This window comes from Lepidochelys olivacea (assembly GCF_965140295.1).
Source record: "Lepidochelys olivacea isolate rLepOli2 genome assembly, chromosome: 2".
Taxonomy (NCBI): domain Eukaryota; kingdom Metazoa; phylum Chordata; order Testudines; family Cheloniidae; genus Lepidochelys; species Lepidochelys olivacea.
Window position 1 is genome coordinate 209,287,272 of NC_140412.1, and position 134,822 is coordinate 209,422,093.

The 134,822-nt window shown below is 43.6% G+C and overlaps 3 protein-coding genes across 3 annotated transcripts; all 3 read left to right on the forward strand.

Moving 5' to 3' along the window:
* Positions 1–29,728: 29,728 nt before the first annotated feature.
* NPVF (neuropeptide VF precursor) lies at positions 29,729–33,267 on the forward strand (the record flags this gene model as incomplete). Its single annotated transcript, XM_084621163.1, has 3 exons — positions 29,729–29,866; positions 31,886–32,265; positions 33,149–33,267. The coding sequence occupies 3 exons, from the start codon at positions 29,729–29,731 to the stop codon at positions 33,243–33,245; spliced, it is 615 nt and encodes a 204-aa protein (XP_084477289.1). The 3' UTR covers positions 33,246–33,267.
* Positions 33,268–50,076: 16,809 nt separating this feature from the next.
* Positions 50,077–90,575, forward strand: SPMIP4 (sperm microtubule inner protein 4; the record flags this gene model as incomplete). Its single annotated transcript, XM_084618070.1, has 9 exons — positions 50,077–50,210; positions 57,785–57,961; positions 62,335–62,406; positions 70,538–70,567; positions 76,389–76,573; positions 79,612–79,700; positions 81,450–81,624; positions 81,887–81,978; positions 89,742–90,575. The coding sequence occupies 9 exons, from the start codon at positions 50,077–50,079 to the stop codon at positions 90,573–90,575; spliced, it is 1,788 nt and encodes a 595-aa protein (XP_084474196.1).
* Positions 90,576–104,674: 14,099 nt separating this feature from the next.
* On the forward strand, positions 104,675–106,444 carry CYCS (cytochrome c, somatic). The gene is made up of 3 exons (XM_084621270.1): positions 104,675–104,823; positions 105,535–105,711; positions 106,011–106,444. Exons 2-3 carry the CDS (start codon positions 105,543–105,545, stop codon positions 106,157–106,159), a joined length of 318 nt encoding a protein of 105 aa, XP_084477396.1. The 5' UTR covers positions 104,675–104,823; positions 105,535–105,542; the 3' UTR covers positions 106,160–106,444.
* Positions 106,445–134,822: the final 28,378 nt, after the last annotated feature.

A 134,822-nucleotide genomic window follows, 5' to 3' on the forward strand; every position in this document is an offset into this window, starting at 1 on the left:
TTGCTGCAGTATATTACAAAGGTTACAGTGGTTATCCACCAAATTGGTTTAATAGTGTTGCATAAAAAGTTATGAGAGTCCTAAATTCTAATACATTTGATTCATTAATGGATCAGAAAAGCTTACAGGCAAACAGTATCCAACATTGTATTCATTGCACCATCAGTTTCACAGACAATGTAAATGGGATAATAGCTTTTTTAATTAGTACCTACAAATGTTTCATTGCCAACAAGGGATAGACATGTTCGAGAATATGAAAGAGATGTGGCCAGATTTATCCACAATCAATTACCTGGACCCAGATCTTGAAATCCTGTTGTCGGTGGGAATTTTGCCTGAGCAAGACTGCAGGATTGGGCCATTCCTTTTTTTAAGAGTCATTTCATTTCAATTTTCAAACTGAGTGCAGAGGGGAATTGGTTTGTGTTTCTTTGTTTTGCAGGTTGATCATCAACCTCCAAGCATTTATGCATTTATTGCACAGGATTTTTTGTTTTTGAAAGATTATTCCTTCATTCAAACTTTCAGTAGAACACTGTTTAAAGCAGTGATATTCAGACTGAGGCTCCTGAGCTGCAAGTGGCTCTTTAATGTGTCTCCTGCGGCTCTTTGCAGCACATGATATTAAAACACTGTGTGCTTTTATTATTAACCAGTCTACGTTATTAACCAATCGGGATGCTTTCACTATATTATTAACCAATTATGGTTGATAAAATAATAATATTTGGTCAGTTATTTTGCTATGACAAGAATATATATTATTCAGTATATATATAATAAACAGTAGTAGGGTTCATATATATAGTAAATGAAACAATGAATTTATACTACAGTGGCTCTTTTGCGTAAAGTTGATCACTAATTTGGCTCCTGATCCACTGAGGTCTGAGTGGTCACTGGTTTAAAGCACAGTATGTCTAGAGCTAACTGAGTTCATTGTTTGAGCAATTTGAAGGATTTCTAATACTGGGCATTGAAATAAGAGGGTTTCAAAGCATAGAAAAAATATGTGACAGCTGCAGTTTACTAGCCCAGTCATGCTTCTGTTGTACTGTATTGACTGTGTCATGTTCAAAAACGATTTTGTGCAAGTGGCTGTCTCTTTCTGCTATCGCTTTTGCTACCATGTTGATTTCCTGCAGGAATAGATTTTCATCAGGGATGAGCCTGGAACCAAACAATTCTGGATTTTGGTGAAGTTTGGATTGAAATTCAGACTTGAACGCAGTTGGCCCTTCTCACTCAGAAACATAGGAATTGCCATAGTGGATCACACCTATAGTTCATGTAGTGCAGTCACCTGACTCTGATAGAATCATAGAATATCAGGGTTGGAAGGGACCTCAGGAAGTCATCTAGTCCAAGCCCTGCTCAAAGCAGGACCGATCCCCAACTAAATCATCCAGCCAGGGCTTTGTCAAGCCAGACCTTAAAAACCTCTAAGGATGGAGATTCCACCACCTCTCTAGGTAACGCATTCCAGTGCTTCACCACCCTCCTAGTGAAATAGTGTTTCCTAAAATCCAACCTAGACCTCCCCCACTGCAACTTGAGACCATTGCTACTTGTTCTGTCATCTGCTACCACCGAGAACGGCCGAGCTCCATCCACTTTGGAACCCCCCTTCAGGTAGTTGAAGGCTGCTATCAAATCTCCCCTCACTCTTCTCTTCTGCAGACTAAACAATCCCAGTTCCCTCAGCCTTTCCTCGTAAGTCATGTGCCCCAGCCCCCTAATCATTTTTGTTGCCCTCCGCTGGACTCTCTCCAATTTGTCCACATCCTTTCTGTAGTGGGGGGCCCATATACTGTAGTGGGGGACCCATATACTGGACATATGGTTCAAAGCAGGGTGCAAGAAACTCCATAATGGACCATTAATAAAGGTTTAAACCACAGTCCTGGATTCAAACTCTTCTGAACTTTATGGGTGTTAAGCTCTGGATCAGAATTTTGAAGTACAGACACAGCCTGTGATTTAAAAATTACACAAACTTCCACTTTTTGTTAAGATACTTTGGTGTTGTTTAAGCATTTGGTTTTATTTCAAATTGAATGAACCAGAAGTAAAAATATTTCATCTTTACTAACAACAAAATTTACTGATTTGTCTTCTAAGTAAAAAAGTGCATAGACAATAAACGGACTTTGACATATTGGTACAAATATCCTGCTTCAAACAAATCAGTTAAGTTAATAAATGAAATTCACAAATTTAGGAGAGAAAAACAACAGCAACCAATCAGCCCCACTTCCACCCCCTTTGGAAACCAAAGTAGATAAATAGATTTAGTCCCCTCTGTGTCAAGAGAGACTTGTCCACATGCACTTTTTTCAATGCAAAGAATTGCACTTCATGTTAAGAGCTTCATCCTGCCACCTTCCTCATGTTGAGAGGTACCAATCCATTTAAGCACATACTTAATTTTAAGCACATGCTTAAGTGATGACAACGAAATTGCTCAAATATTTAACATCATTAAGCATGTGTGTACATGCTTTGCAGGACTGGGGTCTAAATGAATCCAGTATTCTACTGTGAGTAAAGGAGACAGAATTAGTTCCTAAGCAACTAGTGAAAGAAAAACTCTCCTTTAAAAAACCCTTCCATGGCAATGAAAACAATAGATAATAACAAATAGAATACATATCATGTGAGGGCAGAATTGGCTGTTACACCACAGTAAATCCAGATTAACTAATAAATACAGAAGAACTCAATGGACTTACTCAGATTTAGACTGGTGTATCAAAAAAAAAAAAAAAAAGAATTTGTACCATTGAATGCAAATATATGAAAATGTACAGGTTATCTAAAAGTCAGATGTACTGGGTTATATATAGGTTTCAGAGTAGCAGCCATGTTAGTCTGTATCCACAAAAAGAAAAGGAGTACTTGTGGCATCTTAGAGACTAACAAATTTATTTGGGCGTAAGTTTTCATGAACTACAGCTCACTTCATCGGATGCATGCAGTGGAAAATACAGTGGGGAGATTTATATACACAGAGAACATGAAACAATGGGTGTTACCATACACACAGTAAAGAGAGTGATCAGGTAAGGTGAGCTATTACCAGCAGGAGAGCGGGAGGGGGGTAAGGGGGGAGAAACCTTTTGTAGTGATAATCAAGGTGGGCCATTTCCAGCAGTTGACAAGAACATCTGAGGAACGGTTGGGGCTGGGGGGGGAGAATAAACATGGGGAAATAGTTTTACTTTGTGTAATGACCCATCCACTCCCAGTCTTTATTTAAGCCTAAGTTAATTGTATCCAGTTTGCAAATTAATTCCAATTCAGCAGTGTCTCGTTGGAGTCTGTTTTTGAAGTTTTTTTGTTGAAGAATTGTCACTTTTAGGTCTGTAATCAAGTGACCAAAGAGATTGAAGTGTTCTCTGACTGGTTTTTGACTATTATAATTCTTGACGTCTGATTTGTGTCCATTTATTCTTTTACGTAGAGACTGTCCAGTTTGGCCAATGTACATGGCAGAGGGGCATTGCTGGCACATGATGGCATATATCACATTGGTAGATGTGCAGGTGAACCTTGATTATCACTACAAAATGCCCCCCCCCTCCCCCCCACTTTCCTGCTGGTAATAGCTCACCTTACCTGATCACTCTCATTACAGTGTGCATGGTAACACCCATGGTTTCATGTTCTCTGTGTATATAAATCTCCCCACTGTATTTTCCACTGAATGCATCTGACGAAGTGAGCTGTAGGTCATGAAAGCTTATGCTCAAATAAATTTGTTAGTCTCTAAGGTGCCACAAGTACTCCTTTTCTTTTTTGGGGTTATATATAGGATTTAAGATTTTATTTACAGAACCACTGTATTTCAAAATAGTGTCAGAAAAATATAGACCTGGGATTTAGGTTAACTAATCAACATTTTAAAAAACTGTTTTGATATTCTTCCCAGTCCAACTGTATTAGCACCACAGTGTTTTGAATTTTAGAATTATTTCAGACAAGTCTCATTTTTAAATATTTTTTAGCCACATATTCTTGTTTGACAGCAAGGGGCTAAAGAACAGGTGGCTATTCAGATCCCTGTTTTGCAATAAGGCTTACTACCCTTGTATAATTTCCAGTCAAAATTTCTCTTAAATAAATATCTCATGCCCCCCTGTGGTTAAATTGAGAGGCTGCTGAGCAAGTCCATAAGAGATGTTTTTTCCTTTTCTTTCTATTTGCACACAGAATGTTTGCAGTATCTCTCACACACAAATGAAGCATTCTGACTGACTTAAATAGATAGTTTTAGATATTTTACTTATAAAACATGTGTATAAAATTACTACTTAAAGCAAAGCATAGGAAAGTGCTTGATTGATAAGCATGCCCAGCATCTCTATAGCCCCCAGTACTTTACTTTGACATTTCATTTTTAAAGATGCTTGATAAAAATATCACATTATGACATTGTTACCCATCAGTGACCTGATTTGATGGATTCACACTCCCCGAAGCCGTTTGAGCACTTGTCCCAGACACAGCTGCCAAGTTTTGTGTAGTTCCATGTTCTCCCCCACCACCTCATAGGCAAGGAGTGTTGGTCATAAGCTGAAGTTTGTGATTCCCTCCCTCCCCCCCACTCACGAATAATTTAACTCAATTGCACCAGCCACAGACATGGCTTCCAAACACTAAGCAGCAGCATGAGATCAGCGAAGGATAGTTATCAGTCAGTTCCTGTATAACTAGGGCAAGGAGGAGAGAACACTGTACTGTTAAATTAACATTTTATGAGGTCCTCCTTGTATTCTTCTTCATTGTCCCCATCCTTCTACATCACCTCCCCAGATGTCGAACTGTCTCGTGTGCTGCTGTCAAATCTGAGCAGGGCCTTTCCCAGCCTGCGTGCACTGTTATTATCTACATGCAGAGCACCTAATGCAAGTTTTTTAGTTCTTGTTTTGTAAAAATTAAGTGGACAAGGAGAAAAGGCCTGTCAGTAGTGTTCACTGGCAGTCACTGTGGTATATTTCAAAACTATGTTGAAATTGTAGGTTGTCACTTTAAATTGTTTGTGGTTTCCTGGTCCAGATTGCAGGCTCAGGGGCTCTGTAACAAAGCATATGATCAGAGTCAGTCTGGAAAGACCCAGACAAGAGCTAAGTTGGGAGAGTTGTGCTTCTCCACCTTAGGGAGCAGCCTGCTTTTTCTCTCTCTGGTTTTGGTTATTGTGTGTTAAAATTCTGGATTTTAAGAAGTAAAGTAGTGTTGCATTACAGCCTTCCTAAAGGAGTATTTTATGTCTTTATCTAACTTCTCTGTTTGTATGTTGTGAATATGATCATCATGACTCTGTGATGATTTGTGAATATCATCCACACAACAGAAGTACAGGAAGTATCCATAACTTCTTAAGGACTCATCATCTCCCTGATAATCACAATCCGGTCAGATAACTTTGTATCACTTTGTAGTTTTGGTATAAGTAACACCTAACGTTACTAAAACTGAAGGAACTTAGAGATTACTATTTTTCTCTACATTTTTCTTTGTTTATTGTGTGCATTTCACAGCACTTTATGTATAGTCAGTGTCACTGGGTTGCGGATGATCAGTTGCACGTCCTGTGTCGTGCACTAGTATGATCACATCACTCTCATGCATTCCTCTAAGGGGAATTATATGCACGCTTTCCTTAAGACTTTCTAAAAATGTGTTTACTGATGACAACAGCAGAGCTGCTGCTGTGCCTGAGTTTGGGGTTGGAGAGGTGTAGTTTCTTCCCTGGTCCTCAGCATAGGACTGAGAAGCAACAGGAGCTTCAGGGGTATCCAAGGAAATCCCCAGACACAGGACCAGCAGGATTCTGGTGGAAGGGACAAGGAAGATCCCTATTGGGGCAAGGAAAACCAAGAGTTTGGTGATGGGTGTTACCTGGGGTTTCTCAGAACCCAAAGAAGTGGTAACTTAGCTGTGTCTCTCCTCAAAAAGAAAAGGAGTACTTGTGGCACCTTAGAGACTAACAAATTTATTTGAGCATAAGCTTTCGTGAGCTACAGCTCGCTTCATCAGATGCATTCAGTGGAAAATACAGTGAGGAGATTTATATACACACAGAACATGAAACAATGGGTGTTACCATACACACTGTAATGAGAGTGATCAGGTAAGGTGAGCTATTACCAACAGGAGAGTGGGGTGTGTGTGGGGGGAAACCCCTTTTGTAGTGATAATCAAGGTGGGCCATTTCCAGCAGTTGACAAGAACATCTGAGGAACAGGTTGGGGAGGGGAATAAACATGGGGAAATAGCTTTACGTTGTGTAATGACCCATCCACTCCCAGTCTTTATTCAAGCCTAAGTTAATTGTATCCAGTTTGCAAATTAATTCCAATTCAGCAGAGTCTGTTTTTGAAGCTTTTTGTTGAAGAATTGTCACTTTTAGGTCTGTAATCGAGTGACGAAAGGGATTGAAAAGTTCTCCGACTGGTTTTTGACTGTTATAATTCTTGACGTCTGATTTGTGTCCATTTATTCTTTTACGTAGAGACTGTCCAGTTTGGCTAATGTACATGGCAGAGGGGCATTGCTGGCACATGATGGCATATATCACATTGGTAGATGTGCAGGTGAACGAGCCTCTGATAGTGTGGCTGATGTGATTAGGCCCTGTGATGGTGTCCCCTGAATAGATATGTGGACACAGTTGGCAACGGGCTTTGTTGCAAGGATAGGTTCCTGGGTTAGTGGTTCTGTTGTGTGGTGTGTGGTTGCTGGTGAGTATTTGCTTCAGGTTGGGGGTCTGTCTGTAAACAAGGACTGGCCTGTCTCCCAAGATCTGTGAGAGTGATGGGTCGTCCTTCAGGATAGGTTGTAGATCCTTGATGATGCGTTGGAGAGGTTTTAGTTGGGGGCTGAAGGTGATGGCTAGTGGTATTCTGTTATTTTCTTTGTTGGGCCTGTCCTGTAGTAGGTAACTTCTGGGTAATCTTCTGGCTCTGGCTCTCGTGACAGTGTCAGGAATAAGTCAATGGGAACACAGCAGTTCTGGCTGAAAAATGTTGATGCAAGCAGGTGTGATCTGATATCAAACTACTATTTATTAGACATTAAGCACACACACACATACACAATAGGTTTAGGACATCCCATATATTTTTATCCACAGTCTGAGATGGTTTTGAGTGATCACCAGCTGGACATTCAGAGGCTGTCTTTCCAGCCAGCTGATGGGGAGTTTAGATGTCAGCTCCTTGCCCGAAGAAAATCTCCCTCAGACTGCTCTGAGGTATTTACTTTTACTTAATCTTTTATAGTTAACTCTAACAGAGCACATGACCTATGATGACTCCTAGTGGGCCAGCAAAATAACCTCTACTGGGTCACCAATTCTCCTATTTTCAACTACTCATTATCTCAAACATTTCTAGTATTTCTAGCCCTATCAACAATATGTCAGTGGCACCTAAAACCAAGGGTGCTATTCACTCACCCTCTTCCATAACTTTCTGTTCTATCGTCCCATTGTAATTAACAAACTGCAAGTATGCAGCTATCTGACATTGTCTCACAAAGGCCTAAGATTATTCCTAGCCATGGGATGTTTGGTTTTCAGCCAGCAGTGGCTGAACATACAAAATGGCTGATTGCAGTATGGTCAAGTTCTGGGGTACAGGCAGGCATGTCAAATTCTGGGATAACACTCCCCTCGTTGCAGATCACACACACACACAACAAATTCAGTGGGTTACTAGTGAGGCCCAGCATAGGCCTCAAGGCTCTTGAGTGAGACTGAGCAATAATCTTCTCACTGGCATACTCAGTTTTCACCCCTGATTCTGCCACATTTCGACCAGACCTAATGTAGATTCCTTGGGGAAGTACCCATGGTTTTCAAAGTGCAGGCTTTGAAACCAATTGATATTTCTTCAAATCCAGCATGTCAGCACCAGAAACAAAACAACCACCATTATCTGAAACACTGCACAACCCTGCATGAGCCAAGGAGCACCCGGCAGCAGTGGGGGCAAGCATCTACCTCCAGGTACCTCTGTGGGCCCATCAGTGAATTCAAGACAAAAGACCCTCTATTAGACACAGGTGAAAATTTTTAATGGTGAGAGTAATTAACGATTGAGACAATTTACCAAAGTTTGCAGTGGAATCTCCATCACTGAATTTTTCAGTAAAGATTGGATGTTTTTCTAAAAGATGTGCTCTAGGAATTATTTTGGAGAAGTTTTATGGCCTGTGTTACACAGATGGTCAGACTAGACAATCACAATGGTTCCTTCTGGCCTTGGAATCAATGAATGGTTGGAAGAAAAGATCTGAACCAGAAGACAGCGGTGGTTGGAGGAATATCCCATCTCACAACAGAAAGAGCTAGAATGAGAGAGGTTAGCAGGAGATGGAGGAACCCCTCCCTCTTACAGGAGTTGGGACAGGAGTGGAAGCCAGACCCAAGAAGCCATGCTTCTTCAGATGAGACAGTTTCAAAAATTTCAAGCTGACAGTATCCCTTTCAAGCACTGTTTGATGATCTGAAACTTCCAGGATATGAATGAAAGTTGAGTGGATTCTGCACAATAACTAATTGGAACCAGAATGCAGTTTCACTTTGCTGATATACATGACCCATTCTGTTTGCTTTCTCTAAATGCTTGTGTGAGCAAATATTTGTTTGCAAGAATGTTTGCAGAAAGAAAGCATTGTGTGAATACATATTCACACAAGTTTTGGCACGAGAAGTGTTTGTGTGACTTTGTTTTTAAGGTATTTTCTATGTCGCACATCATTGTAATGTCTGAACACCTCATACACACTAATGGATTTACCTTCACAGCACCTCTGTGCAGTAGGAAAATGTTGCTTTACAACAGGGAATTGAGGCACAGAAAGAGAGATTAAATAACTTGACCAAGACCCCACTAGAAGTCTCTGGCATAAGTAGGAAGTAAACCCAATGCAACTGCGACCCAATCAATAGAGTCCTGCAAATCCACAGATATCCCCTTTATATCCGCAGATATCCATGGACCATTTTTGCGGCTCATGGATCAGATGCAGATGATGGCTCTAAAAATCAAGTGCTTTAACCACATGACCTTAGTTTAGAAGCTTCTTGTGTTTCAGAGACATTCAGTCCAAGAGCAGAAACAGTATCACGTAACTTCATTTACTAATCACATGGCGCAACTAGCAAATTACAGATAATGAATACTCAAAGCATTGATCAAGGTGGATAGTTCACAAACCATCCATCGGCTCAGTTATGTTCTCATAACCCAATTGCTCAATCTTTTCAAATAAATAAATTTGTAAAAAACAAAATCTTTCTGAAAATAATTTGAGAATATTAAAAAGGGACTAAATGTGCTGAATGAGGTGTTCGCTGCTAACAGTTTGCATAGCTCTTCATATGCTAGTGACTGTGTCCATGAATGTATCGGTTTTTGTTTCACTTTTGCTTTAGGAGACTAGGCTTTGTATTAGGTTGATAGATTGTATCAGGGAGCTGGTGGGATAAGACTAGAGAAATTAGGATACTGCAGGGGGTAAAAAAAGAGAAAAGGAAATGTGAAAATTTGGAACTAGAAGGTTGCTTGTCACGTAATGATGTGAAATCAACGTGCTTTTCTTTGTCCGGGCAGATCACTGCTAAATTAAAGAAGCACCCTTAATGGGACAAAGAGATGCAGGCAGAACGCATACCTGCTCTGTGGTGGCCAAGTCTCAAAGTATAACTTTGATTTTCCAGAGCCAAATACATGGGGAACATGGTGCTGTACAATAGGTGACTGTTATCAATATCTCTTGTGATGTACTCTACTTAAGTATAAAAAAACACAACCTACTTTTCAGTGCCAGGGCTATAAATCCACCAGGGGGTTGTGGTGATACCATAAACTATAAAAACAAAGCTCAAGTGGCCTTATGTAGTTACTACAAGACTGAGATGGAATTATAGCCCCATAATTCAAAATTAACTTATTTCTTACATTTTACAATGCATGGATCTGAACTTTGGATCGAAGCCCTGTGCAGGCTCCTCACTCCTGCTATTGCTGCCTCTCCGGCTGCTTCCACTTCTGCCTCTTTTTCCCTCTTTCGTCCTAGTTATCACACAACGCTCCTGCTGCTTCCCTTACTGTGCATGGCTTTAAGCATGTGAGTAATCTCACTGATATCAATGCCTAGCTGGAAATGCTCAATTATTTCCTGTATAAATGTAACGTGAGGGTTTCTTTTTCAGCATTTTTGCATGTTTCGTTTGATACTTTCCCTGTGAAAGGATTCGGCTACCCTGGTATAACACAGAGCAGCCTCAGAAAATCATTCAAGTGTTCCTTTATTCACTTGCATTCATAAGACTCTGAGGGTCACATTTTCCATTAGGAGCGTACTGGTGCCATGGTCTTATCTCACTAATATTTCATATATTCACAAAGAACAGTACTGCAGACTACAGAGGGACACACAGACAACAAGGAAACCACAAAGAAATATATAGGAACGAAAAGAAATTGATTCATTTTGATAGGAACATAGGAATTGCCAGATTGGATCAGTCCCACTCTCCAGTTATGGGTCTCTTCCACCTTTCTTTTAGGTTGTCTGTGTCATGGCTATCTGCAGGTCTTAGTTTCTTTCCCAAGTGAGATGACTACAGAGAGAATCTATTTCATCCTGTTTTTGGAGTTACTGTGTTGTTGACAACCAGGCTAATATCATATCTCAGAAAGCATATTTGGACCTTTTTGTTGGCCTGTTTCGTTGTTGCTTATCAAGAGTAAAAAGGCAGTTAGAAGCAGAGCAAAGATAGAAATGAGCAAAGAGTAAAAATTGTCCCAGCTAGCCCAAATCAGAATTTGAACACATGAGCTTTTATGTTTTATAGTGAGTGAGAATCCTATTTTTAACTTCATTAAAAGAGCAGGTGTTTGGGGGGGTATCTCTATGAGATCCCAGTAGCTCAGAAATTTTAGTCACTTTTTCCATTCAGTTCATCCAAGCCTTTTCTCCAATTGACATGATTTGACTGCAGGAAAACATGGCTGCTTATAAAAACCTGCATATATAGTCCTCTGTCATATACCACATTCAACATTTGTACCTCACACCTAGAGCACATGGGATTGACCTATTGATATGTTGGGGCTCTTCGAACACATTGCAAACTAGGGAAATAGTCTATTTTCCTAAAATGCTAGCCTTTAATTTGTAGGCTTAAAAAACACTATGTAACAGGTGACTGGCCCAATTGACCCATGACAGACTACTTTAAGGAGAATGAGCCCATCTCAGCCTACCTGCAAGTAATGGACTACTTAGGTGACTGGGTTGCAGTTAATTGGCTAATGAGCACCTGGACCTGATAAGAGGCTCCCACACCGAGCTGAAGTTGGGTGGTTCTACAGAGAGGAGGCTCATAGTGGGAGGGAGTGCCCAGGGAATAGAGCAGATCTCCCAGGGAAAGGAACTCTGGGAGGGATCACCCAGATTAACTGCAGGATACTCAGCCTGTAAGGAGCTGTGTGACACCAGGTAGAAGAGCTACAGTTGGCAGGAAGGGCCTGACTCCAGAGAAGAAATCAAGGTCAGGAGTGCCTAGTGGGCCTGCAAGTGAGACTGACAAACTCAGATGGAATCTGTCTCTTTGTTTAGAAGCCTGGGTGAAGGTATTTCTTGTGTTTCAGAGTAGCAGCCGTGTTAGTCTGTATTCACAAAAAGAAAAGGAGTACTTGTGGCACCTTAGAGACTAACCAATTTATTTGAGCATGCATCCGACGAAGTGAGCTGTAGCTCACGAAAGCTTATGCTCAAATAAATTGGTTAGTCTCTAAGGTGCCACTAGTACTCCTTTTCTTTTCTTGTGTTTGTACTTCCTGCTGATAAATATAGCCTCTCAAAAGTGGGGAGGGTGGTGTTTGATACCTAAAAGCCACAGTGGACTTATTGATCACCTAACTGGGAAAATTAAGGCAGGTTGCAGCTGCAAGGGGGTGCACTGGGATATGTGCCTTTTTGTAAGTGACCAGACCAGCTGCTGGCCTGCTCCCTAGCAGTGATGCTAGGCAACTTCTGAGCCCATCTGCACTGCTTTAGAATGCAGTGTGGCCACAGCTCCTGATGGACTCCTGATTTAGTAGTCCTGCTTATGAGCCTGGCCCCCACAGCAGCTGCTCCAGCCCTTGTTCCTGTTCCAAGTCTCTTCTCCTGTTCTGCTCCAGCCCCTACTGGCTTCAACCCCCAGCCCTGACACTGGCTTATGACTCTGGTTGATGGTCTGGTTCTGGCATTTGGCTTGTCTCGCCGGTACAAATTCCTGGCTCTGCCTTTGGCTTATGATTCTTCTGTCTCTCTCTCCCCTGTGTGCCATGCCCTGCCCCCCTCTGGTATTTGGCTTCTGCCACTTGGGTACCGACCCTAGGCTCATTTCCTGGGCTCCGCCTGCCCTCAGTCTGGGTCTAACCAGTAGACTGCACTCTTCCCTTCACCACTAGGTTTGACCACCAATGGCCCAAGTGGGAACACTTTTACACGCCTAACTTTGTGCAAACTCCAATAGTGGTTTTTATTGTGGCTGGATTTCTTCACCTGTCATGCAGGTTGGTTTTTCTAAGGAGTAAGTCTCAGATGTTCACCTTTTATACAGTTAACAGGATCAGCCTTAACATGCTTTTTTAAAAGATGTTTTAAAAACCTGTATCCTTCCGTTCTTTCCCCCAGAAAGAAAGTGATGCCTTAACTTCTCCCACTGGTGCAGCTATTTCAGCTCGATAATTTCTTCTAAACAGTGACTCAACCCCGTTAGAGGTCAAAAAGTGAAGTGGTTGGCCCACAGTGGCAGAGCTGGAATCAGAAGTTCCTGCCTCCCAACCAAGGATTATTTCCATAACAAGTGCCTAGATTTTAAGAAGAAATCAATGTGATTTATGATCATCTACTCGAACCTCCTGTGTACCACAGACTAAAGAACCTCACCCTGCAAATTTATAACAACATATAAATGCAATCAAGTCACATTAAGCTCAGGAAGGCTTTCTTGGAGGAAAATAACTTTTTAAAAATGTTTTGAATATGTTTGGGGGGATTCATTTCTAGTCCACAGTCTTAATGCACTTTTTTTTTTTTTTTGATTTCTGAATTTTCTTCCCCCCAAACACACAGTTTCTTGTGAATTGTGAGGTGAGATCTACTTTTCAATCAATAAGAAAAACCTTTTTAATATCAAGTTTAGTTTTTTTATACAGTTTTAAGATTTTTCTAATGAAAAACACATGTAGAAAGTGGGTACACTACAGTTGTAGAACACAAATGCGTAGCACTGCTGGGACAATTGTTTGTCAATCAACATGATGTGTATTTATAGAGAGAAAGCACTAAGTGAATAAAAACCCAACCAATTTCAGAAGAGTGAGAAGAGACTTACTAGGGAGTGATAGGTTTGGCACTTTAAATCCATGTAAAAAGTATAAAAATAGATTATCTGTGACATAGAGGACATATCTGTGCTATTTTTTAAATTCTGATAAAACATTGATGAGGGATGTATTGCATACATAAATATATACCTACTTCTGTACATATATGAATACATGCATACCTTCCTCCTTTCCAAGCTGGCGGCCGTCACACTTTCACAGTATACTGATCTTGTGAGCCCAAAAACAAAGGATGTAGTTTGAATCTCAAATTCTGATTTCCTGTATGGTAAAGTTAGATCATTGTCCTGATCCCAGAGATATATATTTATAACCCTACTGAGAAACATTAACAATAATAGACTAATTAACTAACCACTCTGAATTGTAGACCCTTGAATTCTAGCAGATTGAAATACTGTTATATAATGTTACAAGTTAAACAACTTTGTGTAAACTTTTAATATGTTTAACACAAAAACCAGCTTTAGTTTCTCAAGCAGTAGAATAACATGTCCCTTATGCTCACGTGACCAGACCCACTGAGGTAACATAAGTAGAAAATGGTTGCAGGATTAGGACATACTGTAACATTAGAGCATCGTTGTGGCACAATATTTTTAATAGCTTACCTAAGTGTGTTGATAGCTTACTTCTAGGATGTATTTGCTTTGCTGAGGTTGGGTATATTTGTCAATACATCTGAATACCAGTCTGTAAGGAAATAAATTTAGTAAGTCTAGATAAATTATTTTATCCAAATCGTCTGAGGAAATCTAGCCTAAGAAATACTCGCTGTTTAGAAACACTTTTTTTTTCAAATGTAAAGCATCCTCAAACTTTTTCAAAGAAAATATTTAGATCATTTTTCTATGTAAACTGGAGATTAACTGCTTTTAGTCCATTCTCAGGGCACTGCCAAAATGTTGTTCAAACAGGCATGCAGACCTCATCCAGAGACCCTTCTGGCTATCGTACAGCCTGTAGGGACAGAGTCCATCAGCCAATGAAATGTCACTGAGATTCCATGAAGACCAAAAGGCATGGCTTTGAGTCAAAACAAGTCTTGTGATGTCTAGCTGTTGTTTTCTTTTTGAATACCAAATCTGATGAGATTTGCCAGTATCCTTTTATAAGGTCTAGAGAAGAGAGATTTACTTTTTCTCAGTTAATAAAGGAATTATCTGAGGCATAGGGCATATATCAAATGTGGATACAGTAGAATCTCAAAGATATGAACACCAGAGTTACGGACTGACCGGTCGACTGGACACCCTGGGGAACTGGAAACCAATCAGGCAGTAGTAGAGACCAAAAAAAAAAAAAAAAAAAAGCGAATACTGTAGTGAGCCTGTATTGCATCTTAAAGATAGGCACATCTGGGCTTCCTGTCCCCACCCTCTCCCCCTACTTGCCATGTCCTGAGGCAGCCACTTATAGGTAGGAGGGTGGTGAAAGCTGTTTTTCCTCTCTCCCACTCCCCTCGCTGGGAGGGGGACAAGCTTGCAAGAAACTTCCCAAGGTGCTACTGAAACTTGGCCTAGAAATGCAAGCTGCTGGAGCCAGAGCCCAAGCTCCTGAACGTACACTGCACTCTGGAGGAGCAGCTCAGTTTTAAAGGACCACAGCCTGCACTGCGCACACGGACACTGCAGCGCCCCAGGGTGCCTCACTCCTCACCCTTGAAGCCAGGGGGATAGAACCAGCTGCCTGTCTCCACCCTCACTCACTGGGCAGCCACTGCAAAGCTGTGAGCCCGTGCTCCGAGCAGTCTGCTCAAGGACCATCCACAGGTGCTGACTCCATAGGAGCACCCATGGGAGAAAATGGTGGGTGCTCAGCAGTCCCCTCCTCTTTCCCACCCCCAGTGCCTGCTGGCAGCCCCACCAATCAGTGCCTCCCACTCCCTCCCCATGCCTCCCATGATCAGCCGTTTCGTAGCATGCAAGAGGCTCTGGGGGGAGGAGCAAGGGGCATGGTGCGCTTGGGGGAGGGGGCAGAATGGGGGGGAAGAGGTGGGGTGGGGGCGGGGCCTGGAGCAGAGCCAGGGGTCGAGCACCACCAGGCAATTTGAAAAGTCAGCACCTGTGGGAGCATCCCATAATGACTTGTTCAGAGATACAAACGACCTCCATTCCTGAGATGTCCGTAACTCTGAGGTTCTACTGTACTTCATTATGTATAGCAGCCATCCCCATTGTGTTGGGAAAATAACAGATAGCAACATGCCCTCTAATGAAAATCTAGTTGAAAGTTTTCAGACAAAAAAATTTCCCATCAGAAAATGTGGTATTGTCAAAATCAGTATTTTCTATGGGAACATGTAAGGTCTGGCAACATTTTTAAAATTCAGAATTTCAAATCATCATTCTAAATCAAAGTCACTTTACTGTTTTGGTTTCCATTTTCAGTTTTTGGATTTGGGAGGATTTTTTCCCACTTCCCCTCCCTTTTTTTCTTTTTTTTACAGTTTATTTTCAAATGAAATTCCTGCAGAAAACCTGAGATTTTCTGTTTGGAAAGTTTTCAAAAGTATTTTGCATGCAAAACCTTCCGTAAGTAAAACCTGGGTTTTCTGACCATCTACTGATAGAGGATTCAGTGGCTCCCAAAACTAGCATTGTCTGAAGCTCCTCTGACAGCACATGTGATAAATGAAAGGGGGTCGCTCTCTTTTATGGACAGCCAGCCAGCCAGTTAGCTATAACATTCCTCTTAGTAGTTCTCTACTTCCTTTACCTGTAAAGGGTTAAAAAGTCTCCCTGCATAGGTAAAAGGAAGGGAGTGGGCACCTGACCAAAAGAGCCAATGGGAAGGCTAAAACTTTTTAAAATTGGGTGAAAAAACTTCTCCTTTGTCTGTTCTGTTGTTGTTCTCAGGGAGAAGCACAGAAAGGGCTGCAGCTGTGCTGTAAGAGCGTGGGCCAGGTATGGAAAATCATACCTAGAAACTACTCATTTGAAACCCCAGATATGTAAGGAAATGTCTAGGAAGACGCGATTAGGTTTATTTTTGTTTATTTCTTTATAGCTTGTGGAGTCCTCTGTGCTAACCCCAAATGGCAGCATCTAACCATCCAAGGTCAGAGAAAAGCTGTAACCTTGGGAGTTTAATACAAGCCTGTAGTGGCCAGTATTAATTTTTAAAATCCTTGCAGGCCCCCACCTTCTGCACTCGAAGTGCCAGAGTGGGGAATCAGCCTTGACAGCACAGTTTTAAACTTCTCTAGTACACTATAAGCCCTTCTTCTCTAGCACATGCTCCATTAAGTTGGGCCAGGGTCTAGGCCCCCGCACTTCTCCACACAAACAAACACTGTGCATGACAATTCATGAAGAACTGCTCTAATTCATTTTGTTACCTTCCTCGCGAGCAGGAGTTTGGTCATAGCAACTACCATGGCTGCTTTTGCTTCTTGTTCATTTCTCTTCAACAGGAAACTTAAGGGAATTGCTTTCACTGTTTTAGTCCCTCCACTCTGTTTAGCTAAGCCGCTGCCTTCTCCTTTCTCTCTTTAATTACACTTAGATGCTATGGAGATGGGAAATATGGAAAGAATATGGAGAGATTTTTATCTCTGCTCAAGTTTTCCCTTCCCTCTCCTTTTAAAAGTTGGAACAAAATGAAAAACCAAATGGAGGATTATAACTGCCACACATCGAGGTTAAAGTGGTGTGATCTAGTGGTCGGAGCAGGCCTAGTGGTTGGAGCAGAATCAGTGACCAGAACTGGATGCATGGTCAGGAGGCAAACCAATGGTTGGAATCGGGAGTTCAGAAGCTGGCAGGGACTTGGGCTGGTGTGGAGCAGGCAAGGGCTGGACACAGGTATGGCACAGCTGCAGGTGTGAAACACATTGAGCAACCACTGTGCTGCTGCTGCTATAGACTTCAACGGTGATTTGTTGGCTTTATTGACCAATCAGGGAGCATACCACTTAGTGAGGGTTTATTGGGCCCAGATGAGCTCCTTGGGTAGCTAGGCAACCAAGCCCTGAGGCAGCTGTGTTCCTGATAGTACCCCTTTTCGGAGGGCTCCTTCTAGGAGCCCTCAGCCCTAGCCTGCCAAGATACCTTTGGTGAAATTGCCACAGGAGATTGGGTATGTGAACATTTTCTTCTGGTTCCCAGGACTTCTCTTCTGGCCCATACCCATTCTAGTCTGTCAGATACTGGAGTTTTCCTCTGACACGTCAAGAGTCGAGGACCTGCAGGGCTTCATATTCCTCCTGTCCATAGACGATTACCAGGGGTGGAGGTGGGTCTACAAGTCAGGTAAAGGCTTGTTGCTGAACAGTTTGAGGAGAAAAACATGAAAAACGTGAATCTTGAAGGATTCTTGGAGTTGAAGCTTAAAGGCCACAGGGTTCATTTGTTCCATGATCCAAAAAGAACCAAGGTATTAGTGGTCAAGCTTAGCTGAAGCATGGTCTGTTCCCAGGCTTTGAGTCGAGAGCCAAACTTTATCCCATACTGCAAGGTTGGGACAGCTTGTCACTTTTGATCCGCATAACGCTTATACGTTTCTTTAGAGGCAAGTAAGTGTTCTTTGACCTACTGGTATCTTCTGGAAATGGCGGGCCAGGTCCATGGCTGCTGGGATGGGATCCAGAGTGAAAACCCATTTGGAAAAATGGAATGTATTGAATTGAAGCATGGATAGAGGAGTTGTATGCAAACTCAGCTAAACACAGAAGTGGAAGTCAATCATCCTGACGGAAATTCAGGAAACTGGGAGGTACCGCTCCGGGGTCTGATTGACACTTTCAGTATGGCCATCTGCCTGTGGATGGTAAGCTGTTGAGGTAAAGGGCTTGGTGCCACAAAGGTGGAGAAATTTCTGCCAGAACCAAGAAACAAATTCAGGGCCTCAATCCAAAATGATGCATTTTGGCATTCTATGGTACTTAAAGATGTGCTGCAGGAAGGCTTGCACAGTTTCATGGACAGACAGAACAGTGCAGCAGGGAATAGAATAGGCCAACTTGGTCAGGAGGTCCACTATGGTCAGGATAAATGAGTGACCTTGGGGGTGTGGTAATTCAACAATAATATCCATTGAAAGGGTGGACCAAGGATGCAGAGATGTGGGGACGGACTGAAGGAAGCCCACAGGCTTGACTTGCAGTTTCTTCATATGGGCACAGAGGTCACATGACCTAACAGTTTTTAACATCAGTTCATAGGGTTGGCCACCAGAAGTACCTAGTAACCAGGGTCCAGGTTTTAAATTGGCCACAACCTCTTGCCATGGGCAAGTCATGGCACAGCGTTAGCACATAAAGCTGGGAGCTGCCCTCAGAAATGTAGAGATGATCCCTGTGATAAAGGAGGTCTTGTTGTAAATGAAACTTTGAAACTGGGGAATAGATAGTGGTCATCAGGTGACTAGTTATAGTCCCACAGACAAAGTAAGAGGGTTTAAGGACAGTGGTGAGAGCTTCCTGCTCCACTGATGGCCAGGAATTCTTTGTCCCACATGTCATAATTTCTCTCAGTGGCAGTCAGTTTCCAAGAGAAAAAGGTGCAGAGATGAAGCAACTGGTGAGGGCAGGTAAAATGCAAGAGGACTGTGCCTGTTACAAAGTCTGAGCCATTGGTCTCAACTATGAAGGCCTTTGTGGAGTCTGGATAGGTCAAACTGAGGGCAAAAATAAATGCCTGTTTCAAGTGGTTGAAAGCTGCCTGCATGTTGGTGTACCAGATGAACTTCACCCCCTTCCTGGAGAGGGATGTTAAAGGAGCTACCAGGTTAGACAATTCTTGGGTGAATCACTGGTAAAAATTAATGAAGCCAAGGAACCACTGCCTCCTGAATATATTTGAAGTTGCCTTCCACTTGGTGATGGCTGTAACCTTGCTGGGGTCTATGGCAAGTCCTGCAGGAGGATGACATAGCCCAGAAACTCCACAGTATCCTTGTCAAATTCAAATTTCTCAGGTTTTGCTTAAAACTCATTTTGGTGAAGCTGATCAAGAACAGTGTGCATGTGGAATTCTTGACTCTCTGAAAAATGAGAATATCATCTAAGTAAGTGATTTTGAATTGGTCAAGGATGTCTCTGAAGACTTCATTCATTAAATGATGGAAAACCGCAGGAGTTTTACATAGACCAAATGGCATGACCAAATATTCAAAATAATTGTATCTGTTTCGAAATGTCCTCTTCCATTCATCCCCCTTCCAGATTCGGAACAGGTTGTATGCTCCATGCAGGTCTAGCTTTGTAAAAACCTGAGCTGAATGGAGTCTTTCCAGGAATTCATTTATGAGGGGAAGGTGGATAGAGATCTTATTAAGGGCTTGATAATCAACATGAAGTCAGAGAAGCCATCATTCTTGGCCATGAAGAAGGCAAGTGCTCTTGCTGGGGAAGCTGAGGGATGGATGAACCCATTCTGGAGATTTTCTTCAAGGTACTCCTAAAGGGCCTGCAGGTAGGGTTTGGATAGGGTGTAAATGCATCCAAAAGGAACCTCTGTTCCCACTTAAAGGTCAATTGGGCAATCATAACTGCAGAGAGGCGGTAGCCTGTTCACCTTCTGTTTATCTAATACCGTGGGATATCCTAGGTACTTAGCAGGTTCCAGGCACTGCTGAACAAATTGGTTTGTGACTTTTAATCCTTCAGGGGCTAGATCATGCCACAGAATGTAGCCAGCTGTTGCCTAGAGTTGGGAAGGCATGTTTGGCAGCACTGCAGGGAACAGAAGAATGTAGATCACAAGTACCAGCTAATTCAGGGGTTGAGTGATGAGCCAGGGGACACAAGGATGACTGGTGAATGGAAAGCGCAGATGACCCTGAACTGCAAGATCTTTCAATGACTGCCAATGGTAATGACCACTATGGGGGCTGTATGATGCATGAGGGGGCTTGAAGAGAGGAGGCACCCGTCAATAGCCTTGAAAAACTCAGGGAAGTCCTTGCGGAGAATGAGAATTCAATACCCATTAACAAAGTTCTGGTCAATAAAATTCCTGAAGGCACCTGAGTCGATCAATGTTTCTAAGTGGACATCTGGCATAGCAGAATGTTGGAGCTGAAAAGGGATATGCAGTGGGAGAATGTAATGGGTGGACCCCCCCCTTCTGGGATGCCACCTGATGTACAGGGATTTCATTCAGCCTCCCCTGCTCAATCAGCGTGGGTTCCCTCTCCCTGCTTTGCTGGCCTCTTGCAGCACACACACACACAGGTAGAACCACACCCCGCTGCGGAGACAGGCTGAAATCAGCTCTGTGTGAGAGGACTCCCGCAGCACTCACGTGCACACCTTTTTGGGAGATAAACCCAAAATAATACTGTCTTGCGCTGTATAGAAGAATCTGCACAGTGCAAGCTCATAAAAATTTACCCTCTTCCTCAATGTAAAGAGAGATATACACACTTCTTCCCCCCCCCCCCGCAGTTAGAAATTGCATAAAGTGGGTTTTATTATAAACAATAAATAAGTTTAATAACTACCAAAGGTGAATTTTAAGTGAATATAAGAGATAATGGACAGAACAAAGCAGATTACTAAGAAAATGAAACTAAACATGCAAACTAAGCTACTTTCAATAAAGAAATTGGTTACAAATATAATACTCACCCTAGATATTGTTGCAGGCAGATTACAGAAAGTCTTGAAAGGCAGCTGCACTGTCTCCCTCTTGAGACTCAGGTATTACTCACGAGCTAGATGCCTTTCCAGCTTGGGTTCAATTCTTCTCCCCTCAGTCCAGGTTTTTGCTGCCAGGTGTTTTTTCAGCGTCTCTTTGGGTGGGGAAGCAGAGAAGAACCACAATGATATCACTCCCCTGCCTTATATAGCTCTTGTGTAAGGTGGGAATCCTTTGTCGTCTAGTGGAAAACCATTGGCATTCCAGTACCAGGTGACTCAGACCCATGTCTCTGCATGGCAGTGGCAGCCATTGCTTGTAAACTGTCTCCAAAGTCCACAGGAAGACTAAGTTCTTTCACAGTCCAGTGTCTCTGCTAATGGCCCATTAGCCCTGTCTGACTTTTCCATTGTTGTACCTTAAGAGCTGGTTGGGGGTGACACCCAAAGTAACACATTTGAAATACAGACACATAGTTAATATTCCTAACTTAGATACAGAAATTATATAGGCATACAAATTGGATAATCACATTCAGTAAATCATAACCTTTCTAATGATCTCACATAAGCCATTGTGCATAAAGTACATATCAGTTATGTCATGTTCATATCATAAGTATATTTTCATAAAGAATATGGAGTGAAATGTCACAGAGTGTGCTGCTTAAGGGTGCCAAGTTCCGGTGGATATGCAGCAGCACAATTCATTTCAGGAAAGAGTGGAGCACTGACCCAACCCTAGCTCCCCTACTGTAGCTGGGAACTGCTATTTCCCAAACTCTGGGTGGACCGGACCTTGGCTGGGCAACCTGCTGCCATGTGCCAAGGCCTCCCACACTACAAGCACAACTTCAATACCCAACGACAGGTCTTTTAATCAGAGGAGCGGTGGGGCCAGACTCTGTCAACTTGCATCAGTTTGGGGTCTGGTAGGACAACTGAGAGCATGGGAGACGAGAGTGTTCTGGTTAGTAGGGATCTGGTAGCACACTGCTTTTCTTGAGCTTGCTCCATTAGTCAATCATCAGTCCAGATGAGAAGATCAATTAAAGATCCCAAGCTAGGCGGCGGTTCCAAGTTTGCTAGTTCATCTTTAATAGTCATTGAGTGCCTCCCTAAAGTGGTGTCATTCTGTGGTCTCATTCCAGTGAGTTTCTGTGGCCAGATATATGAATTCCACTGCATATTTGGCGACGGCCCTGGCACCCTGCCAGAGTGCGTGGAGAGCAGCTTCTGCAGTATGTTTTTGATTAGGTTCTTCAAATATGCCCGCCATTGCCTGTACAAAGCAGGCTAGGTACTAATCCTACTCAGGACTGATCCATAGTATGACTGTGGCCACAGCATGAACTGGAGATGACACTGGTTAACAAACCCATGAAACTTGGCTAAATCCTCAATGAATTTATCGGGTGGGCGCAGCTTGGGCTCAGCAACAGTGGATGTTGTGAGTCTTGGGGGCACAGAAGACACTACCTGGGCTTATTTTGTAATAAGAGGCCTGGACTTGACATGATTCACAGCCATTTTGTGTATGGACTTAGCATAACACTCAGCCATTTTGTATGTTCAGCCACTATAAATTGGAAACACAATTATAGAGTCAGGAGAATTCAGCCTTGATGTAGGCACACATATAGAAAAACATCGGCTGCAGCCCTACTAACAGGAGACCGATGGATATTCACAAAGTCATGAGAATGGACAAGCTAACCTTGAGTTTCTGCAGCTTCTTTCTGATAATAAAAAGTATGAGTTTTGCTATTGCAAGTGTATCCCACTAACGAAGCATAAAGATAAGCACACCTTAAGATGTTTTTACTCATTTTGAAACATAGAAAAGCTAATGAGTAGGCAGTCTTAGGCATGTGAACTCCTGTATAGTGAAAATGATTGGTTAGTGTTTTTACATAGCTTCTTTGTAAGTAAAATAATTGGTTACGGCATAGATAAGAGAAATCCTCATTTTAACTATATAATAAGGGTCAGAAAACAAGTTCCTTGGAACTTAACTCCAGAATACAGCTCAAGACCAGAGCTGCTAGAACTTTTTAATCCTTGCACGACCTGACTGTGTAGAAGCTGGAGCCCCAGACGACATGACCCTGACTGGGCATCGGGAGACATCTGTCTGTTTTATTGGGAGAGGCGAGCATAAGATGCTTGATGTGTGTATTCTGTTGATTTGTTGTTAATTGTTAATAACCACTTGTACATGTTTAAGGATATTCACTGTGTGAGGGCTCTTTCACTGGGATAAGGCCTAGCAGACCCGTAGAGTCCACGAGGAATGGGTGTTTGCCCTGAGCCCACAGAGGGATAAAGTTGGGTCCCTTACACCCTGAGTACCCACAAGGATCTGTAGGGGGTGGGAGCCCTACACCCTGAGTACTCATGAGGGAGGGTAGGGGTGGAGCTGTAAATTGTGCAGGTAACAGTACCTGAGCCTGGAGGGCTGCAATCCGGTCGACATAGCATAGCTACCTGAGCCTTTCAGGACCCCATCAACATCTGAAAAGGGAGGGGGGCTCCTGATGGGGCCATTCTGGAGGTTAGCTCCATGCTGTGAAGTGAAGCCCCTGCTATCTTCTAGTGGCTGCTCAAACTGTCATGCACTGAGGTGTAGGCAGTGCAACCTAGTGGTTGGAGCATAATCAGAGAGCAGAAGCAGAGGTGTGGTCAGGAGGCAAGCCAGTGCTCAGAACAAGGAGTTAAGAATCAGGAGTTTAGAGGCTGGCAGGGAGTAGGGCTGGAGCGCAGCAGGCAAGGGGTGGAGCAAGGGCTGGACAGGAAGCAAGTCTGGAGCAGCTGTACGCAAGTAACACATTGAGCGGTCACTGTGCTACAGGGCTTAAATGGTGATCTGTTGGTTCTTCTGGCCAATCAGGGAGCATAGTCACAAAGTGAGCACGTTGGGTTGCTAGGCAACTCAGCCCGCAGGCAGCCAAGTTCCTGAGGGTATCCGTTTCAATGTCTTTTTATTATTTGTTGTTGTTATGTATTTTATTGCTGTAGTGGATAGGACATGGATCAGGACCGTAGTGTAATATCTTTGCTTCTTCATCCTCCTTGTAATTTTCCCATTGTGCTGCTGAATATGCACATAACATTCAGATCAAGGCTATGTGATAAAGCAAGATGGATTGCCAGTGTGACAATCGGCTCCTTCACCTATGACACCCCAATTTCCATACTGTTCAGTAAAATGCCATTTTCTGTTCCAACCTTTTCCCCATATGTCACAAAACAGCACAGGGCAAAAAGAGGATTTCTCTCCCCATTCATTCCAAACCTACATTAAAAGCAGTCTGAATGAACTTCATCACATGAAAACTTGACATGTTTTGTTCAGCTCTGGTGGTAAGATGAATGCAGCTTCTTTCTCACTCCAGGAAATATAACTGTTTTGCCTAAATACTCTTTCATATTTGCCCAGTGTGTAAATAATTCAGTCTTCATTCAGTTCCACATACTTCCCTCCACTGGACATATGTGGACAAAATATTAACTAAACCAGAACAATATTTCAAGTGCAAAATCATGCTTAAAAGGGATAAGATGGGTCCAGTAATGTCCATTTCTATAAGGATTACACAGTAAAATGGAAAAAAAATGAAGGTGGAAGTATCTAAATAAAAAATATACTAATAATAATGCCAGTTTTGGAGTGTAGAATTACATTCTAATAAATTGTGGAATAATGCTTATATTGAAAGGCCTTTGCCTAGCAGTTCATTTGAATAAAAGCTGCTAATGGTTTTTTTAAAGTCCAGAAAGAGTTTTAAAATGTAATATATTTTTCCTCAGACACTTTTAATCATTGCCTGCCCATCCAGATTTAATCAGTTTCCTCTCTCTCTCTCTCTCTCTCTCTTTCTCTCTCTCTCTCTCTGGTAAGACTTTATGAAGCTTTTTGTTGATTTGCAGCCAGTGAAGGTACTTTTAATAATTTATGGTAAAAGGGTTTAATTTTTAATAGACAAGAATGGTTTAGAGATACCAATATACTGCTGTGTGTAGTAAGTACAGTACTACACTCTGCAGAGTAGTTAGTAAAAAAGAGGAATCCAGACCAAATGTTATTGGAAACATATTTATTTTATTACTACAATGAATGTATAATTGAAGAATCTGTCCAACCTGAAATTATTGTTCACAACTTATTTACCAAGAGGATAAAGTTCTTTTCAGCTTACTACTATAATAACTCAAACCCAACCCCACCCCCATTATTTTCTGTCTCCTGTGCTGTTCGGTTGCTCCAGCAGCCAGGAGAAAGCATATTAAAATGTGACGTTATGCATTCATTTGCTGGATTTGGCTATTCAAGAAAAAAGCCTCTTGAACTGAAGGCTGATTCATAAGGTGCAGTGTTTAAAATAATGTTATTTGTATCAATTCTTCACCTAAGACTACCTGAATAATGGAAATTCTCAGCTATGTAAGGCTGGGGGTTATTTTAAAATGGAGGCCCTGGTTCAGCACAACAGGAAGTGTCTGCTTTCCCCACTGTGCTGTGATCAAAATGCAGGTAGCCACCATGGCTGAATAAGCTCCTTTCTTCTCCTGCACAAGGAGGTAGAACAGGATAATGTTGCACTTAATAAAGATGGAAATGATCATCAGAGCCAAACTAACGCTTCCAATTCTGATCTCACTTACACAGGTTTTTATACCAAAGTACCTTCAGTGGAGTCATTCTTGATTTATATTGGTGTAAGAGGAAAATCATGCCCATTGTATCAAACAGTACCAAAATTCTGATTTTATTGAAGATACCTGGGTGCCTCCTGTACTAAACTGCTGTACACCATAGCATAAATAGAACACAGTGTAACTAGAACAGTGTATTGCATATCATGCAGAATGACTGAAAAATGACCAGACTGTTGTTTCAATGGAAAAAAAATATATTTTTAAATCTTGCTATTTCAAAATGAGCCATAAAATAGGTCATATAACACACAATGGCAAAATGAATGTGCTATGAATGATTTTATCATTATGGAAATGCTTGGATGCTTATTGGTGACATGAGTCCTGTAACACATAATTTTCGCACAATAGGTTGTTAATAATGGATAAGGGTTTTCATTATATTATATGAAATGGAATGAACAATATTGAAGTTTGTTCTTTCACTGGAATCCTGTAACTCATTGTGGACTGAGTTGCTTATAGTGTGGGATGCTCTACGCCATTACTACTAATCACATTTTAATGTCAAATATTATCAAAGTAGATGTTCTCTAGACCAATGTAGATGATTATCATGGAGTAGATCCTACTCCTTGTTGCACAGGTATGTGAGAATTCTTTCCCATGCCCACTCCCACTGCACAAGCAGCAAGGAAGGATCACTTCTAGCATTCAGGAAAGCACTCGGAACTAGCCCAGCATATGGGCCCACACATGACTGTTAACATTTTCAAAAGCCTGTCCTGGCTCAAGTGCCTGATGGGCACTGAGATGGGGAGCTTAATGCATGTTTGGGTACTTCAAGTATTTTCAGAACAGGAGTTTAGTCCTAGCCAAGTCCCCTGAACACTCTGGGTGCTGAATGCTCTCAGAGTATGTCTTCACTGCACAGTTAACCCAAGTGGTTGGCCACTGGGTCTGAGCCACCCAGAATAGCCTAGCCCAGGTGTGAGCATCCCCCCTGCAAAGTCCTACCCACATTCCTATGTCCTGCACTCACCTGTGTGTGTCTGGGAGCATAATCCATTGTACTCTGTCCTGAGACACTCTAGGACTCTTTCCCAAGCAATTGTCTGTCCCATGGGGGAAACCATGGGGAGGGCATTGAAGGACTGTTGGTACTGAAATTATTTTTGCCTCATTACAAAGTGGGTGGGTTCCAGCTCAAGTCAAAGTGGAGCCTGAGTTCTAACTCACTGCCACACCTGAGATGCTGAAGAATGGCCACTGGCCTCCCTCCCACCAACATGGGTCCTAAATGCCAACTATAGCTAATTATTAGTAAAATGTTTTGGAGAACCATTCTTAACATACACACACACACAGGGATACACACATGCACACACACACAAAACAAAACCCCCACTATGTGTGTTTTTGTTATTTTATCGTTTTTCTTACTTTATTGAAACATCTGGGGATGTGAAATTGTAGAGTACTTTAAGGTGTCCCAAATGAAAAACCTCTGACTCATTGAATCTTTTAACCAGAAAGGTAGTACAAAAACCAACCAAGCTAGTTAAAAAACAGCCAGATGGCAACCCTTAAACTTATCCCCCATGCTTAAAGCACCTTCAAACCTGGGTCAGAAGTTTTTCTGCATGGATGGTGGGAAGGTTCGCCTAAAACTTGGGACTGAGCCTGAGTTAATTGGGAAGTTAAGAGGTTGGGTACTCAATCAACATTTTCAAAAGTGCTCAGTGGCCCCCATGTGCTCAGGAATTGGTTGTGTCAAAGGAAAAACTAAATTGTGGTGTACTGAAAACTGTTAAAATTGTAAGCGGTCACTTTAAATTTTAGAGGGTTTTCCAGCTCCTCCTTGCCGGATGTGGGGGTGTGGGTGTCCTCTCTAGGGAAGTGTGTGATCTGGGCCTAGTAGCTGTCAGTCTGCAGAAAGTCAACCTATAGCAAGGCAGGATGAGGTGTGGCTCTGTTTTAGGGAGCAGCCTGCTTGTGTTTACTTGTGTGTGATCATTCTGAATTCTAAGAAATAAAATAGTGTTATATTCCAATCTTCCAGCACAAGTGTTCTGTTTTGCATCTAACTTCTCTGTGTGTATGCCATGAACATAACATAAACCAGAAGGGGAAAGTTAAGCCCTCAGAAGTCAACTACTCCTTGATTGCCCTGCACATAATATACCTAAGAACTCCCCTCTAAATTGATTTAAGAAACAAACTCAAACATGAGAGAGAGAGAGAGTGAAACTGAGAGATTCACAGACACTTGTTGCAGAATGGACAATAGCTGCCCAACTGTCCCTATCCTGACTAGAGAAAATGGGACCTGACTCTCACTCAAAGTATTTCAGAAGAGGTTGGTTCTTGCCAAGTCTGTTTAATTAAGAGGCAGACTATCTCTCAGCACTTAAGTGAAAGACCATTTGAGAAAGAAATGTTCAAAATCCAATGGCCAAATAAAAGGAAAATTTGATGGCACACTCACTAAATGTTAGATATTACTACATGAAGTGCATTCGTTATTCCCTGTCATTAATTCATAAATGCCAAGGCTAGAAGGGACAATTGTGACCATCTGTCTTGCAGATGCAAATCCTGTGGACTGAAGCCTTAGAAAGGTCATAATCCAAAGCTCCCACAAAAACTAAAATCAGAGAAGACTCTGTATTTGTCACACACAGAGCTTTGCACCCATGAAAACAAGTAGTTTAGTCTAATCAGAGTGATTTTACTCGCAAACTCAAAAATACTTCCCAGTGAAGAATACACAAGTATAGTGGATATAAATTAGCCAGGTTATTCATAACATAAAACAACTTCTCTTCTTAGAATTTTGCAGATACTATGGTACAACTGAAGAAACTTTTCATCTTCACAACCACAGCATAGAATTCCAAAAATTATTCCTGTAGAGTCCAATTTTCCAATGTGAGTTTCTAATTTGTGCCCTCAGATTGGTGCTTATAGTACTTATGCACTAGAATGTTCAGTTAATGAGTCTATTTGTCAATTTAAACCCCAAAAATATAGGATTTGTACAATCTATATAAAAGCTCATATTCGAGAATTGGGCACATATCATGCATGTGCCTCTAGCTCTTGAAATATTTGCAGCCTTTATGGTGCATGCTTGTTTGTCAAAATGTCCATTAGAAGATTCCATACATGTCTTAAGGATACAGGCCGCATTTTAATCAGCCTCAAGGCTAGTGCAGGCACAGTCATGTCTGTGCACAAATTGGATAGTAGGCTGTCTCCTCAATGAGTGTATACAAACAGGTGTGTGCCATAAACCTGTGGATGCAGTTTTAAATGTAGGCTTTGAATAATTTGGCCCTAAAACATCATTACACCATACCCAACCAGCATGTCCTCCTGAAACTTTTTAAAAACACAACAGATAGGCCTGGTAATTAATGGCATGCTCCTTGTTTAGCTCTAATATGGATGAATATGTTTAATACATGGGCCAGATCCTGAAAGAAACACCCATGGATTTCAGTGGGACTTGCGGGTTCTAAGTGTCTCTCAGGGTCCCTCCAATGTCCACTGAAGTTAATAGAAAGACAAACCATTAATTTCAATGGGTCCTATGTTTGCAATTTTGCTCATCTCAAAACAGGCATTATAACCATCCTCCAAGTATAATGTAATCAGAAGAATGCAAAGTCTTGTATCTACATCCTTAACAGATGGTTGATATGAGAAACAGGAACAAGATGCTTTTGTTAAAATGTAGCAATGAAACATGGTTATTATGAGTGCTGGTTGGTGAGGTGTTCAAAGTTAGCTAATTAAAATCTCTTTCATAGCTAGAAAAATATTTGTAAAGGTAATGTGTTTGCAGCAGGAAACAGTGTTTATTAAATATGTTCACAAAACAAATTCCCAACATTCTTCAAATATATATTTAAAACTGCATCCCTAATTAATATTAAGAAATAAAGCATTTGGAGTTGATGTCACAGTTTAAGGAATCTCTTTGTTTTCTAATCATATAAAAAGATGATCATTTCCTTTGCTGTACAGATTCTGAGCTCTCTATATAAACTTAATTTAAGAGAAAATGAAAATCATCTCAATCAAAAGGTTTATTTTATTTACTTTAGCCAAATTTATCTTTTTAACATCAAATACTTCGTGCCTAGATGAATCAGCAATGTCCAGTCTGCAGAGCAGAGATTATGGTGATAGATATTCTGAGGTAAGGTTTGCCTTGGTATGAGATTATTTTGAGAACTGCAGGTCTGATCCTGTGTCCATTGAAGTTAGTGGCAAAGTTCCCATTGACTTCAGTGGCACAGGATCAGGTCCTATAACATCACTAGCATAAACAAGGCTTGTTGAGACAACTTTCATGAAATCTATCCGCTGGCTTATATGTAGTGTGTAAAGCAATTCATGATTTGATTTTCATGCAGTAAAACCTTGGGATTCAGGGTGATGTTTATTTTGAATGGATTTTTGCTTATGCAGTAAGAAACTGTCATGCTTTTTATTCTTATAAAAGATGCATTACTGATCCAAAATTAATAAAGAAATGTTTGAGATGTTCAAATAATAATGATAAATGGAAAATACTATAAATCTGATGTGGTAAATGGACTTAAAGTTCTACCCTGAAAAATGACTATAAAATATCATCATGGGGTCCATATTTATTGTGTCTCAATAGCTGCCAAATCAAATTTACCCAGTTTATATTTATACAGTTTATATATAAAGTGATTTTTTCCTAACTTTCTGCCCTAGAAGCAGTCCCTGGGACCTCAGAGTCTACATTATTTTTGCCTTCTGCACCATCGCCAGTTATAAAAATTCTTCAAGCAAAAATTTTACCTTAATTATACCTGTGCACAGGGGTCCTAGAACTAGGGGTGCTGAAGGTGCGGCAGCACCCCCTGGCTTGAAGTAGAAACAACAACCAAATATATGGCTTCCTCTTTCAGCACCCATGTTATACAAATTATTCCAGCACCCCAGCCTGTACAGCCCCTTAGTCTTCAGGTTTGCCCCTTGTTTACACATTTCAGTGGGGTTGCTCAGGTGTAACAGGAGATAGAATTTGGTCCCACAGTTAGAAGTGAACAATTCCGTTAATGATGTCTGAATTAGAATAGACTCCAGCTCCCTCTCCCAATAGCTGTGCTTGCTTCTGCAGTGCTGAGAGAAGTAAACATTCATAAAAACATATGGGCTGGAATGGACAATGTTAATGTTTGGTTTTTAATTTAAATCTAATACCTTATTTGCACTGATCTGCTTTTAAGATCGAGAAACTTAACAACACAACTTCACAAAAATAAGATATGACTTTAACTGTGCGCAGAGAACACTTTTGCATAAGAAAATAATTTTTATATAGCCACTTTTCAGAGAACAACGGCACTAATTATTTCATAAAACAATTAATATCCTGGGCTCAATGCTCCACTGTGTCCAAGCACAGGGATTGGGTGCAACAGAAGTGGTTCTGTACCGGTCAGCTCAAGCATGAGATAAAGCAGTGTAGGAGCTCAAGGTCCTTAATGCCCCTATGCCAGTAGAGGATCAGTGTAGCAGAATAGAGTGTGATCCTGGCACACCACATATGCCAGAAATGGAGGAGTAGTTCTGTTAGCTTTACACTAATTTGAAGTTCTCTTAGGCCAGGGGAATTCTCCAATGGCTGGGCAGCATGAATGGGAAGCTGTGGAGATGGGAACCAAGGGAAAAGGAATCATGTGAAGGGAAAGGGAGACCAATAAGAAGGGAAACAACTGTACAGGAAGAGGTAGAGAAGAGGACAAGACAGCAGAAAAGCATGTGCAAGGAGCAGGGAGAACGGGAAAGGAACAGAACAGATGGAAGGGGAAGATAAAATGAGCAAAAGGAGACTGTGATTGACATTTAGGGCAAAAATGGGTATCACTAAAGCAGATAAAGATACAGAAATGCATTCCTAATTTTCTATGTAAACAACTGCTGAAGTTGCCACTGGAATGTTCTCTGGTAGCCAATGGGAGGAAATAGTCTACAAGACAATCAGTCTACAAGGAAGAGTCCACACTCTGAAAAATGTTTGGGGAATTCGCATTCTAAAAGCATTAGGAAAGTATATTCTTCTCCCCCCCTGTCTGTGCCTACAGAAACCTTAAAATTAACAACCTACTGTATGTGATTTGTATGTAGACAGGTTATCATCCATGTAAAAAGATGATTGTATCATTATTTCTATCTTTAGTCCAGTGAAGACTTCTTAGAAGAAAAGCAGAGAAGTCTCAATTTTGAAGAACTGAAAGACTGGGGATCAAAAAACATCATTAAAATGAGCACTCCCACAGTCAACAAGATGCCTAATTCACTTGCCAATTTACCACTGAGGTTTGGAAGAAATGTTCAAGAAAAAAGAAGCATGAAGCCAGTGGCTAATTTGCCTCTGAGATTTGGGAGAGCTTTTGAAGGCAGTAATAGATGTGCTCCTAACTTATTACACAGGTTCAGGAGATTTCCATTTGTTAAAAGTTCCATCCAATCACTTGCCACCTTGCCACAAAGATTTGGGAAATCACTACCTGCCCACCTATCAGAAGACATTCAAGAAGCTGAGCAAGGCAATAACAGGTAAGTGTTTAAAAGCATGCGAATGCCCTCCAAATGATAAATTAGCCAGGATTCAATCCTGCCAGCCTTACTCAAGCAATCTCAACTGGGTGTTTGAGTGAGTTTGATTTGCCTAAGTAAGGACATCAGAATGATGCCCAAAGTTCATCAGATTAAAAAGCATTACTATTACTGTCAGGAATTTTTCAACACATTGGTTTTTTTGGTTGGAAAATGCCAATTCATCGAAACTGAAAGGAAAGTGTCAGGTTTGATGAATTTCTCATTTTAAAATGTTTTGAAATTGTTGAAGCTTTCCATGGCAATATCTTCAAAATGAAAAATTCCATTGTTTTCCATTTGAAACAATGTTTTGTTGTGATATTTAAGCTAATTATCATAAACATTGTTTTTAAAGGTCAAAACCAAAATTTTTTGAAAGGTCAAAATTAAACATTTCAATTGACCTGAACCCCAAAATAAAAAGATTGGTTTGGTGACTTGTGAAAATTTTTGAGATTTCAACTTTTCATCCTGATTTAAGACAGGAAATATATTATTTTCAAAATTTCAATTTTTTCCAGGAAAGCCATTTCCTACCCAACTCTTATTATTATTTGGACCAACTATTTTCTACTGTGAATTTTATTTTTATACACAATAATAATTCCTTTAAAATACCAGTAATCCAAACATTTCGTTAATCTGGGGGGCCTGATTCTGCTTCACTTGTCTTGCTCTGAAACCACATGTTTTGCCTGCATGAAGCAGAAGAGAAGTCCAGTTCAGAAGCATTCACTGCAGAATCAGACAGCCAGTATTATCTGCATCTGCCGTTTTTCATTCTTCTGTGATTGTCTCACCCGATTATAGCACTTTTTGTTTTGTATTTCTGACCTTTTAGGAATCTGTATTCAAACAACTATATTGAAAAGGAATCAAATGATGAAGACTCAAACCAGAAAAGCTGGGATCTATATTTAAATCAAAAGATGATGTAAGGGAAACAGAGGTGCAAACTGAAATCTAGACTTACCTTCATAATAATATTAATACTATTGTACGTGGCTGGTGCTGTGCAAACCATTGCAGTATATTGCAATGATTACGGTAGTTATTTGTTGTACTAGTTCATTTCAGTGGCAGGATATCATAAATTTTAATGACTGCTGCCTGACTGATGTCCTGTCTGTTGTAAATTTTTGAAGAATAGTTGTATTGTATAACTGGAAGCATTTTAAGCAAATAAAAAGACGCATACTACAACTAGTAGGAGCCTACTGTGTGAATAGCAAACAGAAACAATTCTGGAAGGAAAAAAGCCCACTGCCATCTTAGTGTCTTATGTAGCCAAAGACATGAATGAAAAAAACATATACATGGAACCATTGTTGTTGTTTGAGACATATTTGGATAGAAGTTTTGTTTAGGTGACCACTGACATTTTTGCTACAAATTAAATGCTAGCTTCTTAGATCATCACAGAGGAATGGCATCTATTGTTGTCTCTTCATAATGCAATTACTATTTTGAAATAATACCCTCCCAAATATCCTGAGGAATCTGAACTGTAAACATTCTGTTTCCTCTGCCAGACTGAATGACATTAGAACTACCAGACGCACAGTTGGACAGAGCTTTTACATTCTAAACCCCACCTTTTCACACTGTAATTTTCGCAAAAACATTCTTTGGGATAAAAATGTTCTTGCTTAGACTTTGATCGGACATTTCAGTTCGAGCCACATTTGAACAATATCAGTTGAAACATTCTAGTTATATGAACGGGAAAAAGAATGGATCCCTTTTATTTGTGCTCTGATAATTTCACAGTTAGGGACAGATTCTGACTTGCAATCAGCCCCTTTGCACCACTCTAAATTCATTGGGGCTACTTGCAGAGTATGGTTCTACTCACCTTAAGGGTGGCAGGATCTGATCCTAAATAAACAGAGCCCCTGCAAAGTGGGGAATATTTAGGTATTACATAGAAATTCATCCATATTCAATAAACACTGTGAAAGTCAAAGTGTGTGTGGGTATTTTTGTCAGCAGCAAAACATTGTAGACTGAGATTTTCAAAAGTAGGAGCCTAAAGTCAGGCTTCTGTGTTCAATCTGAACACCTCTCACCCCACATTCCCGCTGAAGTCAATGGGGAACTTCCCTTGGCATTGTGTAGAACTCCTTGTAGGATCAAAGGAAATAAATGTTCTGATCTTTGTAATGTTTTTTAAAAAAATGAAATATGTCTACTAGCTACTGCTAGACCCAAAACTTGGTCATGACATACAGCACGGAAATGTATCAGATTTAAGAGCAGTCATAGAAACTTATTCTGCCATGTTCATACTTAAGGACATTGGTCAACGAAGCATACACATAAGGAGAAATCCTGGCCCCATTGAAGTCCAAGAAAGTTTTGCCATTCCCTTCAGTAGGGCCAGAATTTCACCCTTTCTGAAGTCAGTAAAACCATGGAATGTGTTACTGATTTATAAGTGAATGAGCATTGGAACTGAAATTCCCAAAATGGTGAGTTGTGTACTGATCCTTGAACACTTCTAGCATGTCAAGTGAACAAAAAGCAAACAACATTTGCAAGAATCCCTAAGCAGCAATAGCAACTGTCCGCTTAAGGGACATACCACCTAGCAACAAGGTCAGATTGGCATTAATTGTGACTGCAATGGGAGAAAAGCAGTAGCCTGAAAGCAATCCCTGCTACAAGTATAAATAGGATGCATTCTAACTACAGGCTCTGCAGCACAGATCTAAGAGAGGAGAGATGTTGATTTATTTCCTCCCAGCAGATAAAAAGCTAGGAGCAAAGTACATAAAGGAGAAATTATGTGATGCTAAGCAAAATTTTGCTTTGGTCTGAGAGTGTGTGAGCCAGGAAAACAATCACTGACTAGTGTAAAGGGATGAGAAGGAGCTACATACATAGCTACAGCTATTACTCACCAGATTATTTATTATCCACATATTGATATTATTCATGAATTGGGAAAAAGCAAGAAAGATTAAAGTAAATCAAGTAGCAGACCATCCAAACTCACAGGGATTAATTCTAGGAGGGTTCAGGAGTTCCTCTCCTTTCCTGCTACACAAACAATATTTATGCTTATCATTAAACTCACCAGGCAAAACCAACATGTTCGCTTGAAATTCCTACCTGAGCTTATAAAGTGGACAGGTGACAATTTACTGCCAAATGTAAAGGTCTGAGGCCTCAGCATGCGGTTGAGTTCCATGTATTGTTTGGAGAGATTTAGTAGAGTGTAAAAAGACAACAGTTTTACCCAGAAGAAGCCATAGACTCTCAAGCATCTTTCATCAGGGAAGGAAACCAGTTTCTCACATTTCCCAAAATGCAGAGGGCCAGTCACTCTCATCTTGTCTGTGAAGCCCCAATGACTTACACCATACAAGGCATACAACAACCTCGATTTTTTTAAAGGGTGGCACAGCTTAACATTTAGGTTTCACAAAAATAAGCTTCCACAAAATGTGAAATCAACAGGAATTTTAAAATTCCAGCCAAAACCATTTAATTAAATAAATAATCATTCCACTACACTACTGTCATTGCAACCCAGATATCATCACATTGTGCTACTGCGTAAAACCTTAACATGAAATTGACTAGAAAATGTCAAAAAACAAAAATGAAATTGCCTAGTCTATTCTCTTTGTCCAGCAAGAGAAAAATGCAAAAAAAAAAAAAAAGTACACAAATAGCATAAACCAGTGAAAAAAAAGTAGGATTTTAAAACTGGTTTCAGTTTTACTAATTGGAGCGGTTACTACACTAACACATGGTTCTTTTACGGTATGTTATTTTTAACCTAGCATAGTCCTTTTAACAAGTGATGTAGTGCTAAATTTTATAATGCAGAAACCCTGCAAAAGTGATCTGAAGTTGGTAATTCTGTCACACAGGCTTCCACAATCTATCTTATGAGTGATGTCATAAGATAAAGTACACATATTAAAAACTTAACTTACACTTTACCAGTAAATGTTATCTCATCAACAATCTGTGAAACTGCAAATATGAGATTTCACACATTAATAATAAATGCACATATCATAGCAAGGTAAAATACTTGTAACTCAATTCTTATGTGTCAAACTTTAAACTAAGTAGCAAGTCACATCCAAAGCGGACATGTAATTAGTCAAAAAGCCCATTGGCGGTGCATGTAAAATACTGTTTTCACAATATTAATATTCTCTGCAAATTTAAAATAAGAGCAAGATTCACTTGTATGCTCCAGCTACTTTTGGGGCACTCCATAACCCCAATTTAATTGGCTGATCAGACCAGCCCCCGCCCCACTTATCCTGATGGCCCCCCACAACATCCCAAAAGATCTGAAATATATCCCACTCACCACAGCCCCCAACACCTCAGCCCCACCAGCCACAGCTCCCCTCCCCTCACCCTCCAATACTCCCCACTCACCTGTAGCCCACCAACAGCTTGTCCCCAGCGCCGCGCTCATTACCCCCACAACCTTCCTGGACTCTCACCGACTCCTCCCCCACAGCTCAGCACCCTGGTCCTGTCCTGGGCTAGAGCTGCACCTTCTGATTACGGCCACCCAGTGGTTCCACTTGTTCCCACCACCTGCCCCACACTCAAACAATGTGGACCAAATTTGAGTGATGAGTGGCATTGCAACCTGGCACACAGGGTTGCAGCACTGCTCAGATTTGATCCAGGCAGCAGTCCCTCTCTTATGATGGGTGGGTGGCTAGGCCAGCCCTGAGCAGCAGTGCAACCCAATGCACCAGGCCATTACTCAAGTAGCTGGGCCAAACCTGATTGGCATTGCAACCCCGTGTGTCAGGTTGCAACACCACTCACTCAAATTTGGCCTGGCAGCCTCTCCATCAGGTATCATGCTGGGGGCAGGAAGCCAGACCAAATTTGAATGGCATTGTAACCCCATGTGCCAGGTGAAGTGCTGGAGTGTTGCTCCATCCTGAATATCAGGTGCCAGAGTTACACCCCAGACCATTCTGGCAGCTTTAAATTACACCCCTGCTTTAAATCACATTTTGGGAAACATATGGGAGTGCATAAAATGTCAGAAGGCATTTCTCCTCAAGAAACTATCTGTGGGGGGATCTATCAGGGCTTCTCTGCCCCCTGCTAGAAATTACCCTCCGCCTAAGGCAAATCCACTCAGGCCAGGTTACCAATGGGATTGAGTCTCCCAGGGGAGTGGAAGGGCTAAGAAGAGACACTGACCAATAAGGTGCCAACAGGTCAGTTAAGAAAGTTCACTTGCTTCTTCTGAAGGTCAGTGCTGAGTGGAATTGTGGCAGAAAAGGAGCACAGCAGAGCAGTATTAGCCCAAAACACCAAGGCCAGGTCAGGCTCTTTGCTTAAGCACTGCAGCTAACTAGTTACCTTGTGTGTTTGTTAGTTTAGAAGGGCAGACAGACAAATCTTGAGTTTGTTTTAACTGTTTAAGACTCAGGCCAAGCTCACAGCACAGGCATTTCTGCTCCGGCACAGCTGCCACACCATCCCTTCTTTTGAACCTTTGACCCACAGGTTGTCTGATTTATCTTTATATAGCTATAGATAGATATGGGTTAAGTTGGTCCTGTTCTCTGCCAAGCCCAAAAGGCACCAGAATGATTAGTACAGATATAGGTCAAGAGAAACATAAAGAGGAAGAATCATTTTACTCATTTTCTTATGCTTAGAAAATGTGGCATTAAAGCAAGAATGTTACATTATCTCTGTGTCATGACACAGTTTTATGGGCCTTAAACTCCCCCCCCCACAACCCCCCGCCCTTGCCAATCTGGTCTCTACAGCAGAAGACTGAGTAATAGAATGAACAGAAGAGTTCTAATGTAGGAAGGTAAAGTAATCTAATTACTCTCTACTTCAGGAATTCACTGACTGTTATCAACGGGTTCATCCACTTTTTGTGACACTTAGAACAGTGTGTACTCAACCTATCTTTGAAGCTTCTGTGCTCAGAGTATTTATCCCGGCTTTGAAGCTTCCGTGGTAAGGATAATAAAAGGTAATGTGCTCAGTCAGTGAGCCAGCCAGTGTACTACTTAGCAAGTGCCGTTCACATCTTCTCCACAACGGCATCCATCCACACTCCTGTCTGCAACAGACTGAAAAGGAGCAGTGTAATTCAGTAGGGTGAAAGCCAGTTTCTGAACCACCTAACAGAAGGGCTGAAAACACAATGACAAGGGAAAACCTCCTCCTTGAGCTTCATCTCAGTGCTACCAAGTTTCAGCCAAAACTGGAAGATGATCTCAGATCCCTATAGTGCGGGGGAGAGACAATGGAGAGTCCTACGGAAATCTAGCTTATTTATAATCCTCTCCACCACAATCTTCACATTCTGTCTATTTAAAAATTCCTCCTCTTCTGCCCTCCACAGACCCATTCCTCCCAATTAATTATTAAAAGGCTCAATACTAGAGACAGAAGCAAAATCTTGCACTTTGTATATTGCATGCTCATGTTACATCCAAGTGTGCAGTCGATGAAAGATCATGTTTAACCCACATGGATTCATACTGCAACTTTTTATTCTTTTCTAAATTCACAGAAAGGGAGCACAACAGTGCAGTAGAGGAAGAGGTTTGCTGGAATCACCTGTTTCTGGAGAGGTGCCCAGAGCAGGGCCACAGCGACCCAGATTTAAAAAATGCAGAAGAGAAAACCACTAATAGGAACAGGAAAAATCATTTACAACGCAATAGTGATTAATTTAATCACAGAAGGGGTGACATCAGTGGTCTCTCACTAGCATAGAACTGAAGTAACACAGTTCTGGATCAAGCCCACAGCATTCTGCAGCAGAAACAGGGGAATCCCTAGAAACCCTGTTCCAGGATTGACATTCAGCTACAGAAGTTCCTCCATAATCATCCTGATCTCATCTTACAGAGGACCACATTACAGATGTATGCGCATCACCTTTATCCCTGACGTAGAATAGCTGATTTTGGTTTTAAAATAAGAAATACTTCGGTAGTAGACCAATGTATTAGCAATTCAGGGAGGCAATGATTTAGAGACATGGGACCAAATGTATCCCTAGAATGGCACTCACTCACAGTCGGGCTGAATTGGGCCAGTGATGAGATTTATTCGCAGGAGTTCATGAGCAAGTGTGGAGAGAATTGTTTTTAAAACATCTGATATAACAAATACCTCTTCTTTGGTTGCTAAAAATAAATGTGTCACCTTCATCTGATGGTTAAAAAGGTTCCTAAAATTGCATAGCTTAAGCTACACTGTATTACTGACATGTAGATATTGATTTGAAAGGGGAAGTGGGACTGGTTTCCCCTGGGTGTAGAAAAAATAGGCTCAGGGAATGAAAAATAAGATAAAAGTATATGATTGGTATTGACTTACACATTGGATGTAGCTGTGTTCTGAAGTGTATGCATCTGAAGTGTATGCATAGTCGCTATTAGGGATTTTAATCAAATTCTGAGTGCTGGAATTTTGCTAGGAAATAAGAGGCCACCAGAAGTGCAAGAAGGAACCCTGATATTTCTCCTGTTGGGCATTTCAACTGAAACTTGGCACTGATTTCCAGCGTCAATAGTGTTACAAGAGAAAGTGGTTTGATTTAGATGCATGTGAAGAAATTAGTTAAACCAAAATAAAGATACACGAAGGGTAAATTTTACTTCAGTGTGGTGAAACCAGGCTTTGATTTGGCCTGTTTGGGTCTTGAAATAGAGACGTGTGAATGCAGATGATGCTGAACATCTGCGACTTGGCTGGAAGTTTGTGCTGTGTTCAAGAAGAGCTGCTTCATGGAAACAAAGGGTGGAAAAAACAGCAACAGTTGTCAGCATGTATTTCCTGGTGTCTCTCAGTTGACCACTGCCATCCACTTCCGTAATATTTTGCTTTTGCCCACTTTCCCATGAATATATTCAATGGGCCTGATCTGCTGAGGTGATGAGCAGCTGCAGCCCCTATTGATGTTAGTTGAGGTTTCAGGTGCTCTGAACCTCTGAAAGTCAAGCCATGTGCAAGTCTTATTTGAAAGGCTGATTCACCTTATGCATAAATCCGTACATTTAAAACTGCCTATCGGGCTACAGCTAATGATTTTTTTAATGTAACTAGACGGCATGGGACTGACTCTTCATGTACACATGGGTAGAGTTAAAGTAACTCCACTGGAATCAATGACATGGCCTTGGTGTAAAAACAAGATAGGAATCAGACCCTGGTATTCCAAACATTAATACCGGACATCTTTTCTAAAGAAAAAGGGGTTTACATTAAATAAACTATAGAATGATTAAACAGGATAGCATAGAAGCTTCTCCTATCTTTTGTGCAAATTATCCAATATGTGGGCATAGACATTCAAGCTAAAATTATGTTAATGACCACAAAAATTTATCCCAAACCATTTATTCTTATATAATCTTCACACTTTCAGACTCTGTGTTCTTATAGTAAGGTTAAAAAAATGGTACTGAATTATTTAATTAATTTCCCTTTTTCGTAACAAAATACCAGAAGCTTGTACTAAAATCAAATAATTATAAAGCAGTGCAGGTTGTGAACACAGTTCTTTATATCTCTTCCACAAAGAAAAATAAAGGAATCTGTGATTATAAAATCTAATACAGACGTTTGCAGTCATGATCCCAGGCCATCTGCAAAACTAGTCTACTGCCACAGGAGGGCAGAAGTCGCACTATTTTTAAACATGAGAAATGCTTTTGAAGCATCCAGTTACTATTTCAGACAGAATGAAGTATTGTTTTAAAACATTTTCACCTCATACTGTAGATTGGGATAGAAGACTTCTGATGGAGGCCCTAGACTTAAGAAAATGCAAACACATATAAAGTTATTTTCACACTGGCTATCTTAAGACTTTGCCATAAATGAAGTCTAGTTATATTATTGTTTACATTCTTACACTTTGAAACCATTTCCCAAAACCTGGAACAGAACAAATATAGGCTGCAAAACCACTGAGTCAGTGCTGTCTATCTTCTATCTTTTGCCATTGGCATAAGTATAATAATGTATATCACCTTGGGTAATAATACCACTTTTCTCTATAAAAAAATTCTGTGGCAGATTCCTTTTGAACACTGAAGTGTGTATGATTCTCTCCACATAAAGAAAGCAAAAAATCAGCACCAGGGCAGGATAATGGCACTTGAATAGTTTCCCATCTAAATCCTGACATCCACCTGTTTCTTTTATCACACGTGGAGATAAATTTGAGTTTGCAAAATACGTTTTCTCTTGATTTAATTTAACAAACTTTTTTCTCCCATTAGGTCATTTCCCTGTAAGTAACAGAAACATTCTTTTGTTTGATAAGAAATTATCATGCTTCTTTCTCTTCCCATTTATTAAAATACATTATGCCACATTAAACTCGTTCAGTTTTAGTGGGGGTGGGTGACAATTTAATGTCTGCCACCTCACCTTCTTTGGCAATCTTTGATCTTTTCTGCATTAGAAACTGGTGAGTTTGAACCCGGAGATGGATGACTATTCAACTTGCCATTCAGATCTGCTAAGGCTCTTTATTTTTTCCTGATTGCTTCACTTCAGCACTACATGCTAGATGATGCTAATAGCCCAGAGCCCATAGGAAGGGGTGATGTGGAGCTACAGTAACCTGGAGAAGTCGCTAGGAGGCATTACGGCACAGAGAGGTAGACTGCCTCCTTGTGCTGTGGGCAGAACAATCTGCAACACCTCCTTATGGTGCTCCTCTTTCCCCTGCCCAAAGCAGTCAGTCAGCTCTGCTGACTGGCACGCTGGAGTTTTGGAGCCATGGTTCTGCCTTTTCTTTGCCCTATTTTTTTCCCCTTTCCACTGACTTGCGCCCGGCATAGGGAACAATTGGGCAGTAGTTTTTGGGGTGTGGGAAGACAAAAGTTGCAAAGCCCTGAGAAGAAGGATGTAAACATCCCCTTAAGTAATCTACAAGAATGGAGCATCCCCAAATGAGCAAGCCCCTGAAAAGAGCCAGAGTGAGCCTAAGTGGAAATAAGAGCTAGAAAAATTGCTGTGGAATCCCACTATGACCATTAAGTGCTGTAGCCTGCAGTACAGCTGTCAGTTTGTTCACTGCTTTTTCAAAATCATGTGGAAGGCACGATTTCTCGAGACTTTCGAATAGCCTGGAAGAAATCCTCAAATTTTCATATTCTTTGAAAATGCTGCCTCATCACCACTTCTGTCTCTAACTTTCCTGTGGTTTAAAAACTTGAATCATTTGCTTGTAAGTTCACTTTCTGTTTTCTTAGGGCATGTCTACACTGCATTGTAAACTCAAACTTGTGGACTTGGTGTTTCCAAACCTGTGCAGGCATGGGTGGCATGTGAACTGCTGGCTTGGGGTGGCTAGCCCCCAGCCCCACCCCTTCCGCCCAAAGCCCTGCCCCTTCCGGGACCCCCACCAGAGCCCAGAGCCCCTCCTCCATGGCCGCCAACCCCGACCTAGCGCCCCCAATGCAGGAGCGCCCCCAACCCCACCAACCCTGGAGCGCCAGGAGGATGGGGAGCGTGGCCCCAGCCTCCCCCGCCCCAGCCCCGGAACACCAGGAGGGTGGGCAATGCAGCCCCAGCTCCGAGTGCCGGGAGGGCAGGCGGTGTGGCCCCAGTCTGCACCAGGTCTGCCCACTTGATGCTCCCAATTTGTTCAAATAAAATGACCTTTACTGTCTCAGGAGAAGTGGGGCAGGTCATGAGCTACCCCTTCCTTTAAATCCTTCTCTCCAGATCTTGAGGATACCAGTAACCACCTACAGAAAGACTGCTGCAACACATGCCTCTTCAAACAGCAGGGGCTGATACTGTGATGCTGCCTACATCACAAGCTATACTATATAGTATATACCCCAAAGCTGCAACCATCTGTCATTGTGATGTCAGAGCCTACCCTGAATGCAGGCCAAAATATACTCACAGGATACTGCACTGAGCCAGAAGGTAGGCTTGAGTTTATGGTTTTGCCCCATTCCATTGCCCACTAGCCGTTCATTCTGCAGACTGCCAGACACTGAGTTGGGGAGAAGGGGGACGGATCACTGCAAACTGGCCCCTTGGACTGAGAGCTCCCTAGAGAATGGGTTATCACAATGTTTGCAACATCTACTATATTTTAAATTCATACAGATCTTTGTATTTATTCAAAGGAAACAATGGGTTTAGCATTCGTCAGAATGTTCACTAGAATTTCTATCCCTCTGTGCTGTTTGTAACAACCCTTTAGAAGGAAGCCTGAAACCAATTGTATTTTTTTTTAAATCCATTATTTTGCTATTCCATCAGGGGACGATACTGGTTAATTATAGTAGGGTTGATAAATAAATGCCAAGTTGTTGATGTTGGGCTACTTTCTTTTTTATACAGACTGGTGTCTATTTGGTGGGCAGGGTAGAGGGTAATACTGTAAGTTATGCAGGTCCTGACTCTCTTCTCTCACGCTGGTGTAAATCAGGAGTAATACCAGTGACGTCAGTGAGGTTAGGAAGACTAAGATTGTGTGTGTGATCAGAATTGGGTCCATTATATTTGTGAAAAACAAAAAAGGCACGGGAGGTCAAAAGTTAAGCCAAACCATCTTTTACCCCCAGCAAATCAATTTCCTTAAACAACTTATTCCCACATAATAACTTACTCCCACATACAATTTTTCTTGGGGGAGAATCTTATCTAAGGGGCCCCCTCCTACCCTGTGTTTGTCTTGTCTATTTAGAATGAAAATTCTTTGAGACAAGGACTGTCTCTTACTGTGTGTTTGTGCAGTCCATCATTAGTGGAGCTTCTCAGTGCTACTGACATATAAATAATAATTATAATAAGGAGGTCCAAGATGCAGCAGCTAAATCTCCCAGACCAGGTAGCCCAATCCCACCCTAGGAAAGGAAATACTAGCCTTGAATGTAGGGGAGGGGACAGCGTGTGAATGCATGAAAGAAAGAAGCTACTATCCTCCTCTCTAAAGTCATTAGAAACTCCTGGGAGCTGGGGAAAAAGCTAGTCTCATCCCCACTAAGTAGACTGGGTGTTATACACTACAAGATTTCCCCAGGATTTCAGTGATTGGGGGAGAGCAAGAAACAGGTGTCCAGTGACTCCGAATGGGGGGACAAGGTGGGAGTTATTATTAGGCAAAGGAGTTGGTTTGGGGTATTATTTTACACTGAGCTAATACAGTTGTTGTTAACTTGGTATTTGATCGTGAGTCTCACAATGTTAGGTGATTTTGTAAAGACCCAGCTTCTGGAGGAAGGTTGTTAGGTGGGAATCTCAGCCTTCATTTTAACAAAAAAAGTAACCTTTTAGCCCACCTGGTTGCAGAGAAGAGCTCATGTGCAAAGCCAGAAGGTAAATATAAAGCACCCAACGTTCTTTTTTGAAAGATCTCGTTAAATTTTAGGCCAAATTAAAGGCCAATCTCATGATTTGCAGAGCCTGACATGATTTTTGTATCCTTGGGGTGGCAATATTGTAAATGGGGGAGGTCTTCAGCAACAGGAATGAGAATCTGGGGGGAGGGAATGGGGGAGCAGAGGAGAAAAGGGAATGTAAAAGGTCCTTGGGCCCCACTGTAGGGGGTAGAGACTGTGCTGTCCCCTACTGGGGCTTCTACATAGACTCTGGGATTGAGGCCCAATTCCTCTGCTGAGAATTCTCCATGGACTAGAGAGGCTTGGGAGTGGGGGCTGTTGCCCCCAGCTGGGGATTTCCTCCTGGATAATGGGAATTTGGAGGGGACCCTGCTGCTCCTGTTGAACAATAGGGCCTTGGTGGGACCCAGTGTATATGTGTGGTGGAGAGGGATTTCCCCATGGACAACAGGGCCTTGGGACCCTGTGTGTGAGGGGGCACCAGAGACCAGTGGTTTTCAACCTTTTTTCATTTGCAGACCCCTAAAAAATTTGAAATTGTGCAGACCCCTTTGGAAATCTTAGACAGTCTACAGACCCCTAGGGGTCCGCAGGCTACAGGTTGAAAACCACTGCCATGGACAACAGGATCTTGGGGAAACCCTTTGAGTATTGGGGGGGGGGTCCCCATAGAGAATAGAACCTTGGGGGGAACCTGTGAGTGTCAGAGGACTCTCTATAGACAATAGGTCCTGGGGGTCCCTGTGAGTGTTGGGGGGTTCCCCAGGAACAATAGGGCCTTGGGCAAATCCTGTGAGTGTTGGGGGGTTCCCCATAGAGAACAGAACCTTGGGGGAAACCTGTGAGTGTTAAAGGATTCCTTATAGACAATAGGACCTGGGGGGGGTCCCTGTGACTGTTGGGGGGTTCCCCAGGAACAATAGGGCCTTGGGAAATCCTGTGAGTGTTGGGTGGTTCCCTAAGGTGACCACCTTTCCAAAAGGCAAAAGCAGGATACATGCAGCAGCCCCTCTGTGTCCCCATCCCCTGTCCCTCCTCTTCCCCCAAAGTCCTGTCCCGAGGCCAGGCTGAAAGATGGAGCCAGACTACGCTAAGAGCTGCTCAGGGAACCAAGGCTGCTGTGTGGAGTCCCAGACCCTCCACCTGTCCTGGGTGGGAGGCTGGGGTGCCCAAGAACAGCCCCCAGCCTGTGTCCCCAGCCCCCAGGGCACACCACCCAGGGCAGATGGAGAATATGGGAATTGGCACAGTTGCCCTGGCTCCCTGGTCGGCTCTCACTACTGCCCAGCTCCAGTTTCTGGCTGGGTTAGGGTTGGGGTCTTGGAGGGAAGAGAAGGAGCATGGGTGGGGCCTCACAGCAAGGGGGGGCTAAGGCCCACCTCATTTCCCACCCCCACCAGGAAGAGGCTGGCACCACCCCTGAGCCTCAAGCACATGTGGAGTGGCGCTGCAGGGAACCCGGGACAAATGCTGTCCCGGAGAGTCATTCAGCCCAGAACCAGGACTTGAAATGTACCTTTCGGGTCTGTCCCGCCTAATTAGGGATGGGTGGTCATCCCAGGGTTCCCCGGGACAACAGGACCTTGGGGGGATCCTGTGAGTGTTGGGGGTTCCCCAGGGACAATAGGGCCTTGGGGGGACACTGAGTGTTTGGGGGGTTCCCCAGGGACAATAGGGGCTTGGACGGACACTGTGAGTGCTGTTGGCTTCCCTGGGGACAATAAGGCCTTCGGGGGTGCCGGCTGCCCTGCGGGGTTGAATTTCCCATGGACAATGGGAGCTGGAGGGGTCAGACTGGGGATTCCCCTGTGTGGGCATGAGCGGGATGCTAATTCCATTGTGCCCTATTATTGAGGCCTCCCCAGAGTACTGGCCCCGCCCCCAGATGGGGCGGTGTGAACAAGTGACATGTGGACTGAGTACCAGCTTCGCCCCCTGCCTCCGCGTTCCTTGCCTGCCCGTCAATAACAAATCTTCGATTCTGATTGGCCGTGGTGGCTCACGGAGCTGAAATCCGATTGGATTCTTCCACTAGGGAAGGCGGATCCAGTCTCCCAGGAAACGAGAGCTGCGTGGGTGGGGCGGCTGGGCAGGCCACGACGCGCGTGAGCCGAAGGGGCTCCAGGATGATGCGCCACAGGGGGCGCCGCCGAGGTTTTTAGCCCACCACGTGGAGGGGCGGGTGCTGTCTGTGCAGTGCAGGGGGCAGGTCCCCAGCGGGCTGGGTGCTATGAGCTGTTGCTGTGGGACTGGCTGTATGTCGTGGAGCCCAGGCTGAGTGCAGTGTGGGGTGGGGCATGGAAGCACGAGCCTGGGTATAGTGAGCTTGTGACCAGTCTTCACAATGGGGAGAAGTGAGCAAGTGGTAGCTTCCTGCATGGCACAGAAGTACCCTTCACACAGTTCCCCAGAAAGGACATGAGGGTTGGACACATTGGGTGGTTCAGCTAGGGTCCATTTCTGGTAAGTGGGGACTGGATTTTTCCCCCAGTGGGAATCCAGACTCATGAACTTTTATATGATCATTACAGACTTGTTGCACCAGTATCACTAGGAGGAGAATCAGGCCTCTATTTCTTATCTCTTTGCAAATTTCAAACCCACAAGTTGTTGGCAACAGCTATGATCATTGGTTCCTTTGCAAGGTGGTAGTGACTGAATCTCACGCTTCAGTATGGGGTCACAGTAGTGGTCAAGTAGGTCCTCATGCATGAATACCGGACAAGTACACACACCAAATCAGTATGCACACCAAGCATTCCCCATGTGTATTACAGGAGAGTTTTTTGCTTTTCTTTGAAGATTACCATATCCACTACCATCTGAGGAAAGATATCAAACTATGAATCTGATCTGGCAGTTCCTACACTATGTTCCTAGTCCATAAGGCAGACAAAAATAATATATTGTAAAAGTTGTATAGATACAAGAGAAGCACTAATGTTTTTCACAAAGAAGAGTGAAATATTTGGTTCTCATTAACTTGCAGTAATGCTGAAATGAGAGAGGGCAGTTCAATAAAAATAAACCACACAATAACCCTGGTTAAATTGAAGTTAAGGTTGTAGGCATATGTCTGTGGTGTGAATGCATATTGCTTTTCAAGAACATTCGTGTTAAAACCCCTCAAAGAGTAGAAATCAGAATGCAGTTAAAATTGTACCTCTCAAAACAGGCATCCTAACTGCCCCTTAACAATGCCACTTTACCATATTCCCTGCGTTACATATAGAGTATCAAACATGGGGGCCATAGAACACAGGCTTAGTAATTCATGTCACACACACGTCTCAGTAAGCATGATGATTTGAGCACTAACTGTTACTCTTTCCTGTATGTTCTCTGATAGTATTGTTTGGGCAGAGACAGCTAGCTCTGTGTCTAGTGACACTTGGGTAATTGGTTACCATATGGAGTCAGAACCTAATCCTGTCAGATACTCAGTGCCTTCAGCAGCTCAGAAGAATTGGCCCTTAATGAAGGATGATGGATGGTTGCCTTCAGTACCCTGTTTGCCTAATTTGTGAAAATCTTGTATGTGTACTGTGTAGTCATAACATCAGAGCAGGGAGCAAAGGTTAGGGGATCTCTTCCCCTCGCACTTCTTTGTGAATTCCTGATATCTGAGTTGGGGAGCCCTACTAATGTACGCTTCCTTAGGAGAGCAGCCCATCTCCTGTGGAGCTTAGGAGGTGCGCAAGAATCTGGCTTTGCCTGGATAAGTGCCTCTGTTGAGCCTTCTAACATTTCCAGGAACCCCACAAAGTCTCCTTGGGGTCTTATGCTTGTCCCGTGAGCCTGAGGGAGAACATTGATGGGGTAGAAAGAGCAGAGTTGACAAGCTGAGGAGCAGCATAGTGCTGCTGGAGAAGGTGGGGAAGCAGCACATAGTTGGCTTATGTAACATGCAAAGCTCCTGCTGTATTCAGCAGCAGAAGTTCCCTCTGACAAACAATGGGAGATTTGTTGGGTGGAGAAGGTGAAGAAACTCTAATGCTTTCCAACCCCCATGTCCTCTCCACCCCTGCCTGAGCTGCTCCTTTCCAGCCTGGATCCCTTTGCTCCCCAGAGTTCCCCCATTCCTCATAGCAAGAAACACCCACTTCCCCTCATGTCTCCCACAGCCCCAACTCCTCTGATCCCTACCTACGGACATGGTCTCCTTCAAGTTCTCACATGCTGCATATCTCCTCTCTCTTCCCCATGTCCCGTTTCAGATGCCTTCTTCCCTTGTGAACTGTACACCCAGTGGTTGGGGGGTTTCCAAGAGCATAGGGTGCAGATGGAGAAAGGGTGTGCAGAAGGTGGAAGAGGGGAAACACTAGTGTCTTCCAGCCTTCTGCACCCAATGAATCTTCTGTTGTTAGTTGGAGAGAGTCCTGCTAATGTAAACCAGAGGAGGGCTCATCAGGTGTAGAAGGGAGGGAATGCTAGAGCTAACCCCATCTTGTCCTTTTGAACTTCTGCTGAGTGCCTCCACCCTGGCATTGGACTTGGAGTAAAGGGCATGGGAACATCAGGGGAGTGGGGATCTTTTGAGAGGCATGAGGGTTCTGCCAGGAGCAGTAGAGTTCAGGTAGGGAGAGGGCACTCATGTAGTTTATGATGCAGAAGGAGGGGGGGAAGGACTTGTGGCTTTTCAGAGGGGATTCCTGTGCTGTGAGCCAGAGGAGCTTCATTGGGTGGAGAAGGGAAGCAGAGGTGCTTACTCCCCGCCATCTTCTCCTGCATGCTTGAGTCGCTCCTTTGAAATCAGAGTTGTCGCACTTTACTCTCTGTAAATGACTGCACATGGCTCCAGGCAGTGGAGAATCCTGTATTAATTCTGTTACATCACCTCACCTTTCATCCCAAAATGCTTTCCATGCTCCATAGTCTATACAGTATGCACAGCATCACTGAAATGCAGGGTGCAAAATGCCTTCCACTCAGCACACTGAACAAAAGTGGGAGGAGGAAAAGCTTGGCAAGGGAGCAAACTCTTTCTGTTGTGAAACGTGTCATGTGATCATTAATGTCTATACAGAGCAAGCAAGACTTTGGATTTTAAGGGTAAATCTGAAAAATAACAAGTGAATCTTTTCAGAGTCCATATTCCATGGGAAGATTTTCTTTTCCCTGCCATTTGGTTAAAATGTATTTCTAGCTATTGTTCATGAGTTGAATAAAGCCATAGTGCTATACTTCTGTCTCTAAACAATCTTTTTGTTCTTGTTTTACATTGTAATCTGATACAAAGGATCAGTTGCAGTATCAAAGTGGCCACTGTTTCCTCTGCTGAACGGTATCAAAGTTCAGCAGAAGCTACCCATGTTACTTGCTCAGACTGTATCCAGATGCACTGTCTGATTCTTTTGATGATTTAATCTTTTATCCATGTAGCTTCCCTGCAGGCCTCAACGTGCAAATATGAAGCATGGAGCTGTTACATGGCCTGCCATACTACTATAGAGAAAGGGAGGGAACAGACATATTATCGAAAACCTTAGAGTCTAATGAGACACTGACTCCCCTGCAAATTCCTTCACGCCCAACTGTGTCCCAGGATAGGTAAGAAATAGCTACTAAAGGAAAATGTGTTTTGCTGAAAATTTTAAAGTATTGGTGCCAAACTCTGCTCCCACTTACACTAGTGCAACCCCATTGCTTTCAATGAAATTACAAAATTTGGCCTTAAATATCTGTATCTATAAAATAGATTGCATAGGTTGAATTTTTGTGGCTTGCCATAAATTCTATAACACAAAACTGTCTTACCTCAGTCAATAATTTACAGAGACAAATTATGGGGCAAATTATACCCTTAGTTGGGGTGCCACACAAGACAGAATTTGGGTTTATAATTCTAGAAAATCATACATCTCAGCTGCTCATTATTTAGGACAGTGATCCTTTTTGGATCCACATTTCTCACCTTTATACATACAGTAGACCTGTAGTGGTCCTCATGTTCTCCACTGTTCCTCTACATAATATTTTATCTACAGAAATAGGAAACTAAATTATAGTTCCCATATCACTTAGAGCTTTGTGTTTTACTAGTTTTCATTGATTTTGTCCTTTGAAGGCTAGCATCCCATATTAAGTCTTCAGCAGGAGCATATTTGATGTAATTGGATCTGTCAGACTGTATGCTGAGTCACCTGATTGAGGTATCTTCCCTAGTCAAGGTGCTGGCTGTTTCACTATCATCGTGGCTTGCGTTGTGAACGTATAAAGTTATAGAAGGTTAGATGAATCTGCATATGAAATGTTATAATGGCTGATGACTTAAAATCTAGGAGAATTATAGGCCTTATCCAAATCCCATTGAACTCAGAGGAAAGACCCTCATTGATTGGACAGTGCCCCACAATAGGATGAGTTGGCTGGGCACAAAGGCCAAAAACTAAGGGCACAAAACACTATAAAAGCAAGTAACATTTACTGTTAAAAATAAGCACCATTTTTAGGCCCTTTCTGCAATACAAAACATTACAATGCTGAAGCATAGAAAAGAAACATGATCATGACCCCAGCCATGTCATAATATGTCTTTTTCTGTGGATAGAGAAATGTTAGTGTTATGTCCTCACTAAGGGACCATGAGCCAAATTCTCTGTCGAGATAAATGTGCAGACTTCACTGAACTCAGTAGAGCTACACCCATTATATCAGAAAAGAAGTTGGCACCAGGTCTTAGCCTAGATATCAATCAGGGTTATAATACAGGGTTTTTTTAAAATGATGCAAATAGGTATTTTATGACAAGGAAAAAAATCTTAGAAAATGGTTGGCCTCAACTATTTTAAATAATACATAATAAATAATCTGAACTTTAATCATTATTAGAAATCTGCACTTTTTACTGGGTTGAACTTCATGTATATCAATATATCTACTATATGTCTATTGCAGCTGACAGGTTTCAGAGTAGCAGCCGTGTTAGTCTGTATTCGCAAAAAGAAAAGGAGGACTTGTGGCACCTTAGAGACTAACCAATTTATTTGAGCATGAGCTTTCGTGAGCTCACGAAAGCTCATGCTCAAATAAATTGGTTAGTCTCTAAGGTGCCACAAGTCCTCCTTTTCTTATTGCAGCTGAGTAGTTTTAGTGTACTGTTATTTAAGGTTAATGTTTGTCACCAGTATTTGGGTTAATAAGCTGCCTCTAAATACTCTAAGGCTGTGTTTGTATGTTTACAGTAACTAATGGACAATTCATATAACCCTGGAAACCAGAGCCTGAAGATTTCCTTTTGTCCTCAAGTAATCAGTTTCAGTAATGGTGTACTGGGCATTCAATAGGGTTAATTCCGTGTTGTTGTATAAATTCAGTGGATAGGTGGGCACAAAGCAGGTCTTTATAGGCAGCATGGCAGTGCTGTCTATAATTAAGGTTGGCTGACACTTGCCATGGTAAGACCCTGTTCTCCAGTTGTTTATATCGTTGTCAAACTTGAACCATTTGGTCTAAAATGTTCCATGCCGAGGTGTCTTCCTCAGGCTGAATTTTTTTTGGGGGGGGGGTGCAAATAAGGAAAAAATATGATGTTTTTCCCATGTTAAAAAAATTATTTCAGCTACTTAATTGAGAAGCTCTATCACAGCCATGTTTTGGAGCAGGAACTTGAAATTTGGTAGGAGGGGTCACCCTGGTCCCGGAGATATGCCATTTGCTGTTACTATGGGGGGGAAAACACCAAATTTGGCCAAGTTATAAGCCTTTGAAAAGTTTTACTTTGCACATGCTCAGTAAAGACTTATTATAGGATGGCAGCTGAATTCTTGGAAGATTCTCTCTGTACTGGGCATGCTCTACCCTAGAGCAGTGGGGGCAGAGCAGGACTTTCCTGACAATTGCTCCTTCCAGCTGATGCAGGCTGCTGAGGTGTTGGGCATTGGAACTGAGAGCATCTCCTCCCTCCTTCTCCCCCTCCCTCTGGCACCATATTAGCCTGCATATTCAGATGCAGAGGAGACCAGGGGAAGTGGAAGGACAACACAGCAGAGGGAGAAGAAATGGGCTGGGAGCTGCATGGGGCGAGGAAGACATGGAGCTGAGGGAAGGGAGACAGTGACTGACAGCCCATGAGGGGGGAACAGGGACTGGTAACCAGTGTGGGGTGGGGAAGACTGAAATTGGATGAGGAGGTGGGGCCATGTGTTGAGACTGGGAAAAGGAGAGTGGGACTGGGAGCATGGGAAAGACTGAAACTGGATGAGGAGATTGAAATTGGCTGGGCAAGGTGCCTGGGCGAGGAGCTGGGATGAGGAGTCTTTACTTACATGTTCACATACTATTTCTTCCACAGGATGCCTACTACTTTATTCCACCCTCCTTGGGTCCCGCACTGAGCACAGCTCACTGACCCCCAAAGTCAGGCCCTGTGGATTTGCAATGGGCGTGTTGGACCTGGTGCAGGCATAAAAGTGTGGGGTCTCTGATTGCTCTTATGTACGCCTCTTGATTTTCATATTATAGCACAAACTGTATCCTGACGCGTATGCCCCTCATATGCCACTCAGTGTGTAAGTTATACTAGTTTTGCACACCCACTGGGACTGATTCTCCACTCCCTTTCACCAGTGTAAATTGGACGTAAAAGGCTGTCATTCTGATTTACACTGGGGTAAATGATGATGCAAGGCATACAGCACCGGAGAATCATGCCCACTGAATTAGAAATCAATGTGAGTGACACCCAGGGCCAAGCCCCTAATCCTGCCTCAGACAGACTCACCACCAGTACAGCTTCCTGCAGCATTTTTGTTTCCCTTGGAGATCTCAGTTTCAAGTTCTGATCAAGTCAGAACCTGTTTTGTTTATGAGATCTGATGAGCTCACATCCTATGGCGCAATATTCATAAACTGTTGGCATGAACGCCAGAAAACAAGAAAATTTTGCAGGCAAAAATATAGTTTAAATAAAGGATGCACTAGTAAACAGATGGCTGACTTGGCAACTTCATGTGATCAAAAGCAAGGAAAGTAGTTTTTAGTTCTAAGTATTATTCTTCCAGAACTTGACAATCAGAATTTAATATAATTCTAGAATCATGGAAGTTAAGGAGGGAAAATCCCTCTTAAGCTATCTAGTTCATTTCTCTGCTGGTGCAGGATTGTTTCCTACTCTACACCTTTTTAACAGTTTGTCCAGTATAGTTTTAGTTTGATATTCTCTTGCAGAGACACAGTTTTGTTTGTGTCCTTGAAAACCATAAATCCCATTGGATTGATATTGACTACAACTGTTCCTTTGTGTGAAAGACTGTAAACATTAGAAGCTTAACAAAGCCCTGTTAGGTCTCGGTGGGCAGTCAGATTCATGTACCATTGTGTGCGATGTTTGTCTTTTCTGTCTCGGGTTAAGTGGTTGTTCCACATCTTAGTAACAGGTAGATAGAAGTCAGCATTTTCATGATTCATTAATGTTTCCTTTGGGTTCAGTTTACCACCTACTGACACAGCCAGCATACACAATGATTCGATATCTGGCTTCAAACCTTCAGGGGAAAAACAAAATCTTAAACAGAGCTGTTCAAAAATTAGATGCTAACATTCATTCAGCTATTAAATATAGAAAAATGTTCTGATAACCTACAGGGTTCTGATAAGCCCAGAGGGTTATTTTAATTTGTCCTGCAAGACAAACTCATTGCCTCATGAAGTTGCATCATGTTGTGACACAATGTCATGAAGGGATGACTTAGTATTGCAACACCATTATGGCATGACACAGATGAGAAATGCTGGGAAATAAGCAATGCTACAGAGCTGGGTTGCCAGGGAATGATGTGGGGTGAAGACCAAAGTATACGTTCTCTGTACTGATGGCCCTGGTCTCCCCCATCCCACCCCTCCGGCAGGATCTATATGGATGCCTAGGAATCTTCCAGGTTTACAGTCAGCATCCTGTGGCCTTTCCTAATTGGATGATTTGAGAGAATTTCTGCAAGGGAATCCTTACAGAGATTTTTCTCCCTCAAAGCCTTCTTCCAGTTTAAATGTGCAAGAGGACAATTTGGCCCTTATATTACAAGGTACCATACACCCTACTGAACTTTCTGTGATTTCACTGTGATCCTGTGTACTTTGGGAAGAATATCAGTTCCCCTTAGAAAGCACTTTACATTTCAGATAAAATTTGAAGGAAGTTCTGTACAAACCATTCTCTATTTGGGAGTGCTGAGCTGTTTAAAAACTCTTTGCATGTATTTCCCACGTCTGTGAAGCACTGCTTGCTTTTTACTCACCCTGTGTTTATGTATTTTATTCCATCAACAAATAATAATACTGTGTTCTTATTACTTCTATAGTAGTCTTGATCAGAATATTTCAATATAATTTATAAATAACCTCTGAGTTAAATCAGGATTATTATTACATGTTTTACAGGTGGATAAACCAAGGCACATAAAGATTAAGTGAGGTGCCTGTCATTCGCACTGGTGTAACTCCAGTGATTTTAGTGAAGTTATTTCTGAATCATACTGGTTTACGGCCAGGTCCACACTAGGAGCGCTTTGCTGGGGTACTGTTCCAATATATTATATCAGCAAAGTGCTGCTGGGGTGGACTCAGTTTATGCCAGCATAGTTTATTCCAGCTCCCCCCCCCCAACACCTCCCCCAGTGAAATAAGCTCTCCTGGCAAATGGGCAGTTTTGCCAGTATAACTGCATCTATGCTAAGGGCTTTTGTCAGCACGGCGACGTCGGTCACAATCAGGGTGGATAAAAATCAATTATTTTTCTTGAAAAAAACCCAAACATTTTAAACATCAGATTTTTAATTTAAATGGTTTTTTATTTAGTTATTTACATTATAAGAAGTTTTTCTTTTGAAAAAATAAACCTACTTAAAATGGCATCTGAATTTAGCACAAAATATGTTAAGGCCTAAACTTATTCTAATCTCTTAAAACATTTAAATAAAAAATAAATATGCTGAATCTATACGCCTCTGTTCACAACTTTGATCTGAAGACTGCCTTTCTACATAAAGAAAGAATCAGGGGGGAAAACATCTAACCTTTGAGATCAAGTTTTATTAATATGGCACAATAGGACAGCCTAAGTAACTTACGAAACTGTCTCATGGTCCAGAGACGTAGGGTACATCTACACTGCAATAACAGACCTATGGCATGGCTGCAGCTGGCCTGGGTCAGCTGACTCAGGCTTATGGGGCTTGGGCTGCACAGCCGAAAATTTGTAGTGTAGACGTTCAGGCTCAGGCTGGAGCCCAGGCTCTGAAACCCTGTGCATGTGGTAGGTCTCTCAGAACCCGGGCTCCAGTCTGAGCCTGAACATCTACACTGCAGTGTCTAGCCGAACAGCCCAAGCACCATGCGTTCAAGTCAGCTGGCTGAGTTCGGACACTTGGTGCTGCAGGATTTTTATTGCAGTGGACATTCACGCCGACAAGTAGGAACTTAAGCTCCAGTCCCTTTCCCTTAGGCACATTTGAAAATTTCCCAGGCTGACCTGATATAATCAATTTTTTCACTTACTACAGTTAATCCCTCTGTTTAATAAATCAATTATTTGTAAATGTGAAACATGTTTTGATAAGAGAAGTTCCTGTATCCAAAATATTTCAGGTTGTTTTGTTTAATAAAAATAAGTTTTCTGTGCTGTTGTTTGTGTTTAATTAAATTCCAGTTACCACCCTAATGCAGCTTGACGCAAATCCTGAGCAAAAAGTTCATTATCTAGTAAATAAGCAATATATCATTCACCATTTTCTAACATACTGAAAATATTAAGCTATATATTTGCTTAAATAAATGTATATTGTTATCGTGTAACCTCCTAGGCAGCAAAAACATGTACAAAATCTAGTGTAAAGGGTGTATTTAGTTGTAAATCAACTTGTTTTAATGGTTATATCAACCAGTGAGAATGCACCATTCTTCAGAAAGTAACTGAAGTACAAATGGAAAAGTTGATTTAAATCCAGACTTTCCATTTGGTGATTTAATCATGATTTGAATCAATCCACCCTGGTCACAAATCATGCCTCTGACCAACATAGCTATGCCAGCAGAAGTCTGTAGTGTAGACATAGCCTTCATGAGAGAAGAATCATGTCCATTGGATTAGTGGCAGAGCTGGAAATAGGACCCAAGAGACCTGGCTCCTAGTCCTTTGCCCTGCCAACTCAACATAACATAAACTCAAAAGATGAAGATGGCTGGTCCTTCGCACAGCAGTCATTTTTGAGTTCGGGAGGGATCTCTGGACTCCTACTCCCAGGGCCAGTACAATCATTTGTTTATTGCGGGAATTTTAGATGTATTTTTATGGGTCTGTTCAATGGACAGGTGTTGGAGGAAACCACCATACCTGGGAGAAACTGAGTCTACATTTTCCCATCCTATCTCCCCATCAGTAAGAATGATAGGGTGGGCTTTATGCCTGCATTATTACCTGGGAAATTCCTGCCAGATGAATAAAACAAGAGGGAAAGGAATCGTGTAAAATGTTCACTCTTCTTGGTGCTTATCTTCATAAAACAAATGAAGTAAACGACACACATAGTACTGCAGAACTGTTGGTGATATAGACACACTGAATTGTGCTAGAACTAGTCATCCATTCACAGAAACTTGTGACGTGTCTGATAGAGTTGTATGCCCTGGTGGGCTGCAGGTACTGAAAAGTGACATCTTTCACCCACTCTCTAGAGATGTAAGGGAAGATTTTCAAAAGCACAGTTGTACTTAGGCACCTAATTTGAAAGTCAGTGAGAATTAGATGCCTTGCTACCATTTGGCTCTTTGAAAATCCATCAGCATATGAGTTTGTGTAGTAGTATTTAGCACCTAGAAGAAAAGGCAGGTGAACCATGTTTCAGCAGCTCATACACTCAATGTACATTGCAGGAGGTCAGACATGCATGCAGCATATTGGCATATACATTCACCTATCTTCTTCCTTCAGCCAATCAAAGTATATTGGACTTGCTTCTGCTCCCATTGATTCAACTGGAGCAGGCTCATTATGACAACTTTGATCAAAAAGTTGAGTAGCTAATAGCCAGGAGAATAATAAATCCAATGTTTCCATTGTTAAGACATCCGTGAAGGCATTCAAGGCTCAGTCACTGCTGCTATTTAAGAATATTATTTTTTTGTTTCAGATATGAGGAGTTAAGAGATTCATTTCAGTGGTGCAGGCTTCCCTGGGGAACCGAAAGAGAATATGGAGGAATTGCACAGGTTTCATTGCCAGAAGATCATAGACCAAAGAATGAGCCTCCTTGTTTGTTTGCTAAAGGACATCAACATTATAGTTATGGTGGAGATTCCTGGCCAAGGTAGGTTAGTTGCCTGCTTCACACATTCCAATTTTTTAAAGTGTTGTAACCTAGAAACAGCTAGTGGAATGCAATTTATTTGGACAGTCTGGACAGCAATGCAGATTGAGCTATGTAGATAATTTGCATTCTGGAGATAGACTTTAAGTTACCCCCACTTTGGACAATGCTCTAACTTGTAGTGTGCCTGAGTTGTACTGTCCATTATCACTTTCAAATACATTTGTTAGTCTCTAAGGTGCCACAAGTACTCCTTTTCTTTTTGCAAATACAGACTAACACGGCTGCTACTCTGAAACCAGGGTATTTATTGAAACTCTTGGCACTTTGGATCTCTTTGTGTAGTTTATTTTTTCCTATCATTTGGTAATGGTGTAGTATTTATTAGCTATTGTCCTAAACTTCCTCTGTGACATTAGATAAGTCTCACTCATGGCCTGATTTTTCAGAAGCATTCAGAATCCACAAATCCCACTGAAGTCAATGGGAACTGTAGGCTCTTGACATTTTTCTGAAGGCTGCTCTGACTTACACCCAGCTTCTCCCAACCCCAGGAGCCATTTTGGGAGCCGTTTCCATGGACATGCCTTCTGCACCCAGGGCTGAGAGAGCAGAGAATTCTACACCACTCAGGAATTCCCCTTTATGCAAAATGAGTGCCCAGGTAGCTGGGGAAGCTTGCTTTCTGGCTGCTTTGCCAGAATGTGGCCCATTATCTGAAAATTGCCATTCAGCCCTGCCTAGTCAAATTGAACAAGGCTCAGAATATGTAGTGGTGCATTCCCTTGGCTCTGCTAGCCCCAGACTATTCTTCTTACCATTCTAAAAGATAATTTCCTACAGGTATATTTGTGTGTACAATACAAAGGAGAGAGAGAGAGAGATCACAGGTGTCTCCAAAGATTGCATAACCTCCAAGAAGTGTGTGGTGAAGTTCATTGAGCTTAGTGCCTCCAACACAGGTAGCACCAGGTTCATCCAACACCAAAACAGAGGAAAAAAGAAAAATCTCTGAAAATTCTACTAAACCTAAGATAAATAAACTGCATTATCCACTCTGAATATCTCACTGACTTTCTGGGTCTGCAGCACCAGCTGAGGAGCCTTGCAAACAGATATGACTTCAGAGATCTCATTCCTTTTGTAACGGAATTATGAAATAATGTTCAGCGATGCTACTCGCTGCTAAATGAGGTGGGGAGGACAAAGAGGAGACAAGGCCATTGTCCTGTCCCCCCCATCATGGAATCAATTTTCTTTATAGAAATTGACTTTATGGTGACAGGTCCTTGGAATGACTCCAAACAAGAATTTTTATTGCTCTTGGTTTTGTTTTGTTTTTAAATATATAAATCCTAGACTTATTCAGCGTATAGACACACTGGGCCAGATCCTGGCCAATGCTTCATCCCATTCTGTTCTGCTCTGGCGGTGAAAAGGGGACAGAAGACTAGCTTTAACAGTAAACTGGTCAGCATAGCCACTTGATTTTAGCCTCCAGTATAAAAGGTGTTTCAGGAACGTACCAAGGTGGAAGGAGATCTCGTAATCGTAGGCCAGTTCAATGGCCCGTTGGGGGCCATAACTGCAGGTGCTATTAGAGCATCCCTGGTTGCTCTGAATTACAGGAGGAGCCCAAGTAGTCCCCAAATACCCAAAAGAGCTACAATACATCTGAGGATTGGTCCTAAGATTGGAATATTCTCCCTAAACATTCATATCGTTATCCAAACAGAGAAGCAATGAAGCCTAAAGGTTAATTCTACATTGCCTGGAAAGTTTTATTTATGTCCTTTTATCTATATCCTTCTCCACATTGTAGGAGCCGAGCTTATTGGTTTCTGGCTGTTTAAGCAGCATCCCTTTGCAGGTACCTTAGCAGCTACCTTAGCAGGTTGATTCCAATTAAATTTACCAGGATTGTAGGTTAGAAGTGTATTATGTGCTTATTACAGTACAATTTAGTCTGGATCAGAAAGTGGAAAGTAGGAAAGATGCAAGGGAAGTACTTTAGAAATCTGTGACTGTGCCCATAGAGGGGTGAATGCCAGCACTGGAAGTATAAGAAGCCTGAATTTATTTGCGCACGCACACACACATACTATGCAGCTTGTATTTAAAATATCAAACAAAATTATTTAGAGTCTGAGATAGTTGATTTTGGTAGTGGAGCTGTTGTCTGTTTGTGAACCCTATACAAAAGTACTTGGGTTTTTTTTTTAAAATTCCACATTTAGGGGTTGGTTTACTTGTTTGTTTTTGTAAATGAGTATACTTCTACTTTGGTATCTCCTATATATTTGTTTGTTCCACTGATAGGGAAGTATAGTGAACAGTATAAGTACTGTAATTCCAAAATTTGTGGTTATAACCAAAATGCTTCATTGCTTAATTTTCCCAACCCAATTTATAAAATTTCAGTAGAAAGTTTATGAAGGATAAAAAGTGGAAAAAGTATTTTTCCAGCACACTCCTGTCTAACACATCTCTGGCTTTTAAATATTCTCGGTGTTTCCTTATAATGAGGTTGATATATGAAATGGAGCACACCTTAAGGAAGATTTAAGTTTGAGAAACTGTGTATTGGCAGAGCTGGTTTTATGTGGAAAAAGAACTGAGGTAATGTGCAGTTTTGACCAGCAGATGTCAGTGTGCATTAATAATATAGGGAAGACCATTTTTCAGAAGCATTGCATTATTTACAATTATTTATCCTCTTAGTGCTGGGGGATGCAGTTTCCAATGCAAAATGCTCAGTTGTCAACTGACTCAAAATGCATAGGAAGCCAAAATATCTTCCTCTACAGACAAAACTAATGACTCCCTACAGATGCACTGAACCAAAGGTTATTCCGATCCCAAACACCGTATCTCATTAACTGAGTTATTCCACTCGGCTAGAATAGTTACAAAGGCTGTGTGAATCTAAAGATGCATCTTTGCAGCATAATACTTCTGAAGTGTAAGTAAGACAAAAAATGAAAAGTTCCAGGTCATCCTTACATTTTTATTTTAAAGTTGAAAAGGGAATTCACATCATGGAGATCGTCTATGTGCGGTGTTCTCATTGAGATCTGTGTTCGAGTCTAACATATCCCAGGACACTGAGTGCAACTTGGCCATTTATCAGAGAAAATGTACAGGTAGTAGGGTGGGTGGGATGGCTAACGCAAGCATCACTACTCCGTAAGAGTCCCCCATGTGGGGTAGTCCACTGAATGGTGCTGAAAGCATTGCCTGAGGGGAGTATGCATCCTGGTCTCTGAGATGGATGTCAGGTGTCAGCAGTAGCTAGTAAATGAAAAGAAGGAAGGCAGTGATCCAATCCACATTGGTTTTGGAGAAGAGAAAGTGCAGAACACTCTGCATGTCATGGAGAGATTACTGGTGAGGCAAGGTGGGTGAGGTAATAGCTTGTTTAGGACAAACCTCTAATAAGAGATATTACCTCACCCACCTTGTCCCTCTAATATCCTGAGACCAACATGGCTACAACATCACTGCATGGAGAGACGACTGTCAACTTTCCAACAACCCCAAACATCATATTAAGCCAAGCAGAACACAGCAAAACATGCCTTGCCATTCTGAACCAACATTTTCCTCTCTCTTCTTCCAGGCCATATCTCCTCTCCTTCTATGCAATTAAAGCCACAGCTTCCAGACTTTAAATAGTGGAGGACTCTGAAACAGACTCTAAAACTCCAAGTGATACCTCTGTGACAAGCTTAGCCTTTGCAGGTGGAGGTCAGAAGCCCCAAAGCTGTTCTAACTCCAGAAATAACATTATCATTTAAAACTGATTACTCTGACTGTATGTTCTTCAATTTGGCTGTCCCCTTTGCTCTCCCTTTCTCTGTCCTGCCCCATGCTAGCTGCTGATAACCCACATCTGTTCCATCAGAGGCAGCTAAAATGCTGTCATCTCACTCAGCGGTCATGTGTCTTTTCAGCAGCAACAAAGATCACTGAGAAAGGTCCCGTTTTTCTGCAAGCTAAGCGTCTGACTCTGCCAGCCCATTGACTTCAATGGAGGATGCTCGGCATCTTCTATGAAACGCTCAACCCCTCATAGGATCAGGCTCTAAGGGCTTGATCCTGTGCCCATTGAAATCATTGGCAACACTGCTCGACACTTCTGAAAAGCAGGCCCTGTGTAACTTAAATGTTAAAGTCTGAGTCTGATAGTAAGTATCCACATTTCCAGTATCTCTGAAATTGGTGGTAAGGGCAGACTGTGGACTGCAGGCAAAAATTACATACTATGCCTACATTTCTTACAAGAAAATAAATCAATATGTGTTTCCTGGGATTTTAATAACCAATAAGTAAAATGTTATTTTGTGGGTTTTTTTCTCTCTCTCTTTTTGTAGAGGTCTTCCCATTGAACAGTATTATGATGTAACCCAGATGAAAAAAAGTGATGTCCGTATGAATGATGATCTGTAAGTTTCATTACAGCATAGACCAGATAATGTACTTAGTGTGACAAATGCAATGGCAAGCTAAATATTCATTCCTCCTTAATGACCTTGTGGATTAACGTTTATAATGAAATATGACCTTTGTATAAAATGTGGTTGGTGAGTGACTACAGAAAACACACAGTTTGGAAGGAAGTTCAGAATGAGATATCAGTGCCCCACTCAGTTTAGTATCTCTTAAGCAATGAGATTTGAATTGGTTTTATTGATTTGTCAACCTGTGTCACTCAGAAATACTCTCTCCTACTGGGCGGAGTCCCGATTAGCAGAGAATAGCACTGAGCTAACCATAACATCGTGTGTGCATCATATTAAAGTTTTCTCTGGTATCTTTAGGTGTATTTTAAGAGGGGGTTTGACTAAGATATTGTTTCCTTTTTTCACTGCTACTATTTAAAAGAGTAGCTAGTTTACTTGAGATTGAATGCTGCCAGTTAAACCTGCAGTACACCATTTTGCCACATGATGGCACCAACAAAACACTGAAACTTCCAGCTCAAAACCCAAAATGTTTAGGTTAATGTAACAGTAATTATGAGTTTAAACACTCAAAAGTCAGGAAATGAACAAGTTACGGTCCTCACAACGTTAACTTAGCCGTGTTGCATATCCTGTATGCTTAGTTATTTAGGGCTAAGGCTGTATTAACTTCCCCTGGTTATCTGGCCAATGAGGGGAACAGTACGTGATTCACCCTCACCCCTTCCTCAGCAGGATTGCCATCTCCAAGATTCAGAAAAATTAGCCCCTGGCCACGCCGCCACCACCAACAAAAAGGGTCCTAGTGCTAACAGTAGCTAATTATTACCCCACACCTGTGGCCACAGCCCTCTCTTTGGTCACCTAGACACACAGCTGCCCATTCCTCTGCCCGCATGAGCTTCTACACCCGCCCACTCACAGGAGCTTCAGTACTTGAGGGAGCCCCACTACTGTCCCCTCTCAGTAGCCTCTGTCTCCTCTACCCCGTTCCTTATCCCTCTCTGATGACGAGCCTCGGTCCGTCTTGCTTCTTGGCCCCCAAGGTCAGGAGGAGATGCTACGGCTCAGCAGGTTGAGAGGCCAGCACACAGAGGCAGGTGCCAGCTGTGCTCCCAGCCAAGTGATGTGCAGTAATTACAAAACCACTGCATAGCCACATGTGCATGTAACAAACAGGGAATGCTGGTCCCAAGGGGCAGGGGGAGCACACTAAATCTTTTCACCGGCAACGCCGTACAAAAACCAGCCAGGCTGATTAAAAGCCAGCCAGATGGCAAGCAACCCTCCCCATCTATAGTGCCTGCCAAATTCCAAAGCATGCTATCCTCTTGGGCATTTTGTGTGAGCCACGAGGGCCGGAAGGGCAGCAGAACTACACAGCTGTGCTGTGTGAGGGTGAAGACAGGCCACAAAGAAACTGCACAGGATGAATCTGCAGCCCTGTGCCCCAGGGTGTAGGGCTGTGTGCCGGCTGCCTCCGTGGCACCACACAATAGGGATTTGAAAGTAGGCCAAGGGAGGGTGGGTTTGGTAAACTGAAAGAGTGTGTTGGCCAAAGCTCACCTTTACTGGGCCTTGACCGATAATGCAGCCTAAAGGTATTGGCTGTGCAGCTCTTGCGAACTGTGACTGCAGGTCGTGGGGCGAAATCCTTCCTTACAAGTTCTGCATATTACCCCCACACACACACACACACACACAGCACATTTGCTTGAGCTTTGCACAAGTGACAAGGATTTGTCCTCAGCGTGGGGTTTTGTAATTGCTGGAGCATTTGGAAACTGGTATAATACAAGAATCTATGTACACTGAGTTCAGCCCTGCCAACCTTTGCACTATACCCCAGCAGGTATGCAAGAAATGCAGGATCAGGCCCAGTGGATTAAAGATAAATAAGAGTTTCAGTTTTAACTCCGTCTTTTTCTTTGGGCGGGTTTCAGATCGCCTCTCATTCACCTGGAATGTTCAGCAAGCTGACTTGGTTTTATTTTACACTTCATGGGCCTAATCCATTTCTGATGTAACTCCATTGATTTCACGAGAATGACACCAGGCAAGGATTTGGCCTCTTGTATTTTGATGACCACATGAATGCCTTGTAAATGGTAATTCATATTGGAGAGAATTCACTCTGCCTGTGTAAAGGCTGGGACACCAGGTGAACTATGGGAGGGTTGTGGAGTGAAATACATCCCCAACCCAAGGCACAGAACAGCTACTCAGGCAACAGCTTCTTCCACCTTTTCCACTGTATCCTCATAATCCCAAATTCAGTCATTTCTACTCTGGCCCACCCCGAGTGCAGGCAGTGCAAGTTGCTCCCCTTACATACTAGCCCCACTCTGCATGCTTGTTGGCCCATGATCCCTTTCCAGGGACTGCTGTTATGATCTGGGCAGGCTACATAAGGGGAGGAGGCATGTTGCCACAGGGACAGATCAATATCTGGCCCAGTGCATACTGAATAGAATCCTGCCATGGCCCCGGAATGTTTTAATTGAGAGTGCGTTGATAAATTTTCTTAATTATTTTTAAAATTAAAATGTAACCTGAAAGATAAGGCTTCCAGTGTTTCTATGCTCTTTTTAATATTCAGTCTCTGTTCATTGTTTCCATACGATCATATTCACTCATATTTCATCTTTGAAAGATTTTTTTTATGTTGTAAAGAAAGAGCAGATCTTTTTTTAAATGCCTAGACAATTTGTCACATCTATACTCACAGGTTTTTCAGAGCGAAGACATTTATGTAACTTTCAGTACTCTCCCCGCGGTATCAGACTGTAAGGTAGTGATAGCCTTGCGAAATCTGTGTTGAAAACCACTGGCTGAGTGCTGCTCTGGAGACTTACTAGGGAGCTCTTAATACTCAGTGTATTGCCATTATCACTTGTGATGGCTCTTTTGAGCCATTACAGTCTCTCATGGAAAATGATTCACTGTGCATTTGCCGTAACTAGATGTCATGTACCATAATGGGATTACTGTGCGTTTGTCATAACCACAAATCCTTATGTAGTTTTCCATGACAATGAATGGCTTTGCATATACAGGAAGTGCCTTTCAAAACAAATGAACTGTGGGCCATATCTTCCCTCCCAGTTAAAAACACGCACAGGAGAACAAGGTAATCAGCCCCTCGCAGAAGCTTTGATGTGCCACCAAAGACCCACATTTATCCTCCCAATCCAAGAGGCCACCAGGGATGCTGTGCAAGGGGTGGGGCCACAAAAATCCATCTAGGCCTTTGTCAAGGTTCCTTCCCCACTCTGAACTCTAGGGTAAAGATGTGGGGACCTGCATGAAAACCTCCTAAGCTTACTTTTACCAGCTTAGGATAAAACTTCCCCAAGGTACAAATTAATTTTACCCTTTGCCCTTGGATTTCCACTGCCACCACCAAACTTTATCTGGGTTCCTGAAAAAAACGGAGTTTGGACACGTCTTTCCCCCCAAAATCCTCCCAATCCTTGCACCCTACTTCCTGGGGAAGGTTTGGTAAAAATCCCCACCAATTTGCGTAGGTGACCACAGACCCAAACCCTTGGATCTTAGAACAATGAAAAAACATTCAGTTTCCTTACAAGAAGACTTTTAATAGAAGTAAAAAGAAATCACCTCTGTAAAATCAGGATGGTAGATACCTTAAACAGGGTAATTAGATTCTAACATAGAGAATCCCTCTAGGCAAAACTTTAAGTTACAAAAAAGACACACAGACAGGAATATTCATTCTATTCAACACAGCTATTTTCTCAGCCATGTAAAGAAATCATAATCTAACACATACCTAGCTAGATTACTTACTAAATTCTAAGACTCCATTCCTGTTCTGTCCCCGACAAAAGCATCACACAGACAGACACAGACCCTTTGTTTTTTTCCCCCCTCCCAGCTTTTGAAAGTATCTTGTTTCCTCATTGGTCATTTTGGTCAGGTGCCAGCGAGGTTACCTTTAGCTTCTTAACCCTTTACAGGTGAGAGGACTTTTCCCTCTGGCCAGGAGGGATTTTAAAGGGTTTACCCTTCCCTTTATATTTATGACAGCCTTGTAGAAAATCCTTCTCCTTGTGCCAGTGATCTGGGGCCCACTAGAAAATGGTATGTCCAACTGCACTCCTCTCTGGTCCTGCCCCCACAGCAGTGTCAGCCTCACAGGCTTGTAGTTGTCGCACCATTGGCTGCCAGGCATCACCTGTAATCCATCCCAAAGGGTCACTGTGCATAGGATGAGTAAATGCCATTTCTAATCTATTTAGATTTTTCACACAGACTTAGTGTGCAGGAGTGGTGGAATGTACCACTTAGAGCGGCCATTCCTCAGGTCCATCCCCCCCCACCACAACCTGACACCTTCCTACCACACTCAGCTGACTGCCTCCAGGCAGCCCATTTTCTACAGAGGTGCTCAAAGTGCACTAGAGTGTTTGGGGGAAGGCATCCCAAGAAGCTGCCTTCGAGCTGTGTCCCCCCAGCAGTATTTCTGAACTGTTAAGCCGCCACCCCATGGTGCACCATACAGTGAAGGGAGCTGAAGGAACTATTGTTTCCAAAAACTGCAAAAGTACACAAAGCCAATACTTTGAATAGACTAATTGTGTCTGAAAAGAAACCATGTCTGTGCCCTGATGTACAAAAAATGGTGTGGCTGCTACTAGCTGATTGCCCCCCCCCCCCATGCTCATTGCTGCACACATATGACAGCAACCATCTTGACCAACCAGGGACTGGACTGAGGACTTCCAGAGCTAGAAAGCAAAGTCTTTTTACAGCCTGAGTTAGGCCTAGTAGTTGGGGGCTGTAACAGACCCATAGGTGCTGTGGCCTGCGCAAATTAGGAGGGGAACTGTAACACGCACTGACCAATGGATTGCACAAACATATGGTATCCCAAGGCATATACAATCTAATATGATCTGAAAGCAAAACTTCTGTTTTGCACTTTTATAACATAAAAAAGGAAAAATAATTTACACCAAAATTTCAGACCAGAGTAAATTTTAGGCTGACTATAAACTCCACGAACACACAAATATAAGTAAAAGCTGACAGTCCCATAACTATCATTCCTCTATTATAAGTGTGAGTAAATAGGCACACTGTACTTTTCTTTACAGATTGCATTTAATATTCTGATACAGCTGGTTAGTTTGAAGGACTATAACGTGTGACATATATATAAGGCCAAATTCTGTTCCTGTTTACAGCTGTGTAAATCTATTATAATGCTTGTGAACTTTAGCATAAACCCAAACCAACTCCAGTGAAGATATTGATGTAACTGTGACAGCCAAATTTGGCCCAATTACTATTCCCTTCTCCTCTCTTTTAAAGGCTTAGGCCCACATTTTCAAAAATATCCACTAATTTTGAGTGCCATCAGTGTTTGGTTCCCCAATTTGAGATTTGAAAAATGAAGGCACCCCAAATTAGTGGACACTTCTGAAAATGTGGGGTTCAGGCTTTTTTGACTGTTTATGTTCTCAGGCCCTAAAAGCTTCTATAAAGTACGTTCTGGTATTGAAAGTGTAAGTTTACTGCTACTTTCTTACTACCTAGAGTTTAGATATTCCAGTGCTGAGTGCTATAGAAACATCTACAAATAAATAATCCTCCCTCCCCAAAGCACATACGGGACTGAAGCTCCTCTTGCTTACATGGGAGTAAATCAGAAATAGCTCCATTGAAGTCAGTGGAGTTACACTCATGTAAAACCAGTGCACCTGAAAGGAGAATCAAGCCCTATGCTGGTATTTACACAATTCCATCTGCCTGTGGCCAGAAAATTAATTTATCTAACTGAAAAGGTGGAAAACCAAATATAGGTATTAGTAGGATGAATAAACTTTTAAAAATTGCATTTGTGTAAATGCAGTTAATTCTGTAACTGCTTAGTTTTCCAAGGCAGGCACAGTGTCAGGCTCTGAGTTGTAACTAACAAGCATGTCCTGAAAATCCAGGTGGTTACAAAAATAACAGTATGTAAATGATTGTCAGAATTTGACATTTGTTGAAGTCCTATGATCTCTGTAAATATCACACATAAAAAAGAAAAGCAATTATCTTTGTTCATTTTAGTGGAGGCACGAGTTAGCTTATGATGAAATTTTGTGAGATATCACATCACACAGTGATTATACTGAGTGTTACTGTGTGACACGACCCTCTCCCTACATTTTGTTTAGTGATCAAAAGTGTAATGGCCTTAAAGAGATCCATAACTGACTGTGCCTGGTATTTAAGATATGAAACAGAACTAACAAGGAGATGAATTGTACAGGCTTCTCCAATTCATAGGTTTAACAGGAATCCGAGATTATTTCAAAAGGGAAAATATGGAAACTCAGGGTTTTAATGATTGGCTGTCCTTCTGGGGCAAGGAGAAAGCCCTAAAAAGAGTTTTGTTTGCCCAGAGAAAAGTAATCCCTCCAGAAGCCTCCCTAGATACACATGCCCATGTGTATGAATGCACCTCAAGGAATGCCCATAATATTCCAGTGTTCCTCTTCAGAGATCAGCAGCCCTGTGCAAAAGCCAAATGCATATACTTTAGATCCTATACTGCCTGACAGACAGCTCTTCATTTAAATAAACAATAATTCATACTAATACCTTATATCATGCTCTTATACAGTGCTTTTTTATCAGTAGATCTCAAAGCACTCTACAAAGGAAGTCAGTTTCTTATCCCTATTTTACAGATGGGGAAACTGAGGCACAGAGCAGTGACATGACTTGCCCAAGGTCACCCTGCAGGCCAGAGGCTGGAATAGAACCTGGCTATGGGTACCCCCATAATGACTGATGTGAAGTAATGAAATAGCTCTGGGACAGTTCGGTAGACTTATAGCCACCGCAGTAATTACTGCGGTGCGTGATGTCCATACTGTTGTCCACACCTGGGGCTTCTCACCTCCAGCGGATCCGCACCCGGAGCCCGGTCAGCTGATGTGCTCCTGGCAGTGAGTGGAGAGCCAGGACCCCAGGGGGCAGCAGGGCTGACATTGGGGAGCCCGGGTGGCAGTCCAGGCTGGAAGTCTGTGTAGCAGCGCAGCTCAGAGCGGAGACCGCGCAGCAGCCGGGCTGGGGAGCTGGGAGCCAGCTTTCTTGTCAGTTTTACAGCGCTCTATAGAGACACTGCATTGCCCTACCTACACGGACATAAGCCCTATTTCTCTCTTGGAGGTGGAGTTACTATGTTGCACGGCATTTACATCAGCGGGAGCAAGGCTGTAGCATAGACACTGACATAGGTTGGCATAAGCTGCCTTATGTCGGCCTAACTCTATAGTGTAGACGAGTGTTTTCCAAACTTGGGACGCCGCTTGTTCAGGGAAAGCCCCTGATGGGCCGGGCTGGTTTGTTTACCTGCCACATCCGCAGGTTTGGCCGATCGCGGCTCCCACGGGCCGCGGTTCACCACTGCAGGCCAATGGGGGTTGCAGGAAATGGCATGGGCCGAGGGACATACCGGCCACCGCTTCCCGCAGCCCCCATTGGCCTGGAGCGGTGAACAGCGGCCATTGGGAGCCGCAATTGGCCGAACCTGCGGACACGACAGGTAAACAAACCGGCCCGGCCCGCCAGGGGCTTTCCCTGAACAAGCGGCATCCCAAGTTTGGGAAACATCCTCCACCTTACTGCTTTTTTAAAAAAATAAGTCTCTACTGTGAAGAATAAAAAATTTATCATTGAAAAATGATTATATAATTTCTCTACTAATCCTGTGAATAGAGTGGCTATATTTTCAGATTCTTCTGTTTTGCATTACTGATAAAAAGGCTTCCTTTTTTTAAAAGTACTATCGAGTGATGTTTACTAAGGTAGGGCTCGTGACAAGGAAGTATTAGAGGTGACTTTTTTTCCTGTTTCTTCTAAACTGACACACCCCCACCGCCCATTGAGCTTTCATATTTTGGCACCTAAACATGTAAAGGACTTTCACACCCAGAGACTGATATCAGTGAGAGTATTATCTGTGTTTATTACACATTAATTTGTCTCTAATGTTTGTTGATTGTACTGATTTAGATAAAAAGGAGAGAGAGAATCACAATGAATATTGATCACTCCAAATTAGTCACCTAATATTTTCTTTTCTCTAATACAGGCTTCCTGAACCTCCAGCTAATTCAATCGAGTAAGTTTATATCATTTATATTGTACCTTTTTCTTTATGCCTTAAAAGAAAGGCAGTTCCTCTATTTTATATCCGCACTGATATAATTTAAGTACTCTGGCAATAGATAAGGGAAAAGTTAGCACTAGGAAAAAAAGAGAGATCTCACTACAGAATGAACACATACAATGGTAAATTTATTAGTGCTTGTCCAAAGCACCCCACCCTCTTAGCAGGTGTTGATCTTGCTGGCTGATGGCTAAGGTCTAAATGCATTTTGCTGACTCACTCTTGCTAGTGCCATGTGATACTTTCTCTGGGTTATGAATGATCTTGTTACACCTTTGTTTTAGCATAAGAGATTTGTTGGTGTTAAACTGAGTAACAGCTCCCTGCCACCACAGCTTGTTAGCCTGCCAAACAAACTCCTTAGGACCTTTCCCAGCCCTCTTTGCCTTGTGGCTAACACCTGATACACCCTAGCCCCCAAACCCCTTGGAAGAGCCTGTCACTGACAGAAATACCAAGTCTGCTGTCTCCAAAGAGACAGAATACCCAGCCTGTTGGTTCAGCTGAGCATTTCCACCTTACTCTAACATAACAACATTGAGATGAATTGATAATAAAACAAGAAAAAGTTTAATAATAAAGAACAGAGATTTAAGTGACACTAAGCAAAGATAATAGAAACAGAAATGGTAACAAATAAAAGAAAAGTTTAACTCACTTCTAAGAGACTACATATAACCTTAGCAGACTCCAACTGTTGTCAAAAGCAGTTTTCTCACCTACAGCCATGTCAGGGTTCCCTCCCCACTCTGAACTCTAGGGTACAGATGTGGGGACCTGCATGAAAGACCCCCTAAGCTTATTTCTACTAGCTTAAGTTAAAAACTTCCCCAAGGCACAAATTCCTTTTGTCCTTGGACAGTATGCTGCCACCACCAAGGGATTTAAACAAGCATTCAGGGAGGGCCACTTGGAGCCCTATCTCCCCCAAAATATCCTCCCAAGCCCTTACACCCCCTTTCCTGGGGAGGCTTGAGAATAATATCCTAACCAATTGGTTACAAAGTGAGCATAGACCCATCCCTTGAGTCAATACGACACTGAAAAATCAATCAGGTTTTTAAAAGAAGAATTTTATTTAAAGAAAAGGTGAAAGAATCACCTCTGTAAAATCAGGATGAAAGATAACTTTACAGGGTAACAAAAGATTCACAAACACAGAGAAGCTCCCTCTAAGCTTAGTTCAAAGTTACAAAAGACAGGAAAAAACCTCCTTCTAGCAAAGGGAAAATTCACAAACTAAAATCAAAAGATAATCTAACACACCTTGCCTTATTTACTTACTCTTTTTCCAATATTGAGACTCATTTTAGGATGATTTTAGGAGAAGTTTTCTGACCTGATGCTTCTCTGCTTCCCCAGAGAACACACAAAGAGCACAACAAAGCCTTCCCCCACCCCCCGATTTGAAAGTATCTTCTTTCCCCATTGGTCCTTTCCCCATTTGGTCAGGTGCCAACCATGTTATTTGAACTTCTTAACCCCTTACAGGTAAGGAGGAATTCTAGGCTACCCTTAGCTGTATGGTTATGACAAGCCACTTCTCAGTGTCACCAGCCCACATGTCTGGGATCCATCGTTCACAGATGCAAAGAGCACTGACCTCTTTATTCCCTCAGGGATGGATCCAAAATGTCTTTTAGCTTCCCCTTAAATTCCTCAAAGTTTATTGTTTTTGTCAGTAAAGTCAGGATGAACCCCTGGGGTTCAGACTCCAGTGTCTTCTCATCCTGATTTCACATCCTCGTGTTAATTGGCTCCTCCTGCATGCCTCCCATGCAAATGAACTGACCCTTGTCTCTGACATCACCATGCTCAATTTACATTAGAGACAGGGAGATAACTAGCCTCCCTCTTGTCTGGAAGAAAACCTGTTTCTCTGTTTGTTTGGTTACAGGTGTTAAAGCATAATATCAGTAAATATCCATAATGCCTTAGATAGTGTCAAGACACACATTTCACAATGATATGAATGACCACTGTGTCACCAGCTTTCATTTAATATCTTACACAACATACTTTATAGATAAATATCATGACAGCAATGTGTTGGTCAGGGTTGATAGAAGTTGCTGTTACATGACATTGAACCCTTTGCCAGTGGGCATGGAAAGGCTTTTATGGTCACACCTCATTACCCCACCTAGATATATGGGCAGGGAGGAGGGGAAGCTCCTGTTTAGTGAAGGAAGTATCTAGGGTATGGACATAGTAGACTAGGTAAAGCCAAGCTTGGTCAGAAAGTCTAAGCCAGCATTTCTCAAATGCAGCCACTGTGGCCACATGCAGCCACCAGGGACTTTTCTTGTCCCTCCTGGGCAGTGATTGGATGGGGTGTGGGGAGGAAAGCAGCAGCCCCTCCCGTAGAGTCCCCAGCAGGGGTTGGGCCCAGCCCCGCTCTGGAGAGACAAACTCTGGAGGAACAGGCAGCCAGTGAGTTCCCCATCTTCCTGGAGGCAGTGGGGTCAAATTTCAGCCCAGGGGTGGTGGACTGCAGGCTCCGGCCAAGGGGCTTTCGGCTATGGCTATGTGGTGGTGGGCTCCGTCCCCTGGCTGAAGGGCTTCAAGCTTGGGCCTCAGATCCCAGACTATGGCCATGGGGCTTCAGGCTCCAACCCCCAGGCACTGGGCTCCAGGCTCCAGCCATGGGCTTACCCCACCCCACCATTGCCCCGGCCTCTGTTGCTGCCCACCTCCCCATCCAAGGCTTAATTTATCCCCAGACATCCGGGGCTGAGTAAATCTGCTGTGAAAAGTGATATTTGTATGTTTGTTAATATCACTTTTTACAACAGACTTAGTAGCTAGCTGGGAAGCCCTGGAAAGTGATATTAACATACAAACAATGAGGAGTCCGGTGGCACCTTAAAGACTAACAGATAGAAGATAAAAGGTGCCGCGGGACTCCTCATTGTTTTTGTGGATACAGACTAACATGGCTACCCCTCTGATACTTGGCACCATGCATTAACATACAGGTATCACTTTTCACAGCAGCAGACTTACTAGCTATCAAGTTTTTTTAAAAGCAACCAAAAAAGCAAAAGAAACAGCAACAAAAAGTACAAGAACATACAAAGCACCTTATTTGTTTAGGTCCATTAAAGAATAGAGACAACTATACATTATTTTTATTATTAAGTCTGAAAATAAAAAAACCCTACATAAATAAATTATGATTTGGACAAGGGCAGGTACATATTTATTTGTTTTTCCTGAAGTTAATTAAGTATTTTAGGAAAAATTGTGGGAGCGGCCATCAGCAAGAGTTGGTGACTGCTCTCTGAGGCCACCAAATATTTGTTGTGAGAACCCGTGGCCAAGCTATTGTTTGTTAGCTTATTGTTGATATTTTAGTTAGTGGAGTACAGCCCCAGAAAAGGGGTGAGGTTGGCCTATACATATTGTGTAGGCTGTGTTTTTTAAAGCAGTTTGGAAAAGGTGTTTGCTCACAATAAGGTGCGTAAACTTTCATGTTAGAGTTTTCTAGAGAACCCAGATCATGCAATTCCCTCATACTGAAATAGAATCCCAGTGATTGTTTCCCTCAGGACAGATCCCTGGATCCCTGTTATTTCTCTTGTCACAATGTTTTAGGATTTTTTATCTAGGTCTTTGATTTCTTCACCATTCAATAATTGAAAGCTGAAAATAGCAGCCCCAGCAATATGAGAAACACTCAGTGAAATCCCAGTTCTTGGTGTCCAGAGTGGCACTCTCTTTTAGCACCCTCCACCCAGAAAAAACGTTTTCTTTGGGCCAGATTTTGAGTTTAGATGGACAGGCCTGGTACCCATTAGCTTCAGTGGGATCTGTGCTAGAAGCTGAGGCTAGAATTTGCCCCTCTTTTTCACCTAAAAGTAAACATTAGTAAATGTGACTCATTATGTACAAAGTCCATGCACTTAAAATATTTGATCTTTGAGTTTAGAAGTCATAAGTTCGTTTATTGCCAAAGATCATTATAGCCTGTAAGGAAGCTGCACCTCCTCATTCCTCCTGCTTTTTTTTTAATTTTTTTTTTATGTAAGTTGCTCCAAGTCTTTAGAACACATGTTATTTACTAGCTTTCTTCTGCTTGCTAATGTGTCTGATCTTTTCTGCAGTAGTGAGTTAAAATTAATATTAGAAGACCTGTTCAGTTTGTATTTGACTTTTTATTTTACATCGATAAAATAGTTTCCAGTTACCATAGTTGAATTGTAGCGTTAAGATGTAAAGCCCCCAAAGCAGTTAAGCACTTTGGGGTTGCCTCTATATTGACCAGTGCCCTGATCCAGCAAAGTGACTTCAGTGGGTCTATTCATGCTTAACTTCAAGTGCCGGTCTTAAGGGCTTTGCTGGAGTGGGGCCTCCTAGACAATGGTACTGTAAGGGGGGAAAGCGATAGTGTTCTCCCAACAAGAGGCAGTCAACAAAACTACAGTCCCCTTTTTTCCACACACAGACCTAAGTCTAGAAAAAGAACCTTGATCTCACACATGCCAGAGCAGTGCATTACTACTATGCTAGGCCACTAGGCAGGCCTTGTCTTCCCTTCTACTCTCCTCTTTTCCATCCTTCTTTTGGCTTTCTGACAGTACCTCAGTTGATTTCAGTGTTCCTACGTTAGATGGCATCTCCCGTCACGAGCCTTCACTCTTCTTACACCCTTCTTATGGCCTGTATTTGCTTTTCTGAAGCTTGCACTTCTTATGTGTGAGGCAGGTGCCTGCTATTTCTATTGCGATTGGTTTCTCCTCTCTTTGTTTTCCTTCCCTCCATACCTTTTTCTGTCACTGCTCCTTGTGTCTGGTTTTTGTCTTGTCCCACTGTCCTCCACCCTGTCCCCCCACATGCCAGTTCTTGAGTCTGTAGGAAAATACTTTCCCTGAAAGTTTCTCACATGAGTTCTTCAGTCTTTTACTTGCCCTATTGTGGGTACCTGTCTCCACAGAGCCTCCTGTCATGTACTATTATAGAGACAGGAGCACCTTTGAACAGAGAGGACGGATGTAAAGTTTATGTGTTCATGAGCGTGAAAGGGTACTGTTACTGTGCAGGCTGAAGCTGTGGGTGACCTCCCCAAGGAAGGCAGTGTAGGCCCAGTTAGAGTTCTAGGTAGCATGAAGATTATGTTGGTAGGGACCTCTTACAAAATTCTGATCTGGATCTGGGCTCTGATTTCAAACACCACCACCCCCTCCCAAAGTCTTGATTTGGGTCCATCTCTAATTAGCAAGTAGAGATCAGATATTAGTCTTGGTCTTCATGCTTCCTCAATTGCAGAGCTGGTCCTAAGGACATGCTAACTATACAATTTTATTTGATGCCCCTTTGCCTGTAGTGGCATCTCCATGGCCCAAATGCTGGCCCCAAGTGTTGCAACTACAAAGAAAAATTATCTTTTTTACATAGGAAGAAGGGGAAGGAACAAAGAGCCTCAGAGGTATAGGGGGGAACAGTGGGAAGTCTTGGTGAGTTAAGGGCAGGAGAGGTTAAAGAAACTAAAGGACCCCCTCCTCTTTGCTTCTCATGCCTCCTCTCAGCTGAGCAATTATTGCATCTCCTTACAAGTGTCTGACAAGCAATGACCCAATATCTGTTTTAAACAGAGAAGATCAAATTCCTCCCAGGTGTAACTCCAATGACTTCAGCAGAATTATTCCAGGGATGAATTTGGCCCAGTTGGATATACAATATATTGTTTTACTATTAAGACAAATCTATATTTATTTAAAGTAAGGTAACTTTGTTTCTTTCTGCTCTTCTTTCCATCTAAATTCAATCCAAGACAATTATCCCTGCCATTTCCAGTCACACACCCCTACCAGACACACATCTCCAGGTATGCCACATTCCCAAACTTTAAATCACCAGAGGATCAAGACACTGGCATCCAAGCAAGCAACCATCGACCTTTTCATGCCAACGTCCCTACAAAGGCTTATGATGTGATTGTTTTGAGAAAGACCAAAGGTAAAACAGCACTTGGCATTTGTTTGGTGTTCTCAAATGTTTGTGATTTGGTTGAAATGAAGCCAGTGTGTGAAAATAATAGCGACAGAGCTAAGCAGCTTGGCTTAAGCTGGAGCATTGCATGCTGGTGCCAAGCATGCTGCCATCATGGCTCTCCATTTCCTACAAAGGTAAAGCATAACATTTAGTGTACAATCTTCTCCCGTCATGGGAATAATTATTGGTAGTTACAGGCAGTGAGAGGGGCTAGAAAAAGCTATGGCAGAGATCAAAAGTTTGCAAATCCTGGGCCAAATAAATTCATCCCTGTAGTAGCTCCATTGACCACAATAGTTACACTATGGAAGAGACCCAGATGTTTACAAACGGCAGAATGTGCAGTGAGAGGTCACAGGGTACAAAAACATGTGGCAAACTTTTCCAGGCCCCTTGCAGTCTGAGGACTTGTCTACACTTGCAGCACAGCTGTGCCAGGGTAGTGCTTAGTGAAGACGCTGCCTAAGCCAACAGGGGAGCTTCTCTCATTGCCGTAGCTGCTATGTTGACAGGAGAAGTCCTCCCATCCACACAGTGCTGTCTGCACCAGGGGTTCAGCTGGTATTACTACATCGCTCGGAAGTGTGGATGAGTGACATAGATATACCGACATCAGTTTGTAGTGTAGACCAGGGCTAAGCTGAAATCCCCACACTCACTGTTTGCGGATGACTCCTGTATGTTTGAACAGTCACTGAACTGTTTATATTTTACCCCACCAAGGTGAAATTATTTCTAACAGCAAACTAATGCTGCTCAGAGAAGCAGTAAATTACTGTTACTCATTACTCACATTGAGTAGCATCTTACTCCACAATGGTCCCAATGGGATTCAATGCGAGTAAGGGGCTCAGAATCTGGCCCAGGGCTCTGGTAAAATGTAGTACTCTGGCTTTGCCCCCGTTTCTCCAGATCACAATCTCTTTGTTGAAGTGTGTATGCTTTTTGCAGCTCTCCTGTCTGGGTTAACTAGCACACGTGTTGTCATTAGCACCCCATGGCATTTAGGTGTGGGGGCAGGATGGACATTTCTTTTCCAGAATAGCAGGACTCTTGGTGCCGTTGCCAGCTTCTCTGCTCCATGTCTGCGAGCCAAGCACAGTTTGGCACTCTCTGTTTAAAAGAGAAGCAGCATTTTCTGGAGTGATAAGAAGCTGATGACATTAAGCAGCAGGTCAATTTGCATTAATCAGCCACCTTCCCTAGTCACTGTCACTGTGCTGAACAGTGATGTTTAAGAGGGTTGTATGATATGGGGCTACTTTGGTCAGCCATAAACAAAACCTTTTCACAAAAAGCGTATAACATTGGAAGTACTTTTTTGACCTCTCTTCCGCTTTTTACAGTTCTCCATTCAAACTAAACAATGCTAATCAGATGTGTGGAGGTGGGTTTGCAAAACCTATTTTCGCTCAACAGGGGATCATTGGAAGCTGTGGTCTATTCCCAACAAAATTTATTGGGTTAAGAATTACTTTAGAAGCAGCAAATGACTGCTCTTCAAAAATTCTTTGACTTTATTCGTTGTTCCCTTTGTATGATCTTACTTATATGGGCAAGCTGGGACAAAAACTTATTTACTGCAGTTTGCTTTTAGTTGGGAAGATGGAACTCTAGACTGAGGACTCAGGTAACCTAGACTGAACTTGGGTGGCTTTTATCACTTTTACGATATAAAGAATACTTTGGGTGATTGTAGCGGGGTGGTTACCCTGCTCCTGGGATAAAAGGAGTGAGAACAGCTGAGGGAGGCTGGCTAGGTAGCTGGCCACAGCTGGCCTTGGTAAGAGGGCTGTGAGAGTCTCACTCCAGCCCTGGAGTGAGAAGGACCTAGCTGCCTGGGAGAGACAGGGTACCTTCAATAGAGCAGTGCTGGGGAAAGGGCAGGCTGAGCTGGGGAGTTCAAGCCTGGCTACCTCCCAGGCTGCGGCCTGGCAGGAAAGCCTAAGGAGGTACTGGGGCTGCAGGGAGACAGCTGCGGGCTAGAAAGATAGCGGTCCAACCCCCTTGCCAATGATGAGTGGCCATTATAGACTGCAGTTTTCCCAGAGAAAGGGAGCTAGATGACAACTGGCAGTAGCCACTGAGGCAAGGTGGGCATCCTGGGAGGAGAGACCCAGATAAGGGGGCCTGAAGTGCCCGAAGTATAAGTGGTGGAGAGTGATGAGGAAGCAGATACCGGTAGGGAGAAACCACCCTGCAGGAGGCACTCCGAGGCTGGAAAGAGCTAATTCCCGGACAACCAGCAGGAGGTGCCGCGTCGGTGAGTCGGCGGCTTGCTACAGTGATATTCGCAAAGGTATTAGGCACCAAACTCCCATTGACTTGACTTGATTTCTGGGGGAGTTGGGTGCAGGAAGGCCACACAGCAGAGCCTGGATCAGAACTAAGGGCTCGTCTATACCTGCAGCGCTGCAGCTGCGCCACTGTAGCACTTAGTGAAGATGCTACCTATGCCGATGGGAGAGCTTTTCCCGTCACCGTAGATACTCCCCCTCCCCGAGAGGCAGTAGTTATTTTGACGGGAAAAGCTCTCCCATCGACACAGTGTCACTCCCACGCCGGGAGTTCAGTCAGTATAACTGTATCACTCCATACCCCTGAGTGATGTCATTATAGTGACATGAATTTGTAGCATAGACCAGGGCTCAGTTGCTCCAGGCCTGTGCTCAGTCAATTAGGCTACTTCATTGATCAGTGGCATTCAGTTCCACCTCTGGGTGAGGTTTTATGGGCAGAGGCCCAACGTTCTAATTCACCAGTTCTTATTTATCCTGTAGTGTTTTGTTTGTACTTGTAAAACTATACAGGGAGAATGCAGCGAGAGTCTTGCCAAATTGGTGTCAATTTGCATTAAACAAGAGCCCTTGCAATAAAACCCAACCCAGAGAGGATTTGTGTACAAACCTCAGCCACCAATGAACTTTTCTCTCTTCTTCTGTCCCTGGCTCTGCCTGATGGATATTATACTATAGCCTGTTATTTTTTTCTCAACTATTTAGGTAATCCATATAGACATGAAGTCATCAACATTCCATCAGACTCCCAGAAGGAGGCCTTGCATTGGCCAGGACAACATGCATACTTTCATGTAGGTAGTTGTTCCTGTGATTAGGAAAATTTACATTTTTTATCAAACAAAACCAAACCCTTGTAAAACTGATTTAGAAGAAATTAAGATGCCTGACTGCATTTCAAATTAATTTCAGTTACAAACCCATTCAAGCCCTGCATAGAGCACAGTGTAGTCAAAACAAACAGCCGTCATTTTAGGAGAGATTTTTCATTCACCAAAAAAACATGTAAATAAGATCAGAAGCTAAGAGAGGCTGTCAGGCTAAAGGCTCTTTTTGATTTAAGGGATAAAAATCCAGTGCCCAATCTAGTACCCCAGAGACATGTAGGAGGAGGAATTTCTCATGCTAGATTAACAAAATGGCCACTGAGCCACTCCTCTGCAGCCCCTCATGACTGGAGGATCTGTGTAGCAACAGATACTCTTTTGCCTTGCCCTGGTCCTGTCCTCATGCTGCCATACAGGGAGCCTCTCCCAGCAGAGCTCATCTCCATGCTGTGCAAGAAGAGCACCTCCCCTACACAGATCTCTGAATCCAGCTCTGCCTTACACAGCTGATGCATACTGGTTCCATTGCGGGGGGGTCCTGCGTGAACACAGAATGAGTAGATGGATTTGCCCCTAAACGTTAAGGCTCAGGAACAGCGGAGGCTCCCTCAGGGGCCACAGGGGCCCGAACCGTGGCCCTGCCCCCCACCCCACCCCACACTACCTCTTCTCCCCAAAGCTACACCCCAACACCACCCCTTCTCCCCAAGCCTCCAAGCTCACACCGCCCCTTCTCCTTGAGCACACACTAGGGTTGCCAACCTTACAGGATTGTCCTGGAGTCTCCAGGAATTAAAGATTAATCTTTAATTAAAGATTATGTCATGTGATGAAATCTCCAGGAATTCGTCCAACCAAAATTGGCAACTCTAGGCCACACCCTTGTGCCACCTCTTTCCCCCAAGACCCAGCCCCCCACTCACTCCTCTCCACCTCGTTGCTTGTCCTTACAGATGGTAAAAAATGGAAGGGGCTTAGCCTTTTAAAAAGTGACAAGGTCATGGCCCCCTGACCTGTCCTGTTCCAGCACTTGTGTTAAGGCTTCTGCTAATGTTTGTCTTCAGATGAATAGAAAGATCAGGTCTCTGCTCAGCCTAAGTTAGATGAAAGACATACATGAGACAAGATGAAGAGTATAGGAAGGCCAGTGGTAAACAAAAGGAGGATATAGATACAGCTTTTGGGGATGCAGTTTCCTATGGATATTGAGAGATACAAGCCTGTTGACTTGACAATCCCTATGAAGCACCCTGTTAATATGAATGCGTATGAATGGTATGTAGAGTCCAGCCTCCTGTGTCCTTGAAAATATGAGAGCAAGGAAGAGCCTCACATGAAGATTTTAAATCGAAGTGTATTGTTTCAGGTGAATTATGCAGATGTTAAATATTCTAATTAGACTGTAATGCAGGGCTGAATTCCAGTGGTGCAGAACTACGCCCATGAGTAATTCCATCAGGTAAACTTAACAGAAAGATTGCTGGATGAAGTGTGGAAAATTGTTCACAAGAGTAAGGGGTGCGTAGGCCCTTTCTAGAAATAAATTTATGTCCAACTCACCCATGCTACCACTTAATGTTTCCTAAAAAGACCATATTTTCTGATCTTTTTCATATCAGAACTTTAAAATACATACAGATACCCCATGTCTTAAAGACACCTCACCTAGATGCAGCAAGATTTTTATACTTTACCTATTTTATTTTTTCCCTCCAGTTTCCTAAATTTGTTGAGGGAAGCAGTCAGATATACTATCCAAAGCCACCAAAGACTGTGGCTCCGAACGCTACATGCAACCCACTGGAACCTAATCTCTCTTCAAGGACAACCAACATGCTGCGAAACGTAGAGAGGGCCCAGTGGATAACAACATATAACCACGATTTCACAGGTATGCATTATTTTTAATAGAAACGAATAGAGATAAAGAAGAAAAGATAACATGATGTCAGCAGAAGGGTTTAGCCAATGGATTTAGTTTTCCATTTTTGAGTCCTATTTCAAGATTTGGAGTATTTTTAAAAAGCAGCTGCATATATGATAAATGTTACACAGGGTAACAGTTATTTGAGTTTTTCCACACACGTGACTAAACATTTCTTCTCATTTGTCTAACCAAAGCAGACTAGAAAATAAAATATGTTTCCATTAAGGTAGAGGTCCCATGAACCCCCTTGTACTGGATGATTACAACATGAAGTTAATTGGCAGAGTAACTGGAGAATTAGGGGAAGACGTGGAACTGGTAAGTACTGCAATCACTAAGAACCTCATCCTGCAACCAGACATAGCGTTCACGAACAGGAGTAGACCCAGATATGACTTGCAGTAGTAGCCCCAGTAATGTGTGTTTACAAGATCAGGTTTACTCTAAACTGGAGATAAATTATTCATAAGTTAAAATCAGTGGTCATCTATTTTGTAGACAGAAGTTGTATAATGTATCAAAGATGTGTTCAATTACCAATTTTCTTGATTGTGACTCCCGGCTTAGTTGAATTTTCTCTCTCATCTTTCAAAGCTGTCACCAGCACATGACAACACTTTACAGTACCTTTTGCCTCTAAAAACATTAGTAATGCCACCCTTAAAATCAGAAGGGAGGTCTCTTGTGAGTGGTGCACCATTGCAGAGGCTGAAATGCATTGGGTCAGATCCTCAGCTAGTGTAAATCAGCATAGCTCCATTGAAGCCACCAGCTGAGGATCTGGCCTATGGCCTTTATCAGACTCGGTCTTTCCTGATAACATGTAGATTTAGCTTCCATTTGGTAAAAGTCCATGTAGCATCACATGTTATTGTTTGTCTACCAAGAAGAATCAGCTGAGGTTTTTGAGATAGTTTTCCATTCTGCTACTTTCATGTAAGTAATTTGCCTTTTTATTTTAAGGTGAATCAAGAATGTACAATTCCTTCAAAGTTCTCTGATTCTATTTTAAAGTGCAGTTCTATTCTGCAAAGGGTAAAATGGCTTTGGGAGGTTCCATGTTTATTGTCTCAATAATTTTAATATTAAATGTGCTCAGGATACAAGTAAAAATGTGTTTTCATAACTGCCAGCCATGCAAACTAAACATCGGATATGAAAATCAAGCTGAATTGCTCTCTTCTCATGCATCATTACCTATAATAAATGTTCTGCAGGCCAATTTATGCCCTCAGTGACACATGCAGTCCCATTGTCTTCAGTGACTTTGCACAGGTGTAATTGATTGGAACTAGGTAAAGTATTCTGTTGATAATGCACAAGAAGGAACCAATTCCAATTCACTGTCCCACAGCTGTGCTGGCTCTGCAGTGCTAGCAAGAGTAAAGAAGTTATTCAAACTCCTTTTGTCACTAAAAGATCCAGATGATTTTGAATGCACACACGAAGCAGATCTATTGAGTGAGACAGTACCATATTTTACAAAGTCAGTTTTAAGAGTAGAAACAGATAACATTTCAAAAGCATTTAAGTTACTTGGGCTCCTAAATCCCATTTTTAAAAGTGACTCAGTCACTAAGGGTATGTCTACACTACGAAATTAGGTCGAATTTATAGAAGTCGGTTTTTTAGAAATCGTTTTTATATAGTCGATTGTGTGTGTCCCCACACAAAATGCTCTAAGTGCATTAAGTGCATTAACTCGGCGGAGTGTGTCCACAGTACCGAGGCTAGCGTCGACTTCTGGAGTGTTGCCCTGTGGGTAGCTATCCCACAGTTCCCACAGTCTCCACTGCCCATTGGAATTCTGGGTTGAGATCCCAATGCCTGATGGGGCAAAAAACATGGTCGCGGGTGGTTCTGGGTACATGTCATCAGGCCCTCCCTCCTTCCCTCCCTCTGTGAAAGCAACGGCAGACAATTGTTTTGCGCCTTTTTTCCTCAGTTACCTGTGCAGACACCATACTATGGCAAGCATGGAGCCCGCTCAGCTCACTGTCACCATATGTCTCCTGGGTGCTGGCAGACGTGGTACTGCATTGCTACACAGCAGCAGCAACCCATTGCCTTGTGGCAGCAGACGGTGCAATAGGCCTGAAAACCATCCTCATCGTGTCTGAGGAGCTCCTGGCCGCCTCGGTAAGGTCAGTCAGGAGCACCTGGGCAGATATGGGCACAGGGACTAAATTAGGAGTGACTCAACCAGGTCATTCTCTTTAGTCCTGCAGGCAGTCCTATTGTACCATCTTATGGTGAGCAGGCAGGAGATGAGGATGGCTAGCAGTCCTATTGCAACATCTTCTGCTGCACAGCCAGGAGATGTGGATGGCTTGCAGTCCTACTTCACCATCTGCTGCCAGCCAAAGATGTAAAAGATAGATGGAGTGGATCAAAACAAGAAATAGACCAGATTTGTTTTGTATTCATTTGTTCTCCACCCCCGTCCCTCCCTCCCTCCATGAAATCAACGGCCGACAATCGTTTTGGTGAGGTCTGTCAGGGGCACCTTGAAAACTTTAATGGAGATTCAGTCCTGCCTGAAATACCAGAGGCATTGAGCATTGGCCTACTAAACCCAGGGTTTTGAGTTCAATCCTTGAGGGGGCCATTCTGCATGACAGTTGTTTTTGTTTCTCCTTGATGAAAAACCACCCCCTTTGTTGATTTTAATTCCCTGTAAGCCATGTTGTCAGTCGCCCCTCCCTCCGTCAGACCAACGGCAGACAATCGTTCCGCGCCTTTTTTCTGTGCAGACGCCATACCACAGCAAGCATGGAGCCCACTCAGATCACTTTGGCAATTAGGAGCACATTAAACACCACACGCATTATCCAGCAGTATATGCAGCACCAGCACCTGGCAAAGTGAAACTGGGCAAGTAGGCGACGTCAGTGTGGTGTCGAGAGTGATGAGGACATGGACACAGACTTCTCTCAAAGCACGGGCCCTGGCAATGTGGGCATCATGGTGCTAATGGGGCAGGTTCATGTGGTGGAACGCCGATTCTGGGCCTGGGAAACAAGCACAGACTGGTGGGACCACATAGTATTGCAGGTCTGGGACGATTCCCAGTGGCTGCGAAACTTTCGCATGCGTAAGGGCACTTTCATGGAACTTTGTGACTTGCTTTCCCCTGCCCTGAAGTGCATGAATACCAAGATGAGAGCAGCCCTCACAGTTGAGAAGCGAGTGGCAATAGCCCTGTGGAAGCTTGCAACGCCAGACAGCTACCGGTCAGGCGGGAATCAATTTGGAGTGGGTAAATCTACTGTGGGGGCTGCTGTGATGCAAGTAGCCAACGCAATCAAAGATCTGCTGATATCAAGGGTAGTGACCGTGGGAAACGTGCAGGTCATAGTGGATGGCTTTGCTGCAATGGGATTCCCTAACTGTGGTTGGGCCACAGACGGAACCCATATTCCTATCTTGGCAGTGGAGCACCAAGCCGGCGAGTACATAAACCGCAAGGGGTACTTTTCAATAGTGCTGCAAGCACTGGTGGATCACAAGGGACATTTCACCAACATCAACATGGGATGGCTGGGAAAGGTACATGACGCTCGCATCTTCAGGAACTCTGGTCTGTTTCAAAAGCTGCAGGAAGGGACTTTATTCCCAGACCAGAAAATAACCGTTGTGGATGTTGAAATGCCTATAGTTATCCTTGGGGACCCAGCCTACCCCTTAATGCCATGGCTCATGAAGCCATACACAGGCAGCCTGGACAGTAGTCAGGAGCTGTTCAACTACAGGCTGAGCAAGTGCAGAATGGTAGTAGAATGTGCATTTGGACGTTTAAAAGCGCGCTGGCGCAGTTTACTGACTCGGTTAGACCTCAGCAAAACCAATATTCCCACTGTTATTACTGCTTGCTGTGTACTTCACAATATCTGTGAAAGTAAGGGGGAGACGTTTATGGTGGGGTGGGAGGTTGAGGCAAATTGCCTGGCTGCTGGTTACGCACAGCCCGACACCAGGGTGGTTAGAAGAGCACAGGAGGGCGTGGTGCGCATCAAAGAAGCTTTGAAGACCAGTTTCATGACTGGCCAGGCTACGGTGTGAAAGTTCTGTTTGTTTCTCCTTGATGAAACCCCCTGCCCCTTGGTTCACGCTACTTCCCTGTAAGCTAACCGCCCTCCCCTTCTCCCTTCGATCACCACTTGCAGAGACAATAAAGTCATTGTTGCTTCACATTCATGCATTCTTTATTAATTCATCACACAAATAGGGGGATAACTGCCAAGGTAGCCTAGGAGGGATGGTGAAGGAGAGAAGCACCTCGTCTGTGCTCTGTCAGTGTAGGAGGACAGCATGAGCTCAGAGAACATTTCATCGCGAGTGCGTTTTTTTCGCCTTCTAATCTTCACTAGCCTCTGGGAAGGAGAAGATCCTGTGATCCTTGAAACACATGCAGCTGGTGGAGGGGGAAAAAAGGGACAGTGGTATTTAAAAAGACACATTTTATAGAACAACGGGTACACTCTTTCACGGTAAATCTTGCTGTTAACATTACATTCAAAGCACATGTGCTTTCGTTCCAAGGTCGCATTTTGCCTCCCCCCACCACGTGGGTAGCCCCTCACCCCTTCCCCCTCCCCATGGCTAACAGCAGGGAACATTTCTGTTCAGCCACAGGCAAACAGCCCAGCAGGAACGGGCACCTCTGAATGTCCCCTTAAGAAAACCACCCTATTTCAACCAGGTGACCATGAATGATATCACTCTCCTGAGGATAACACAGAGAGATAAAGAACGGATGTTGTTTGAATGCCAGCAAACATACACTGCAATGCTTTGTTCTACAATGATTCCCGAGTACGTGCTACTGGTCTGGAGTGGTAAAGTATCCTACCATGGTGGACGGAATAAGGCTGCCCTCCCCAGAAACCTTTCGCAAAGGCTTTGGGTGTACATCCAGGAGAGCCGCAAATGCCAGGGCAAATTAATCATTAAACATGCTTTCTTTTAAACCATGTATACTATTTTAAAAGGTACACTCACCAGAGGTCCCTTCTCCACCTGGCAGGTCCGGGAGGCAGTCTTGGGTGGGTTCGGGGGGTACTGGCTCCAGGTCCAGGGTGAGAAACAGTTCCTGGCTGTCAGGAAAACCGGTTTCTCCGCTTGCTTGCTGTGAGCTATTTACAACTTCATCATCATCATCTTCCTCGTCCCCAAAACCTGCATCCGTGTTGCCTCCCTCTCCATTGAAGGAGTCAAAAAACACGGCTGGGGTACTGGTGGCTGGACCCCCTAAAATGGCATGCAGCTCATCATAGAAGCAGCATGTTTGGGGCTCTGACCTGGAGCGGCCATTTGCCTCTCTGGTTTTCTGGTAGGCTTGCCTCAGACTCCTTAAGTTTCACGCAGCACTGCTTCAGGTCCCTGTTATGGCTTCTGTCCTTCATGCTCTGGGAGATTCTGACAAATGTTTTGGCATTTCGAAAACTGGAATGGAGTTCTGATAGCACGGATTCCTCTCCCCATACAGCGATCAGATCCTGTACCTCCCGTTCAGTCCATGCTGGAGCTCTTTTGCAATTCTGGGACTCCATCATGGTCACCTCTGCTGATGAGTTCTGCATGGTCACCTCTGCTGATGAGCTCTGCACTCACCTGCAGCTTGCCACACTGGCCAAACAGGAAATTGAAATTCAAAAGTTCGCTGGCCTTTTCCTGTCTACCTGGCCAGTGCATGTGAGTTGAGAGTGCTGTCCAGAGCGGTCACAATGGAGAACTCTGGGATAGCTCCCAGAGGGCAATACCGTCTAATGGCATCCACAGTACCCCAAATTCGACCGGCAAGGCCGATTTCAGCGCTAATCCCCTTGTCGGGGGCCCTTTAAGAGCCCTTTAAGTCGAAAAAAAGGGCTTCGTCATGTGGACGAGTGCAGGGTTAAATTGATTTAACGCTGCTAAATTCGACCAACTCCTAGTGTAGACCAGGGCTAAGTGAAAGTCAATGGGACTTAAATGTCTAAGTGGCTATGTCACTTTTAAAAATGGGACTTTTAGATAAAGCATATGTCTATACTGCAGCTGGAAGTGTAATTACGAGGTAAGGCAGACATACACAAACTAGTCTTGACTGAGCTAGCATGCCAAAAATAACAGTGTCACTGCAGCAGTGCAGGAAGAAGGACAGGTTAGTCACCTGCATAAATGCTTAGGGCTCAGACAGGATAATATTTAAGGAGTGAAGACATATCCTTAGATGCTTTTGAAAATGTTTAGGGTTGTCAGATAATTGCAGTTACTTCAAACAATTAACTCAAAACAAATGAACTCAATTAAAAAATTAATTGCAATTAACTGAAGTTTTAATCGCACTGTTAATAACAGAATACCAATTTAGATTTATTATAAATATTTTGATGTTTTTCTACATTTTCAAATATATTGATTTCAATTACAACACAGAATACAAAGTGTACAGTGATCACTTTGTATTATTTTTTAATTTCAAATATTTGCACTTTAAAAAAGATAACCCAAAAAAATAGTATTTTTCAGTTCACCTCATACAGATACTGTAATGCAATCTCTTTATCATGAAAATAAAAGGAGCATAAGCTCCTGTACAATTTATTTGAGCATAAGCTTTCGTTAGTCTCTAAGGTGCCACAAGTACTCCTTTTATTTTTGCGAATACAGACTAACACGGCTGTTACTCTGAAACCTGTTATCATGAAAATGCAACTTACAAATTAGATTAACTATTTTTTTGCATAACTGTACTCAAAACAAAACAATGTAAAACTTTAGAGTCTACGAGTCCACTTAGTCCTACCTCTTGTTCAGCCAATCGCTAAGACAAAAAGTTTGTTTACATTTACAGGAAATAATGCTTTCTGCTACTTATTAACATTGTCACCTGAAAGTGAGAACAGACATTCACATAGCACTGTTGTAGCTGGCATTGCAAGGTATTCACGTGCCAGATATACTTAACATTTGTATGCCCCTTCATGCTTCGACTTGTAGATTGCACTGTCTTTTGTTTTTCTTTTTTTTACAGTGCAAATAGTTGTAATCAATAAATAATAATAATTTTACCCCATATCTTAAACAGAAAAGATGCTGAGTTCTCTTAAAGGTGACCTGGAAAAAAATAGTTTGTGCCCTTTTTCTCCTTCTTTATGATGTATAAAGAAGGCTTGAAAAGTGTATTTTCAACAACTTGCTTCTAGACGAGAAAATCCAAAATGGCAGCTCTCATTAATTCAAACACAGGTCAGTTTTCCTTGCCCTCTGGCCTCAGAACTTGTGTCCACTCTGGGCCAGACCTGTTTGTCCCAACAACATTAGTACTTTAAAATAAATAGCAGAAATAAAACATTTGGGTTATTTGAGTAATTTTTAGACTGCAAGCTGTACCAGGCAGGGATGGTCATTTACTCTGTTTGTACAGTGTCTAGCATAATGGGGCTTTGACTTAGTTGAGGCTCCTTGGTGCTACCGCAATGCAAATAATTAATAATGACGATAGATCAGTGGTTCTCCAAACTATGGTCTGCAGAGAGCTGGCTGGCCATATGGTTTTAATGATCCTCATTGCTTCCAACTGCTAAATTACATTAAAAGAAGCTAAACAATATACATTAACATAAGTATTTGTTGGTATTGCAACGTGGATGTCATAAGATCACAAATAGGAGGGATGGTAACCACAGAAAGTGGGAGAAGCCTCCTCCCATTTGTGTCCTGTACATAGATGCTAGGCACAATACATTTATTGTCCTCTCCCAAGGAAAAGGTCTATAGCCTTCCAATATGCTCTGGGTAGGGGTGGGATCATAGTCTAGGCTCCTCGCCTAGCCCACCAGAGTTGGCGTGTCTACGGGAGGGCACTAACTGCTCACTTTCAAAGGGTGAAGCAGTGGCCATATTCCCCCTGACTCTGTGCCCTGACTCTGGCAGCACGCCTCCGCACCACCCCAAGTATGGGGCTGTGGATGAAGACTCACACTTGAACCCTTTTGGCAGAGTAAGCCAATGATCAGGACCACCAGCCACGACACTTTTCCTTTGTTAAATGCACAGGTTTAGATGCCAACCCTAATCCTTTTTTTTGACTCCCACAGAAAGAAACATTTCTGCCTAGTCTCTCACAAGTGAGACCCCTAGAAGGGCGCATCGCACGTTTCCTCCAAAGTCGGCGTCCCCACGAATCAGTTTTACAAGAACAGGATTCCTCAGATGTCCACGTGCCTCCAGTTTTGTACACAGTTCATGCTGTCATACCCAGTTACTCAGACGTGATACTTAGCAATAGGAAAACAGCGACAAATCTGGATCAGCAATGTAAACATACAGAAAACGAAGCCAAGAAAAGGGAGGAGGACTCACTGCAGACTCTTCATCTGCCTCAAGCATGTTACCAGAGAGATGAGAGTCAGGATAACAGACGTATAGTAAACAAATTTCAGAAAATCACAGATACATGGCAAATGGAAGCTTTGTACAGAAGGCAGCTTGCAGTCAGACCTGACTCTGACCCTTCTCCCACACCGTCTTGGAATTCCCTTTACTATGAAGATTTGAAACCTAGCCATTTAGACCAATACATTGTATGGCACAACCCAGTTAGTCTTTGTAAGCCAGGTGTACCAAAGAATCAAACTGGTGGAGAAGATGGACATTTTCAACCTGAGTGCAATGATCAAGAGGAAACCCAATATGCTTTGAATTTGGATGGCAACCCGCCTAACATGGCACTGCCTGAATGGATTCCTAATTCTGGGGTGCCTCGACCTCAGACATCATTACTCGAGCTTCAGGATTCCTTTTCTAAAACAGGAGCACACAAACGTTTTCATAATTCTATTAAAGGAGAAGCAAAAGACCTCAGGGATAATATTCATGAAGGGAGGAGGCACACATTCTATGGCTTCAATGCATTTTATTTCTATAACTGACATGTGCCTTTGTCCCTTTAAATTAAAAAAAAAAGACCCCATCGATCCCTCTTCTTATATTTATGATCTGATGTTTTGTGGCTTATATTTTGGGCTATTTTCCTCTGTTTTACTGTTAAAGTAATGAAAAGAACATCCACAGTCTGAGACACAAAACCTTTTGTTTAAAAAACAAAGGTGATGGAACACAAAAAATAAATTGTAGTGAATCCCCAGGGATGGACTGCATTCACCCAACGGTTGTGAAGGAGCCCTAGAATTAATAGGTAAGCCACTAAGCAAAATGTAAAGGAGTACTTGTGGCACCTTAGAGACTAACCAATTTATTTGAGCATAAGCTTTCGTGAGCTACAGCTCACTTCCTCAGATGCATATCATGGAAACTGCAGCAGGCTTTATATATACACAGAGAATATGAAACAATACCTCCTCCCACCCCACTGTCCTGCTGGTAATAGCTTATCTAAAGTGATCATCAGGTGGGCCATTTCCAGCACAAATCCAGGTTTTCTCACCCTCCACCCCCCCACACAAATTCACTCTCCTGCTGGTGATAGCCCATCCAAAGTGACAACTCTTTACACAATGTGCATGACAATCAAGTTGGGCTATTTCCTGCACAAATCCAGGTTTTCTCACATCCCCCCCACCCCGTGTATATATAAAGCCTGCTGCAGTTTCCACGATATGCATCTGAGGAAGTGAGCTGTAGCTCACGAAAGCTTATGCTCAAATAAATTGGTTAGTCTCTAAGGTGCCACAAGTACTCCTTTTCTTTTTGCGAATACAGACTAACACGGCTGCTACTCTGAAACCTAAGCAAAATGTGTAATTTGCCATTAAGTACAACCACCAAAGGACTGCAAGGAGCCACTAGAGTAGCTGTTTTTAAAATAAGGTCTAAGGATGATTATGGGAATTAGCTCAGTGGTTGGAAAAATAGTTGAGAAAACTATAAAGGACTTTTGAGTATATGATAGAAATAGAGCAGTACTGTTGTGGGAAGGCTGGATTGTGCTTCTCTACCTGTTTAGGAATCCTTGACAACGTTAACGAATTAGAGGCTAATTGCAAACCACTAAACAGAATGTACTTAAACATTCTGAAGGCTTTTGATAGAGGCCCCCGTTAAAAATGAGAAACTATTAAGGAAACTTAGTGTGAAGCCCTATTGCAGGTTAAGAACTGGCTATGAAATTAGGACACAAAATGTAAGACTAACAAGCTATTCTGACTGCCGAGAGAGGTTAATAGTGGGATATTCCAGTGCTGATCCCTGGGTTAAGCATGGTCTTAGTAAATTTATTAAGGAGCTAGGAGGCAGATTGGGATTAGTAAAGTGCCAACATTTGCTAATGACACAAGCCTATATAGGTTTTTAATTAGTTATTTAAACCAGGGATTATTAAATTAGGCCCCCAGGAGGACATGAAGGAGGTGGGAGATGCCACAAGGCTTTCTTCACTTTTGTCTGCTGAACTGTTCCATTGAAGGAGCAGGAATTGCCTCTTCACTCCCCACAGACAGACCCCACAAATTAGTGGGATATAGAATCATATCCACACTGACTACATGGCCCTGGCAGTCCCTTCCCACTCCCTGACTTCATGACCCCAGTGGGGGGCTTCCTGCAGCTAGCAGCTGCCTTGGACTTTCCTTAGGCACTGGGTGGTGACTGAAAGATAATCTAGCCAGGGATTTATAATATCTATGTGTGGGAACTCCATGGGGCCGACTGGAAGAGGGATTGTGTTTCCCAGTCCTGCCCCATTCCCTGCACAGATCCCCAGACCCACAGAGAGCTCTCTGACTCTCTAGACATCAGGGGAAATGATGCAATGCCAGCAGCTGAGCCCCCTTTGGCCATGGGAGTGGGAGACCAGCATACAATGCATCTTCTGTCTATATGTGGACAAAATCAGATCCTTGGTTATTAAGACGAGGGGTGATTAAATTAGCTGTTAAGACTAAGGATGAGTGTGAGGAATTCCTGTAGGATATAACACAATATTAACAGGACAACACAAAGGCAGATTAAATTTAACTGAGACACGTCATGCAAGTGGTACAATTTAAACAACTCCTGGACACTAATGGGTTCTAAATTAGTTGTAACCTGTCAGAGAGAAGATTTCAAAATCAGTGGCAACTTCTACGCAATGGGAAGCTGCATTCAAAAGAGATGGTAAACCACCGGGAATACAGAATGTTATGTTGTCATAAAAATATTCAGTCTACTGCATTCAATTTTGTTCACAGTTCATAAGCAACATCTTAGAAATAAGGAAGGTCCAGAGAAGGGCAAGGAATATAAGACTTGAAAGGGTTATTTACATCCTAGGAGAGATTTAAAAAGAACAGGACTATTCATTTGGAAAGAGAACTAGTTTGTTAAGAGACATAACATATTTCATATAGAAAAGGCCTATCAGCCATTCCTATAATATATTCTCAGTCCTATAATGAGAAACCACAAGACCTTTTGCTCAGTGAAATTAATCAGATCAAAAGAAGCACATTGTAAACTGTGTACTAATTTACTTGTTTAACTTACTGCTCAGGATACTATTAACACAAAGAGCTTAGCAACATTCAAAAAAGGATTAGACACAAATCCTAGGAGCATAAGAACAGCATCTGCAGTTCTAGTAAATTGAATAAACATTCTAAGTGCTATCAGCCTTACGCTTCAGGATATAAGCTGATCACGGGCAGATTTAAAAGCCCACTAAAGCATCCAGCATTGACCACTGCAAGAGACAGGACTGGACCATAGATCTCTTCTGATATAGCAGTTCCCACATTACTAGACTCACAAGACAAAATGAGCAGTTAATTTTGTAGCCATGATATTGAAACATGACTCTCAAACTATCTGCCAGGCAGGTAGTTTGATCACAAATGTCTTATTATGGACTAGATCTACAAACTGCCACTTTAGGTGCCTACACCCAACATTTAGGCACCACTGAGATCCACAAAAACAACCCCCTAAGCTGCCGCCTAACCATGGAGGTGCTTAAATTTCTGCTGGTAGGCAAGCGCAAAGCTGCCAAAGTCCTGATGCCATCAAGCTACTGGCTGCTCAGGGCCCTACCTCACACCTAAACCCCAACAGGATTTTCAAACTCTCTCACCTGCAGGGCCCCATCTGGTAGATGTGCTCTGAGCACACATAACCCATCTGAAGTTAGTTGAGGGAGACCAGGTCAGGTAGTAAGAGAGAGAGAGTGTGTATGTATATGCCCAATAGTTAGGGCATTCATCTAGTGGATTCATTACTCCTGAGGGCATTCTGCACCAAAAAATTTTAAAATTCTGCGCACAGTATTTTAAAATTCTGCAAGTTTTATTTGTCAATAAATAAATGCAGAGGCTCCAGCATGGCAGTGGGCCACTGACTGCATGAAGGCTGGAGATCACCCTGCAGCCTCCCCACCCCGGGGATGCAGACTCGGTGGTGAGGCTGCATCCAATCCTGACACAGCACAAGGCCTGGGCCTGCCCCTCTGTGCCACGTGCACCAGGTGTGGGGCAGGCAGGCTCAACCAAGCAGGATCCAAGTGTGGAGGAGTTCAGTGTGGGGGGATTCAGGTGTGGGATGAACAGATTCTGTGTGGGACAATCTGGGTGCAAGCAGCTCAACAGGGAGTCTAGGTGTGGGGGGATCTGGAGGCTCGTGGGGTGGGGGGGGGGTTCCAAGTGCAGAGGCAATGGGACTCTGCCGGGGCTTCCAGGTAAAAATGGTTAGGGGTCTCAGCAAGGGGTCTGGGTGCTGGGGGAGTGGGGTTGCTGTCTAGGTGCAGCTCTTTGGGGGTCAGTGGTGTGGGGGTCTGGATGTGGGAGCTCAGGGTGGTGCAGGGGGGTGGGAATCATCAGGGTGGGGATTTGAGTGCAGGGAGCTCAGTGGGGAGTGGTCTGGGTGCAAGGGTGGCAGTCTGGAGGCGGGGGTCTGGGTGCAGGGGGTTCCAGACGCAGGAGTTGAGATTCAGTTGGGGTGGGGTTCAGGTATGGAGGGCTAGGGGAGTTCTGGGTGTATGGGCTGAGGCTTGGCAGGGGTGTCTGGGTATGGGAGGTCCAGATGCATGGGGTTTGGGCGGATGTGGGTGCAGCTCCCCGTACAGTGACTTCCCTGTGCAGCTGAGGAGCGATGGGGGCAGGAAGCCGGGGAGGATGCTGAACTTCCTGCAGCTGGGGGAAGTTTCTGGGGGTGGGTCTGACACAGCCGCAGCCACTCCTTGCAGGGGAAGAGGAAGTTCCATCCTCTCCTGCCTCCAGCCCAACCAGGACTAGCAGCTGATCCCAGCTCAGGGAAGGAGCCACTGGCTGGGGTGTCCACAGCCCTGCGGTGATTTACTTCTCTGCCAGCTGCTCCGGGTGCCTGAAACGATGTACCTGCTCTGCTAGGAAGTGAAGCATGACTGCTCTTGCAGCTTCCCATTGCTTCCCTGTCAGAAAGTCATTTTTCTCCAGGGAAGCAAATAAATCTGCAGGGTGGGGCATGAATTCTGCACACGCACAGAATTTCCCCAGGAGTAATTCATGTTTGAATCCGCAGGCTAGAGCAGGGAGTTGAACCCAGCTCTCCCACGTCCCAGGAGAACACCTATCTATTGGTTATAGTGAGCCAGTTTGCTCTTGCTCATTCCAGTGCTAGGGTATGGGCTATCTAAGCAGATGAACTTCCAGGAGAGGCCTCACAGCTGTGCATCTTGAGTGGCGGGAGGTGCCTAACAGCCTAGGCATTTTCTACTGGCTGGCAGAGGCATCTCCCTGCTCAGCTTGCTGGCTTCAATAAATCCCTTTCTTAAACACCTAATTCTCCCCTGTACGATGCTTTGTGAGTCTGGCTGCCTAACTTGGGGCTGAGGATTTCACTAAGCGGCAGGCCCTAAGGAGTTGGATGTTGCAATGCTTTATGGATCTAGCCCCAAATCCTGGAATTAACATACAGCAAGTGACTGGACTGTATCCACCATCTCACATGGTCAGTCTCCAGCTCCAAGCCCTTTGTATACATGACACAGGGAGTCCCTATGGAGCTCTACAGGGCACAGGGTGTATGGACACCAGCACAAAGTCTCCAAATTCTGCACCACCCCTCTTTCTGCAGCAGACCAGCACTACTTCTGCTGAGTTGTGGCCCTCCATGGTAGAAGACAGGACTTTGTCCTACATATGTCATCAGGGTTGCTTCACAGAAAATTCTTCAAAGGTCAACTTCAGGTTTCTCTTTTTTTTTTAATGACTCTTAATGTGCGTCGTAGCACCATCCTTGTGCTCTTATTTTAAGAAATGCCCTGATGCCTTGGCCAGTTTAATAAAAGAACTGCAAAGGCTTTATAGATTACATAAGATTAAAATATCATGACATAAGGAGACCGAACCATATAAATCTTACAAAGTAGACTTAATTTGAAGCTTTTCTTGGGTAGGTTGATGCCCTGGAGAATAATTTGACAGCCAACTCTTCTGCTACAACTACTTACAATGCTATAACTTAGATTTACTTTAGAACACGCTACCAAATGATAACAGAGTGACAGGATAATAATCTCTGACCATAACAGAGCTGCAGAGGCACTTAATCACAGCAGGAGACAGTCTGAACAGCCTATTCCCAATTAGTTTATCCATTAGCAAAAATGATTAAAAAGTAGACTGAAAAAGTGGCAGATTTGACCAGCTATACAGAAAGATAGGCCAACTGCAATTACCGCAGTTGTATTGTGCCCTCTGATGGATGGAATCTGACCTACTCAAGCACTGGTGTTTATTATTTCTTAATATTTGTATTACCGTAGAGCATAGGAGCACCAGTCATGTACCAGGACCCTATTGTGCTAGGTGCTGTACAAACAGAAAACTCTAAGACCAACCCCAAGTTTTTAAAAATCTTGCGCCAGACCCCAAAATATCATGACTGGTACTGAAATCATGACATTTTAAAAATATTAATGTGGATTCTCTTTATTTGCCCTCCGAGTTTTTGAGTCTCTAGAGTTCATGTTTCCAAGCTTTTCTCCACAGCCATGAGAAAAAACATACTTTCTTTTTTTTTTAGATGAAAACAGAGGTTCTCAGAAAAATCAACAGATTCCAGGAACTGGAGATTTAAGAAAGACACCACATAGCGAGAGACTCACAATAAAATTATGTGAGTTGGCTATTGAAAAGCTGCACTCTGCAGAGCTCAGAGGATGGATGCACTTTTCTGTGTGTTATTTAATCATAAGCCGGCCTCTTCACAGAAGCAGGGTTGTTTTTTTTTTTTTAAGTAAAGTATCTGTGATACTCCTAGGAGTCATTTTTAAGCAGAAGCAACACTTACCTATTTTTCCCATTGATCACATACTGAGCTAGGAACTACTCAGTACCCTAGCGTGAGATAGGGAGACATTTATAAAAAAAAAATTACCATTACGTTAGGAAGGGGGTCCTCAGCTAGAAAAAAAAAAGTGACTATTCAACAGATTGATATTTAACACTTTCCAGGGTTGAGTTTTTTACTACCAACTTTCAGATGTCACAATCCTCCTCTTTCAAAATGGCTGAAGTTTTAGTCACATTCATTAATAAATATCAGAAACAAAGTGCCCAATTTCCATACATACTGTATTTCATATATATAACATTCTGTATACATTACCTACCTAGGCACTTCTACGGCCGTTATCACCATACTATCTGAGCACCTCACTGATGATAACGAATATCTCCGAGAGGTAGAGAAGTATACTTATCTCCATTTTACAGGTGGTGACCCAAGGCTCAGAGATGAAGTGACTTGCCCAAGATCACACACACACAGGCTGTAGCAGAGCTGAGAACTAAATCCAGATTGCCTGAGTCCCATCCTAATTCCACAAAACTATACTTCCTCTCTTAGCTACATGTTCTCTGTTTAAAAAAAACTCTGACTGTGAATATATTTCTCCCTTTTTTAAATTAGTAACTGGACCTAACCTTCTGTACATATTTATTTGATTTCACTATTTTCCCTTCAAAAAAAATTAATTTAATAAAAAAAAATTTTGTTTCAAAATTTTTGTACATCATTCTTGCATAATTGTTTGAGGTGTTAGAAAAACAGTCAGGGTCCTTTTTTAGGAGTATTTCAGTTGTACCTAGAATGTGAAAATAGTTGAAAAATTAAAATGATAAATTCATAAACAAATGCCGTACTGATGCTAAAATTCAGACAATGGGAACAAATGAATACTACATTGTAAATGTACTCAGATTAATTTTAACCCACTCCTACAATTCAGAGACACACAGATTCTGGCAGGGAAAGCCACGACTTTATTCTCTTCAGCTCTGGAAAATAATACACAGTGTACACATTAAATTCTTGTAAGCACACTACATACTATGTGCAGGATTTGCATTTAATGCTGTCTGATGTTTCTCCAGCAATCAGTCCTCTCAATTCCCACATATCTAATCCAACAATTTAGCACGGAAGCATTATCCAAAGTTCTTACTAAAAACACACTATACAGGGTCAGAAAGCAATGATATTCTGTTTCAATTTCTTATCTTGATATTTTTACTAAATTTACAGCATTAACAAAAGTATTGTAAAGTTTGCAGGCATCGAACAAAGGGCTACATAGTTTTCATTAATCATATTTAGGGTCTGATGTTTGCAAGTGAAATATACCTATTTCTACTATATTTACCTTGGGATTTTTTAACTCCTCCCGTTTTTCTCTTACATACAAGTGGCTTGTCTCTTTTAGGCCTGTTTCCTAAAGCATACGCTTAACTTTATTACTGAGAGTAGTCCATTGAAATCGATCCAAAAACTTGTAGGCACAACATGCACACACACTTTATGTGATGCACACACCCTTTAACCAGTGACTCCAGCACTGGTATACTCAACTGCTGAATATTGCACACCAGTCTGAGCAGGCAGTTCATATACTAGATCTCTGGATGCACATGTAAGGGGGCTGTTGGCCACTTACTGAAACTTGAGGGGATCTTTTTTGGTTGGTCTTCACCCAATACCAGGAGAAAGGGTGCAAAAGAAATCAGGATCCTAAGACTGACAATCCCCAGGGCCAGTGGGGAAAGAGCAATGTTCCAAGTCAGCCAGATTGACAGAGCAGGCAGGCCAATGAAGGAGTCAACAGCCTGGGGCCCGTCCTCCCTTTGAGCTGGAGCTGCCTGAGCCAGAGTTGGGCAGAGATAAGGAGAGAGCAGCAGCCAGAGCTGAGCTAGAAGCAAAGCAGCCACTGAGGAGAGAGCAGCAGCCCAAAGAGAGAGAAGACAGAGCTGGGCTGGAGCCAGAACAGCAGCAGCAGCATTGAGGCAGAGCGGAGCTGAAGCAGCCTGGAACTGGGGAGCTGGAGCATTGGAGACCAGCCATGCTGACAGTGAGCCAAGCCGGAGCTTCAACGAGGAGCTGCGGGGCCAGAGCCAGGATAGCGGATGCTGGCCGTGCCACAACTAATACCAGGGCTAAGCACTGTGAGCAGCTGGGGAGAGCAAGGTGGGACCCTGGGCAGCAATTGCTCAGCAGAGGGAGACATCACCAGACAAGAGGGCCTCGACATGACAGGAGGGCCAATGCTGGGGGAGAAGGGTCCCGCCACCTAGAACCTGATGCCATGTAGCCACCCCCAGGGCAGGTGTCTTACCTGCAGTATGACTGCAGTGCAACCAGGTCCTGGGAAGAAGGCCTGGGACCTGTGCAGAACAGACTGTGAACTTTTCTTAAATTGCAGAGATTTGTTCCTTTAACCTTTTCCATTTGTCCCTTATTTTGCTTACTGATGTTGTTTAATAAATTGTACTTGGTTTAAACAATGTACTGATCAGTGGGTGAGGGAAGTAGCGGGTAAGAAGAAAGTATCCCAGAGTGGGGACATCCTAGCTCTTGTCCTAAGTGACCATGACGAGATTGAGGGTTAAGCCTTCCAGGAATCCTGGGCCAGCCTTACCAGGATTATGAGGACTCTGCCATATGGGAAAATAGAAGATAAGTCCTTAAAGTCAGAAAGGCATCTGGGTAAAGGGACTCAGATCCTTTCACTATCCGATTCCACCAGGGGAGTACAGAAGCCAAAACAGTTCTCCACAAATTGAGGACCATCTTCCCACTTACACACAGCCTAATGCAGCAATGAGAATCATAACTGGAACATTAACATCAACACCTATTCAGTGGTTGCCCACTCTGGCATACATACCACCAAACAAAATCCATAGAAGAACACACACAGCTTGTGAGTATAACCAAACCATGGCCAATTTGAACTTATCATTTTATGAGGTCTTCTGCACTCTTTTTGAGATCAGGCTAACGCTCTTAAAGCATCTTCATTCAAACTCGAGGCACATTGGAAACAATTCTGGGATAATGCTATTTTCCTAACCAACCAGCATTACCAACCCCATAAAATAACTTTCAGGTTTCAACCTACCCCCAGAAACAATGCTCTGCATTGGACTGTTTCAGAACAGCATATGGCAGATGCTGTCGTCTCTTATGCCAATAAGAGACAGTTGTGCCAGCACCACACAATGAGGATTGCTCAACTCTGTGACTCAGCAAGGCCCTCCAGGACATGCCTGGGACAGTTTCTTTCCAAGGACATGGACTAAGAGTATAAAATAACGGACAGTGGCATCATGAGATGACCTCTCTCGTCACCTGCCTACGCTGAAGGCAAAAAGACCGCTGGGGAGATAAAGACTTTGAACTCAGGACACTGGTCCCAGGATAAGAAGGAAATTCAGCCTGCGTATTAAGAACTACAACCTACCTGCAACATCCAGTGAGGTAAGAAAAGCTGTTTGATTCAACTTTTGCTTAGTCTAAAGTTTAGGATTTAGAATGCATTTACTTTTTATTTTCTTATGGTAACTAAGTAAGACCTTTTATGCTTACCATTTATAATCACTTAAAAATCTCTCTTTCTGTAGTTAATAAATGTAATTTAATGTTTTGTCCTTACCAGTGAGTTTGTCTAAAGTGCTTGGGGAATCTGTTCAAGTTAGAAAAGCTGGTGCATGTCCACTTTCCTTTGGCGAAGTGGCATACTAATAAATAAGCTTGCACTGTTCAAAAGGTCTGGAACAGTGTAAGATGGTATATTTCTAGGATGTAAGGCTGGGGGCTTGGGAAATTTGCTGTGTAGTTCAAGGGTGGCTTAGAGGGTATTCATGCAACTTAGCTGGGTGTGCCTCTGAATGCTGGTGACTGAGCGGTAACAGCGCCTGGAGGGGTTTCCTGCTTGTCACTGGCAAAGCATTGTGAGAGACAGCCCAGGCTGGAGAGTTAAGGGGGCACAGTGGTCCCACAATTCCAGGTGGTACCCCAGGGATCCCATCACAAAAATATAGCATGCATGTAACATGGCCATGTTAGTTTAATTATATGAATCTTAAGTTTCTGCATCTCCATCATTGCCAACCTCTACCATTCTTGAGTTTGGTTTTGGTGTTCTACTTTGATGATTTCCAGACTGTATTTAAACTCCTGAAGGTCTTCCTGTCTTTACTGATTTTGTTCCGGATGTCCTGGCTTGTTCCACTGTCCTGGCTGATGGTGCTGCCCAAGTACGTTTCTACATTGATAAGAACAGAATCCTCTATCCGTGCTGGTGATGGTGAGGCAATATTAAAGGTTATGATATCTGTCTTATTACGATTGATTTTCAGTCCAATTTGCTGGCTGAATGTGTTGAGTCGAGTTTTTTCTTGTATATGGTGTTGGATATGTGATAGGAGAGCGAGATCATCTGCGAAGTCCAGGTCTTCAAGGGATGAGAAGGGTGTCCATTTAATGCCTCATGTCATGTCTTCTGTTGTACGCTGCATTAGCCAGTCAATGGCAATGTTGAAGAGGATTGCAGACATGACACACCCCGATGTACTCCTGTTTTGACTTCAAAACTGAGCTCACTGTAGTCAATCCTGCATGTAAAGTTGAAATAAAAGCTTTTGATGATGTTGATTATATGGAGAGGGATTCCATATGCCCGCAGAATGCACCATAGGCTGATCCTGTGAATACTATCAAAAGCCTTCTCAAAGTCTATGAAGTTTATGTAGAACTGCCGTTGCCATTCTAAGCATTGTTCTATTATGTTTCATAGAGTGAAGATCTGGTCTGTGCATCCACGCCTGCATACTTTCAACATTACTTTATAGTGCAGAATGCTGGGGAATGAGAAAGTATGACATGTCCAAACTGTCTTCATTCCATACAACCTGCCTCAGAAAAATCCCCCGTATCTTTTGGCCCAGAACAATCTCAAACCAAGATCTGTTGACCCAGTGCAGCCAAGAGGATATGAACACCATAATTGACAGGAGGCATTGGAGATGGATTGGCCATGTGCTTTGGCTGAAAACTGATTCCATCACCAGAACAGCAATAAGATGAACACCCAAAGGCAAGCAAAAATGAGGCTGCCCAAAAACAACATGGCAAAGAGCTTTGGAAGCTGAGCTGAAAAACCTGGGGCACAGCTGGGGAACCATTGAAAGACTTGCCAGAAACAGACAGAAGCAAAGGAGCTTCGTCACTGCCCTAAACACCAGAAGCGTAATGGGAACATGATGATGATGACCATTCAAAAATTATGACTTAGGACCCAATATACCACTAGGTTCAGGGGCGTCCCCAGGCCTCCGCTGGGGGGAGGGGCGGGCAGGAGCAGGCTTGCGGGGCAGGGCAGAAACCGCCGCCCAGCATGAGCCAGCGGAGCGGAGCGGGTTGCGGCCGGGTCGCTCCACTTCCTGCTGCCTGGTGAGTGCAGGGCAGGCCTGATCCCGCACTCACGGGGCAGCGGGAAGTAGAGTGACCTGGCGCCCAGCCTGCTCTGCTCTTCTCCCCTGGCTCCCAGCCTTGGACTTGAAAGACAAGGGGAACTGCCCCCCAGCACTCACTGGTGGTGTAGCTGGAAGCCAGCGGCACGGTGAGTGCAGGGCAGGCCTGACCCCTGCTGCAGTCCTTAGGGGAAGGGGTGGAGTGGGGGCAGGGCTGGGGCGGAGTAGGGGCAGGAAGAGGCAGGGTGGGGGCGGAGCAGGGCGGGGGCTTTGGGGAAGGAGTGGAGTGGGGTTGGGGGGGGAGCAGGGGCGGGAGCCATGGGGAAGAGGTGGAGCAGAGGCTGGAGCAGCACACAGCTGCCCCAAATTTCCTGGTGCCCTATGCAACTGCATACTTTGTGTATGGGTAAGGCTGGCCCTGACTAGGTTGGTTTTTAAAATCATGATTTTAAAAAAATTAGATCAATTTTATTTGCATTCTGGCTGGTTTTGAATATTTAAGATCCACATGGGTCATGTTTTCAAGGTTTTTGTCACAATTAGAGCTGCAAGACTTTTTTTAAATTAAAATTGAGATTCTCACATAATCACGGTTCCAGAGCTTCCCTCAAGAGATACACCAAATACGAAGTGGGTATTCACCCATAAAGCTCATGCTCCAATACGTCTGTTAGTCTATAAGGTGGCACAGGACTCTTTGCCGCTTTTACAGATCCAGACTAACACAGCTACCCCTCTGATACCAAATACCACAAAAACTGCAATAAAATCCCAAGACTTGGCAACACTGCTTATGACCTTTTAGTTTAATTTTTCAACCTTCATGTTGTATTGACAATGGTTTTGCTTTTAATTTCCTCGGTCCTTAAAAGAGGAAAGGGCTAAAAACACCCTCTAAGCTGCTTTAAGAACTTATAGTGGCATAAAGTCTTAAGCTGCTCTAAGTCTCTGAAGTGGCCTGGTGCCCACTGACATCCATTCAAAAGTGCTCTCTTCTTTGTCTGCCTAGGGCACAGTCCTCACTTATATACAGTGTGTTTTGGCTTCCAAGCATAGGTATGACATGCTCTTTGGTGAACATTACATACTGAGTTTCAAGGTTAAGCTGTTTCTGAGTTGTGTTTAGAAGAGTGGCAATATTTTTATTTTTATCGTAGAAACTCTTTTTAAAAAGCTTTTCTTTAACTCAAAAGAACTGAAGCAATTTTTGTTAAAATCCTTTAAAAAATTCCTCTCAGCATAACACCAGAGTTTCACATGTATGTGCCAGGGATCAGCATGTGAAAATGAATGCCACGATTCTCCTCTGTCTTGCACCCTGTGTGACCATTCAGACCTGTGCAGAGCAAGTGTGAAAAACTGCAGTTCTGATTTAGGCTATGTCCACACTTAAACCATTAAACTGGAGCTGGGCCAGTGTAAGGTGTCAGTGTTGATGCTAACTACCATGATAGGAAGCATCCCGTCATCACACCTTGAGAGCCGCAGCTACACTGGTCTAACTTTTCAGAGTAGCCAAGCCCTGAGCAGCCTTTTGCACTGATGTAAAACACAGTCTGGGTCCACACACAGAGTTGCACTGGTTTAACCACAGCCGTGATTTTAACCCAACACAGGGAAATCAGCGCAACTTTTGTGTGTGGACACCGACATTGCTGTCAGCTGGTCTGGCCGCACGCTGACCCGACATACTCCCTTTTAGACCCAGCGAAGCCCTCCCACACAGGGATCTGCCTGGGCTGGGCTCAACCAGCTCACCAAACCCCACGCACGTTGGCAAGGAGACAAGCCCCGGCCTGGACATCACCTGCTCTCCGGCTCGGGTCCCTGGCCGGGGAGCACGCCGTGCAAGCGACCAGCCCTGACCCACCGCCGCATGGGGCAGCCCGCTCCGCTCCGCTCCGCGGCCGGGCGGGCGGGCGGGCGGGCGCTGGGGGCTCGCAGCAAGGGGCGCTCCCTTTCGCCCCGGCGCGAGGAGGGATTCTCGGCTCGCGTCGCTGCTTAGGCTCCTCCCCCGGGGCCCGCGGGAAGAGGCAGCTCGTGACTTGACCGAGGCAGAGGCTGAGGTCGCAGCCTCACCTTGCTCCGTTGACCTCTGCGTCTCGCTATCCTACGCATGCGCAAAGGTCTTACCCTCCTAGTCGTACCTCTTACGTATTCTGACGTACTTCATGCGCCATTTCGTAGAGAAAAAGGCGGAGACCGGGTCTACTTGGAAGCCACCTACCCTGGTGTAAACGCTGTGTGACGTTTGTCCTGATGGACCCGTAGAGAAACAAATCAAAGTTTCCCACGGCGGCACCCGATTGGCCAGCGCTTCGAGTGGGTGGGCCGAGGGCCGATGTGGTTTGGTTGCAGTGGCACCGGCTACAAAGGGTCGGGTACGGCGTGTCCTTGGGCTCAGACAGCGAGCGTGGGGCAGAGACGATAGTGGTCGGAGGGCGGAGAAGGCCGCCAGGTGGGTGCCGCGAGGAGGGTTCCCGTGGGGGAGGGGATTGCTGCTGCCCTAGTCTCCGTCGGGCCGGTGCGGGGCTCGGGCTGCCCGCGGGATGGGGAGCGGGTCCGGCCCGGGCCGCAGCGGCCGCTTCGCGCCATCCCGGCATCACGCCGACCTTGGCTCTTCCCGCGCCCCCTGCCCGGGTCCGCCTCCCGCATTGCACCCGGCTGCCCCCCCCCCCCCCAGATGACTGGCCCGGCGACAGAGCCGTTTCCATTTGGGCCCGACCGCTGGCTGGGGCCACCGCCAAGGTCAGCCTGGGGCGCCGCGGGCCGGGACCCTTTAGTGCCACGCGTGGTGCCGGACACGCTGCGGGCCCCGGGGCTGGGCTGGGCGCGGTTCCATGGCAGCGCCTTACGGCCCCTTCGGCGTTCCCTGCGCGGGGCGCTTGCCAGGGCCCCGGTGGCACAGGTCCTCCTCGGGGCCAGGCAGAGCTCTGCGGGCAGCTGTTTTCTAGTCAGAACTAGCTTTGTCGCTTCTAAGCCCTGCAACCAAAAAGAAGTGTTGTCAAGCCCTGCTCATTTTCTTGTTGGGTGTGCAAAATTATATCTGAGGATTTTTAGACGGCTGGGTGCTATCCAGAACGGCCTCGCCTAAGAATATACATGTGCTTTCCTGTCTCTTCTAAAGTCCATCCAAAAAGACCTGACCTTGGGGTTGTTTCATTTTCAGCATTGAAAATGGGAGACATTGAGAAGGGTAAGAAGATCTTTGTTCAGAAATGTGCGCAGTGCCACACAGTTGAAAAGGGAGGCAAGCACAAGACTGGACCTAACCTGAATGGCCTAATTGGACGGAAGACTGGCCAAGCTGAGAACTTCTCTTACACTGAAGCAAACAAGAATAAAGGTAAACTAAAGTGTTACTCTTCCAAGTTACATGGAAGGTGTAGAATGGTAACTGAGCAATAGACAGGTTTCAAAGTAGCAGCCCTGTTAGCCTGTATCCTCCTTTTCTTTTAGACGGCATCTAATAGACAATAGATGACATTCAGCTGCTAATGGTAGTAGTTCTATTAGTATTTTATGTTTGATTTAATTTAAAATGTTTGCCTTTAGATAAGTGATTTTTGAGGAGAAGATTAATTAGTTCAAATATGTAATTGGCTCATCTTATAAATATATATTAACAACTTAAATTGTTTTTAGGAATCACCTGGAATGAGGAAACACTGATGGAATACTTGGAAAATCCTAAGAAGTACATCCCAGGAACAAAGATGATTTTTGCTGGCATAAAGAAGAAGACAGAGAGGGCAGACTTGATAGCATATCTCAAAGATGCCACTTCTAAGTAATAGTTATCTGCTGCCTTATTTATTTCACAACAGAGAAGGAAATGAAAGTGTCTCTGTGATGAGATTGGTTTTTAAATTTTCTATTTTTACATGCACTATATTAAACCTCTTAAAATCTGTCTCATCAGCTAGAGAATGTTGCTCATGGATGGTTGTTAAATAATACATTTATTTGGCAGTCGTAACTTATGGGAATACATGTAAATTGGATTGGGCTTGAATGAGTACAATCATGTTCTATGTGTTGTAGTCATTCCTGATCATGCAATTAAAAAAAGAAGTGTTTTTGTGCTTCCTTCATTCTAAAGAATACACGTAGACACTAGTCAATAGTGCGGCTGTTCTGACATAGGTCAGCTCTTCAAAAAAGAGAAGAGCAGTTTCTTGGCATTCTCCATCATGTCTCTCCCCAAAAAGAATAACAAACAAGGGAATTTGACTACAATATTTAATATAGCTATATGACTGAGTAGGGAGACATCTGTTTTTGTGGGAACTAGCAATGCAGCTTTTTTTGATTTCATAGCCTGACAGGCAAACTGGACGGAGTCCCAGCTACTCTGATAGTGTCTGCTATCGGAAAGCCTTACCTGGCTTATGCAGATTATTCTGATTTCATGGTGCATGATACAACCCATGCCCTGTGTTCAAAAATATCCTCTTCATAATCATTGAAATGCTCTGCTTCATAGGAACTTTTTAAAGGGATAGTTAACTTAAAACTGCTCAGAGCCTAATGACAGTCCTAGATGTTAGATATCTATTATGGCTTCTGAAAGAAGGACCCTCACTGTTGCGAAAAAGGTTATTAACAAGTGCTCTGGGAGTTACCAAGGTACAACGTAAAAACAACTGCTTGAATCTGTGAGCAAGGACTCTTATCTAGCTAATATTTCTTATTAATATCTCTACCCACTTGGACAGAGGAAATTTCTGTTCAACAGGCGCAGGAATTGCACTTGCAGTATTGAAGAGGGAAATTAAGTCTTCTTCTCTGCCTCACTTTTGCAAATGCTGCTGTTTGCTCACTTCTGAAAACTTGATTTTGCAGTGTAAAATGGAATCTCTAGAAGGTTCAACTTTTTTCTCCATAGACAAAACTGAATTGTTAAGATAAATGTATTTATTGTGTACCACCATTCAGACACATGATGAGGTTAAGTGTGCTTGATACTACAAATTAAAAAACCTTCCCAGCATAATACTTCCTGAATGTCTATGAAATTATTAACTAAGTAATGAGGTCATAACTCAAAGCTGTATGGCTGCACTGTGGCACTAGGCTTCCAGGAAGCAAGAGGGATAGAGGGATTAGCATGGGGAAAAAAGGTAAACCAGTGGTTTGGTATGAAAAAACTCCATGTGACGAGGTGTGGAAGGGGAAGTCTACCAGCCCATCACCTAGACAGGGCAACATGTCTTTATTGGAAAGCTTTTTTTTTTTTCTCCATAACAAAGTGATGATTTATTTTGCAGTATATTTTAATGTAATCTTCTGATGCTTTTCATTCCTTACAGTACATATTCAATTTCTGAATTTTCCCCTTGTAGTACCCCTTAACTTTATTTATATCTTACCATGATCCATTCTTTAGTTTTCATGGAAAACAGTTTAAGTAACAAATACTTAATAAAAAAAAAAAATCTTGTCTTCCTAATGGTAAAGGAAATGCTAATAGCACTCAACAGCAGAGAAGCTACAGCCTTCCAGGGCTGGCCTAAGGTAAGTGTTGTTACCTCTTAATGCTGGTGTAACTTCTGTAACTGCTAAAGAATTATTAAAACTTAAGGGAGCAGGAGGGGAAAGATCACTTTAGCCCTTTATGCACTCATGTACCAGCTAGTACTTTTATCATAAAGCGTGCAAATAAGACTTTGTGCTCAGTAAAGCAGCAATACTTAGTCAGACATAAAACAACTTCATCTAGAGCTACTGCAACATTAACACACATTAAATTTCATTTAGAATACCTGCACAGAAGAAATACCCACAGAGATTTATTTCTGTCTTACACAGTGGTGGCTCAGATACAGAGACAGTGCCTAAATCTGCAAAGGTAGATGCCTAAATCCCAGTTTTAGGCTCCACTGCAATCTAGAAAACTCCTGCTGAATTCTAAATGCCCCATTGATTTCATTATTTATCCACAGTGAAACAGGTAGTGGGCTGGGGGGAAAGAGGGAGTGAGCAAGTGAGAATAACTCAATAGGCCAGTGATTAGAGCACCCACCTGGGAGATAGAGAGCCCTGGTCCAGTGCCCATGCTCCAATCCCTCTTTTGTTATTTAAGATGCCGTAAAACAGTTTCAACAGGAGAGACTCACATCAGAATATGCAATTGCTCAGTGACTAGAGCACCCACGGGAAAGGTGGAAGGAGATCCACATTTAAATTCTTTCTTCCCCTCAGCGGGGAATTGAATCCAGGTCTCCTGTATCCCAGGTGAATGCTCTAACCACTGGGTTAAAAGTTCAGGGCAACAGCACCTGCCACCACCTTTTTCTCCTCTAGTAATTGGGTGTGGAGCAAGGCAGGGGTATAACTCATTCGTGCAAGAAATGCCTTACATGCCTAAGCCACCTGGAGACAGTTGATTCCTATTCGTGGACTCTTAAGCAGAGATAAGCACCTCCCTGTAGCTCAGAGTTAGAGCACTTCTACACTTTAAACAGAGCAGCAGTACAGCTGGTAGCACGCGAGTGAAGATGCTATGATACTGACAGGAGAGCTTCTGTCAGAGTAGTTAATCCACCTCTGCAAAAGGCAGTGGCTATGTCAATAGGAGAAGCCCTCCTGTGGACATAGCACTATCTACACTGGTTGGTATAACTGCGTTGCTTGGGGATGTGGATTTTTCACATCCCTGAACAATGTAATTACACTGATTATGTCTGTAATACAGACCTGGCCTTAGGCAATTGGCTCTGTGAGAGAGGCAGGGTTTAACACCCACACTCCTCTGACTGGCATCTCCCATTGGCTATCTTAGGCAGCTCCCCACTTAGCATGTTGCCTTTCATTGATCTCATTCTTAGGTGCCTAACACTTCCCGTGCATTGTAAAGAGAGCCTAGGCATCTAATTTGGCTTTATGGATCACAGGGTCTTCTTCTGATTTTCTATATGCCTAATAGGTGCCATGACACTCAGCATTGCAAATCACTTTGGGCATCCCACCTGTGGCATTTAAGGCTAGACAAGACAATTAGATCATTTAGTCTGACCTCACATATCACAGGCCATTAAAATTCATCCAGTTACCCCTGTCTCAAGCCCAATAATTTGTTTGACTAAAGACTAATTTGCATTTTGCTAAAGCACATTTTCCAAAACTCATCCAGTCTTGATTTGAAGACATCAAGAGATGGAAGAATCCACCACTTCGCTGAGTAGTTTGTTCCAAGGGTAACCACCTATATTGTTAAATTGTCTTCCTTCTAATTTGAATTTGTCTGGCTTTGAATTTCAGCTACTTGTTCTTATGTGTTTCTTCAGTAGAGTAAAGAGCCTTAAATACCTGGTATTTTCTCCACGTGAAGGTACTTATACACGGATCAAATCACCTCTCAATCTTCTTTTTAATAAGCTCCACAGGTTGAGCTCTTTAAATCTCTCGCTATAAAGCATTTTCTTGAGCCCTTGAATCATTTGTGTTCTTTTTCTGTACCCTCTTCAAATTGTCAGCATTCTTTGAAAAATGTGGACATGAGAATTGTATGTAGTATTCCATTATCGATCTCACCATTCCCTTATACAGAGGTAAAATCAACCCCTTACTCCTTCTCTCTACTCCCCTGTTTATACATCCCAGGATTGCATTAGCCCTTTCTGGTACAGCATCACTCTGGGAGCTCCTGTTAAGTTGCTTGTCCACTATGACCTCTAGATTCTTTTCAAAGTTGCTGCTTTCCAGGATACAGTCCCCTGTTCTGTAGGAATGTTTCTAGATGTATAACTTTGCATTTGGCTGTATTAAAAATAATTTTGTTTGAATGAGCCCAGTTTACCAAGCAATTCAGATTGCTTTATAGGACTACCCTGTTATCATCAGTATTTACTATTCTGCTAATCTTTGTATCATCTGCAAATTTTATCAGCAGGAATTTTAGATTTACTTCCAGATCATTGATGAAAATGTTGAATCGTATCAGGCCTAGTACTGATCCTTGTTAAACAGGGAGATTCTTCTAATGGACAGTTGGGAGAGAGTATGAGAGCCAGTCCAAAAAAAAAAAAAAAAAAAGATGGGAAAAGGAGAGGAAGAAGTAATAATTGAACTAAGAATATAGGATAGGAAAAAAATTGAATGAAGACAGGGAAGAGAGGCAGAAAAGACTAGTTTTTGTTCGTTTTTGTTGTGTGGTATGTGGTTGCTGACACCACACAACAAAAACACTAACCCAGGAACCTATCCTTGCAACAAAGCCCGATGCCAACTCTGTCCACATATCTATTCACGTGACACCATCACAGGACCTAATCACATCAGCCATGCTAACAGGGGCTCGTTCACCTGCACATCTACCAATGTGATATATGCCATCATGTGCCAGCAATGCCCCTTTGTCATGTACATTGGCCAGACCGGACAGTTTCTATGCAAAAGAATAAATGGACACAAATCTGACATCAGGAATCATAACATTCAAAAACAGTAGGAGAACACTTCAACCTCTGGTCACACAGTAACAGACTTAAAGGTGGCAATTTTGCAACAGAAAAGCTTCAAAAACAGACTCCAATGAGAAACTGCTGAACTGGAATTAATTTGCAAACTCGATACCATTAACTTGGGCTTAAATAGAGACTGAGAGTGGCTGGGTCATGAGACAAATTGAATCTATTTCCCCATGTTAAGTATCCTCACACCTTCTTGTCAACTGTCTGAATGGGCCATCTTGATTATCACTGCAAAAGTTTTTTTTCTCCTGCTGATAATAGCTCATCTTAATTAATTAGCCTCTTAGAGTTGGTATGGCAACTTCCACCTTTTCATGTTCTCTGTATTTATATATATCTTCTTATATGTTCCATTCTATGTACCTGATGAAGTGGGCTGTAGTTCACGAAAGCTTATGCTCAATTAAATGTGTTAGTCTCTAAGGTGCCACAAGCACTCCTGTTCTTTTTCTGACAGCGGCCACAGTACCAGATGTTTAAGAGGAAGGTGCAAGCCATGGAAGGACTAGGGTATTTCCTTTTATCAGTGGGAAGCTTGTTGTCTTTTAATTTCATTGTATGTCCACTTGTTTTTGGATTATGAGAGAGGATGAGTAGAAGATCCTGATTTACCATCTCAGTACCATTCATTGTTTTGTATAAAAATATCATGTCCCCTGTTGTTCATCTCTTCACTAAACTTAACAGCCCCAATCCTTTCAGTTTCTTCTCATACCGAAGACTCTCATCAGCTAATTTTTTTTTTTTCAGCTGCCTCTGAACCTCAGGTATTTCTGCTAGGTCTTTTTTGAGATAGGATGACTGGAAATGAGCACAATATTCCACATGATAATGTACCATTGATATATAATGAATTAAGGCTAAGATTAGGTCATGGAAGTCACGGATTCTGTGACTTCCAGAGACCTCCATGACATTTTCCGCTTCAGCCCTGGAGCAGTGGGGCTGGAGCAATCAGCTGGTGGAGGCCCCAGAGCTCCGAGCTGCCACAGGCAGCGAGACCCAGAGCTGTGAGCCGTCGCCGGTCCTGCAGCTCCCAGCTGCCACATTCGGCAGGGGGACCCAGCAGCTCCCAGCTGCTGGTCCCAGAGCTCCAAGCCACCATGGGCAGTGAGGGGCCCCCGGAGCTGGCAGTGACAGTGAGTGCTGGACCCTCCCTTCCCCTCCCTCAGCAGGGCTCAAGCTCTCATTCCTCCCCCCCCCCATCAACCCCATTTTGTCATAGTAATTTTTAGTAAAAGTCAGGGACAGGTCATGGGCTTCTGTAAATTTTTGTTTATGGCTGGTGACTTGTCCCTGACTTTTACTAAAAATAACAGTGATTAAGAACAAAATCTTAACCTTAATTACAATATATTTAGTATTTGCATTCTGTTCTCCTTCCTTCAGTCATTTTGTTTGCTTTTTGCCCACAAATGCACAGCAGTTTTCACTGAGTCATCCATAATATCACCCACATTTTTTTCCCGCATGGTTAAGAACATAAGAATGACCATACTAGGTCAGACCAATGATCCATCTTCTGGCAGTGGCCAATTCCAGGTGCCCCAAAGTTAATTAATGGAGAACCAAGAAATGTGTGTGAGTTCAAATTACTCCTTGCAATCTGCATTACTTCAGATTTGTCAACATTGAATATTATCTGCCATTGTGCTGCCTAATCACTGAGCTTTCATATGTTTCCTTAGGAGTTCTTCATAGTCTTCCTTGCTATTAACTAACCTAAACTTGTAAAATTTGCCACCTCGTTATGTACTCCTTTCCCCCAATCATTAATACATACATTAAACAACGCTGGTCCTACTACAGAACTTTGGGTGCCCAATAGTTAAACTTTTGCTAGTTGAAATTTGATCATTTATTGTTACTTTTTTTTTTTGTCTCTTAAGCACTCTATAATCCATGATAGAACTTTACTGTTCACTCCTTGATTGTTTAATTATCTTATGAGGGACTTTGTCAACAGGCTTTTTTGATGGTCCAAGTATTTCAGTTGGTTCTTCTTTACCCACTACTTCTTGTTCAAACAAGAGAGGAGGAGGATTTTCTTTTACAGAAACTATGCAGCACTGTCCCTGATGTACTATGCTCATCAAGGTGTTCTTAATAATTTTATTTCTAATTATTGTCAGTTATTTTACCAATGATTGAAGTTAGATGCACTGTCTATAGATCTAAGATCCTCTCTTGCAGAATTTTTTAAAGAAAGTTTACACCATTTACTACTTCCAGTATAGTCACTGATTTTATTGAGAGTACATATTTTTACTAGCAGCTCATCCACTTCATTTTTTAATTCCTTCAGATCTCTTGGATGTTCTACCTTCTGGTCTTGGTGAATTGCTGCTCTTTAATTTATCAGCTCCATTTCATAGAGCTCCTCCTTTGACACTTCAGTCTCTGATAGTACCACATCTTAATTACGTCAAAAGAGTAGGTCTAAGGTAGAGAGAGCCCCCAATTGCTCTGTGATGAAAACAGATTCAGAGAAAAAAATGATCTTCTCTGCAACATTCTTAACCTTCTTAATTGACCCTTTTACTCTCTGGTAGTCCAGGGGATCCCCCTTTATTTTCCATTTCCATTTTATCTGCTATAGTTTACACTTCTTTCTGTTGGCTTAACTAGCAACAGATTTCTTTTGCTGTTTGGCTTGAATAACAACTTGCTATTTATACTTTTTTTTCCCTTGCTTCCGTTTTTTAATTTGTTCTGGTATGCTTTAATAGCCTCCATGTGGAGTCAAAAGATTTTAATTTCATTGTGTTTTGTCTTTTTGACTAGCTTTCTCATTGATTGAATTCTTCTTTTTTGAAGCTTAGCAGAAGCTGGGAATGGGTGACAGAGGATGGATGATTACCTGTTCGGTTCATGCCCTCTGAAGCACCTGACATTGGCCACTTTCAGAAGACAGGATACTGGGCTAGATGGACCTTTTTTCTGACCCAGGATGGCCATTCTTATGTTCCTGTGTTTTGGTACTATCAACACCCTTGGCTGGAGTGTTGAAGTTACTTATATCATGGTCTCTACTATTTTGTGGCCCTATTATAATTACATCTTGAACCAACTATTGTATGTTGCATAGGACTACATTGGGAATAGCCCTCTCTCCTTGTGGGCTTTAGAACTAGCTGTTCTAAAATGCAATTGTTTAATATGTCAATAAATTGCTTCTCTAATTTGACCGAAAGTTACATTTGATCAGTTTGTTTGCACATAGTGACCACAAGGGGGAGCCAAAGTACTGAAAAAGCTACATGTGACAGTTATAACTGTTTCAGAGCAGCAGTCTGTTAGTCTGTATCTGCAAAAAGGAGTACTTATGAGACTAACCAATTTATTTGAGCATAAGCTTTCATGAGCTACAGCATCCGATGAAGCGAGCTGTAGTACTCCTTTTCTTTTTAGTTATAACTGTCTTTGGCCACCATTTTTAATCAACCTTTGAATGTTTAAAGTAGAGTAGAGCAAAGCTGATTTTTACCAAGTGACAATTTTACAAAATGCACAAGAAAAAAAATGTTATATCGTCACTAGACTAATAGAAAAGTGCATTCATATAGTGTGGATAGTCTGGAATGTTCTGGACCCTTGAACTGATCAGTGTTTCACATTTCATAGTGTTAAACATAGAATCATAGAATATCAGGGTTGGAAGGGACCTCAGGAGGTCATCTAATCCAACCCCCTGCTCAAAACAGGACTGATCCCCGACTAAATCATCCCAGCCAGGGCTTTGTCAAGCCTGACCTTAAAAACTTCTAGGGAAGGAGATTCTACCACCTCCCTAGGTAACGCATTCCAGTGTTTCACCACCCTCCTAGTGAAAAAGTTTTTCCTAATATCCAACCTAAATCTCCCCCACTGCAACTTGAGACCATTACTCCTTGGTCTGTCATCTGCTACCACTGAGAACAGTCTAGAGCCATCCTCTTTGGAACCCCCTTTCAGGTGGTTGAAAGCAGCTATCAAATCCCGCTTCATTCTTCTCTTCTGAAGACTAAACATCTTATACAATCTTATATAAACCTAAAAGTATTTGAGCATTGGGAGCTAATGTAATTTAATTGTAAAGCAACACTCATCTATCTGAACTACACTGTGGGTCTCTTATCTAAACAGCATATCTCTAATGCACACTCTGCTTTTGTTCTCCTCGTAGAACTTACATTGATGTCGTCAGTTGAAGTTTTGTGCCTGGAACAATGCAGAGATTGTAATGTAGTTTAGCCAAACTGCAGATTAGATAGAAGAATGTTGCCTTTTCTAGCTAAAAATGCACTTTGATATTGGTTTTTAATAATATCTTGTGAGTAGTATCTGATGATAGGCTCCAATTCTTTTGGAAAGTGCATTAGGGCTTATGGTAATGTACTGTAATAAAATGCTAGTATATAACAGCAATAATCTCCTTCCTCAGAAGCAACAGAGGTGGGCATGGCTACAGGTGGGACACTGCATAAGGTGGTCCAGTGCTCTGAGGTCCAGGGCAGCAGTTTTGTGTAATTTTTGCTGGTGCCCAGAACAGGTCCAGGTTCCACCCCGCCCTCCTGCCTTGTTAGCCGATATATATTTTTTAAAATAATGTAAAAATGTGAGGGTTCTGGTGATGAAGGGTTCACGATGCAGGAGGGGGCTCAGGGCTGGGGCAGAGGATTATGGTGTGGGGGGATGACGGCTCTCTCTGGGGCTGGGGATGAGGGGTTTGGGGGGTGGGAGGGACTCAGGGCTAGGGCAGAGGGTTAGGGTGCAGGGGAGTGAGGGCTCTGGCTGGGGGTGTGGGCTCTGGGGTGGGGCAGGGCTGGGGCTGAGGAGTTATGGGGTGCAGGCAGCCCCTGGGCCCCCATCGCCCCTCCCGGCTGCACACTTAGCTCGCCCCACTGTCACTGCACATGCTCCTAGGGCTCCTCTCAGATCCAGGAAGCCCCCTTGCCTCCCCTGTGGTGGGTGATGGGCAGAGGCTGCCATCACATGTCCGCCTCCTCCCCTGCTGCTGCCCATCACTGTAGCCTCACTGGCGGTGGGGGATGGGGCTGCCCCTTGCCCAGCGTGGGGCAGGAGCAGTGGCTGCAAGCGGGAGGGCCCCTGTGCTGGTGGAGGGTCCCGCTGGAAAAGGGAAGGGTCAGAGGCGAAAGGGCAGAGTCGGGGTCAGCCTGCCTAGTGGAGGGGAGGAAGGTGGCCTACGGCACTAGTGGATAGGGGGTACTAGGACCCTGTGGTGGCGGTTGATGCCGGGAGCCAGCAGATCAGAGCAGAGGGGGAGCTGCATGGGGGCAGCCACCTGCTTGAGGCAGGGATGCTCCAGGGCCCTGGGGAGACGCACGGGGGGGGGGGGGGGGCGGGCAGCAAGTGGGGACTCGGGGACACTCAGGGGAGGCACTCGTGGGCGGCAGGTGGGGTTGGGGGAGAGACCCGACCCCAAACATTGGTGGAGCCCGGGCACCATGGGCCCATATAAGTCGCTGCCCCTCTCTGAGGTTGCAGTGAGTATTCTTTCTCTGTGTGTTGCTTGGCTGGCTGGTTCTTTTGCTCACATGCTCATGGCCTAACTGATTGCCAGATGCGAGGTCAAGAAGGAATTTCCAGCAGGTCAGACTGGGAATGGCCTTGGGTGGGAGGTTAGGATAGCCAACTTTCTAATTGCACGAAACAGAACACCCTTGCCCTGCTCCTTCTCTGAGGCCCCGTCCCCCACTCACTCAAGCCCTGCTCCTGCTGTCGCTTGCTCTCTCCCACCCTCACTTTCACTGAGTTGGGATGTGGGCTCTGGGGTGGCGCCAGAAATGAGGGGTTCAGGGTGCAGGAGCAGGCTCCAGGCTGAGGCAAGGGGTTGAAGTGTGGGGAGGGGGGGAGGGCTCCAGCTGCAGGGTGCAGGCTCTGGGGTGGGACTGGGGATGAGGGGTTTGAGGTGCAGAAGGGGGCTCTGCCTCCGGGCTGGAGCCAAGGGGTTTGGAGTGCAGGAGTGGGCTCAGGGCTGGGGCAGGGGGTTGAGGTGTGGGAGGGGGTGCAGGCTCTGGCTGAGGGTGTGGGCTCTGGGGGTGTGGCCATGGATGGGGGGTTTGGGGTTTAGGAGGGTGTGGGCTCTGGGCTGGAGCCAAGGTGTTTGAAGTGCAGGAGGGGGTGCGGGGTCTGGGAGGGAGTTGTGTGGGAGGAGGTTCCGATCTGGAGCAGAGGGTTCGAGGTGCAGGGTCTGACTGGGCGGCGCTTACCTCAAGCGGCTCCCAGTTGGTGGTGCAGCGGGGCTAAGGCAGGCTCCCTGGCTCTGCACCGCTCCCGGAAGTGGATGGCATGTCCGGCCGCTAGGCGGAGAGACCAGGGGGCTCTGTGAGATGTGCACTGCCCACGCTCGCAGGATCCGGTCTCGCAGCTCCCATTGGCTGTGGTTTCCAGCCAATGAGAGATGTGGAACCAGCGCTGGGGGCGGGGATAGCATGTGGAGCTTCCCTGATCACCCCTGCACCTAGGGGCCGGACATGCCGTCCATTTCCGGGGAGCTGTGCAGGGCCAGGGCAAGCAGGGAGCCTGCCTTAGCCCCCCTGCGCCGCCAACCAGACTTTTAACCACCTGGTCAGCAGTGCTGACCAGAGCCGCCAGGGTCCCTTTTCGACCAGCCGTTCCAGTCAAAAACCAGATGCCTGGCAACCCTATGGGGGGTAGCCTTCCTCTGCAGCATTTCGATGCAGGTCAGTTGCAAGGATTACCTGGTTATCTCTCACTTAATCATTTCCCTGCCATTGCAGAGGCCTCAGGCACCTTGATTCTTCCTATTCTCTTTCAGTGGTACATGACAGTCTGATCTACTGTGGGCTGTAATACTTTGGTCTAGTTTCAGTTGCTAGGTTTAGTGTGCGGGTGCTGGGTAGTGTTGGTGACCTATGATACAGGATGTCAGACTAGATGACCTCACGATCCTTTCTGGCCTTAAACTCTGACAGAACAAAGTAAGAAGTTAGAATATGTAGTAGTTGCAATTGTGGGTCAGCCTTTTATTTTAGGTATGTCCAATTTGCTTACTGCTATATTATCTCACTCTGTTTATGGATATTCTAGCATAACGCAAAGTATAACACATTCTGCTGCATTTAGAAGACCATAGCACCATTCCTTCAATCAGTTAATACACAACTGAAACTAGAATCATAGAATCATAGAATATCAGGGTTGGAAGGGACCCCAGAAGGTCATCTAGTCCAACCCCCTGCTCGAAGCAGGACCAATTCCCAGTTAAATCATCCCAGCCAGGGCTTTGTCAAGCCTGACCTTAAAAACCTCTAAGGAAGGAGATTCTACCACCTCCCTAGGTAACGCATTCCAGTGTTTCACCACCCTCATAGTGAAAAAGTTTTTCCTAATATCCAACCTAAACCTCCCCCACTGCAACTTGAGACCATTACTCCTCGTTCTGTCATCTGCTACCATTGAGAACAGTCTAGAGCCATCCTCTTTGGAACCCCCTTTCAGGTAGTTGAAAGCAGCTATCAAATCCCCCCTCATTCTTCTCTTCTGCAGACTAAACAATCCCAGCTCCCTCAGCCTCTCCTCATAAGTCATGTGTTCCAGACCCCTAATCATTTTAGTTGCCCTTCGCTGGACTCTCTCCAATTTATCCACATCCTTCTTGTAGTGTGGGGCCCAAAACTGGACACAGTACTCCAGATGAGGCCTCACCAATGTCGAATAGAGGGGAACGATCACGTCCCTCGATCTGCTCGCTATGCCCCTACTTATACATCCCAAAATGCCATTGGCCTTCTTGGCAACAAGGGCACACTGCTGATTCATATCCAGCTTCTCATCCACTGTCACCCCTAGGTCCTTTTCCGCAGAACTGCTGCCTAGCCATTCGGCCCCTAGTCTGTAGCGGTGCATTGGATTCTTCCTTCCTAAGTGCAGGACCCTGCACTTATCCTTATTGAACCTCATCAGATTTCTTTTGGCCCAATCCTCCAATTTGTCTAGGTCCTTCTGTATCCTATCCCTCCCCTCCAGCGTATCTACCACTCCTCCCAGTTTAGTATCATCCGCAAATTTGCTGAGAGTGCAATAAATAGAAATAAGGTTCTGAATGTAAGTATGCTAAGGAGGCATGTTCTCTATTAAACTGTATTATGGACACCTTTTGCAATGTTTAAGGACTCAATCTGACAAGATTCTGAGCACTCTGAGTGTTTTGATGGATCTGGGAAGGAGTACTCAGCATATTTTGGGACTTTTCACTTGTTTAAAGTTAATCACGTGCTTCAGTGCCTTACTAGATCAGGGCCAATGTGCTCCACACCTTGAAAGATCAAGCCCTAACGTGTTTGCGTCAATCTGAGCCCTCATGAAAGTGATATGACATCTCAGTATAATATTATGACACACACAAAACCACCTTCCTCCCTTCCACCCAAGAAAGAAAAAATCCAGAAGGAAAGTTTTGCAGTAAAATGTAGTGCTAAGTCAGAAAGCCAATCAAGAAGAGGAGGTGGGTTCTCTGCACATGAATGGGATCAAAAGATTGAAATCAAGGTAAAATGCATGTTCAGAAGAGAACGAAAAATAAAGTTTGGTGCAGGATGAAATATTCCATCACATTTCGTGCCCTGCTGCTGTAAAGATTAGCACCATGCTTGTGCTTTAGCTCATTGGGAAGGTGCCAAATATCACAACCTAATATGAGAACCCGTGGAAGCACTCATAGCAGTAACACACATCACTCTTCTCACTGAGGGTTCTGGTATCTCAGCATGTGTTAAATGAAGGTCCCGTTAGGTGGAATTCTTTAATTCTGTCTCCCCCCCCCCTTCTTCTATTCCAGCAGTCCCCAAACTTTTGAGGGTCATCGCCCCTGTTCCCTCTAAGCTGTGTGCATGTGCACACACACACAGATCCTAAACTCCATGCACACAGCAAAACACTGCACACACAACACTTTGCACAGAAGAAATTTTTGCGCACACGGCCTGTCAAAAATTAGAGGGAACATTGGTCATGGCCCCCCCTTACCCCTGTCCACGCCCCCCTGTCCCCCCAGAGCCAGAGCTGAGATTGGGGCCACAGCTTTGGGGTCAGGGGGGAACGGACAGGGTAAAGGGGCTGGGGCTGCAGCCAGAGGTGGGACTGGGGCTGGGAGTGGGGTCATGGCCGGGGGCTGAGGCTGGGGGCAGGAATGGAGCCGCAGCCAGGCTGCAGTGTGGGCTGGCAGCCAGGCCGGCAGCCAAGTGTGGTTTCAGTCCCAGGCTTGCCCCCAGCCTCAGCCCCAGGCTGGCGACAGAGCTGTGGGCAGGGGCTGGCATGGGGCTAGGAACAGGGCCAGGAGCCAGGGACACAGCTGTGGGCAGAACCAGAGCACAGCTGGGGATGGAGAGGGGCTGGGTGGCACTCCCTCCTCACCTCCCCCCCATGGGGGCTGGCCTGGGCCCTGTTCTGCCCCCATGGATGTTCCTCCAACCTCCCTCCCCACCCAGGGGCGCGCCCCATAGTTTGGGGAGGTCTGTTCTATTCCTACATCTTCCTTCTATCAGTTGCCTGTTATGTTCAGATTTCCCTCTGAAATCAGCCATCTTGGCTCAATGTTCCATATTTTACTCCCTTTTATCCCACCTTTTGGTGATATATATCCCACATTAGTAAATCAGCTGGTTTAGAGAGAGTACGAGGATTACTTGCTATGTGTATCAAATGACGTTTTGTAGAGCCTTAGACTTTGATCCTTCCTCTGTAATGCTAGAGTCTAATGTCCCCATTTACACCACATGATTGAGTTACATTACAGCTGTTGGGAACACTGGGGCATGGCCACTAGGTAACTCGAGGGGATGGAAGACCACAAGTGTCGATGAAGCCCCCTCGCACTAGGCCCCGGTGTCCTTGCCCCCCCCCCCCTCCTGCCTGGAGGCACTCGCAGCAGCTCTGTGTGCTAGGCCCAAGTGTCCTTGGCCCCCCCGCCTGGAGGCACACACAGCAGTTATGCTGAGAATCTGCAACAGTATGTTGCAGAGTCAGACTGCCTGAAACTAAGCAAGGCCAAACAGGGGAGATATGGAAGAACAATGCTGAATAAAGCAGCTTTATGTATAGTTTAACAAATGATACAGAGAATCAGGGAACTAGCTGGGAACTGGATTGGCTGGCTATATGGATACTTGGAGCAGCTTGCTATTGGATAAGTATGCTGGAAAAAAGGATGTATAAAAGCCTGTGTAACTTCCTGCTCTGTTGTACAGGATTTGAGATTCAAATCTCCCTGTACCTTTTTGAAGCTTCAAATAAACTTTTCTGCTTCTCCACCCCGTTGTGATTATTGGGTGTAGCACACCGGGTAACGAACCAACTCAAGCTGTTGTTCAGCCTCTCGGCACTGGGTGCCGGCAACACAGCTGATGGTATAACTTTAGATTTCTCTTCTAGATCAGATCTTTCTGTGTGGTACAGACAGTGATACCATTGGCTGTCATTAGTTTATAGGAAATAGTTGACAGAAGAGGGAACAGAACTCAGAAAAAAGGAGTCGTACATTATTATTAATATGAAAAACAACCTCTGGTTCCTATCAAAAATATTTTCCACGTTTTTGATAAAGGATACCTTTTTATTGCAGAGTGCAATTTTTATAATACCAATCCTTCAATGTCCTTCTGTGCCAATTCCAGGTATTGGATACAAGTCCTACTGATAAGTGAAGACAAAAACCACCAGCACTCTTGTGAATTCACTCCCAAAACAGCAGAGTCTGGCTCACTCCCCGATTGACTCGGCTTAGTTGTTATTCCATTTCCAGGAAATTAAGGGAGCTCTTTTGGCTTATCAGGTTAGATTGTGGGGTGTTACCCTTTTCTCTAATAAATGTTTTCCCTAACTCTTTCCTTTATTTTTAGGTTTTGAATAGGTTACTCTTGTAGTGAAGAGGTTGTTGTTATTTTTTAATTCTGCTCAGAGTAGTTTAAGACGTTTAAGGCCTTTTTACATTTGAACACTGTAAATATAGGGCCACTTTGGTATGGGGGGAAATAGGCACATACCTCTTTACCTCCATCGCAATCATTTGGACTAATGAGCATCCTGGAGGGGAAGAGTAGGAAAATGGTCAGTGTTTTACTGGCAAATAGAAGCTATGTCTTCTAAATGGAGACAGTTGGCCTAAATGTCCCACCTCTTCCAGCTGTCCAAGATCAACTAGTGAGCAAGCAGCCTCCATTTGTGACCCTGCTTTCTCTTCATGGCCACAATATCCCATACAATCAACTAGGTGGCTCTGGTCACTGCTCTCCAGGAGAGCCCTGGATGATTGGTTGGGCAGCTAAAATCAAGAAGAAAGGCAACCCTGGCAGTTAGCAGGATGCCATTTTTTCTGGAATCTTAGAGCAGGGTGATAAATCAAGCCAAGAACTCTCTCTGTCTCAGGAGCCAAGTCCAATATTCAGGTCAACAAGGGGTTCCTTCCAGAGCATCTCATCATGAAACTGAAGATTGAAGTCATCTCCTTGATTCAATGAGTCTGAGAGCCTGGCTGGGTCTTCAAGTGCTGGGCTACATGGGGAGGTCTCTGGTGCGACTGCCCTGGGTATATGCAACCAGTCCTGCTTTGGCATCTCAGCCATTGTATCTCTTCAACCAAGCTCCACTGGCTCACCTTTCCTTGCCTCTAGAAATGAAGCCTGCTGTAATCTGTGGGTTACACGATGAGAATATTCACCAGGATTTGTCCTTCGATCTCTCTGGTCCACCATGATGGAAATGAACCTTTTGGAAGAGGAATCCATGTAGGTTACTAGGGGGTACAGGGCCATCGGTCTTGTCGTCAGAACAAACTTTGAAATTGAGCCTGTTTTCATTTCCTCCCCGAAGCCTCTTTCCTGACTGTTTGTCATCTTGAAATGAGAAACAACCTTTATGTGAAGAGGGGACTGCATATTAATCTGATAATACTGGCTTCAACAAAGATTTCTGAGCCTCACTGGGTTCAAAACTTTATTCTGTTCAGGATTCAAATGCTTCACTTTCTTTCAAGGCCAATTCCATGAAAGCAGTCTGTCTCTCAGGATGAGAAAGGGGGTGCTTCCCACCTAAAGTAGTATAAAGCATAATTCCATATAATTTCCATTAAAGACTTGTGGTGGCAGTTTCTGCTGGTGCCCCAATTGAAAGTTGGGTCCTGTATGCTGTACTCATTTGGCTATTCCGGATAGCCTGCGCCTGTTCTGGCCTTAGCCACTGCTGTTTTCGTTCTCACCCGGTGGACTGGCACAGTAGGATGTTGGAGAATACCAATTTCTTTTCTATTCATTTGTTTTCTTTATGTCCTTCTAGGCAAGCCAAGTTATCCCATCTGCTTTTTGTTTTGTTGTGTGATAGGATGTTTGCCCCACACAGGTGTGGAAGGGATTAACCCTGTCCTAGCCCCAGAGTGGAGGTGAGTCCTCCAAGCAGCCTAGAGAGGCTGCATGAGCCACAGGCAATCAGGGAAGGGCTGACAATCAGGGCCCAGTGGGCTTACATAAAAGAGGCTGCAGGGCCAGAGACTGGGAGTTGCTTCAGCGAGTCTAAGGAGCAAGGACTGTGTTCCTAGGGGGCTGCAGGAAGGTAACATCTTTGACAGAGCAGTTGCTGGCATGGACTGGGGGAGTAGGAGGGAGCTCCTGGCTGGTTGCTGGGACTTGTGGGCTGGAGGCCTTGAGAAGGGGGGAAAGAAGGTGCTGGGGCTGTAGTGAAGTAGCTCAGAGAATTGAAGCAGCACTGGTGGAGAAGTTAAGGAGAGGAAGCAGGAGGCTACTATCTACAAAGTGCCTGGGTTGGACCCAGAGTGGTGGGTGGGATGTCCCCTCCTCTTGCCAGTGGGGAAGTGTCTGGACTATAGAACCAGGAGACACTCCCTCTCCCCTTCCCCCACCAGCGGGGAAACATGGATGGTGGCATGGCTGGAGGGCTGAGTCATGAAAAAGACATTGTAGTTCCTGGGCTGAAATGGATCTGCAGGTGAAGGCAGCAGGAAAGGCACCACACAGGAGAGGGCATGCTGATGACAGAGATCTAATCCCTGAGACAACCAGCAGGAGGCACTGCTCTGGTGAGTGAACCCTGTCACATGGTGGTAGACTTCGGCCCATCTTTTCCTGAAATATTGAATTAAAATTAATGGAATTTGTTTTGCTTGGGCAGTCTCTAAGGGTATGTCTAGACTACAAAAAAGTATGCACTTAGCTTGAGTTAGCTAACCCAGGTTAAAATAGCAGAGAAGATATGGCAACTTGGTTTTTAACTTGGGTTAGAGCACAGGTGGGCAAACTACGGTCTGCAGGCCACATGTAGTGTATTAAATTGCTCCCCATAGGAATGTGCTACTTATGGTGTACTACTTATGGCTGCCAGTCCTGGAGCTCTGAGTGGCATGGTAAGGGAGTGGGGAGCGGGGTGGTTGGATGGGGTGGAGGTTCTGGGGGTGGTGGTCAGGGGATGGGGAACAGGGGGGTTGGACAGGTATGGGAGTTCTGGGGGGCCTGTCAGGGGGCGGGGTATAGATAGGGGTCGGGGACAGGGAGCAGAGGGGGGTTGGATGGGGGGGGTTCTGGGGGGGGGCGGTTAAGGGGGGGTTCCTGGGAGGGGGGCGGTCAGGGGACAAGTAGCAGGGAGGGTTGAATGGGTTGGGGGTTCGGGGGGGGGGCAGTCAGAGGGTGGAAAATGGGAGGGGGCGGATAGGGGGCGGGGGCCAGGCTGTGCGGGGAGGTTAGCTAATTCAGGTTAGCTATCCCAAGTTAAAAGCACTTTTTTAAAAAAAAATTTCAGTGCAGACATACTCATGATCTGATTCAGCCAAACCTCCCTATAAAAAGGAATTACACTGTAAAGACTTTTTCTTTGTGCTGGTAGGAGAACCCTCTTGATCAGGATCGGCAAAGAGGGACTTGAAGAAACCAAATTATCAGGTAAGAAATTGCCATTCCTCAATTTGCAGGATTTCATTTTGGCAGTGAGCATGATATGATAGCTTAATTGAAAGAAATTTATCTTCTAATACAACTCCTGAAGCTCCTAATTTCACTAAAGCTAATTATAAATCTCTCTCTATAGCATTCAAGATAAAGGGATTTCAATGAGAGAATTTTCTCAGATTCCTTTTATCTGTCATTCTGCCAGCTATTTTTGCATGGTACTTCAAGACTTAGATGTTTGTTACTGTGCTGAGATTTACATATCAGCTTGAGAACTTTTCCTGAACACACAATACGGCCTAGTAAGTCATATGGTTTCTAATGATATATGCAAATGCTGAGGGCCAAATTGAGGTCGTTGCTTGATTTGTCCTTGTGTGGAAGAATAGGATTTGGCCCTGCATGAGTTTCATCTCTGGCACTAGCTAATGTCTGGAGGCAAACTGTCACAGGGTAAGCTAGCCCTTCAAGGGGATTGGGGTTCAGCTTCACCTGTGGTAGGCTTAGCCCCCTTCACCAGAAAGAGGAATTAATTCAAGCTTCATGTGATAGGAAACATGTGACTAAAATCCAGGCCTGCTGAGGGGTGTGGATGCATCCTGAAGTCATTTAGGAGAGAGACTTCAAGGAGCTGGTATGTTTTCAGAAGAAAAACCTCAGCAGGGACAGGTCTAAGATCCCTGAGAGAGTGAGTCAGCCAGGAAGGCTGAGTGGAAGATTTGGGCTGTTTTGAGCCAAGCCTCTAAAATGGAAGGATTATTGAGAAAACACTTACAGTGTGAAATCTGATTAACTGGGGAAGAAAGGTAAACTGAGGCAACAACCAGGCCTGAAGTCAGACTGGCCAAGTTGCTGCCAACAGACATACAGCTAGAACTTGTTTAGTAGGACTGAAAGGGAGAAAACTCGCAATAGTTTCAGTGGAGAAGATGCATCAGTATAAACAAAACCTTTGGGCCACAGAAGAGAGACCCACAGCTCTGATTATTTTTTTAATCTAAAAATAAGAATTATTTTTTAATCTAAAAATAAGAAAATATTCATTCAATTCCAAGCACCTGGAACCTGCAGTGCCCCTCTCAACTCTTTCTCTGCCTCTTGCTTCTACAGGTCCCTTTCTTTAAAGCAGTGGTTCCCAAACTTGTTCCGTCACTTGTGCAGGGAAAGCCCATGGCAGGCTTTGTTTACCTGCCGCGTCCACAGGTTTGGCTGATCGTGGTTCCCACTGGCCGCCAAACCTGCGGGCGCAGCAGGTAAACAAACTGGCCTGGCCCACCAGCACAAGCAGCGAAACAAGTTTGGGAACCACTGCTCTAGAGCTGTTAATATACTGAAATATTTGCTGTAGAACCTGCAAACATTGTATTCAGTTTACAGAGGTTAAAACGTACATATTTTGTTGAGAACATTCCTGTATATGCCAGATCTGTTTCTATGAACCTAAAGTTAGTGGTACTGGGATGGGGACGTGTGGGAGTCTTGACCCCCCCACCCCACTACCTAATTCTAACCACTTCCTCCTTCGGGCTTTTTTCCGGTTGGGAATTTTTGTCTTTGATTTACTGATAAATAAAATCTGTCACTTCACAGAAGTATCACTATCCCTTTTTTGTTATCCGAGGACCAGATTTTCAAAGGCAAGTGTCATAAATATAAAGGGAAGGGTAAACCCCTTTGAAATCCCTCCTGGCCAGGGGAAAGCTCCTCTCACCTGTAAAGGTTAAGAAGCTAAAGGTAAACTCGCTGGCACCTGACCAAAATGACCAATGAGGAGACAAGATACTTTCAAAAGCTGGGAGGAGGGAGAGAAACAAAGGGTCTGTGTCTGTCTGTATGCTGCTCTTGCCAGGGACAGAACAGGAATGGAGTCTTAGAACTTTTAGTAAGTAATCTAGCTAGGTATGTGTTAGATTATGATTTCTTTAAATGGCTGAGAAAAGAATTGTGCTGAATAGAATAACTATTTCTGTCTGTGTATCTTTTTTGTAACTTAAGGTTTTGCCTAGAGGGGTTCTCTATGTTTTTGAATCTAATTACCCTGTAAGATATCTACCATCCTGATTTTACAGGGGGGATTTCTTTATTTCTATTTACTTCTATTTTTTATTAAAAGTCTTCTTGTAAAAAAACTGAATGCTTTTTCATTGTTCTCAGATCCAAGGGTTTGGGTCTGTGGTCACCTATGCAAATTGGTGAGGCTTTTTACCAAACCTTGTCCAGGAAGTGGGGTGCAAGGTTTTGGGAAGTATTTTGGGGGGAAGGACGCGTCCAAACAGCTCTTCCCCAGTAACCAGTATTAGTTTGGTGGTGGTAGCGGCCAGTCCAAGGACAACGGGTGTAATATTTTGTACCTTGGGGAAGTTTTGACCTAAGCTGGTAAAGCTAAGCTTAGGAGGTTTTTCATGCAGGTCCCCACATCTGTACCCTAGAGTTCAGAGTGGGGGAGGAACCTTGACAGCAAGTATATCCATTTTGTTAGCATATCTTTACATGCACACTTGTGCATGTGTGTTTAGTAAGGTGGCACGAATGTGTTGGGTGTGCTATGCTGTATGCTCAGTGATTGCTACCCCAGATATGGCTACATTAGAGGTGCTTTACAGCATACATATAAGTGGTATTAGAGTAAATGTCTGCAAAAATATGGATATACACTGAAATCTTATTATACTTAAAATTCTCTCATATTTAAAAATTTTAAAAATTGCCCCTACTAATTCCGAATGCCTATATGTAAATAGTGTAGGGTATTTATTCAAGTAAAAATATCCATACAATGGGATTGTTAATCAGCTCCCCTGTTTGTGTCACTCAGTTCATAATTACTCATTTCCATTTTCTTGATCTGTCTCTGACGCTCAAGGGAAAAATAAATCTGCTTTTCTGGGATTTAATCATTACACCCCACTCCCTTTTCTAAACATTTGAGCAATAAAGGTTTTGGTAATCATATACAATATGTAGTATGACTGTTCTCTTAGGGCAGTCGTTGGTATTCAAGTTTCATGACTAATATAAAACTTAGGCACAGCTGTTAGAATAGAAAGGTATGGCACCAAAAGTATAGACTGAAATACAGAAAAGCTCTGCCATTAGCTCCAAGTATCAAATTGAAAGTGCATTAGCAAATCATGACTTCATCAAAAGCATTAGTTAGTATTTACAGGAAGACAAGCATTAGATTGGCAAATGTGTCAGTGAAAATGAACAACTTTTATGTTTGCAGTGTTGTAGCTGTGTTGGGCCCAGGATGTTGGAGGGACAAAGTGGGTGAGGTAATACCTCTCCTTGGACCAACTTGTTGGTGAGAGAGACAAGCTTTTGCACTTACACGGAGTTCTTCTTCAGGTCTGGGAAAGGTACTCACAATTAAAAAGAAGATTAATCTGTTCCACCTTACATTTAGCTGTGGCACTGTGGTATTACCTCACCCACCTTGTCTCTGTAATGAACACCTTTTAGTTATTTATGAAAGTCAAATGAAATGTTCTAGCAGAATCGAGCTCCAAGCATCTCTTCTAAAAGCCAAGTTGTAAATCTATAACATTCATCTCTAAATGATATGAGGGACCATTATCATTTTCATTTTTTACTTAAAGGAGGCATTGCAGAGTATTCGGTATTACTAATGTCTATCACAGCTGTCCGTCGTATCTGACGAGGATGTCTCTGCATCTAGTGTGTTCTCTACTAATGTTGATGTATAATTAAAACCACAGAAGGAGATCTATGTTCTTTCCTGTGGCTTTAATTATATATCACTAATGTTGGTCTATAATTAAACCATAGGCAAGAACATAAGCATCCTCATTAATCATATTGCCAAGTGTCATAGTTCTTTAAAAGATTATTTAAAATGATGCTGTGGTGGGTAAGTGCCCCACCCCCATACCAGATTGGGCTACAACAGGCCAGAGCGGCTGTGCAAGGCAGCAGCCAATCAGGGCCAGTATTACAGCCAGCCAATCAGGGCTAGGCTAGGCCCTATATAAAGGCTGCCCAGGAAGGGAGCAGGCAGTCTCTCCCAGGCCTTCAGAGGGTGAAGGTCTGCCTCCTGTGTGAGACTAGCACCAGGGACAGTGCACTGCTGAGCAGGCAGGGGGAGCAGAAGGGAACTCCTGCCCAGTACCTGCCGGGCTGCGGACCCTGAGAAAAAGGGCCTAGCCAGTGCAAAGGGACCAAAGGGGAAATGGCCCAGGGAGAGAGACAAAGGGAGAGAAGGAGGGTAGGCAGGAAGGCTGCTGCCAAAGGGTACCTGGGTCGGGACCCAGAGTAGAGGGCGGGCCTGGGTCCCTCCCCCTTGCACTTCCACCTGGCCATTTGGAGTGGCCATCACGGACTGCACCAGACCCCTGCCAAAAGGGGTTAGACTTTGGGGCGTGGTTGGCCATTGTGGCTGGGGCGAAGAAAAGGACTGCTGATAACACCAAACCCCCAGAAGGGGGTGAGACCAGAGCAGTGGACACTGCCCTCTGAAGAGGACGCCAGGAGCAACACGGGTCGAGACACCAATCTAGGGTGAGAGACAGATGGGACACCCACCAGCAGAGGGTGCTCCATATGAACTGAGCTAATTTCCAGAGTGAATGGCAGGAGGCGCTGCGGTGGTGAGTCCCAACCCTGTCACAGATGCTCAATATTATTTTAAAATGATGCTCAGTGAGAACACTATTAAAAGGACACGCATGGTTTGCTGCTCTCTAACTCTTCTAGTTTTACTGTGGGTTGACTCAAGTTTGTGACCACAGGGTACTAGTCATCTCTCAATTTTTATTACTTTCTGTTTCTCCTCTGTCCCCAGCTCTACACACAATACTTACATAATCTTCCTATCTGCTTCCTGCAGTGCTAGCTGACGTTGGTTATGAACTCTCACTTGTAGCTAGCTGAGAACCTTCTCCAAGGCTGTTCTCACTGCTGCTTTGAAGTTTAGCTGTCATGGCATTGTCCCCCCTTCTGGGGACAAACTGCTTGTATGTCTGCAGCCCCTCTACTCTGCACCAAAAGTTAGGAGTTAGTGTTACTCCACCACTTGGATATTTCACACCGCAATTCAGGGCTGGTCTGCACTTAAATATTAGATGAACCTACCTACATTGCTCTGGGGTAGGCGGGGGTGAAAATGTACACCCCTGAGTGCCAGAGTTAAGCCAACCTAACTCCCAATGTAGACGTGGCTAAGTAGATGGAAGAATTCTTCCGTCAACCAAGCTACCGCTGCTTGGAGGTGTAGATTAGCTATAGTGATGAAAAAGACCCTTCCATCACTCTAGGAAGTGTCTACATTGTGGCACTAGAGGGGCACCGCTGCTGCCCTATAGTTGTGCCACTCTAGTGCCCATAGACGCTGCCACCGTCTCCAGCCAGTGTAGCAGTGGTTTTGCGACAGTCTCTTTGTTTGCCAAGTGATTTTTTTTTTCTTTCAGTTCGGTATAATTTATACACTGGTAGTTTTAACAACTTTGATTTAAGATAGCAAGAAAATGTTTGAGAAAATTGGCATCCATTTCAGTTAACCTTTTCCACTTTTGCCTGTGAATGAAAAAAAGCTAATAAGCGCTGTATCATATCTCGGGGGATTTCTTGTTTACAATTGTAGGGCTCGATTCTTCTCTCACTGCTGTAAATCAGGCATAATTTTAATGACACAGGTGTAAAACCAGTGTCAAGTCTGAAAAGAATCTGCCCCCGAGAGGAGTCAAGGAGGCCGTACTGAATCAGTATTGGGTTTAGATTAAAATATGGTCGATGCCAAGCCAGACCTAGGGTTGGGGCAAGCCAGTTTTGGAAGATCTTGGCCTGAAGCTGATGAAATATTGTAAGACCATATGAGCTTTTTTTAGATCCGAACAGGAGGTGGAACGAGGACCACTTCTGATTCTGGACCCAACCTAGGAAGCAGAACAATAAGGAGGATTTTGATGCAGGAATTTGAATTCAAAGCCTCCCAAATTAGGCTGGGGTGAGCGGTTGATCTGATGATCCAAGTCAGCCTCTGCCATCAGACCAGCTATTTATAAAAGCACTTAACAGAGGGAAATGGAGTAGAGCAATAACTTGAGAGTTTGTGATGCGTGTCCAGGAGTTGCAGCTCAGAACTTGAACCTTTTGTGCCCTCTCTGATTCTGGGCTGCTCTTGAGGCCAAGATGGTTCCCTAGGGGCTATTGTCTGTTCTGGCACGCCGCCTTCTGGACCATCCCCATAATGCTGCACACGTCCTGCCCTCCCCAACACACCCTTTATGCTGGGGTTTGTGAGGGGTTGTGCAGAGAGCACTCTTTCCCCCTATTTCAGCTAACAGACTTGGATGGCCCTTGTCTGCTGCCACAGCAACTTATGGGGACCATAGCAGGGAGTGACAGTCCCATCTGGAGCACTTTGCAGAGTTGGGTTCTGCAATTGTCACCAGACAGGAGTGAAAACATATGTAAAACAGGAGTAAAGCAAAAAAGGCTGAAATGTAAATACATGAAAGGTACAAGTAAGTTTTTTTCTTGCAGGCTAGTTACAATGAGGTGGGATTCACAGTGGTAGGAAGACAGATCCATGGAAGGAGAAGAGCATCTCCAATGGGAAATTGAAATGCCTCCACTTTGTGTTTTCAGTGCTCACCTCCCTCTCACATCCAATTTCTTGCTGCTATTAATAAAAATGGACAAAATCCATTTTTAAAATGTCACTTACTGTGGAAATATCTCCCGTCCTTTAAGTGGATAGGGGCAATAATGGGGCTGAAGCACTATCGGGATCTGTTGAAGAATTGTCTTTGCAGCTTACCAGGTCACATTCCCTTTCTCTGTTACTTCTGTATGTTAATGAATGTCTTTAGATTATGGCCCCTGTGACATCCATAGCAGTGACACCATTGAAACAGCCAAGATTTTTCTGAGACTGTCCTTAGGGGCAGCGGGCAAGCATGGAGGAGAGGGATGCTAGGAGTTGTGACCGTGGCAGGAGGAACAGGGGGTAGGGGAAACAGACTGGCTGGCAGAGGAGGGGGTGTTCAGGACTAAGGGGACACAGAAGCAAAGGCAGGCTTAAGGATGGGGGGGAAAGGCTAGGGACCTACATGAGGAGGAAGGGGATCCAAGGGAAGGAAAGGACCAGAGATTGTGGAAGGTGTGGAGAAGGGACATAGAGCAGAAAAGAAACCACAAGGGAATTAGTTAAGAAATCAGAGCAGTGAATGGTGCTGTTAATGGGGGACAGCACTGAAGGAATGTCACGTCAAAGAGAATAAAGCTTTAAAGAAAGGGTAAGGCTTTTTCCCTGAAGAAATAGAGAGAAAAAAAGAATAAATGTTCAAAGGGAATGAAGAATTTAAGGCTGACAATCACAAAGAAGGAAGATCCCACAATGCCTCAGTAAGCTATTTCTGTTTTATTGAACATTTGTTTTATTCAGCATTCTACACCTCTGACTTAATGGCTGATTGGTTGTTTTCTTCCCTTGATTCAACCTGCTTTAAACCCCATATAGATCAGCCTCATTTTTCATTCTGAAAAGTTGACAGATTCCCCCACTGCTTACAGAGGAAAATCAAACTGAAATAGAGCTTTTGAATTGTACTTGTTCTTTTCTGTTGTAAAGGGCTTTTGAGATGCTCCTTGCAGTATGAGACCTCTTATTGTGGTGGCAACAACGGGCACCAGCTCTCCGCTGAGGCCCTGATCCTGCAGTTTGCTGTGGGCAGGTGGCCTGCCACACCCTCACAGAGCCCCATAGAAGGAAAAGGGATTCTGCATGGGCACAGCACAGTTCATGCCCCCAGGCAATGAATTGTAGGATTGGAGCCTAATTCTCACTTTGCTCATCTGACAATATGATCATTCTCAGATGCGTGTGGCCTCACCCTGCCTGCCAGCAAAGATGGAATAGCTGACTACTATGGAGAAGTCTAATATTACTAAAGCTTCACTACTCCTGCAAAATATACTACAGGAGAATACTTCCCGGCACACTGAACTGCAAGAGTAAATAATTCACTTAAAATGAATGAACAATTTACATTTTGCTGATACAGTTTGTTTTTGTATCATGTTTAATCCTTAAGTTGCCTCATCACTCCTTGGAGGGGCTGATCACTCCTGACTCCATTTTCTCCACTGGAAATTGAGCATGCTGGGTATCTTGAGGTATACAACACCCTACAGCAGGGTTTCTCAAACTTCATTGCACCACAACCCCCTTCTGACAACAAAAATTACTACACCTCCCCAGGAGCGGGGACTGAATCCTGGGCCTCACCGCCCCAGGTGGGGGGACAAAAGCCAAAGCCCAAGGGCTTCAGTCCCATGCAGGGGGCCTGTAACCTGATCCCCATACCCAGGGCTGAAGCCCATGAACTTGGGCTTTGGCCCCAGAACCAAGCAAGTCTAATGCCAGCCCTGGTGACCCCATTAAAATGGGGTCACGACTCTCAGTTTGAGAGCCACTGCCCTATAGGATTAAAGCCTTTCATGCATCTGATGAAGTGGGTTCTAGCCCACGAAAGCTTATGCCCAAATAAATTTGTTAGTCTCCAAGGTGCCACAAGGACTCCTCGTTGTTTTTGCTGATACAGACTAACACGGCTACCACTCTGAAACCTGTAGAAATCTAGTAATTGTCAATGGATCTTCCAACCATTGGTACAAATTAGCGATTGTCTACTGTAATTAAAGTCTCATTAGAAAGATTTGAGAAAAACATGGGGGAAGGGGGAAATGACACGATGTATTGTCTCATTATCCCTGTTTAATAATACTGGCCTATAGTGTGGTAAGTAATGAGACATTAAGTACAAATGTGTGTGTAAAGTTTGTATGATGCGGTATATCTCCTGATAATGTGTAATGTCTGAGGTGATCTTGGTGGACATTATTTTTATTCTCATCTAAAATTATTTAAGAAACTCTTGGGTATTACACAATGCAGGGCCATTACTAAGTTTCTGGTGAACAGTGGGTTAATACCAGCTCAGCTTCACCCCCTGCCCTGGCACAAGTGCTTAAAGGAAGGTATCTAAGAATTGTTGCTTGGGAAACAGGGAAAATACCCCGGGACGATAGGGCTCCAGGCTCTGGCTTAAGCCCTAGATGGGAGATCTTGTCTGCTTTTAACTTACGGTTTTGGTTTGGGTTTTTTGGTACCAAATATTGCTTTGGGAGGGAAAACACTCCTGACTGCTTCCATAGTCTTCCCTCTGAGTCATCAGGTCAGTGCATATGTTAGCAACCCATGTTCAAAAGGTGGCTTTCTCCACCATTATGCAAGTGTATATGGTCCTAGCTGTGCTCAAAGGGAGTGGGGCCTGTAGGGAGACCTTGGCAACTCCTGTGTGCCCCATCTGACTATCTTGGGGGAAGAGGGGCTAGAGGGTGTGAAAATTGGCAGCCTTAATCTGGGCACTGTTTATGTGATCTTAGACTGAGCAGAGATGGGGTATGCTCTCCTTTACTGGCTCTGAAGGAGGCACAAGCAACCTGTGGCTGTTTCAAGTGGTTTGCGAATCTATAAGGTGAGATTTGGCCATCCTCATTCCTAATGAGGAGTACCTTACTCTGAGTAGCCTCATTGATTTGGGGCCAACTTATGGAGTAAAGCATTAGTCAGCATAAGGGTAGCAGTATCTTGCCCATGAGTGAGTTCCAAGGCACTGACACAATGTTCGTGGTGTCTGAGGTCATGTTGCTACAGGGGAATATTTAAATTCTTCTAAAAACTGTTGTACCTTCTTTGTCAACTTTTTTTTCCTATTAGGAATTTTAAGAAAAGCTTTCGCTCTTTTTGTTCAGAGGCATCACAAATCCAAGTCAAGTTTCCTCAAAAAGACACATTAGAGAAAATATCAGATCTGCTCCAGTCTAGGCTCAACGAAGTGAAATTAGTGCCGTACTCATCAAACTGATAAGAATGCCTTTTGCCAGGCCTAATGCAGGGAAAGCATGTACAATCTTTCTCCTTCCCCTCCATTTTGCTTGAATCACTCTTCTATTCCAGTCAGAGCATCTTCTGAGAGAGATTGAATATCATGCCAAATTTTGTAAGTGTGTACAGTGGTGCAAGTGGCATAATTATTTGGCTAGAT

Bases quoted from the DNA above. Each gene is read 5' to 3' on its own strand.
- CYCS (XM_084621270.1), top strand. From the start codon at position 105,543: ATGGGAGACATTGAGAAGGGTAAGAAGATCTTTGTTCAGAAATGTGCG. The intron at 105,712-106,010 runs GTAAACTAAAGT...AATTGTTTTTAG, and splicing joins TGAAGCAAACAAGAATAAAG to GAATCACCTGGAATGAGGAA.